The sequence below is a fragment of the Neolamprologus multifasciatus genome, chromosome 3 (genome assembly GCF_963576455.1).
Source record: "Neolamprologus multifasciatus chromosome 3, fNeoMul1.2, whole genome shotgun sequence".
NCBI classification, from domain to species: domain Eukaryota; kingdom Metazoa; phylum Chordata; class Actinopteri; order Cichliformes; family Cichlidae; genus Neolamprologus; species Neolamprologus multifasciatus.
In genome coordinates this window covers 43,571,965-43,693,860 of record NC_140441.1, presented here as the reverse complement: position 1 = coordinate 43,693,860, position 121,896 = coordinate 43,571,965, and the positions used below count along the sequence as shown (strand labels likewise).

Here is a 121,896-nt window from a genome sequence, read left to right as displayed (position 1 = left end):
ATGCAAAAGAAAGGGAGAGGAATGCATAGTGGAAGAGCAAGAGGTAGAGGCAGACCTAAACACACACACCCAAACAGTGACTTTAGCACTACATGCTGGAGGTGTGGAAAAGAGGGACATTTTGTACGTGACTGTAAGAAACAAAGAAGACAGTAACTCAGAATAGGATAGCAGCTCAGGTGAAGAGAGCAGTTCAGACTAGGAAGAACGTAATAATCCCTCACCAAGTGAAAATTAGAGATCAAAGTAGTTTAAAAAGGGTTGGAAACAGACCCGACTGAATAAATATAAATACAAGAGGAATAAAGTAAAATAAACAAAAGGCTAAATTACATTAGATCTTATCTTTAATGTATTCAAACTAATAATAGCAAGGATAACAACCTGTAACCTGGTATTAACAATGAAACATAGTTGGGATGAAGACCATGCCCAGAATGAATAGAATGAATGAAAGCAGATAATTCACACAAACACATATTAAATGAAATAGAGAGATGCATAAGGTATATTAAAGGTTGTGTCATTGTTCAGGCCAAGGAAAGTGTGTGAAAAGGAAAATGTCTCCAGGTTGGAAAGGGTGAAACTGCAGATCACCCGCAGCCCTTGGTGGAGACAAAATAAAATATAAATAAAATATTTTAATATACTATTGCTGTTTATATAAAAATAATAAGCATTAATAATGAAATAATATTAATATGAAGAGGCACCTCAGTCAGTTATGATGTGAGGTGGATAACTGTTAAAAGCAGTCTGCATTAAGCTTAAGGTTGGTTGCTCAAATTCAGTACAATGACATATGAGATGAAGAAAATAAAGAAAATATCTAAACTAATTAAGTGCATAGAGGCACTTGACCTGCTTGAAAACCTGGCATCCTAGATGAGACATTATTGAGATATAGAGCACACTTATACTAACAACTAATAAGCCTGTATACAACAGCTAAAGATACAAAATTGAGAAGCTGAATTAAATATGTGGTCACTGCTAAGCTGATGAGCAAGTAACATATTTTTTAGAGCAGGAGCTGCATGCTATGAAAGCTCAAAAACATGCAGCTGTCTGTGAGCTCAGTTTTTCTTCCCTCACACTTCTGATTTGCCTTTGGTAGCAGCCTTTTTTGCATCCTGACTCATGTGTGTAAAGTGTTCATGCCATCAGCAATCTGTTTTTGTTTTGTTCTTGTCTTGTTTTGTTGGGTTGAAAAATAAATAAATTTGTGATCACACTTGTGGATCACAGTGACATATAATGATTAGGCATATGATTTACTAATGCAGAAGAAGTTTATTCTAAAGTTCAAGGAGAACAAAGAAGAACAACATCTTCAGTTGTGTCTTGACTGTTGTTCTCTGTGTAGTGTGCTGAGTTTTTGTTTTGTTTTTTGACGTGTTGCTTGAGTGAGGAGTACTGTGACTTCTGAAGTCACAGTTGAGAAGGCTCTCAACATGTGACCTTGATGATGATAAGTTCAGAGCCAGCTGAGAGCTGTGTTGTCTGCTTTGTTTTAGGTGACAAATCAGAAAAGTTAAAACTTAGTTTCTTGTCTTAAAAAAAAGGGAGGGGGGGTTTGTGTTTCTCAGCAAAGAACAACTACAACTTCATTTTCTGTTTTTAAGAAAGGAAAATTTAAAATAATAATAATAATAATAATAATAATAATAATAATAATAAGGCAAACAAAGAGTGATGTTTTGTTTAAGTGGTGAAGAAAGCTAATACTGCAAAATGCCGTCTACTGCATGATCTGCGAGCAATAAATGAAATCACTGAAATGATACTACCAGTAGTAGCAAATCCTCACACTATACTGAATAAAGTCACTCCAAAAGAACAGTGATAGACTTATCAAACGCTCTACTCTAACGTAGATGACATTTTAGTGACTGGCCACCAGAGATGGGCGTTACTGTAATCTGATTACTTTTTTCAGGGAACGGGTAAAGTAAAGGATTACTATTGCAAACGGTAATTAGATTACCGTTACTTTCCCGTAGGAACGCTGCGTTACTAAACCGTGATTTTTTTTTTTTTTTTTTGCGAGAATGTCTCATGACAGTGACGTAAGCGAGTGCGACGTTCGTGACAACAGCTGTGTGCAGATCAACAGTGGATCATATATCGAGTGCGGGAGAGAGTATGAGCGTGCAGCGTTTAAAACGTGGAAGTACTGACCTTATTTTGAGTTTGATTCCATAAAAAGTGACGAAAACATTAGCGTCCGTTGTGCGTGAGAAGAAAACTTCTTTTTAAAGCGAAAAAAAAAACCCCCCTAAACTTCCAAGCAAGCACCGAGTAGCTACCACGTAATGGGAAATTCACAAAGAACTCACAGTAAATCAGCAGTATAGGATAATACAAACCTATCTAATAAATCTAATGATTTTCACATTCTTTTAACTTAGAAGTATGATGCAAACTAAAACTACATACTGATTACACAAGAAGTATGATGTGGCCTACAGCAGTATCAGTACTCATTTTGATTATAGGTATAATGTCATATATAACAGCATAATAATCTCACAACTGCTACAAGCACATTTGTCTTTCTTAACACACGCGAGAGAAAGGCAACTGTTAAGAAAATGCCCTTTTGGGTGAGACAGGCCCACAGGCCCTGCATGCAAGTGTACTAACACACATACATGCAATGAAGAACAGCTTACACTATAGCACACACTATATATGCGCCTATATCTCCCATTGCTGTTAAAGCAGGGAAAACTTAACTGAGTTTTGTTATCAAATGCTGAATTTATCCACTGCTGCCATTTAACTCTTCAGCTTGACAATAGGTGAAACGTTTGTGAAAACAGAAGAAAAAAATAAAGACAGAGTCTGGTATGACCAAGCAGTAATCAGACAATAAATTTAGTTGGTAATACAATAAATTGTGAGATGCTTTCTGTTTGATTGATGCAACACAAGTAATTTACTGTATGAAGGAAATTCTCTTTTGTGATAATATTTTGAACGTGCATCTCTGTTGACCTGTCAACTTAGCGCATTATAAGCTGATATGCAAATTAGTTGATTGATACTAGATTTGGAAAAATGACTGGATTATAAAATAAGTGAATAAGATGTAACAGAGGGTTGAAATTAGTTTCTTATTTCTAGTGTGTGGAGGAAGGTTTTATCACATCTGTTTACATGGGACGAAACTCCTTATGTGATGCGACATTTAGCAATTTGCAAATGTGCAGCACATCAGAAGGATGACTCTGAAATTACAAAGGGAAACAATTTTGCTGACAAAGCTGCAAAAGCAGCAGCCATAGCAACCACAGTCTTATTAACAACTCACAAAAATCACACCATTGATCACATATTAATATAAATGAAAGTCAAATCTGAAAACAAAACGGGGAACCCCAAATCAACTGTGTAGTATATTCATTTCATAATTTTTCAGCACTAACCCATGATATTTTACAAGGACATGGTTTCTTTATATATATTCTAACCTTAAGCTCTTAAAGTGTTCATGACACATTCATTTAATGCTTCAAACACTTCCTAGTGCTTAGGGGGCTAGGTGGCGTGTACTGCCTTACCCACGGGCACTTTATCATGCAGAATGGAGGAACCTGGGACTGATCCACTGATTTTCTGAATATTGGATGACCTGCCCCTCTTTCAGAGCCATAAACATTACAGGGTGTATAACCCACTTAATAAATAATTAAATAATAATAATATTAATTTTCTTAGCAACATATTCAGTCATGGTTGTAGGTGCACCCAGAAGAGCACGCCATGTCATCACAGAGCCTCGGTTTATGTTAACATAAATGTAGCAATTTCAAATTTGACCTGATGATGGCAGTGGTTTTTCACACCTACACTGCCAAAAGCCAGTCAGTTAAACAGAAGTGTGTGTGTGTTTGCCTTATTTTCACACTTACTGTCAAATTTGGTAGAGAACGACTCTGTTGACCTGCAGCCCTGATCATAGGCTCTGAAAATGGATTTGTACGAACTCTCAGTCATTCCAATATATTTCTCAGTTCCACCAAAACAAGATGTAAGTCTGCACTATCAGTGGCGGTCCTAGCCTGTTTGGCACCCTGGGCGAACACTCTGGGCACCGTGGATCAGTAATGTAATATGAGCTGAATAAACCTGGTTTAATTCTTCCACGATAGAACCTGAGGCAACATTCTGGACAAAGAACATTAAGAAATGTATTAAACTGTTTTAAAATATAAGACAGTAAGAAATCTTTATAAACCAAGAGTCACAGTAAGAATAATGAATGTTTTTGTATATTACAATTTTTTAAAAGTGTAATATTTAATTTTATATAAAAATATGTCCTAGTTTGCACACCTTTTCTTTCAGAAAAAACACTGTTTGAATAAACAGTATTTACAGTAAATACACATTGAATAAAACCAGCTTCAAAATGATATCTCAATAAATATATATTGCATAAATGACAAATAGGCTGTCATATATAATACCTAAATGTGTATTTTAAACCCTTTCCTTGCAGTAGTGTTGTGTAGTAACATATTAGGGAAGCAAAGTAGTGAAACATGTCAAAATTCATCAAACCATGAAAACAAATGAGTTTGTTCATTTTGTTGATCACTTCCAGACGTAGTAGTCTGGTGTAGTAGAGGTGGTGTCAACTGATTGTTCGTTTAATATATGACTAATGCTAAAAGTAATTAAAATACTACTGATATGAGGATTCTGAGCAATGTAAAATTAATTAGTGCTGGTACAAAAGGATTCACAAAATATTCTTCCATGTTTTTTGATACAGAAAGGGAAAGCAGCAGCACACAAACTTACTGTTACTAGAAGGATATCGCATATGTTGATCTCCTTGGAAAGGAGCATTCGGTTGTTGTGTCACTCTAACATCAGGAGCTGCAGAGCTTCTGTGAGAAACTGTCTCTGACAGTGTAGTGACTCCTGGGACCTTCAGCTTCAGTACAAGAGAAGTAGATGCTGTTGTCTCATCCAGGTCTCCTAAGGGTTGAAATACAAGACTAAACTATGTAGCTGTATACAAAGAAAATAATGCAGGAAAAAAATATGTACACAAAAATCAGAAACTTTTGATTTAATTAGATAATTAAATAAGCGTGTCCGTAAGTGCACGTGGCACCAGGACGCTCTCGGCCGCAGGTCGATGATCAATTTTGTAATCATACAACCAGACCTGCAGCCACAAGTTCTGGACACTCGGGTAAAGAGAGGGGCTGAGCTATAAACTGATCACCACCTGGTAGTAAGTTGGATCAGGTGGCGGAGGAGGACGCTGGACATACATGGCGTACCTATACATATAGTGAGGGTGCACTGGGAACGCCTGCCAGAGCCCCCAGTCCGTGAGATCTTCAACGCACACCTCCGGCAGAGCTTCAACAGCATTTCAAGGGAGTTGGATGAGGTCCACCCTGAGTTCCTGAATGCTCTGGATTTTGTTGGGCTGTCCTGGTTGACACAGTTCTACAATGTTGCGTGGAAATCAGTGGTAGTACCTCTTGATTGGCAGATCGGCATGGAGGTTCCCCTCTTTAAGAAAGGGGACCGGAGGGTGTGTTCCAACTATGGGGGGATCACACTCCTCAGCCTCCCTGGGAAAGTCTATGCCAGGGTGCTGGAAAGGAGAGTCCACCCATTAATCGAACCTCAGATACAGGAGGAACAATGCGGTTTCTTCCTGGTTATGGAACACTTGACCAGCTCTTTATCCTCTCAATGATACTTGAGGGCGCATGGGAGTTTGCCCAACACGTGTTTTGTGGACTTGGAGAAGGCATTCGACCATGTCGGGCCATTCGATCCCTATACAACTGTTGTAAGAGCTTGGTCCACATAGCCGGCAATAAGTCGGACTCGTTCCCACTGGGTGATGGACTCTATCAAGGCTGACCTTTGTCACCAATTCTGTTCAGAATTTTTATAGAAAGAATTTCTAGGCGTAGCCAAGTGGCGGATGGCTTTCACTTGTGTGGGCTCAGAATCTCATCTCTTCTTTTTGCAGATGATGTGGTTCTGAGGTGATGGCCTCCAGCTCACACTGGAACAGTTTGCAGCTCAGTGTGAAGCTATGGGAATGAGAATCATCACACCTCCCACCACCACCTGAGGCCATGGTCCTCAGCCAGAAAAGGGTGGAGTGCCCACTCGGGGTCAGGGAGTTCATGCCCCAAGCGGAGGAGATCAAGTATCTCGGGGTCCTGATCACGAGTTACGGGAGAAGTGAGCCGGAGATCAGCAGATGGATTGGTGCTGTGGCTGCAGTGATGTGGACGCTACCTTTCATCTCTAAAATACTTGAAAAAGTAGTTGCAGCTCAACTTCATTCACACCTGGTTGATAACAATATCTACGAGAGATTTCAATCTGGTTTTCGTTCATGTCACAGTACAGAAACTGCTTTACTTAAAGTCAATAATGATGATGATCATTTGAATACAAGCGCGCCGATCCACACAGGTGTGCACACAGGTGTTCACTGTTTGTAGACTTAAATCACACCTTTCTTGGCTGCTACTTCAAAAGCACATTGTGCGCTGTCTGTCCTGCGTGCTGCACAACAACATTCAATATTTAGTATTTACTGCTGTTTACACTTAGCTAGATTAATGCGATGGTGTTGTGTATAGTATGTTGCTTTGTTTTGTTTTTTTTTTTGCTTGTTTCTATTCTTTTTCTCTCAACAGGTGATCCCGGAGATATTTTTTTCCCCCCCCTTTCTCACTGTCCCTCTCCCCTTCTGTTTTTCTTTTCCTTCCTCTTTCTTTCTCCCTTTCCTATCCCTCACTCATGCCTGTCCCGTCTGTAACAACTGAAAATAAAATAAAATAAATAATAAAAACAAAGGTCGATCAAATGGACCAATACGGCAATGCCATGATGATCCATTTGGCAAAATAAATCCATTGGGTATCCTTGTTGGTCTTCAGACAACAATTCTGACGGCTAAAGAACCAAATGGGACAGGCAAAAAAAAAAAAAAAAAAAAAAAAAAAAAAGTCAATAATGATCTTCTAATCCAGAGCTTCCCAAAGTGTGGGGCCCGCCCCCTGGGGGGGGGGGGGGCACAGAGCCATTGCAGGGGGGGGGGGGGTATGAAAAGGAAAAAAAAAACACTTGGACACTGCTAGCATAATGGACAGATAGGTCTCCCCTGCAGAATTAGTTTCCCCTGAGTCAGGAGCAGCGCTGGGCTCTCCAGATCACGGACAAACAGTATCCCACATTCTTGATTTTTAGTTCACAAACACTTGTTGTAATAAATAACTACTCCTGACATTTTGGAGATCTCATACAGTAAAGTTACAGTGGAATACAAATAACATCAGGCTGATCCTGCCACAATTTGTTCCCCCGGTTCAAATGGTAAATGGCCTGCATTTACCATTTGTATAGCTTTTACTCAGTCCCTAAGGACCCCAAAGCGCTTTACACTACATTCAGTCATTCACCCATTGGCAATGGCAAGCTACATTGTAGCCACAGCTGCCCTGGCGCTGACAGAGGCGAGGCTGCCGGACACTGGCACCACCGGGCCCTCTGACCACCACCAGTAGGCAAACATAGGGTTAATATCTTAATTAATTATGTTAATATCCCAAGGATATTTGGCATGCAGCCAGGGATCGAACCACCAACCTTCTGATTAGTGGCTGACCTGCTCTGCCACCTGAGCTACAGCCACCCGCTCAGACAAACAGTATCCCACAGCTGTTTATGTTTTTAAACCTATTTTGCACAGAGAGGCATTTTTTGAGAAATGTATTGATAACAATGTTGAATATTATTACACAAGAAAAAAACAACTACACATAGAATTATCACACTGTGACACTTCTGCCTTTCTAAATGGAGGGACAGTAACTGCATGTGTATATGTAAGCGTGTAAAAGCTGAAGATAGTCAGATTAACACTAATAGTACTTTGTCTCTATCTGCTATTCTGCAATTCATCTCATGTAAACAATAACGTGGCGCACAGCATGACGTGAAAAAAGGCACATACCTTTGACGTTGCGTGACAAACTCTGTATTCCTCGTCCACACGTGAACGCAAAAAAGGAGTTTTAAAAAATCTCAGTTTTCGGTGATTCAAAACGCTGTTTACGTGTGGACGAAAGGCCCAAACGCATAGAAACAGAAACAAACATTTTCCTAGCAAAAAAAAGTTTGGGAACCACTGACTCTGGTCTTCTCAACATTCTCGTCCTTCTGGATCAAAGCTCAGCCTTTGACACCATCTCTCACTCCATCCTTCTAAGCAGACTTTCCTCGTATGGCATCTCTGACACACCGCTAGCCTGGTTTCAATCATATCTCCTTGACCGCTTCCAGTTTATTCAACTGAAAACATTCCGCTCTCATCTATTCCCAGTCACTTCTGGTGTACCCGAAGGCTTGGTCTTAGGCCCTCTTCTCTTCATAATATAAATCCTCCCTTTAGGTGCCATTTTCTGCAAATTTGATCTTCACTTTCACTCTTTTGCTGATGACACCCAGTTATATCTCTCCTGCAGACCTGATTCCTCCCTCCTACCTTCTTTCCGTACAGAATGTCTATTCGAATTAAAATCCTGTTTTAGCTCTAATTTTCTAAAGCTAAATGAGGACAAAACTGAAATCCTCCTTATCTGCACCAAATCCAACCAAATCATTTCTCACTCACTATCGATAACTCCACAGTTTTCCTTTATCCTCAGATTAGAAGCTCTGGTGTCATCCTAGACAGTTCACTTTCCTATAAATCTCACATCAATAAACTCACCCGTTGTGCCTATTTCCATCTACGTAACATTAACAGATTACGTCCTTCTCTTTCCACCCAGTCTACAACCATTCTTGTCCACAGTCTTGTTACCTCCCGTACTGACTACTGCAATTCTCTCTTGCATGGTCTCCTCCAATAATCACTCCATAAGCTTCAACTGGTTCAGAACTCTGCTGCTTGCATTATTACTAGAACCCCCTCCTACCAGCACATCACCCCTGTTCTTCAGGAACTTCACTGCTCCCTGTGAAAATCCAGATAATAAACAAACTTCTTCTGCTCACCTTCAAGGCCATTCATAACCTCGCACCTTCTTACCTTTCTGACTTGTTAAGCACTATCTTTTCTGCCCGCTCACTTCGATCTTCTTCTTCTATCCAGCTTGTTGTGCCTACCTTCCACCTCACCACCATGGGAAGCAGAGTTTTTAGCTGCTCATCTGTTCAAATCTGCATATTCACTGTGAATCCACTGTTTGTTAATTTTATCTTGTGCTTTTGTTTTATTGTTCTTCATTTTGTCATTTTTCCATTATGTGATTTATTCTATTGTAAAGTGTCCTTGGGTGTCTTGAAAGGCGCTTTATAAATAAAATGTATTATTATTATTATTATTATTATTATTATTATTAATTTACCGGTCGATCTACGTCCCTACCCTCACCTATGGCCACAAGCTGTGGGTAGTGACCTAAAGAACGAGATTGAAGATACAAGCGGCAGAAATGAGCTTCCTCCGAAGGGTGGCTGGCCTCTCCCTTAGTGATAGGGGGAGAAGTTCATCCATCGGGGAGTCGCTCAGAGTAGAGCTTCTGCTCCTCCACAATGAACGGAGCCAGTTGAAGTGGTTCGGGCATCTGATAAGGATGCCTCTTGGGTAAGGTGTTCTGGGCACGTCCCCCCAGGAGGAGGCCCTGGGACAGACCCAGGACATGCTGGAGAGATTATGGCTACGTTCACACTGCAGGTCTTAATGCTCAATTCGGATTTTTTTGATCAAATACCATTTTTTTGTTTGCTTGTTCACACTACAAATAAATGTGAAAGCAAACGCGCTCTAGTGTGAACCCTCAAAGCGGCCCACATGCGCAAAAGAAGATGTCACACACAACGTGCTCTGATTAGACCCAGAGCAAACAGTATTGTTTGACTGATGGCCGTTAATACAAAGACTTGTTTCGGACTTTACGTTTCCCAATTTTGCTTTAAGTTATTTTGTTATTTACATATGGCCTAATAATTATCCTTATTGCTGTTTTAGGGAGGAGCGGTGCTTAAAAGGATAGTTGCAGATTTCTATCAGAATCTGCAGATTATACAGAACAAATAAAATTTACAACTTTATCTAACCTCTAATCTCTTTGTGGGGATAGGTTAATTGAAAAATCTAAATTGACCATGAGTGCGAATGGTTGTCTGTCCCTGTGTGTTAGCCTTGCGACAGACTGGCGACCTTTTCAGGGTGTACCCCGCCTATGACAGCTGGGATAGGTTCCAGCACCCCCTGCGACCCTGAAAAGGGTAAGCGGAAGCGAATGGATGGATGGATGGCAGTTTATCTAACATTGTCTTTCCAACAGTTTCACTGGATGGCCACGAAGCGTTCACGATGTCTTCTCCGGCGCTGATAATTGGCGTCTGTCTTTTGTCAGTGACGTAAAAGACAGATTTAATGCGACATGACCATTCAAACAGCAGTCACTTTCAGATATGTATCGGATTCAGTACCACATATGAAAGTGACCCAGATCGGATTTGAAAATATTGGATTTGTGCTGTTCACACTGTCATACCATGATCGGATATGGGGATGGATGGATGGATAATTACCTAACTACATAATTTAACAAGAGGGTATGCAAATTATTTATTATCAATTATGATGTTCATCCACATATTAGAATAAAAACAATGAAAACAGCAGCACACTAACTTACCATTACCAGAAGGATATTCTGCTTGGAAAGGTTCATTCACCCTAACACGTTGTTGTTTCACTCTAACACGAGGAGCTGCAGAGCTGCTGTAAGAAACTGTCTCTGAGGGTGTGGTGACGCCTGAGACCTTCAGCTCCACTACAGGAGAATTAGTTGCTGTTGTCTCATCCAGGTCTCCTAAGGGTTGAAATACAGGACACCACTGTTTAACTCTATGGATTTGCAAACATCAGGTAGGAACAAGTTACTCTTTAAGCTTACTTTAAACTTCTTTCCAGGAACATTAAACCTCTCAAAACACTATAGGCCCTCTTACACCATTTTCTATAGAACTAAATAGTCAGTGGTTTGGTACATATTGATCTCCAGAGCATTCAAGACCCTAGCCTCTAGTGTCTTGAATGCTTCTTCTGTAGAGTCTTGATTCTGATTTGAGCAGGGATAAAAGCAGAAAGGAAGCTTACTTTTTAAGGTTGTGTTGGTGGAGTTGGTTTTATTATCAGGGATGTAGACTGGTGGTACACTTGATATCCAGTTTATGTCAGGTGGAGGCTGAATACAAAACTCTCTCAACAGGATTTCTTCATCAGAGATGCTGGTGCTTCTTCTCTGCACAAACACTGCAAATAAAACAAAACAACACCTCAAAATGATGAATCTACACTGAGTCATTATATTTGAAACATGAGATATTATTGGCGGTATAATTTTACATGTACATTTTCTATTTAAATGAATAGAATGTATCAGAGATGTTGGTGCAGTATAACTGAAGTAATGTTGTTAAGTCCTTAAAGTCATTTCTTTTACTGTCATGACTGTATTTTTATTTTTGTATGATACCTGATTTATATGGAATATGGCTGAAGTAAACTAAAGCCTAAAATACTTAAGTAATTTAACATTATATAAGTCACATATAAAACTATGAATTGTAATTTTAAATGGTTTAAAAGCATGTAGAATAACATATGTAGGCAAGTATATCTCTCCTTTTTTTAAAAAGGGGGGGGGGGGGGAGAAACAGGGCAGGGTTTGGTGGTTGAATCATCCGTCCCCGCCAATGCCAAAACCAAATCTACGCCCTTGGTATATACATTGATGAGAATGGAGTGAGATTGAAAACAATATTGCTCATTAATGTCCTGGAAAGTTCCCCAATCTGACAAACTTTGGCCTTTCTGTCAGGTAGTCTGTGGTCCACGAAACAAATGAGGAATCTTCTTCCATCTCTGTGAGCTTGTCTTTGAGTATATTTGGCTGGATGTTATTAATATTGTTGTAAATAATGCACAATTAAGGATTTTTGGTTTCACTTATTAATAAGTTAAACACATAATTTAAACATGTTAAAATTCAACAAAATATGACAACAAAGAAAGTAATTACATCTCAAACCAACACAGACCTTCTGCTTGATTGGCTCCAATTTGCTTAAAAACTTTATGGTACAAAGTTTGAACATATGACATGATTGCAGTGGAATCCTTCCTCCCGTGTCAGTTCCCTTGTATTTAGTCTATTCAAGTCTATGTTATCTTTTCATTTAGTTCTTTCACTTCCTGTTCCTTTTGTCATTTTCCTATTTTTTTGTCCTTTTGTGCTTTTGTTTTGGTTGGAGTTCCGGTAAATACGCTGCTAACGCTTCTAGAAAGCCTTCCTGGAAGAGTTGAGTTGGACTGCTATCGTCAGGCCAAACCATGGTCACACTGACACCTATTGGTACAAAGAAGTTATGACAGCTACAGTCCCGTTTAGAAACCAGATCTCCAGTTGAGATTATTTATATAGGACATTTTTAGGTGAAACAACTACAAATATAAATGAAATGTGATCACATATTAATATAGATGACAGTAAAAGTCCAAAAAGTGGGTTGAAAAAAATCCAAATGGACTCTTTCTCTGTAGAACATTCATATGTTGATTTTTAAGCACTAACCTCTGTTAGTTTGCAAGCAGATGGCATATGGCAGAACTTTTGAAGATTTATTATTATTATTTATTTAGTCTTTTCTAAACTTATTAAAAGCACTGAAAGTGATTAAGAAACATTCATAGAGTCCTTTATCTCTCACACAAACAATGTATAGCACAAGAGTGTCTTATATTCTTTTAGATGTACAGCACTTTGGTCAACAGCTGTTGTTTATAAATGTGCTGTAGAAATAAATTTGACTTTGACTTTGAATATTTGATTATTTTCTCCACTTTCAAGGGAATAAACATTCCATAATGCATATTAAAAAAAACCTAATAAAATCCATGTTCTTAACCCAGCAAGAAGAAGCGTATAGCTACAATGTACAGTTGCCTTCACAAAGCCTCAACGACAATTTGCAGAATAAAATTTGTAGAGGCTAATTGTGAAATTTCAAGTTTGGCCTGATGATGGCAGTGTTTTTTGCACAATCTGATATCGTCGTGTTGGTGTTGTTCCCAGATCATCGTACTAAATGTTGTTCCAGGATCAACATTGCAAGTGACCAATCACAATGTTGTGACGTCATACTTTTGCGACTTTGGGAAAAACCGCCTTAAAACAAAAAAACTGCACTTAAGCTTCGAGAAACCGCCTCTGTCCGCTGATCAACGGACCCTGACCCTAACCCTAACCCTAACCCTTTAATAAACGGTAAGCAGAACTGATATTGTCCTTGCAACATTGGAATTTCATAAATGCACGAATGGCTCAGCGCGCAAAAGAATAACGTCACAACAATGTGATTGGTCACTTGCAATGTTGAACCTGGAACAACATTTTCATGATGATCTGGGAACAACACCAACACGAGGATATCAGATCATCCATGTTTTTTCCCTTCTAAACTGCCGAAAGCCAGTCACTGTTACACAGAAGTGTTAGTCTTATTGTCACATGATGTTGCATCATGAATAACACATTTAGCACAGAACAACTCTTTAACGGTTGTACAAGTGTAGTGTCAAGGTCACACCACATGTGCTAATCATTAAAACCTTTGTACTACCCACAATTGTTTATGGATCGACTTCAGACTTCACAACAACATACAAGGCCTTGTGGGACATGTGTAACTAGGATGTCTAAGCATTTGACCCTGACCTTCATTGTTAGAGCCCAAGGTCAAAGTTAAATTTGAAAAAATGTTTCAAGAAACCATGTCGAGGAATATTTCATATGAAAGGGCATGAAGAGAGCTGTACAACACACTTTTTTATTTTTTTAGTATGATGCCGTACAATGACACCATAATTTTTCACAAAATTACATATCTCAAGTTTTTACAGGTTATAGAATCAAACGATTTCAGCCAATTCTGCAACAATTATATAGGAAAAGAAAAGAAAATAGACTTTAGTATGTATGTACAGGGTGGGCCATTTATATTGATACACCGTAATAACATGGGAATGGTTGGTGATATTAAAGTCCTGTTTGTGCCACATTAGTATATGTGAGGGGGCAAACTTCTCAAGATGGGTGGTGACCATGGAGGCCATTTAGAAGTCGGCCATCTTGGATACAACTTTTGTTTTTTCAATAGGAAGAGGGCTATGTGACACATCAAACTTATTGGTAATGTCACAAGAAAAACAATGGTGTGAGCACTAGTTTGATTCCTTTCAAACTAGTGCTTGAAAGGAATCAAGCACTAGTTTGCTTGAGTCCTTTCATACTCCTGAACCAATTTAAGGGTGTTCCTCCTAAAGTGCCAGCACCAATCACAAATGATGAAAGGCAGGTGAGTAATTGCGACCAGGAGCGGAGGATCAAGGCGGGGACCATGGCTGTATCCCAATTCAGGGTCTGCAGCCTTAAAGTACGCAGCCTCAACAATCCTCAAGGGCCGCGTACTTAAAGACCGCTAGGCCGGAAGTGCGAGGCTTGTGAAATGGGACGGTGTAGCCTCCGTTGCGCTGCCCAGGTTGCCTAGCAACCATGATACTAACAGCTGGAAACGTTTCATACAGCTTTGTTTGACAGAAATGAAGGAGAAAATCTTTTGTTCATTTGTTTGTTTGTTTCTACATGAGCTTTGATCATTCTCTGATTAAGGTCAGCTATTGAACGGCGTATATTTTAAAGTAAAGGCTGTAAAACAAAGTTAGTACAAACGTCACTAATGTCACATAACTTTGCCGACATGTGGCCAACAGTAATGTTTTAATGTTCTTCGTTATTAAACATTTGCACATAAATAAGTGACATAATATTCAGTACTTTTAAAAGTTTACTCTTCGGGCGCCCCTCATCCGCCGTTTTTTTTGGCAAAATTATCCACACCCACCGCCACGCTATGCATTCTGGGATATGTTGGGCCACGAAGTCTACACTGCCATGTCCTTAAAATTCAGGGAAATTAAGGATGCGTTTGAGGGCCGCATTTCGAACAGCCTTCGAATTAGGACAGCCTTCGTCGCGTCGCGGTGACATAATCGGCCTTAAAATGCGGCCTTTAAGGCTGCAGACCCTGAATTGGGATACAGCCCATGAGTTGCCCTGGCAAGAAGGAGTGAAGAAGAAGGAGAAACAACGAAAACAGCACCAGAGAGGACTGGAGGACCATGACAGTGGCACCCAGTATCTAAATATAAACAGTTTTTCCTGGTTTACACTGAGCCTAAACTGACTTGCTTGATCTATATTACCGGGTCTGAACTCTGAGGAGGCCAATCCATGCCACGTGGTGTTTTATTGTGTAATTTTGTATCCATGTGCACTTATACTGCATTGGCAGTGTGTCTGGGATCATTGTGAAAATTGAAGCCACTTGCCAATTAAACACTTTCCATGGTAATGTATAGATGGAGTTACTCTCAGCTGCTCCTTTATTCATGAGTGGCCACCACAGCAGGTAGCTCTGCATATTTGATTTGAGTTTTTACAACAGATCTCCTTCCTGACACAACCCTAAAGCAATTCATGTCTCCTTCTGGGATTGAACCAGACGTCGGTTTCTTGTGCCGTTCAGTGGTGCATTTGGGTAATCTCAGCACTGAGGTTGCATAGAGGACGGCACTGGCCGCAATATAAAGCGCCTCAAGGTGCTTTATATTGCAGCTTAGGTTGAAAGCATCTCAGTTTCAACCTAAGCTGCAGCCAAAAGCAGACTTGTTCCCAAGAGTTTGCACCTTGGATCTATAGTCAGGGGATACAGAGCAGAATTGATTCTATAGAAAGTACAAAATCAACTTCTAAATGAAAGAATGAGACAGGTCAGTTTTACTATAGATGCACTCTGGAACAAGATTGTTCAGACTGCAGGAACTCAAAGCACTTTGCACGCTCCTGCCACCAAGTAAGCCAATGGCGAGGTGACGTTTTTCACTGCATTGTTGCATTTACCTCAGTTAGTGTAGCCCCGGTGCTCTTTTTGAATCTGTTCATGTTTTTCTAACGAACCTTTCCTAACCTTTCTCTGTACAGATCTTCCTGGACCCCTTCTTGTTTCTGGTGGACCCTGTTGGATGAACGGCAGTGGATTTCAGTGTTGAGTGGGTTTGAGTGTTACCCTTACCCTGGATCCCCCACCCCCACAGGCCCCGATCCTTCATCACTGTATATATTACTGCTAAATATTCCATCAGAACATTTTATAAAATGTGTTATTTATTTAGAAAACCTTATTTTAAACTGTATCAAAGGAAAATTAGACTTGACAAGTCTTAAAGCTTCAAAGAAACGAAGAACAGAAAAAAGTTTCAGACTCTTTGTCGTATTTGTGAGGTGTTTATTTTGGAGCATAATATATAAAACACAAAGCATCCACGAGACATTACACAATCAAAGGGCGTGACTGTTCAGTGGATTATTTCAGGCTTATAATCGCTTGAAAGATAAAATTTGGACCAACTGTCATTATAAAATCAAGTTTGCATGCGTTTTATATGATATTATCTGATAAAGCAGAACAATGTGTAAGGATGAGCAGGCAGCTGGTTCAGAAAGAGCTCTGGTCCAGTCTTTTCATGATGCGTTGGGTCCAGGAGGCAGACGCATCCACACATACTGAACGAGACTTTTTGGTAATGAAGCTGAAACAAAAAGGTGGAAATTCTGAAATCTGAATTTTAAATAAGCTTCAAAATTCTCTCAGTAAATATGTTGTAAAAATAACAACAACAACAACAACAACAACAACAACAACAACAATAATAATAATAATAATAATAATAATAATAATAATAATGTATACTTTTTATTTATCCCAGTAGGGAAATTACTCTCTGCATTTAACCCATTCACTCTAGTGAAGCAGTGGGCAGCCACCAATCATTCGTCCGGGGAGCAGTGTGAAGAGACGTTACCTTGCTCAGGGGTACCTCAGGGTAGCCGTTCAGTGGTTTCGAATGCCTTACTTACTTTTTTTTAAATGACCAGTAGACAAAATGTCATAATATAAACACTTAAATGTGTATTTCAAACAATTTACAAGCAAAGTAGCCAAACATCCACGTAAAATTGATCAAATTATGAAAACAAGTTTGTGCATTTTTCTTGAACATTTACAGGATAAAATTAAAAGACAATAGTAGGAGAACAAATACAAGTTCAAATAAAAAGTATCAAACTTTTATGTCCTGAGCATCATGTGTAAAATGACAATTTTTAATTGTCCAGAAACTCTCCAGTTACAATGATCATACTGCATAATTTTCATTACAGTAATTTCAGTATTTGTGTTAAACATTATGAAAATAAAATAAACCCAGTTTTCTTCACTTACATGACGGCAGACTTTGGGCATCGGTGATCAGTCAGTCGATACGACTTGATGAGGTCTGCTTGAATTCTTCCCGGGTACAGCTTGAAACAGCAGCTGTCGGGACCATTTGCATCTGAGGAAAAAGACGTTTCATTAGACTTACTCAAAAAACAAAACCTCTCTTTTAATGATGACATTTAAGGTAATCTTACTGTTGCAGTTAACTGCAGACAACAAAGCAGCTCCAAGGATGCACAGCAAAAGGAACTGAGTGGTTTTCATTATGATTCCTCAGGAGTTGATGATGATGATGACGATAAAGACAACAGCTGCACTTCAGACGCAAGCAAGGGCTTCTAAATATTAGGTGGTGTGCAGTTATATTTATCAAGATCAATACTTTTTTTTTTTTAAAGGTACATAGGGTGTCATTGGTGTGAAAGAGGGAGGGTGGATGTGGTTTCAAACATTGCTGAAAATGCCTCTGACAGAACTTTCCACTCGGTTACATTGAGAGGAAATGAAGCTGTGGTTTAGCCCAGCGATGCAGCTCAAAGCATGACACTGTTAACAAAACCAACTTCTACAACCCCCTCGCCCAAAAGTTAAAAAAAATATATGTAACAAAATATTATGACCAAAAGAACAAAAGAAACGCTAAAACAATCGTTGAGCAGTCCATATGACTCCATGAGTTTTGCTTTAATTCTTCTTGGTACAACTTTCAGCAGCAGTTGTTGGGACTATTTCCATCTGAGTAAAGAGGATTAAGATCAAACTGTTTAAAAAGTATAACAATAAAAAAAAAATATTGATGACCACCAGAGCTAGTCCTCCTTGTAGATAATCAAATGGTATAAATTTCTAAATTCACCGCGCCTTGTTCTCAAATTATCGCATTCCCAAGACTTACGATTCAATTCAATTCAATTTTATTTATATAGCGCCAAATCACAACAAAAGTCGCCTCAAGGTGCTTTATATTGTACAGTAAATACAGAGAAAAACCCAACAATCATATGACCCCCTATGAGCAAGCACTTTGGCAACAGTGGGAAGGAAAAACTCCCTTTTAACAGGAAGAAACCTCCGGCAGAACCAGGCTCAGGGAGGGGCGGGGCCATCTGCTGCGACTGGTTGGGGTGAGAGAAGGAAGACAGGATAAAGACATGCTGTGGAAGAGAGACAGAGGTTAATAACAGATATGATTCAATGCAGAGAGGTCTATCAACACATAGTGAGTGAGAAAGGTGACTGCAAAGGAAAAACTCAATGCATCATGGGAATCCCCGGCAGCCTACGTCTATTGCAGCATAACTAAGGGAGGATTCAGGGTCACCTGGTCCAGCCCTAACTATATGCTTTAGCAAAAAGGATAGTTTTAAGCCTAATCTTAAAAGTAGAGATAGTGTCTGTCTCCCGAATCCAAACTGGAAGCTGGTTCCACAGAAGAGGGGCCTGAAAACTGAAGGCTCTGCCTCCCATTATACTTTTAAATACTCTGTGTAACGGCGGATATGTAAAGCTAGCTCATATTCACGTAATATAAGGTTTATGCTTTTATCTTGGTGACTTCCTGAGTGACCGGAAGTGAATGGTGTAACGGTAACCAGCTTGATGTACAAAAAAGACGGAAGAAAACGGAAAACTAATGCTAACGGAGAAAAGGGAGAGAAAAAAATAGGACTGAGATGGAAATTACAAGCAGCGGATCTGAAGCAAAAGGTATTGTTTGGAGGCAGGTTGTTCAGGAGTGGCAGAAGCGGTGGGATTCAGGGAGTAAGGGCAGGCAATTGTATCATCTTAAGAAGGTGGTGGCAGACAGTGGGTTGTATAGGGGTAATAGGAGAGATGAGGTGGTCATTACCAGGCTTAGACTGGGACATTGTGCATTAAATAAAACACTACAGATGATAGGAGAACATGAGACGGGGCTTTGTGGAGTGTGCCAGGAGGAGGTGGAGACAGTAGAGCATGTAATACTGCGGTGCAAGGGTTATGATGTGGAGAGGAAAGTTCTGCAGAATAGATTGAAGGAGCGGGAAATGGGGTATTTAATCTGAAGGGTGTGTTGGGGGGTAGTAGGGCACAGGTGAGAGAACTGGTGGGGTTTCTGAAGGATATAGGTGTTTATGAACGAGTGTAGTTTTTTTTTTTTTTTTTTTGTTATTGATACGAATTGTAAACTCACTGTCTGACCCATACTCCCAAATGACTCCAAGGTTCCTCACAGCGTTGCTGGAGGCCAAGGTAATGCCATCCACAGTAAGAATCTGGTTAGATACCATATTTCTAAGATTTTCAGGGCCGAGTACAATAACCTCAGTTTTATCTGAATTAAGAAGCAGAAAGTTAGCGGCCATCCAAGTCTTTATGTCTTTAAGACAGTTCCTGCAGTTTAACTAATTGGTGTGTGTTATCTGGCTTCATGGACAGATAGAGCTGTGTGTCATCTGCATAGCAGTGAAAATTTATGCTATGTCTTCTAATGATGCTGCCTAAGGGAAGCATGTATAATGTAAACAGAATTGGTCCTAGCACTGAACCCTGTGGAACTCCATAATTAACCTCAGTGTGTGAAGAGGACTCTCCATTTACATGCACAAATTGGAGTCTATTAGATAGATATGATACAAACCACTGCAGCACAGTACCTGTAATACCTGCAGCATGTTCTAATCGCTCTAATAGGATATTATGGTCAACAGTATCGAATGCTGCACTAAGGTCTAGCAGGACAAGCACAGAGATGAGTCCACTGTCAGAGGCCATAAGAAGATCATTTGTAACCTTCACTAAAGCTGTTTCTGTGCTGTGATGAACTCTGAAACCTGACTGAAACTCTTCAAATAAACCATTCCTCTGCAGATGATCTGTTAGCGGTTTGAAACTACTCTTTCAAGGATTTTTGATATGAAAGGAAGGTTGGAGATTGGCCTATATTTAGCTAAGACTGCTGGGTCTAGAGATGGCTTTTTGAGTAAAGGTTTAACTACAGCCAGCTTGAAGGCCTGTGGTACATAGCCGATTATTAGGGATAGGTTGATCATATTTAAGATCGAAGACTAATTAATGGCAGGACTTCTTTGAGCAGTTTTGTAGGAATGGGGTCTAAAAGACACGTTGATGGTTTGGAGGAAGTAATTATTGAAGTTAACTCAGAAAGATCAATTGGAGAAAAAGAGTCTAACTTAACATCAATGGTACTAAGAGTAGCTGCAGATAATATTACATCTGTGGGATGATTATTGGTAATTTTTTCTCTAATGATAAAATTGTTATTTGTGAAGAAGTCATTACTAGTTAACATTAAAGGGATGGTTGGCTCAAAAGAATTCTGACTTTATGTCAGCCGCGCTACAGTGCTGAAGAGAAACCTGGGGTTGTTCTTATTTTACAGAAAACCTGACCTCTGACCTTGAGATCACCTTGACTTGAGAAGGTCACAGGACTCAGACTTATACACTATTTTAGGTAGCTGCACCTGTGGTATCAATTTCAGAATCCTACACAAGTTATCTGATTCACAAACTTGGGTGTTGATGCTGCCTGCCCGTCTGGCAGCGTAGCCCTAAAATGATGAGGAAGATAAGGAACATTTCTTTGAATTTAAATTTTTCTAATGTGTTATATTTTATAGGGAAATTGGTGAATTTAACATGGAAAAAAGTCTTTATTTGCATAAATTTCAGTTTAGAAATCTGAACTTTGAGGCACCAGACAAAGAGCGATTCAGAAGACCCCTATGAGCAGAACACCAAGGGAACAGTTCACCCTGCCCGGGATAGGGTCACTGGGGCCCTGCCCTGGAGCCAGGCCTGGGGAGGGTGCCCGTGGGTGAGCGTCTGGCGGCAAGGCCTTAGTCCATGGGGCCTGTCCGGTCACAGTCCGAAAAAGTGACATGGGCCCATCATCCTGTAGACCAACCAACCCCACGGCTTGGGCTCTGGAACCAGTCCCCTGGAGAGGGCTTGGAATCTGTCTCAGTCGAGTTGTCCCTGGTGAGAGGCGGGCTGGAGTGGGTATCCCCTCAGCTTGCTGCCTGTACGTGGTGAAGAGAGAGCTGAGTGTAAAAGCAAAGCTTTCAATTTACCGGTCGATCTACGTCCCTACCCTCACCTATGGGTATGAGATGTGGGTAGGGACTAAATCCTTGGCTCCTAGGTGAGGTGTACCGGGCACGTCCCACCAGGATGGGGCCCCGGGAGAGACCAAGACCACTGGAGGGATTATATCTCTTGGCTGGCCTGGGAACGCCTTGGTGTTCCCCTGATCAAGCTGGAGGAGATGGCAGTAAATGGACTGGTTCTTAACAGTGCTTTTCTACTCTTCTGAGCACTCAAAGCGCTTTACACAACTTGTGCATTCACCCATTCACACCCGTTCGCACAAACACATTTCCTTAGTGCTTTCTAACTAACATTCACACAATTCAATTCAATTTTATTTATATAGCGCCAAATCACAACAAAAGTCACCTCAAGGTGCTTTATATTGTACAGTATATCCTATAATAATAGATACAGAGAAAAACCCAATAATCATATGACCCCCTATGAGCAAGCACTTTGGCAACAGTGGTAAGGAAAAACTCCACACACATATTCATACTCCAATGAATGCATCGGAGAGCAGTTTGTATGTTGCTCAAGGACATTTGGCATGCAGACTAGAGGAAGCCAGGAATCAAACCACCAACCTTCCAATCAGTAGATGACCTGCTCTACCGCCTGAGCAACAGCCACCCCAGTTCTGGGCTTCTCTGCTTAGGCTACTGCCCCGCAACCCGGCCATGGATAAGCAAAAGAAGATGGATGGATGTTCACTTATTGATAATTTTCAGATCAGACAGAGGTGTAGACGTGATGCACTTGACCTTTTTTATTATTATTTAGAACTCGCACTAAAGTAATGCAAATACTAATCGTGTGAGGATTCTGAGCACTGTACAATGACTAATTAGTGGTGGTACAAAAGAATTCACAAAATATTCATCTATGTTTTTAGATACAAATAGTGAAACCAGCATTACCAGAAGGATATCTCATATGTTGATCTCCTCAGTAAGGAGTGTTTGGTTGTTGTGTCACTGTAACATCACGAGCTGCAGAGCTGCTGCGAGAAACTGAATGACTTGAATGACCTTATGTCCATAAGTTTACAACCCAACTATATTTCAGGAGAAAATAAGAATTCATTTCTTTTGGGTTCCAATGTAAAATAAGTAATCTATATAATATATCAGGCATTACTCCTTTTTGCTTCTGTTTTGGTTAAAAAAAAAAAAAAAAACTGAAATAGGAAAGAAATGATCAGACTATCAGAAAAGAAGAAGCATGTGCCTTTGTCTGCTATAATCTGGCCAAACCATGGTCACACTGCCACCTGCTGGGACAAAGATGTTATGACAGCTACAGGATTGTTTAGAAAATAGGCCTATTTAGTTGAAATTAATTATTTTAGGGCATTTTCAAATGAAAGTATTTCAATATGTAGTAAAATGATGTATAAATAATTTTTTTAATTATTTTACACAAACTTGATCACATATAAAAATAAATGAAAGTCAAATCTCCAAAAACCTGGGAACCCCAAATCAACTGTGTAGTATATTCATTTCATAATTTTTCAGCACTAACCCATGATATTTTACAAGGACATGGTTTCTTTATATATATACTAATCTTAAGCACTTAAAGTGTTCATGACACATTCATTCAATGCTTCAAACATGGGGGCTAGGTGGCGTGTACTGTCTTACCCACGGGCCCTTTATCATGCAGAATGGAGGAACCTGGGACTGATCCACTGATTTTCTGAATATTGGATGACCTGTCCCTCTTTCAGAGCCATAAACATTACAGGGTGTATAACCCACTTAATAAATAATAATAATATTAATTTTCTTAGCAACATATTCAGTCATGGTTGCAGGTGCACCCAGGAGAGCACGCCATGTCATCACAGAGCCTCGGTTTATGTTAACATAAATGTAGCAATTTCAAATTTGACCTGATGATGGCAGTGGTTTTTCACACCTACACAGTTAGTTAGACAGAAGTGTGTGTGTGTGTGTGTGTGTGTTTGCCTTATTGTCACACTTACTGTCAAATTTGGTAGAGAATGACTCTGTTTACCTGCAGCCCTGATCATAGGCTCTGAAAATGGATTTGTATGAACTCTCAGTCGTTCCAATATTTTTCTCAGCTCCACTAAAACAAGATGAAAGTCTGCACTATAATCACATCTTGGCAAACATCTTGACAAAAAGGAACGAGGATGAAAAGATAATGTTCTCGCAATGGTCAACACACAGTACTGTGTAAAAGCCTTAAGCCAGCCTAAAAGTCTTTATTCCCTTATTTCCTAGGACTCAAAGTTTTAGTCTAGCCTTTGACCTTTGTGAGGAGTTGTGCTTTCTGAGTGCTCTTGTTATTTTTAAAGTGTTATTGACCTACAGATCTCCAGGCTTTCTAAAGGTCTTTCAGAATTTATCTTTGGTTGCTTTTTCACTTACTTCAGTCCAGTCCTTGTGCCTGAGCATTTTCTTGTTTGTTAAATCACCTAACACTGACCTCTGTATCATTTAAGCATTAAAAATGTGCTTAACTCAAAGGATGAATCATCACTGTGGAGGACAAAAGAAAATTCCAGATTACATAAGAAGTGGGTCAGATCATTTCATATATCAGTGTGGAGGATGTCAGGAGAGAGGTGCAGCGTCTACAGACATCCGTGAAACACAGTGGATCCTTGATTATGGTCGGAGGCTTAATTTCAGCCAGTGCTGTTGGAATCTTGTCAAAATTGATGGCATTATCAGTGCAGAATACCATTGGATTGTGATGCATCATGCAATAACATCCAGGGTGGTTCCATAGTGTAGTGGTTTATACATTTACCTAACAAGCAAAATATTGCTGGTTCAATCCCTTAAGGCAGGGGTGTCCAACTCCAGGCCTCAAGGGCTGGTGTCCTGCAGGTTTTAGATCTCACCCTGGGTCAACACACCTGAATCAAATGATTAGTTCATTACCAGGCCTCTAGAGGACTTTAAGACATGTTGAGGAGATCATTTAGCCATTTAAATGAGCTGTGTTGGATCAAGGACATATCTAAAATCTGCAGGACACCGGTCCTCGAGGCCTGGAGTTCGACACCTGTGCCTTAAGGAGTCATGAATCCCTTTGTGGCAGGGGTGGGCACCTCGAGGGCCGGTGTCCTGCAGGTTTTAAATGTGTCGTTGATCCAACACAGCTGATTCAAACGGCAAAATGACCTCCTCAATATGTCTTATAGTTCTCCAGGGGCCTGGTAATGAACTAATCATTCGATTCAGGTGTGTTGACCCAGGGTGTTATCTAAGACCTGCAGGACACCGGCCCTCGAGGCCTGGAGTTGCCCACCCCTGCTTTATGGCCATGTCAGGAAGCTCTGGTGTAAAAGTCAAAGGAGCTTGCAAAGAAAAGCGTCTGGACTTCTTTAAGTTGCTTGAAGACGTTTCACCTCTCATCCAAGAAGCTTCTTCAGTTCTAAGGTCAAACTTAAAGAAGTCCAGACGCTTTTCTTTGCAAGCTCCTTTGACTACGATGACCTGGATGACTGAGAACCTTCACAGACATCTGGTGTAAAAGCTTGACAAATCTAATATGCAGAGCTACCTGTTGTGGTAACCCCTTGTGAATAAGGGAGTAGTTGAATTTAGCTCCCTCTATGCAATACCCATGAAGTGTTTAATTGGCAAGTTCTTTTTTTGAGCAGAGCAATGATCCCAGACACACTGCCAACGGAGCAAACATAAATATAACATAAAACATAAATCCAATTAATGGCTGCAAGAGAAATTAGGAACAGGAAAAGGAAAGAGTTGTATGGATGTATTTTGATCACTGATGAATGTCCTAATCTTCGGCCATAACATAATTTAGCAATTTGCAACACCAAGCACAAGACTGTGCCTAATTACTCTGCTGGTTAATATGTGTTAAAAAAACAACAACAAACAAACCAAAGAACAACTTTTACTTTTAGATACTGGATGCTACATTGTTTTCTGTATGTCCATGGAAATATTTATACTGATATAAAAGAAATGACAGTTTCTAAACGTCTGTAGCATCTTTTACCTTCCAAAAAAGATCTATTGTGCAAGAGTTATAGGTCTAACACAGAGTGCTGGGCCATTTCCTTTAATATAACTTCTCTAATATCTCTGACAAACTACATAAAGACTCAAAACAGAACTCACAGAAGGAAGTAGTTGTTCTTTGTTTGGGTTTTTTGTTGTTGTTTTTTACTTAAAGTGAGAGTTACTTGATATGTTGTCAGTAGCGAGTTCATCAACAGGCAAGCATTCAAAAAAGCTCCACAAGTTCAAATGGCAGAGACCAGCAGACAGAGTAGCATTAAGTAAGGTGTCCTCTAGCCAGTAGCTCAGGTCTGTCCCAGCTGACAGTGGGCAACAGTAGAGGTGAAATCTGGACAGGCAACCAGTTAATCACGAGCAATTTGTAAAAGCAGTGGTAGTTAAGAAGAAAAAGACAGAACTGGGCCAGAAAATTATTATTATTAAAGAGTCAATTATTTATTTTTAATTCCAAATGAAATTCCAATGATAGCTCAACCATAAGACTCTTTTAGTTGGTGCATCGAGGGAAAGCCAAACATTTATATACAGTTACAAATCAGTTGCATATATAACTCATAGATTGTGTTTAAATTAATTGTACTTTCAGAATCGTGTTATTTATTTAAAAAGTGTTATTTCACACAGTATGTAAGGAAGACTTGGCAACTTGTAAAGCTTAGAAGAAATTAAGAAGAGACAAGAAAAAGTTTCACACGCTTGTATTTTTGTGGTGTTTATTTTGGAGGATAACACATAACACAAAGCAAAGAGACATTACATTGATTGTTTCAGGCTAATAACTAGCTTTGAGTTGAGACAGAGTTGCACTAATTACAAAAATCATAAAGGTACATTGGATATGATATTATCAGATAAAGCAGAACAAAATGAAATGATGAGCAGGCAGCTGGTTTAAAAGGAGCTCTCGTCCAGCGTTTTCATGATGCTATCGACCCAGGAGAGAGACGGATCCATACAGACTGAACGACCTTTTTTGGTAACGAAGCTGAAACAAAGAGGTGGAAATGCTGCTGTCATTGTGTGTTGTTGTTTTTTTAAACAAAAATAGTAAAAATAACTAATAGCTACAAAACAAACACAGCTACAGGCTAATATTAGGAGACAAAACTAAAAGAACAAATATGAGTTCAAATAAAAAGTAAATGTAGAAGATGTCCTGTGTAAAATAAAAAAAATGAAAATGTCCAAAAACTGTCCAGTTACAATGGTCATACTGGATATTTTTCATTACAGTAATTTCAGTTATTGTGTTAAACATTATGAAAACAAAATAAACCCAGATTTCTTCACTTACATGGCGGCAGGCTTTGGGCATCGGGGATCAGTCATGTAATACGACTCCACGAGGTTTGGTCTAATCCTTCTTGGGTAAAACTTGAAGCAGCAGTTGTCGGGGCCATTTCCAGCTGAGGAAAAAAGCATTAGAACATGTTTCATTAGACTTACTCAAAAAAAAACCTCTCCAATAATGATGACATTAAAGGTAATCTTACTAGTGCAGTTAACTGCAGACAACAAAGCAGCTCCAAGGATGCACAGCAAAAGCATGTGAGTGGTCTTCATTATGATTCCTCAGGAGTTGATGGTGATGAAGAAGAAGATTAAGACAACAGCTGTTCTTCAGACGCAAGCAAGGGCTTCTAAATAATAGGTGGTGTGCTGTTACATTTATCAAGATCAATATTTTGAAAAAAAAAAAGGTGCATATGGTGTCATTGGTGTGAAAGAGGGAGGGTGGTTGTGGTTTCAAAAGGTGCTGAAAATGCCTCTGACAGAACTTTCCACTCGGTTACATTGAGAGGAAATGAAGCTCAAAGAGATGCAGCTCAAAGCATGACACTGTTAACAAAACCAACTTCTACAGCCCCCCCCTAAAAGTTTTAAAAAATATATGTCACAAAATATAATGACCACAAAAACATTAGAAATAGCCAACAGTGATGTTCGGAGGGATTGTTTTTCTAATGTAATGAGACATGTTCTGCTGGCCAGAGTAACATTTCAAAATCAAATCTATTTGAACAATGTGTGTTATCATTTTTTTTCCTGCTACATATAATCATGTGCTGTACCACAACAGTCCTTGTGATTGTTTTGGTTGCGGGTTGCTGCAGTCATCTGTTGTTTTCATGAAAGACACAACTTAACCAACTTAACTGTTAAACTAACTTAACTGTCTTAATAACTGAGCACTATTAAAACTTGAAAGTGTGACACAAACCAGAATGTTAACATTCACACTATATGTTGTGCTTCAGCAATGCAGCACATTGCATTTTTTACTTTGCAAAGCGATCGAGGATTTTGCTAACCAGGTGGGAAATACACATTTATTCCTGAGTATTCTCGGGCTTTAACAAGCACTTAAACAGTGATTGGCATCAGCCTCCAGTAACCACCAGCCAACTGGTTGGGAAATATTCTTTTTTTTGTGTTGCTAAAAGGTGATCAATCTCTAGACCTGTTCATACAATTGTCAAATCATATAAACGTCACATGGTCAGTGTGTGGTCATATGACCCTATCATGGTCATAGTGTTTATAGGAAAATGGCCGCGGATCTGATCTTAGCAAGAACCTTTTTGATTCATGCATTTTTGTTTTATATATCAGCTGTAAAACAAATCAGTGATTGTTTGTAGCAGCTGTACTTCCTGAGGCATGAGCCATAATATGGAAATGATTAAATTACAAAACATAGTCTTAGAAATAGTCATGAAATATTCACATAGAAACAAATATAACAAAACAATGCCATGGGGTTTAAATTATATACATATATATATGTTGGAGAATTAAGCTGACTAAGTAGATACAGATTTTAGATGAAGACACAAAACTTCGCTCTCTGCTCATATGACGATCAGATCTGTGATTAAAGGCTTTTGTGGACTCCAGGAGATTTTTACATTTAAAACTGGGCCACTGTTGTCTGACGTAGGAGGTCTGCTTTACAGAACCCCATTTGATATTTATGTAATATGTTCACTAATCAGTGGTTTATCACCACTCATCGAGAATCAAAGCAGAAGTGCGGATCACTCAATACTAACATATAGATTTTATCTCAGGTAAAAGTGTGGCAACCTTTTCACAAGAAAGTGTAAATACACCACAACGCTTTGCTGCAGCAATGACTGTTGCACTAACCACATAAGCCATCGTGTTCTCACTCCGGTTAGGCTCAAAGGCACTCTGGGAAATTCACTTCCACCTGTTGATCTATACAAGGCAGGAGGAGAGTTGTAATCCAGTAAGAAACAAACTAGCTCCAGGTTGAATATGTACATCTTTTTATTATAATAAAACCATCATTTATATACATTTCAAGTGAGAAACAGTTGCGCGGTGACCTTCTGCTGTCTCCATGTATATCTATCAGTCCTCTACAGTACACAGGTCTCTTGGAAAAAAAGGAATACAAGTCAGACAATGCAAAACAACTGAGAACACCCAGCAAATCAACATGATTATCAAGCAATGGTACATCGTCTAAAATATCTTTCAACCCAATTTAGTTTGAATGTTCTTTTTGACCACAAAGGATCAAAAGGTAGTGTTGACAGGTAGAGCTGATACCCAGGCCAGCTTTAAATGTAACAATTAACTGGTAACTAACAGGTCTAATTGTGAAGATACCACTTAACCACACAAACAAGACGTACACATACAGACACACACTACAGTTTGCAAACAGCTACCTAAAAAGGTGGAGGAATAACACGAAAATCAACAACCCGTTTTAAACCACGAGACGATCAGAGGCACAACTCAAAGGCTTGCACGTATGGCTTGCAAAGAGCTTTAACTGCAGTCCTGCAGTGTTTCACCACAGTGGGGGAGGGGGTGCATTTAGAAGAATGATCAGACATAGTATTGCACGGTGCTGAGTCAAAAACACAGCAGGCGCCCTTTCAGCGGCCATGTGGCTGAGACGATGATGAATTACAAAAATGAAAGGAGTCTTCCTGTTTTTAAAGCCCAGACTGAACGTTCTACTCCAGCTAATGTCCAGAGATTTAAGAAAGCACAGCCTCAGCTGAGGGTTAAGAGATTGAGTTCACTAATATTACAGGAAAGACAGACTGGAACTCCATCACACACAAATTCAGCAGAACAACAGCACGTGAAGCAGTTTCACAAGGAACAACGAGACATTTCCTCATACATCTGCCTTTCATTCCTCTGATGAGGCTTGTGCACAATTGTCTTGTAAAGTCATCACTGTCACAAAAAAGATCAGATTATCAAGAAATGCAGTGTGTTGACTTTGCACAGTGTATCCAATCAACGTAGCATTGGCTCCGCCCACTACTGGCGAGGATGGAGTGACACAATAACCACAGTGTGAATGCAGTGACAAGGCCTCAACACTCAGTGACAACCTCAACTTTAAGCAGCCACAATACCCTGACATACGCAGCAGTTAGCAGATATAGGCCAGATCTCTCTCCACTATGCAACTGTGACACAAAAGACAACACAATCTGTATCATCTCATGATCAAAAACTAAAAGTAGAGATTTGCAGGCTGTGTAACGCTCAATATCCAACAATCAGCTTCCTTCTTCCAACTTTGTGTAGGGCTCTAACTGAATATTGCTTCTATTATGAAATAATCAGATCTGCTACCCTAATAAAAACTCTATAAAACAAGCAATTTAAAGCCCCCACAAAACAAAAAAGCAGCAAATCTTTAAACCAAAGTAAGAAATCTCTGTTATACTGCACTTTGCTCCAGAGCGGAGGATTTCAAACTGTGAGGGGCACCACAACATGACAGGTAAGATGGTTGCAGTGATGCTGCAGGCTAGTAATCTGACCAACAGTCAATAACTACAGCTGCAACACAGCTAATGCAAGTAATTAAAGGCCGTCTATGCAGGATTTTAAACTTGAAATAATCTCTCTGATCAACCACCGTATGTTGCGGTGTAGCTATTTAAACTTTATGCCCAAACCATTCATCCTTAATTTGTCATAAATTACCTGGAACCAAACCTGGGTTGTCCCGCTCTTTCACAAAAAGCCATATTTGTACCTCGAGATGGTGCAGCGAGTCCAACAGGCACGTCACTAAGAATGTACAACGACAGCCGGGGAAAAATCCCAGCCACTTGATTAATAAAAGTGAAAGTTTTGGTTAAATTTCACAGATGGCAATTGAAAAAAAACACCTTTAAGCCAAGGACGACAGACCCACGATGCAAACAGCAACAACAAAACTCCTGCATAGCGAGCCTTGAAAGTAAAAACCATCAACAGCTGACTGCACACTCCTCAGAGTCTCCACATCTTAATGCTTCAAAGTTAATTTCATTGGCCAGTGTGGTTAGTACTTTTGGATTGCTCCCTGGAAATCCTGCTTTGACCACACGCTGTGCACAGACCTCAAACCTGTGCATAGAGCAAAAATTAATTCAGCTTCAAACTGACCCAAATTTCTGTGGTTTGGATGGTTGGCTAAGCATGAGACTGTCAAAATGGAAGTTGCACTATATTCTGCTCTGATCTCAGAGCACACTGAATACACAGGTGTCTTCTGCCAAAACAAACACAATCATCAGTTATTTAGCTTTAAAGAGATCCTATCACAGATGTTTGTGGACACGTAGAAACAGCCTTCTAGCTCTACAGTTTGTTTTAATAAACTGGACTAGTACCTCACTAAGCCTGAGACTCAGGGTCAAGACTCTGAAGCGCTCTGCTGCCAGGAATGACTAAAAAACATGCAATCAGGGCAACTGCCGGTGGGGACAGTGTACCAGGATGGAGGCAAAGTCAAATAACTACAGTGGAAAGTTCTGAACCGTTCAGAGTATTTGAACTTTGTCGTTATCAGTGAAGTGATTGCTATTGCTATATTCACGCAAATTATGCAGCCAAATGCGTGCAATGCCCCTCAAGTTACAGCCTGCAATCTTGAATGTGTTTAAAAAGAGATTAAAAGTGCTCCAAATGTGCAGAAGCTCAATGACAACCCTTCATTTGTCTGGACCAAATCCATCCTTTTCTTAAATATACTAAATAAATGAACAAAAGACTTCACACTCACACCAAGACGTCTGAAATCATAACAAAAACAAGCTAATTAATTAATTAATGCAAATTAATGTACCACAAATATATTAAATACAGGGGAAATCCACATCTAACACTTTACCTCATTATTTATTCCAGTCTCGCTGACACAGGAAGCTTCTGACCTCTTTAATGAACGAAAACATTTCATTAACTGTAACGCGGTGCTCTCAAACGCACCACATGTTTTCTTATGTGCATTTGTGTCATACCTTCATGGATTATAACCTACAAAACTCCCCCTGTTCAGACGAGTTGTCTTCATGGAACAGCTAAGATGACAATTTGGCCCTGATTACAAGCTAACAAAAAGCAAACTCAGATCAAAGGGAAATAAAAACATGGAGGACACAAAGGAATGTAAGAAAAATTAAAGTGAGTGGAAAAAAGGTGCCGCTACGCAGAAGGAGACGCACAGAGACAGCTAGGAACCCCCTCACATATTTATGTTGTTTACAGATTTGACTACAGAGATGAACATTGCTGTAGACACATTTAAGCTTCATTTGCCAAATCAAACAGAAAGGATCTGAGAGCTGACAGCAGTGAAGGAGTTGATGTAGTATCTGATATCTCTGTGGTTTCCTTCAGTCTGTGGGGAGCTGAGTCAGTCGGGTAGGTTCATATATGTGGGAGTGTGTGTTACATTCTTCAGCCTTTCCCAGCTACAAGTTTCCAGTTTGCTGCTGGGCCTCTGAGCAGAGGAGGGGTGCTGGAAGTTAAATAAGGCCTCATATTCCTTTTTCACACCCCTGCTCAGTCACTGAGACCCCCTCCAGTGTTCTGGTTCCAGTCGGAGGAGTGGCATGCCTCTGGAGAAGAGCTTTATCACTGCAGCCTCAACTGGACGTGTCCCCAACCTGACAGAAGCTCTCTCTCAGGTCCATCAGCTTGGGCAAGTGTAGGCTTTTCCAAAGGCTGGAGGGGGTCTGATTGAGTACTTTAGTTTGAGCTGGTTATGTTCTGATCTCAGCTCAACGCTTCAGCACCGGGCAACCTCGCTCCCGATCTCTTCTGCTCCGTCAGCGCCTGCAAGACCTGAGGGGAGGAAGCAGGAGTGAAAAAAAAGGTTTTCAAAACAAAGATGCAGTGATGGGCGTAAACAATGTTTTCAGGCACATATCTAGAAAAACATCCCACCTGTGCCCACTTCCTGTTGCGGCTGGTCATGTGAATAGCAGCAATGTGCTGGAAGAGCTGGTCGGCAGGGATGAGGTCAGGCAGGCGGGTGAGGAACTGAGCCATGTGGATGAAGTCCATGCTGGTCAGGACATCCTGGTAGAGGCGAAGCAATCCCAGAGCCGTGCGGAACAGGAACTCTTCACCATCTCTGCAGAACACATCCCACACTCGACACGCCAGGTCCAACGGCAGCGACTTGCTATACAGAGTGAAGATCCTGAAGGGACAAGCAGATGGGAAGGAAAAGTTATTATCAGCTAGCACTATATAAAACAAAGTCACTAATAGCAACAGAAATTTGAAATGACCTTTGTTAACATATTAAAGAAACATGTACTGAGAGTTACAGTTTCTTTGCTGAAATTTAACTTCTTGTACCAACTTCTAAGATCTACCCTCACGTCCTGATAGATAAACAAAGGAAAAATAGAGTATATAGTAAAAACTACTCATCCGTCTTCCTTCAAACGCATATTCTTAAGTGACATCCCATTTTTATTCCATAAGGTTTAATTTGATGTCTAAACCTTAGCAGCTTTAACAGATTCAACTCTTCTTTTACATAAAGTTTAGGAAAGCATTTATTTTTGTCCATTCTTCCAGAGGTGCACTGGGACATCCACAAACTGTTCCCACAAAGTTGGGAGCATGAAATTATCCAAAATGTCTTGGTATCCTGAAACATTAAGAGTTCCTTTCACTGGAACAAAGGGGGCCCAACTTCTGTAAAACAACCCCACACCAAACTTTACACTTGACATATAGTGCAGTAACACAAGTACCGTTCTCCTGGGAACCACCAAACCCAGACTCATAGTTTGGATTGCCAGACAGAACGTGATTGGTCACTCCAGAGAACACACTGCTCTAGAGTCCAGTGGCAGTGTGCTTTACACCACTGCATCCCACGCTTTGCACTGTGCCTGATGATGTAAGGATTCAGCTGCTCAGCCATGGAAACCCAGTCCATGAAGCTGAAGTTGTTGACGTTTGCACAATATGCACCTCAGCATCCACTGTGATTTTACAAGGCCTACCACTTCTGTCAGTGGAATTGTAACAAAGCAACTGGGAACTAACAGCTGACTGGAATATGTAGTAGTGAGGAAATGTCTGGACTGGTAGCACAGGTGCATCCTATCACAGTGCCAGGCTTGAATTCACTGAGCTCCTGAGAGCGACCCATCCTTTCACAAATATTTGCAGAATTACTCTGCATGCAAATCAAATGCTAATTAAAAAAAAAAAAACACTTTTTAAAAGAAAATAGGCTCCTTTCTACGTTGTTACAAGCTTCAAGAGATTTAGAAGCGAGCTGACTACCACCTGCTCTCTTAATAAAACTAAACGGCTGTTTTAGGTGTAATTACAAACAAACAAAAAAACAACACAATAATTCACAATATTAAAGTCAGAAGTCTGTGAATAAAAATAAATGATTGATATTATTGCCCTAGTTATGTGGCATAAAGTGAGGATACAAACAAATTTCTACCTCAAATGGGCAGTGACCACTCATACAACCCCTTTCCTGTTTTCTCAGAAACACACCTGACACTGAAAGTATGACAAACTGAATGTGAGGCAAGTGTCATGTTTCGAGATGAAGGCATGTAGCGTGTTTTCAGCAAGACGGGGTACAAAGTGCACTGTGCATGTGGGTGGAGAACGAATCGGTAGAGCTTTGCTGCATCTGTGAAAGTTCACTGTTAAAACAAAACAGGAGATATAAAATAAAACGAGGCAACAGCACAACACAGGGAAGCACTCACCAGTCAATTAAATAAATATCAGGTGTCAAGTTGTTTTTCTTGAAATGTGCAAATAGCTTTGGTAGATTTTCTTCAAAGAACACTTCAAATGCTGCAAAGTACGTCAACATCTGCGGAGAGGAGAGGAGGTGGTCTTAGAGAGAATTAAACCCAAACCACACAGTTTGCTCAGTGAGTCAGAAACAAATGACAGACACTTTGGTTTGAATGGAGACAAGTGTGTAAACACAGTAGAGATGATGATGGGACAGTAACATTACCAAGTTTATAAATGTGGTTAGAAATAACAGCACTAACACTGCTAAATTCAGTAAAACAGGTAACTGAATTTACTGACGTATTAGGTATTACTGATAAATGTTTTAAATCAAACAGATTTTTTTTTTAAACCGTTAAGTTCTCAACTTTACAGCTGAACAAAGCTTGGCGGAAAAAGGTGATTTGCAGTCAACACATATGTATACATATATGTTTATTTAAAAAAAGCTCATAGGTATTTATAGGTATTGCGTGTGAAATAAGTGGGCGCGCACGTGTTTGCTATGCTCTTTGTTAACTTACAAGGCTGTGGTCAACCCTGAAAAAGGCCATCTGACAGGGCTTGTTGAGCAGGTTGGCAAAAGCTATGAAGGCATCGGCTGTGTCCAGGTTCAGGATGAGCACAGCGGCGATGAAGGACATTCCCTGCACCTTAAAAACACACAAACACACAGAGTCAGTACAAGCGAATACTTACAGCAACCCTAAAACAGGTGACAGTGTGAGCTTGTACGTGCCAAATGTTTTAATATTTAGACAGAAACACTGGCAGGAAGTCATTAACGGCTAACCTTGCATTTGAGTCAGACACTATTAATCGGTGCAGGCGCTTTGACAGTGATGTGCAAGTATTACAAGTAGTGTGGACAATAAATCTGGGGAGAGAGATGAATGCTGATGGAGAAATGGAAAGAATTAAACCTGCGTACAGCTTACACAGACTCTGAGAGTGCGTATGTGTAGCTGCTCATGGGTTGGGGTCAAATGCAGGAAGTCACAGTCATTTCTACCTGTCTATAGACAAAAGCATGGGGCTGCGGGTAGGAGCAGCAAGGCAAACCACAGCATCTACAAGCACTGCTCATTAGTGCAAATGCAGCAATTTTGCTGTAAGAGCACACAGTGAAGATACTGAGACACAGTTGGTCTGGTCCATTACAACTGACAACATAAACAAAATGTAGCGGGTGACTTTTTTAAAATACTGCTTTGCTACCAGCGATCATTGCTTCTTTAGACCAAATATTCACTGGGTTCACACTTTGTAAATGTGCAGATTGTTTGCTAATGCTCCTGCGCACGTCTTGTAAATTCAATGTTTGGAGGTTTGGATGATTTAATGAATAAAGTAATCAATCTGAATACATCCCCCTATAGGTTTTTGGTTTGTTTGTTTGATATTTTAACAGGCCAACAGTGTGAATGAACAAAAACATACATTTCATTAAATAATACTTAAAAGAAATTCAGTTTGATTTCTAGGAATCAAGTAAACCATGGTGAGAAACTAGAGTCAGAAATCCAGGGCGTCACTGAGGCTCAATACAAAGTCTCCTTGAAAGGAAGAAAAGAGCGAATGGAAGGAAAATATTTGAGGGCTTCTAACTTTAAAATGGAACCTACATGCTGCAGAAACCCCCTGACCAATCTCCTGGGCACGGTATTTTAGGGTTAGTGAACGTCACACAGAACTGATCTTTTGACTGGTTGCTGGTGATGAGGCACAAAAAAAACCCCCAAAAAAACAAAACACCGCAAACAAATGTGAATCTGTTGCTTAGAGAATTCTAGAAATTACTCTGAGCACATCACCTGTTAAACACACTAATGCCAATCATAAATCTCTTTTCTACAGTTGGCTAGCCCCACATTCTGTAAATAACATCCTACATTTTACTCATCATAGTTTGCAAAAAGGAACACAAGTGAGTCAAGCAGAAATATGAAACTTAAAAAGAAATGCATACATATGAATGTATCCCAACTAGGGCTGTGCGATATGACCAAAATCTCATATCTCATAAGAATTCTATCGTCCGATAACGATATAAATCACAAAAATGTAACATTTTCTGTAAATTCTGTGAATCTCGGGCAGCTCGACCTGCGTGAAGTGTTTCCAGCTGTGCGTCCTTTACCTGGAGTCGAGCGTTTTAACCGATGCATGAAACTATACATTTTTAGACATGAATTGTAACAGCCGCCGTTTTCTTTGTATTTATTACACGGCGTGCTGCGGGGAAAAGCCTGTTCTATTGTTTGAGTCTAAGGTTTATTTTTTAGCACCTGGCGGCTCTTTTTTACGTCTCATTCGTAAACACTCTGCATCCTTCACGTGATTCAGTTTATTTTGAAAAGTCTCAACAGGATCTTGAGCTTTATTGTGAAAGGTTTATGTGGAACATAAACACGCGAAGGTGTTACCGTTGTTGTTGCTAACCACAACGCATAAAAGCAGGCGTTTGTCTGTCTGTAGTGTGGTTATATTAAATATAAGAGAAAAAGAGAACTTTAAGAAATTAATATAGCCACTACAGTGACCATCAAAGTATGAAAAAAATATTGCCGTAAACAGTTTATTTTGCGACACCACGAAACAAACTATAGCGTAAAATGAAACCGATGTTTTTATATCGTCATCCGATATATATCGTTATATTGAACAGCCCTAACCCCAACTGAAACCCAAAAAAGATCGCAAACAGAAAACCAGATCAAATGAGACTTAACTACATTTGTCCTTCATATGATTGATACCAAACACGCAGAGTTATCCTTTTAGATCAGCTCTCAGCATCAGTAACAAATGTATCTACTGGAAATCCGAAGCACCTTTATTTACACTAAAAACAAACCTATGGCATAATGTAATAAATTTGAAAATGCATCATTTTCCTCATACAGAGCTTTAGTTGGGTGGAAACGCTCACACAGATTGCTAACAGGACCAGCCTCTATATGAAAATGATGATTTCATTAAAATAAAAGCCTGTGTATGTTAATACGTGTCATGTTTTATAATGTTAGACCACATCTATTAATATTCTATTGAGGGGAGTAACTATTCATGTGGTACTACTACCACACCAAAGCTTATATAACTGTAATTCATGTGCAATATATTCCTTACTTAAAATCAATTAGCAGTTTTTGGGAGGTTTTTGAGAAAAACTACTGGAGAATATGATGGAGCTAAAGAAGGTTATGCACAACTGTTTTATAATTGATATGAAAAAGACAAAATGCATGAAATCAAGCCAATGAGTATGAAGTACTTTAATATCAGGACACCTAGTGAAATATCAGCGCTTGAAAGAAATACCAAGTGCCAAGGGTAAGAAGATAAAGATGGCACAGCAGGTAAAGCATTTATTTACTTAATGAGAAGGAATCGGGCGTAAATATTCTATTATTTCTGGCAGGATTTTGTTTTTCAGACTGATGAAATATTTGAGAACTGCACTCATAGACAGTCATACCATCTGTCTGTCTTCTTATTCATTTGGTGACTTTGAGGTAAATTACCGTGCTTTCCCCTTTTTGTTGCACTTACATTGAGCCCAGGTATCGAACTGTATCACACACCGGCATAGAAAATGTTGCTGACTTCATATTCAGTACCCACTCAGCTCCTCGCATGTGGCAGCAACCTCCCACTTGGTGCAAATCGAATCGTCTTATTTTAAGCTAATATTAGGCTACTGTAGGTGTTGTGTGGGAGATCAAAGTCTGTTTAACCTTCATAATACACAATGAGCTGCAAGGTGTAATATCACTTAAAATTTCCAAGAACAGTCACTTTAGTTTCAAGAAGACAAAGTCGTGGAGCGACTCCAAGGGAACAAGACTTATATTTGTGGTGTAAAAATGACCCGTTTTATCTACTACCTGAACAAATGTATTAAACAGAAATTGTTTTATTTGTTCAATAACAGCATATAGATGAATAAACTCTTTATGGTCTTTAATCTAAAAATCAATCTAAATTGCAGCACCAGTAGATGTAAGAATCTCATGACTAAACAATATTTTCTATACTTGAGATATTCATGTGGCACTTTGTGTTTTTGTCCTAAACATGAAGCTGTAACATGCACCAGTCACAGGTGTGAGTATCACAACATGATGTAATATTGGTTAAGCATGTGTGACTTACATAGCCAACATCAGGCCTGTAACAAGTGTATGCTCCCAGAATGCTGTGCAGCACGTCGTGATAGGGCCCACCCTGATGACGTACAAAGAAAAACAAAACAATGGAACAATGAGTCCAAAAACGCACAATGTACACACACCTTTTTACATTTACAAGCTTTTAAAACCTGTTTCAATCATACATATATTTTTTTACAAAAATAAGCAAGACGTTTGACGTCACGTCTTGCTCAGTTTAGTCATGTTTCGATTCGGTGCATCCTATTACCCACATCCCGCTGAAACCTTATTCTAATTCTCTCTCACTGACCTTCTGGAAGATGCACAGTTGTGGGAAAGTTCTTGAGATGTCCAGCTTGATGAGCTCCAGACTTGACTCTCTGTCTGAGGAACCAACATCTGCAAGACATTTCAGCACATCAAAAAACAAACTGGAAAAATATGAGTATGAAGTTATTATAAAATTAAAGCAGTTTCTTTAGAAACTCCACCTTCACTTTCAGTCTCGGTGAAGAGTGCCGCTGTGCTCTTCCACTTCTCCTTGGCCCGGGACAGACAGATGTTATACAACTCTGCACAGACACACAAACAGCAGCACAGTGAAGTTAATGTGAGAGATTGGAGGGACGCACAAGTTTGAAGACGGTGAAATGTGAACGTGATAAATGGACAGAAAGCACTCAGCTTTAAGGTGCTCTGCATCAGCAAACAGTGAAGGTGACTGAAGAAAACATGTCCCCCAATTACAGAAGACTGTACTGCTGTGCAGCCTGTTACAGCCTTTCCTTTGAACTGCTGCTGCCCTCTGGTGCTCAGATGCTGGATTTAATATTGAGCGTTCAGACAGGAGACGTGGAGATTCACACTAGTGCTCGAGTCAAATCTGAACTACAACAAGCTGCTTGTAGGATGAAGAGGTTAAGCTGATGATCAGTTAGCCTGTGGTATGCAGCTCATTAAAGACAGATTGAAGCATTAATTGATGCTAGGACTTTAAGCAGCCTGTGATTGGTCTAATAGAGACGTTGATGGTTTGGAGGAACCGATTAGTGAAGTTAACTCAGAGTTTTAAAACAGCTGATATTTATTTAAAGCTGCTGTAAATAATGGCACGTTATGACAAGTGAACAATTTCTCTAATCATTAAAGACAGATTATTACTCTGCTATATTACTCATCTGCAAGCCAGTCAAAGACATATTAGTAGTAGCATTAGTATCAATAATAAAAATGCTTCTGTGAAAGTGAGGGAGTGCTGTTACTGAGCTGCCCATGAAATGACGCACCACTTTAAAGGGACTGAAAACTCCCCGAGTGTGTGTGTGTGACTGCAGTGTGTGTTTTGGTGTGTAGGATAGTGTAGCTCCAGTTAAAACGATGAATAGCACAAAGTGGAGCAGACCAGCTCAGCATTCAGAGAGAGTGCTTATCTGCAAGCAGCCTTGAGGGTGCTGAGGAGCACGCACGCACACATTTGAGCATGCATGCACACAAACACACAGTCTAAGGAATGGAAATTTCAGTTTGCACTCCATTCTCAAGAGGAGGAAGATGAGTGTAGTGTGTGTGTGTGTGACGTCTGTGCAGGATGAGCGAAGTCATTGAAATGCTGCACATTCTCTCGTGTACTGGGGGAATTATTGGACCGTGCTCCTTAATGGACACGCTCTTCCTTCCTCTTCCATCCATCTCACTGCCACACATTCAACTACAAACACTGAGACAAATTGGTGCACCCATCTGCGTGTGTGTGTGTGTGTGCTTTTATTACTTATTTTGTGGGGATGTGTGTTTTTGCAATCACCCAATGAGAAGAACACCAACTTTTGAGGATCGAAACACTCGCATTAAAGAAACTGTTACATTTTAAGTTTCAGACATAATTCAGGGCTAGGTTAAGTTAACCCAGCTGGCAGTTTTTAGGTTAAGGTTCGGCCTGCTAACAGATCTTTTAACTTGAGAAAACACACACACACTCATTCCCACGTACCGTGTGTTATGTTGAGATCGTTGCCCACAGCCAGGCTCCACACTTTCCCTCTGACACTGGGGGGGATGCCCTGCCACCAGAGGTCCCTCACTCGTCGAGATGTACACCTGTAGCAGTGGGGGATTAGAGGGGAAAAAATGTTAAGCACATCAGAGTCTATGATAAAAATGTTTTATAGAATGGGCCGTAGGTTAACAATAACCTAATTGGAAAACCACTGATTCGAAAGCAAGAAAAACACTTTCCTTCAGTCTAACACATCTATACTGTCTTCTGTTTGCATTGCTGTAGTAATAAAGATACAATAGAATAAAGGAACGATCTGGCAGCAGTACTGTAGCAATGTTTGGTAGTGTGAAGTGAATTAGTCACATATTAATCCAAGGAGTACACCTGCAGCAGGAGCCTGGTACTTTTATGAAGATTACCTGAGATGACCACACTGGTTTGAACGCGTTTTGCCAGCTTAACCGCCACAACAAGTTATGTCTTGTTATATTCTTATGTCTGCATACTGCATTTCCGCCCTGCAGTGCTGGCCAACAGCAGCAGTGTACTAAATGCTCCCAAGAAGGATCAAATATTGAAGATTCAGTAAACTTTTAAGTAGGCAGAGAAGTAAAACTGTCTATGTGGTAATAAAGGAATAGTGAGTTGAATTTGTTGGTCATTATTTTCTCTGACTTGTACTTTTTTGTTTTTTATTAAAAATTCAAGTCCAAAGTCAACAACACTATTGCGTGTTCTTCCAACATGTACACTCCTATAGTCAGGCTTTTTTCAGGGTCAAATTCAACCATTTAAGCACCTGTACAAACCCTGAATACATGTTGACCAAGAAATACTGCACATTGAGCATGTTGCACATTTTATGGTCAGGGCAAGTTCTGCATTAAACTGAGAATAAAACGGCAGTAATGCTCCATGTAATCCCCCCAGTGTAACATGCAGTGAGGACCAACATCAGGCTTAACCTTCATAGCCAGCTAAACACAAATGCTAAACACTAGGGCTGCACGATTTTGCATAAAATGAGAATCACAATTTTTTTGACTTAGAATTGAGATCACGATTCTCTCACGATTTTCTTTTCCAGTATAAATATTTATTGCACTTATTAACTGCACATCCACTTCGTAACAGTTGAGACTGAACATAAAAACGATAAATAAACATTAAAAACAACAAATGTCTCACGTTTTGTCGTTGCCGCAAAATGTTGTACTGCTTGAAATTCCGTCTCCACCGTTGCTCGACACTCGTGTATAGAGCAGGTAGAGCAACAATAGAAAAATAGTTGCGGGACGGCACTGTGTAGCGTTTGTCTAGGGTGTTGATCATTTTCCTAAATCCCTCGTTTTGCACAGTGTTGATGGGAGCCATATCTTTGGTCAGGTGATAAGTGATAGCCTCCGTAATTCCTTTGTGCCTGCGGGAGTTCAACGTGTATATGGAAGCGCTGTATAAGGTTCCCGTTATTGATGTTTGGGTGGTTGACCGGTGTTGTGCCAAAAAGTGATTTCCAATGTTTCCGTGTGTTTTTTATGTGTAATATCTTTACGTATGTTGGTAAATAGACTTCGGTGAACAGCGTTTACAAAGGGGTTATATATAGAATTAAAAAATTATCTGTTTTTTCAAGTATCTTTACAGCTCTGTGTTATTGTACTTACATTATAACCAATCCGGTCCTTTATCCTCATTTAAAATATTTTTACAGAACTATTGTCATATTTGCTGCCATTTCTGCTGTCCTCTTGGCCAGCTTACTCTGACAAAATACATTTTTAATGTTAATGAGATTTTTTTTAACTGCATAAATAAAGGTTATATAAAAGTCGCTGCCAAAAACTGATTGCGGCTTCTACCTTGTTACACGACTGTTGTTTGTGGCTCAATATGACTTTATGTCATCCATGAGGGATGCATTTAACATATGTTTCACATATTATAGCCCAACAACTTACTTATAGCAGTTTAAATACGAGCAATCAGTTTTTGGCAAATACCGGAAATGACTTTTTGGCACAACACCGGGACGGATTTTCTCCTGTCACTTTCTCGTCATCCCTGACGTGCTCTCCGTTGTTTTTTCCCTGCTAATTTTAGCATCACACGGCACAGCTTCTGTATCACGTGGTATAAGGCTCCGCCCTTGTCATTTGTTGAGCAGGAAGAGTGAGCGCTTGTTTTCATGCGGATTACATCCCGGATCAAAATGCGGTACAATCGTCGTCGTCTTTTTCTTTCTTTCTTTTTTAAATCGTTGTCATTTGGAAATGAGATCGCACATAAGTATGAATCGAGATCGCGATTTTCTAACGATTAATCGTGCAGCCCTACTAAACACTGATACGGCATTTTTGTTGTTCTGACTCTAGCTGTTGGGATGGAAGCTAACTGCACAACTGAATATACAGAAGCAAAGCAATGAGCTTTGTTATTGTTAAATATGTTATAATTCAAACCAGAGTATTTTTTGTACTCACACTGTACTCCAATTAGGCAGGATCTCTTGGTTCCAAGTCTGAGCTGCTGTGCCAATGCTCTCTTCAAGCTTGCATCGATCCTCCAGCTGCTTCTTCCTTCTCTGAGCTTCTTTTAACTCTGCAGAAATCATTAAACATAAAATTACACGGGAAAGAGAGGAGCGGACAACAGACTGGACAGAAATAGAGTCTGAACTATTGTGTAGTGTGCCAGGCTGGAGGAAAAAAAAGAAAGCAACATTGATGCTGAATCTGCAGCCTCAGTTCACTCGACTGAACTCACCCCTCTTCTTAACCTGGGCCACCATCTCTTCATACTGCTGCCTGTGTTTCTGTGCCTCCTCAGCTGGCTTGGCAGGCAGGTTACTGCACATGCAAACACACACACACACACACACACGGTTAGCAACTATGTGCTCTTGCATTACTCATGCTGAGCAATCTTGGAGTGTATAAAAAGAACATCAGGACAGGAAGCTGCATGCGTTTATGGAGTGAACACAGCTGCTTATATTCCAGTAAATTCAACTTACTGCCTCTTTAACATGCTACAAACATTAGATGACCCTTTTTTCTTTTTTTCATCTTTTCCAGTCTTTCTAAATCACTTGGCTGATGTCGTGCTAGTTGCTGGTTAAAATCAATAAGCATTTAAATTTTCTCAACACTTTTGACTTTATATATCAGCCCCTGGCAACAAAGTTTATTCTTGGAATAAGGACTCAGGGAAAGAACATAAAGGAGGAACATAAACATCTATATTCCAAGACAACAGTCAAACTGATAAAGAAAACACTCCACAGCACGTACTACAACGGACCTTGAGAAAAGAAAAACCCAATGAACTAAAGGAACATTTACAATCATTACAGTGCAGATTGTTTTCCTTTCCACTATCTTGCTTTGAGTCTTCTGCATGGCAAAAAAAACGTATCAAAACTTTGTGTATATGGTTAACAATGTGTAATACAACTTTCATTATTTGGACGGCTTTCACGAAGTTCAAGCAGATCAATTCACTGTTACTCATATAACACCAAATCACAACAACAGTCGCGTCAACGTGTTTTATAATGTATGATAGAGGATACAATCATACAGAAAAGCCCCCAACTTGGCAATAGTGGGAAAGAAAAACTTCCCTTTAACAGGAAGAAACCTCCAGCAGAACCAGGCTCAGGGAGAGACGACCAGCACAGCTGAAAAGTGACATGATCCTATACTCCGATTAAAAAGTGTTCCTTTAATTTTTTTCCAACAGCGTATAAAATGCTATATACATATGTGCCAAAGTCATCAGACTATATTTGTTATACTCTTATCAACTGTGACAATAAACATAAATACAAACGGCATTAAATTTAAACGTATTCAATTATTAAATTGCAATGTGAAAAACAACATTAGTAACAATGCTAAAATAAATCATCTTTGTTAACAGCAAAATAAAAGGTTAAAATATATATGCTATGGTTAGTCACATTTGTTACACATCATGTGCACTTTTCTTGCAGGTTCAGAGCTTGTGTGCAGACACATGAGAGGCTGCATGCCACAAAGGGAGCAGCAGCTGAATGCAGTTCTGCCATTCATGGTGTCAAAATAAACTTCCTGGTGTTCACAGAGGAAATGTGTCTGAATATGTTTTCATACAGTTAGCTCACGGCTAAGCAGCAGTACTCAAAGATGTCGCCCGGCATACGTCTGTCTGGCTGAATGCAAAAACATTACAACATGCTAAAAAAAATTAAAGAAATTACAAAAGGGAGGGTAATGAAACCAAGCTCAGCGAGGGCCATTAAACTTTCAGCAGCACGTCTCTTTTACCATCTGCGATACAAGCGGGGAAACAGTGAGAGCTGTAACAATGCAGAACAGAGCCTAACGACCTGGCAGGGGAAGGAGAACTGATAAGAAATGAGAGGAAGAAGGAGATTGGCTTTTATGTCTGATAAGCAAACTCAGCTGACAGTGAGAGGGAAAGAAAAATGTGACTGCGCCGTTTGTGTTTACATACGCAGGTCTGTCTTCTAGTATCAGCGCAGTGGTGGAGAGAGGCTCAAAATCCAGGTTTTTCCTCACACTCTGCCTCGGAGATGTTGGGTTGCCAGATCCAGCTCTGCCACTCTTTGTTTCATATTCCTGACAACAACAAAAAAAAAATATAGAAAATTTAGACATAGAAACATGAAAGTAACAGTGTAACTGTGTCACAGGGAAACTTGCTTTTGAGGTCAGTTTCATTTGGTCTATATTTAGTTTCACACTCGTGCACATTAAGATCTGCAGCATCTAAACTGAAGTGAAGAACAGAACAAGGTAGAGCACTAACAGGTCACAGGAGGCCTCAGTTCATGCTGTAGCTTGATGTAGACCGATTAATAATGGAGGGAAAAAAGTTGATAAAAGAGATGACTTCTATTCTGTATTTGTATGACGTTAACTTGACATGGCCTCTGAACATTTGCCAGCTGCTGTTTAACGAGTCTGTTGCTTCTGCTTCACTACTGGGAATGTGATACAGGACTTTTGGGAAGAGAGCACCATGTGACGGGCAGTCATTACAGCTAAGACCACACTACACACAAGACCAACCGTCAGCTGACTCACAGGGTGTGTGTGTGTGTGTGTGTGTGTGTGTGTTTTGGCATTCAGAGAAGGCCTGTCATAGATCTTATGTCGTGCTGCTAATCAATTAGGAAGCTATAAATGGGGTGAGTGCAATATGAGTGCAGAAACACCCCAAGTGTGACCAAAATGGCCTCCAGTGTGCAGTGTTGGTTAATAATGCAGGCTGAGATCTGCAAGCAATCAACAACACTATACCACCAATGGGACACACACACACACCCAGTCGGAAAATCTATTCCCTCAACAGGACTGTGTGTGCACAAGTGCATTCATGACTTTTGTAATGAAGCCAGTGTCATTAATTTCTTTGTGTTTGTGTCTGTTGCACCTGCTCTCAATTGGTGTTGGGGGTGGGGTGAGTAAATAAAGGTAATTGGACCTAATTTTTCCTTGAGGTGGGGGGTGGGGCACCAATATACTTGTCATACTCTGCACCACACGCCTAAAATGTCACATCCCCTGATGCAAGCGGGCTTTGGTGTCAGGCAGTCTCACACCTTTCTGTCTTTTGGGAGGTCCTCCCCCCTCCCCTCCCCTCACACAGGTGATGCAGCAGCCAGCGCCATCACAGCCAGGTGGAAGACATGGCATGTAGGATCACGCCAATTTTTAGCTACAATTTTAATGATATGGGAGATGCCGCAACAGACTGTAAAGCTGAGACTTTCTGAAGAAAACTTTGAAAACAACAAAACTACTACTACTCCATCACTGAGTGAGTCGCTTTGTGTGAATGGTGACACCTGTTGTTCAGGAGGATAATGCAGCAGCAGCTACTAGCACCCCCAGTCCTATTGTGACAGAACTGTGGTAATGCAACCGTTTACAAGTGACAGTACAAATAAGAACCTAACAAGAAACCTGAGCAGTGTACAAAAAATTCACTATGTAATACTAAATGTGATGTTCACCGAATATTTACAAAAACCTTTAAGAAAAAAGGGTGAAATTAGTGTGCACTTCCTGTGTTAAATGTTTCTCAATTTTGAGGCACATGATTGAAGTAACTACCTGTGAAGTGTAGGGTACCTAAATGGTAAATGGCCTGTATTTGTATAGCGCTTTACTAAGGACCCCAAAGTGCTTTACACTACATTCAGTCATCCACCCATTCACACACTGGTGATGGCAGCTACATTGTAGCCACACACTGACAGAGGTGAGGCTGCCGGACACTGGCGCCACCGGGCCCTCCGACCACCACCAGTAGGCAACGGGTGAAGTGTCTTGCCCAAGGACACAACGACCGAGACTGTCCGAGCCGGGGCTCGAACCAGCAACCTTCTGATTACAAGACGAACTGTCAACTCTTGCGCCACAATCGCCCTAACATGACTAAAAAAAAACTAAACAAAAAAAAACAACACTGCAAGACTGTTTAAATCCTCCAATATACTATATCTAGAAAAAAGGTAGCTTAACATAAGGGTCAAATGTAAACTAGTGAGTTATCAAGTGGAATAAAGCTGAAATAGATCAGATATGATTGTCTTTTAAGATTCAGGTGAGTGAATGACCCGATATTGGATCAGGAGCCAGTGCTGGATGGAGTGCAGACGAAAGTAGTAAAGTACACAACAAAGCAGTCACAGAAATTGTGTTTTTCCCAGTCACAAAGAAAGAAGTACTGTTAAGGTGGGGGAAAAAAAGTGGTAACAAACACATGAGGAAAGATACCTATGTGAAAATAAATGGAAGAGAAATAAATCAATAAAACAACACTAGTTTTAGAGTTTTAGGTATCATGTGAAGGTGACTGAAACATGCACATGATGGAGGAAGATAAGAAGATGAGCTAAGCTTGTATTGTGGAAGAGGAAAATTCTGCTACTGCAAGTGACTGAGGAAAGTTAGAGAGGAGAGTACTACACAGAAGGTTATCCAGCAGTGCCATTTGTGTGTGCTTCTGTCTGTTTTGCCTGTAGTTGCTGTCCATATCCTCTTTCATCTGCTTTGCAACTGTCTGTCTTTCACTTACTCTGTGCTTGACTGTTCTTTAACTGCACCATACTGAAGATCACTGATCTCCCAAACTGGCTAATTTAGCTTCAATCTTCTGGTTCATTGTTTTGGTTTCTTGACTCAGATTTATATTCAGTCATATTAATCCACCCACCTTTGATTCCAGCAGCTATTTAAAGTATTTAGCTGTCAGTCAGATATTTCTCCTAGGAGTCTTCCCAAACATGCTTCCAATGAAATCCTGAGGTTGTTCACTGAACTTAGAATAGTAAAATTTCTCTTGTGACTTGTTAACCAGGTTTTTCTGGTCAACCATAACAGTCATGTGCTGCTGCATGGCTTATTAAACATGATGTGTACTCAAGCAGCTGCAGGTCAAAGAAAAAGGTTAGAGATGTGCTGCCTGAAAATCAATGGATACTGCAGAGAGGGGGAGGAAGAGCAGATTTTGAAGAGGAGTAGGCATCTGTTCAACCTGGCATCTGTTCAGCAGCAGGGCAGGTACACGCACCAACGTGAAACTAAAGAAGAAAGGATGTGTTAGTGGCAGTGCTGAGGTGCTGATGAGAAGGTGTAATAGTTGGTGCAGTATTAAAGTGTCCGAGGTAGAAAAATATCTAAACTTAATGAGGTTATTAAAAAAAGGATGAGACATGGCTCCAATCCTGGATTCTCTTCATAGGCTCCCTGTTAAATCCAAGGGAGTTTTTATGTGCTGCTGTCACCAAGCGCTTTCTCAAAGGAAATGATGTGAATGTTGGGATTTTCTCCCTATTATTGTAAACTTATTGCAAAATTATTCTTTACCTTACAATAAAAAGTACCTTGGGGTGACTGTTGTGTGTTGGCACTATATAAATAAAATTTATTTGAACTTAAAAGCTGAAGTGAATTGAAGTGGTCATCTGGGAGGTGAGGCCGACGAGTTATTGTGCCATTGTGACAATGAAACAAATGCTCAATCATCCAGATGAGGAAATGCTAGAAAGTTTATTCTGTTCATCTGGGAGAAATATTTCACTCATCCAAGCGATGTTGAGATAATTACCATCAACTTTTTGTGGCACACTACTCCACATTCCTCTGTTACCTCACAGGTAGTGCTACAAGTTAATCAACACCTAAGCTGACGAAGCATGAGCAGAAAGGATGAAACATTACTTTACCAACTCTTCCTCCTGTGGTTCTGTCACTATTATAAATGCAACACATTTGTTTTCTTGTTTTGCAACACAAAAAGCTTCTGCTTTACAAAAACAAAAAGCTACACCCTGATGTTTATTGCCCTTGTTTTGGATAATGAAAGCTTGATGCATACAGCTTGATTTCAAACTGCTCACATGGAAAGGTGATCAAAGATCTCTTCCCCAGTTTCCCTCTACTTACCACTGATCAAATAACAGAGCTTTATCGGACTGTGCCACGCCTCCTGATGTTTCATACTGTTTCATGTGGAAACATAGTAAAATACAATTCATTTGTCATCCTGGTACAGGAAAAAAGCTGTAAATAACACTTGTAAAACGTGCTATATTTCTTAGAGACTCAGCACTGGGAATAAAGGCAATCTGTCATCTGTTACACCCGTTAGCTGCAATAGCAATTGGATCCCATGATAACCTACAGCCAAGGCAACCTGCTTTGTCACTGTGGCTTTCAGTAAAGTTCTCCAATTTCCTGGTAGTGATGTAAGAGCTCTCTGGGTGCCTGGCTGGCACCGTCTTTCCGATTTAAAGCTATAGACGTGAGGAAGCTGCTCTGTGATGATGACCTCAGGATATTTTCTTTAATGATTCGCATTTGGTCAGTCGGTAATATGTGTTCAAAGTCAAATGAAATTCTGCTTGAGAAGAGGTTAATTTCACTCCTGGTTGTAAAACTGTCGTCCTACAGTGCCAAAGAGCATAGCCTCTGCATCAAATCCTCAGAAAAACACCACAGGGTTTTCTAATAATGCAAGCTGGGAGCTGAGAGGCGACAGCTTGTCGCCAAACTCAGCTTTTCACCAGATGCTGCTTAAGGCATCAACAAGCATACAACAGAGTAAAATACTAATTGATTCTCTATCATTTGTTATATAGGAAGGTAGGGGTGTGTGTCAATTTACAGATTATCTAATCAGAAAGGTAGTCAATTCTGCTAAAGGTCTCTTCCTGGTATAATTCTTTCCAAATGTTGCCTTTTCACAGAGGATTTAACAGCTATTGGGGTTGTCTCTCCAATAGTGTATGTCTGTGAAGGTTCTCACTCATCCAGGTCATCATAATCTAAGGAGGTTGGAAATAAAGGAGTCTGGACTTCTGCAAGTTACCTGGAAGACGTTTCACCCCTCATCCGAGAAGCTTCTTCAGTTCTAAGAGCAACCGTGGGGCGATCGTGGTTCAGGGGGTTGGGAAGCTAATCTGTAACTGCAAGGTTGCCGGTTCGATCCCCAGCTCTCTCTGTCCTGGTCGTTGTTTCCTTGGGCAAGACACTTTAACCTACCGCCTACTGGTGTTGGCCAGAAGGGCCGATGGCACGATATGGTAACCTCGCTTCTGTCAGTCTGCCCCAGGGCAGCTGTGGCTACAACTGTGGTTCGCCTGCACCAGTGTGTGAGATTGAATGAATAGTAGAATTGTAAAGTGCTTTGGGTGCCTAGAAAAGCGCTATATAAATGCAATCCATTATTGTTATTATTATTATTATTAACTGGGGGAAGAGTCACAGATTTTAAGCCCTATGGGAGTGCCCCCCTAGAGTGTCATGTGAAAAATGGTGTAGGTCACAATCCACCAATGTTTCATGTGAACTCATTGTGAAACCTAGCCCAACCCTATTATGTGATTTCAAATGGTCAAATGGGGATCTGAGTGAGTGTTAAGGCCTCCGGGAAGGAATCTCAAAACTGGATTATAGATGGCAGACAGTTGGTGTCGTAAGCCCCCACCTCTGTTCAAAGATGGTTGTTCACAGTGGACATAGATGGCTTCTTTCACTCCATTTTAAACCATCTGTCTTCTGTGTCAAAAATGTGAACATTGGTATCCTCAAAAGAGTGAATGTCCTTTAGATGCAGATGGACAGCCGAGTCTTGTCCCGTGAAGGTGGCTCTTCTATGTTGTGCCATGCACTTATGAAGTGGCTGTTTGGTCTTGGGGACTCCCCCATAGGGCTTAAAATCTGGGACTCTCCACCAATTACTCTTAGAACTGATGAAGTTTCTCAGATGATAGGGGAACGTCTTCAAGGAAACTTAAAGAAAGTCCAGATGTTTTTCTTTCCAAGCTCCTTAGACTGTACGTTCTGTACTTAACACTTAAAGGTACTTTTTGACAATGTTTGCTATGGACTCCTATTATTACTTTGGTCTGCTGGTGTGACCAACGTCTGGTATATGAGAACACCATGATGTAAATAGCAGACACACAAGCAAATTCTGCCTGTTAAGTTTGGTTGCGTAACAAAAACAAACTTGACCTAACAAAAAAAACAACAAACATTTTGCTTCTTTTTCTTAATCCTTTTTCATCTTCTGTCAGTAGAAGTTTGTCAATAGGATGATTCTGCCTGAGTACCAGATTGAGTTTTTACTAACCAACAGATTAAAATGTTTGTGGTGGTGAAAAAAAAAAATCAAGGTTAAATCAGGAACAATCAAGAACCACAATGTCACTTTGTTTTTAATGCCAACCATCATGTCATTATCCCATTTGCTTATTTATATCATCTATGACACTTAACCTTACTCGTGTTGGAGTAATTAAATGTTTTTCAAACAAGGACTCCAACTGCATGTAGTGTCTTTGGCACAGGACAGCTGACACATTAACAGTTGAATAACAGTTCTCACAGGGGAGCTGAGGAGGAGTCTGTAATGATCTGGCAGAAAGTGAACAATATCTAGACAAAAACATAGAACTGAATACTGGCATCAAACACTCCAATGAGACGTCTCAGATGAGCTGTTTCTTTTTAACTGCATCAGTGGTGACAGCAGGAGGAAATCCCTTGGATGTCCCTACAATTAAAAAAAAAAAGACAATGCTACTTCCACACTGCTACACATACTTTGGTAATACTTGGTAAAGGGCTACAGGTCAGGTTCCATGCAGTGGAGATGCTCTGTCCCCTAGCTGGCCAACCAACCATCAACACATCCAAAAACCAGACATTATCTTTTTAGAGACATTCCAGCAATCATCACCCTGCTCCCCAACACAAAGCACAAAGCTACGGCTATTATGGAAGAGCCTGAAAGAGGCTATTACTGGATACCCGAGACGTCCTTTTCCTGTGCTGCTTCTCTTTCAACCTCTGACTACCAGTGTCCTCTGATTCTGCCAGACAAGGCGAGAGACAGTGGGTCATCACGCTCACAGTGCAGCTGCTCACTCACCATGAACGCTGCGGTTCTGTACAGACAGCCAGTCCTCCGGTGGGGGTTTGTCTTGAAAACCCTAGCCTAGCATCATTGCTGCTCCACAGGGCTCACTCCTGGCAACAGGAAACCCAGGAGGTGAAAAAGAAGGGCTGCTGACAGAGCAACACACCCCGCATTACAAGATGATGCAGCACCATGATACCCTGTTTCCTCCCCCCCACTCTCTCAGTGTCCCTCACTTGGAGCGGTGACGCTACACTGATCCACTCTAGTCTGTCAGTGCCGCTGCTGCGTGTGTGTCAGCAAATCAGCACCACCGTGTCGCTGCGCTCGAAGGAGCTCTGCACTCTGCTGTGCTCTGGCAGGCACTCTAATCAAACCCCGAGTAATAGATTAGTTCACAGCCACTCTGGCCTCCACTCTCTTAATCCAGTCAGGACAGAATGAGCAGCTGCGACTTAAGAACTGATAGATCTTTTAAAGACAGCATAACAACACATGAAGAGATCTAAAATTGAATGAAAGCTGTGATTCCATTTTTAAACATTCAGTTGCCTTTCAAAGACGCAAGTATCCAGAAAGCTTCTGTTGTTAAGGCTGAAACACAAAGATCAACTAATGAAGGCTTCAGGTGCTGTGGCAATATTGTATCTGTACTCTGGACAGATGGAGGGGTGGAAGACTTGCCGGGGGGGTGTCTGAAAATGTTATTCTATTCATTTTATTTCTATGTTGAAACTGGTTAGATCCATTAGCAGCATCTAACCAGTTGTTAGAGGAAGCTAACATATCATAGAGGAAAGCAAAGGCTAGGCAGTTATGAGGATTTTAGGCTGATGATGACCTTTTTTTTTTTTTTTTTTTTTTTTAAATAAAGTCAAATTATTGCAACCATGCAAAATGTGAAAAAATTATTTATTACTACTAAGTTTAGACAACATATGTTTGTCTGTGAAGGTTCTCAGTCACCCAGGTCATCGTAGTCAAAAGAGCTTGCAAAGAAAAGCGTCTGGACTTCTTTAAGTTGCGTGAAGACGTTTCACCTCTCATCCGAGAAGCTTCTTCAGTTCTAAGGTCAAATGGTGGGGAGTCCCAGATTTAAACCTAGTGGGAGTATCCACAGAGGGACAAAAGGACCCCCTGATGATCCTCTAATCGCCTGAGCCAAGGTGTGAAACTGGGTGTGGGTCCCAATCAGCCAGGGTTTCGGGTGAGCTCGTTGTGAAACCTGGCCCCACCTTTTCGCATGATAAGGTGGGGCCAGGTTTCACAAAACGTCTTGAAACGTCTTCAAGCAACTTAAAGAAGTCCAGACGCTTTTCTTTGCAAGCTCCTTTGACAACATATGTTTGGCTATCAGCTTCTATGTGAACATTTGTTGAGAATCTTTTATTTTTTTTTATTTATGGTGACAAGAGGTAACTTGATTCCAATTATTATATTGTTCACACATGTGAGCGAGGTGCTGGACACACGCGGGGGACTGGCTATAAATAACTGCATTATACAGTAAAAACAAATCACATTGAGACTAGATTAAATAAATAAGTGAGTAATCTAATCCTCTTTCCTTCATTGAATTTATCTTTGTCTCTTTTTATGCATTATTAATGTGAAATCAGACTCGAAGTCACAACAAGGCCTTTAAACACAGAGTGGAGCACAGTGATGTTTTACTCTCAGCAATGCAGAATTGGTGTACATGACGGAATAATGATTCACAGCTTTGGGAAAAACTGTTAGTGGAAACAGCACAGTGAGTCTCATAATAGCTCAACAATAACAGAGTCAAATAGGAGTCCACACAGAGTCCAGTAACCCCTCCTTGAAACAGCAGCAGCACTAGCTTAACAAAGCCTTGAAACCCGAGCCTTGTTAACTGATTCCTCAGGTCCAATATAGAGTTACAGCCACAGACAGACTTGTGTGTGTTCATGAGCACTTGTATATCAACATGCAATTTAAAACCAATACAAATACACAGTCAACAGTGCATTTACGATTTAAAGCCAACTTGTTAAAAGGTTACACATTAACAGAACCTTTAACTGGGCTTCCCATGCACAGAGATCACTGAAAGAGTGCTTTTTCCTTTGTTTCAGAAACAGGGCAAATGGAAACACAATAACAGGTTTCTGATGGCTCTAATTACATGTTAGCATCTGGTTCTTTAGTTTATTTTATCAGCACAGAGCGACCCTCTGCTTTTATTGAGCCTTGGGCACTTTTCTGTGGAAGTGGGAAAATAATAAGTATTCAGGCACCAGCTGGCTATCTGGCAGTGTTGTCAAAGACCTTGACATTTTGAATACTGCATAACAAACACGTTATGCTTGCTCTCCACTAAACCCAGTCACATAGAGAGAAACAGAAAAAAAAAGTATATATAATATTTTAGCAGGTTCTACTTATATACATGCAACTGTTTCTTCTATTTTGGCCATTTTACATCAAAAGACAAAAAATATTTTAGGCAGCCATAAAAAGAATAGATGATTCATTATAACCGAAAAGCTGGAGCTCAAAGCAAATGGGTGTCCATAAAGGAAGCAACTACCAGCAACCACAGAAAGTCAATGAGACTGAGCAACTTCATGAAAAGATGGAAAAAATAACCACTGACCATATGAAGTTAAAATATACAGATCGTTTTCATCTTTGAGGTGAGCAACTGCAGCTTGGAATGTCTGATAGCGACCAGACATCACTGTCTGTCAGGGATAATACGTGTAGCATGCTTACATCCCCAAAGGAGCATATTACCAACTACTTGAGCTATCTGTCTTCCTGAAGTCCACTGTATTGTAATAACATGCTCCTGCTATAGTGACCATGCAAATAAAATTCTCCTTGTCATGTAAAACCCAAACCAGTTTGAATAAACGAATAAATAGCTCCAGTCAAACATTTGCTGGGCCATCTACTATACTTCTAAGAGCTGCTGAAGCCAAACAGAGGGGCCCCTTCAATTTCTGCAAGTGGTATTTTTAAATATAGCAGCTGAACCTGCATGTCATTTTCAGCTCAGTACTCCTATTGTTCGAGAATACAGCAGCTTGTATGCATGATCTTAGTATTTTGAACTTGCTTATGATGAGAGCCATTATGAACCAACTACTAACGAAGGCTTCTTTATCAGAAGTAGTTATGATGTTACTGTAATTGGCCTTTACCTCATGGTACAACATTAAGGCTCTGCTTAAAACTGAATCTAAGCTATCTGTCTGACCTTTGAACAACAGATGCACACTCTGCAGAAACACCAATTCAAAACTGCACTTTCTGAATTGAACTGATCACATTTTGGGTCAGAGCTGGACCCTTGATCATGGAGCCAATGCCTACTTGTATTGGCGTCAGTTAACTTATGAATATAATACCAATGGTTTGTGCATCAGACAGCTGGCTGTACAGTTTGACTGGGGCTGTGATGGCAGCACCTTCTGCAGTCACATAAACCGCTCCTGATGGTCTATGCCAAGGCCAGATCAACCCCATTCATAGCACACATGCGGAAGGCTGGTTTTCAAGGACAGTGACCAACTGGAGTAGGATGTTGATACATTATCAGCTTTATCAAACTCCAGACTAAAAATGTAATTATACTTTTCATGGTTATTTTCCTGTTGGAGTCTTCATAATTTTATTTGATGGTTTTTCTGCATGGTCATCACAAACAGAAGATCAGCTGCTCTGGGAAGAAAAATCCTTTGTTCTACTGAAGTACGCAAGGCCATGTTCTCTGTGTCAACCAAGCAAAGCACACACAGAGCTGAACAAATGGGCTACAAACAGACAAAACTCTCCTTGGTTTATAAACAGGACAGAGAAACTTCATGTAAAGGAGAAACAGTTCCTTTTCTGATTAGTTTTCTCTCAAACGAGCAGTGACCTCCACCTCACACTGGGGCGGTTCCCAGCTGAGCAACAGGAATGAAATTTGGCACATCCCAAGTCTGAGAGAACAGGTCTCACCTGGAAAAGAGTTAAAAGGCACATACCAGGGAAGGCAGAAGTTCATCTGCAGTGGTGCAGACACTGTACTGGTGTGCTTTGGAAATAAGAGCTGAGTGTACAGCAGAGCTGTAAATTCATTGGTCGGTCTATCTTCTTACCCTCGCCTATGGCCACAGGCTGTAGGCGGGGACTGAAACAATAGGATAGCAGATGGCTGAAAGCTAATATACCTGCTGCAACAGTCGGTCGCTTCGCTCAGCATGGCAACTGTGTTTCATAGACATTTGTTTTATACCTGCTGTTACAGGAGGCTGCTGCAGTATTCTCCTGAACTATAGATATGGCCACTTAGACAATACATCCACATAAGCGTTGATATAGGAGGAAAAGAAGCCAAAACTGGAAGCCAAGATGCTGTCAAAGGTTTTTTGCAAAGTTTTTTTCCACAAATTGTCAAGTTTTCTGCATCTGTGCATCTCTGATCATGTGCTACAATATCATTAAAATGGCAGTAAAAAACAATACAGCTGTGTCTTCAACCCAGCTCTAGCGGCCGCAGCGCACTGTGCCAAGTTACAAAAATCGAGAGGTGCATAAGCAGCCGACCGGCATCAAAATTGATGTGCAACACTACAAACACAAACTATGCCACACGCCACATGAGATTAAGCCTAGCTAGTACATTGAAAGAAGCCTGGTTCAGGAATCTTTTCTAGAATGTCGTCAGGATCAAGGTTATTATCGTTAACGAAAACTAACGAAATAACGAAAACTAGAAGTGAAAAAACATTTTCGTTAACGGAAATAAAAATAAAAACAAAAAAAGGAAAACTAACTAAAACTATAATGAGTGTTCACAAAACTAACTAAAATTAACAGAATTTATAGCAAAAATGTGTTTAGTTTTCGTTGATGTGTGCGTGTCATACAAGAGTCAAGGGTGAAAATGAAGTTTAGTTTCCAGATTTTTTTCTTGCTGTGTCTCATTATGCCAGCAGGTGGCAGTACGTTAGTCGAGTCGTCTGTGTTGCTGCTCCGTCCACGCGCAGAATCATGTCAGGAAAAGTCGGGAGAAAGCGCCAGAGTCCAATTTGGGATTACTTTGAATATGACTGTGTTTTGGATAAAGCAAGTGTCTTGTAGTGGAAACAGACAAATTATGAGGGACATTTCTAAAGGGAAAAAAATCCCACAAACCTTAAAGTGCACTTGAAAAGCTAACACAAGAAGGCTAACCTAGCTTACCTTGAGAAGGTAAGGGAGCACACTCAACCCTCATCCGCAGAAAACAGAAGCTAACCCCAGGCAAGGCAGCGTGAAGCATCCCGAGACAACAGGACGGGGATATCTACACAACTGTGTGAGTCACCTTCAAAAAGTTTATCAATTCACTTGAACCACAATTACGAACATCCGGTGCTGCAAGAGTTAATAGTCTCATTGGGGCCAAGATATACATTTTATAGTTGCCTGGTATCAATGGTTGTTCATCTGCCTTTATTTATTTATTTAAAGAACCCATAGGTGGGAATGTGAGTTGTCTGTCTCTGCATGTTAGCCCTGCGACAGACAGGCGACCTGTCCAGGGTGCAGTATGGTAGCTGGAATAGCAACATACCCAAGGATAAGCAGAAGAGAATGACTGATATGATGAAACTGGGATTTTGTTACACTTAATTATTGCAAACACAACTAAAACTATAACTGAAACTAATCAAAACTAAACTGAAACTAAGGATTTTCAAAAAATAAAAACTAAACTAGCAAACAATTGGTAAAAACTAATTAAAACTGATATAAAATTGAAAATCTGAAGTCAAAACTAAATAAAAATAAAAACTAATGAAAATTGCAAAACTATTAAAACCCTGGTCAGGATGCCTCCTTGTTTTGGAGTTTTAGGCATGTCCTACCAGGGAGGTGAAGAAATAAATTGGAGAATGGAAAGTATGGTGGGGAAATAGAGTTCGTCTGACCCAGACGCAACTACTGCCCACGTCTCCATCCTTTCTGGCAATTCAATAGGTATGCTCGTGCCACAAGCCACACACAAAATAAAGCCCCTTAAGTTCTGTTGAACCCCTGGTCTGATTACAGATTCTACCTTTTGTATTTTCTTAGGGTCTTTGAGGGGGCTTTCCCGAAGTGGGACTTTCCCAAACAGCTTCCACCCAGGATCCTTCTGCTCCACAGGCTGATTTTCCTTCACTCTCCTGGCAAACAGGCTCCTGAGAGAGGAAAATGACACAGAATTAGAATGGACGATAATTAGCTCATTATAACAGCAACAAAAAGGAAGGCGTTGACAACCTGCCTCCTGACTAAAGCAATGAGTGAGGTGAAACACTGTGTGTGTGTCTCTACTACTGGAGGGGACAGCTGATGTAAAGCCACAGATTGTATATTTGACTTAAAGAACAAGGGGGTATAGGTCGCAAGCCATTTAACCTCCTACCTTATATGAGGGATATTCAATTAAAATTTAAGGTCTAGTTAGAGAAAATTTCCTCAAACCAAGGTCCAAAATATCAAAGTTCCAAATGCATTTAATGCAATATATAATAAAGTAGCCCAATTTTTGAATCAGTAGTAGTTTGAAGTTATATAAGAACATTAAATCTACATTTATGGTAATTTCATTTTAATGGCAAAAGAGACAATTCAACCAAAAATCCAGAAAGAAAATATTACATGAAAGTAATAAATAACAAATAGATTTGCATGTCAAAATAAATATTTGATTCCCCCACAGATTGACTATAATCATGGGACATAGCCAGTCAATTCCAGATACTACTGATCTTAACTTGTTATGTGTATAAAGTACACCTTTTCACAGAATCAATTTGCTTTTATTCCAACCTATCCACGACCACAGGTAAGACCAAAGATCGATCAAAGAACGTGACAAGACTGCAGATCTGCACAACGCTGGGCTACACAAGGATGAGTTACAAGAACATCAGCAAGAAGCTTGGTGAGAATATGACAACTGTCCGTGCAATTATTCAGAAGAAACTGTCACCCTTGAAGGAGTTCTTCCCTCACAGGGTGAGGATGATCACAAAAAAAGATGGTGGATCAGCCTAGAGCTACACTTGTTAATGACGTAAATGCAAATAGGACCACAGTCACCAAGAACACCACTGTTAACACACTACACATTGAAACCTTGCAGCGTTCCAAGTTACCCCCTTGGTTATGTGGCCGATCTTACAAACTCGGAAAGAGAACATTTCCCCCACTGTACATCGACTATTGTAGACAAAGGAAAAGGCTGACCATACTAAAATAACAATAAGATAAATGTGAGAAATGTTGCACTAACGTAAAATAGAAATGGTGCATCAAAATCTAGTAATAGGTCTGGGTTCAGATCCAGATTGTAGTCTGACTATTCATGACCTAGGCACAATATGGAAGAAAGCATTGGGAAATGGTTGAAAAATATTTTTTGTCCCACTGCCACAGGTGTATAAAACTCAAGCATTTGTAAAAGAATGGGTCATCTAAAGAGCTTACTGAATTTGAGTCTGGTAGTAAAATAGATGCCACTGTTGCAACAAGTCAGATTGTGAAATTTCGTAGCAGCAAGTGTATAAAAACCACATCAACATCATGTAAAGTTACAGAGCAGGGTTGCCATGAGTTCCAAATTTCCCCTCATTATTGCCGCTTTGACTGAAGAATACTACCTTCATCCAATGAATTTTGTGAATTCCCATTTGAAATGAATTGTATCCAGTCTCCTCTGCACTGCATTGAAAGTGCAGTGGTTCCAACCCATCTGGGGTTTAAATACTACATGCTAAACCGCTGAAAAGCTTTCCTTTGTTCCACAACATTCACTAAGCCATTTAGCCAGCTATTCGGTTTTATTTTTATTCATTTATCACTGCGTTGATGTCACTGAGCTGTTAGAGGTGGCTTTAATTAAAAGCCCGAATAGAGGCAAGCTGTGAAAAGACACATTTAAATTGGTTAAATAAAAAGCCTCTTCTGACGAAGCAGGGCAAGAACAGGTGCAATACAAGGCTGTAACTTCAAAGAGCCCACACACTGCTGTTTGTCTGAGGCTGAATTTCATCAAGGGGTCTTCTATAATGATTATCACACGTCAGCTAAATATTACATTTTCAAGCTTTGGATCTCTGCAAGTTGTACAGACATGTGGAAAGAGCCAGGAAGGGTCAAATAGGTCTAAATGCACAAGTTGTCTCAGTTGAATCAGTGACCCCTGACCTCTTAAGTGCTGCACAGCTTGACCTGTGCCCCATGGGTTGGTCTCGAGAGTAGTGATGACAGGAAACATGCTGCCAAACTCATTCAATGACTGTCACCACATGTGCTACGGGCTTCTGTTTTTGCTTCGGAAATTGCTTCATTCAAGATGTTCTACTGTGCTCAGTAAAAACTTACAGTTCTTGTCATCTGGACAACAAAATTACATTGGCTGTTATCTTGCTTAATAACAGTAGTTATAAAGTTATTATAAAGTGCAATTAATACTAATCAAGAAGAAGCTGCATCATATCAAAAACAAGCAATGCTTTCCTGCTAGTAATCACTTATGTTCAATTACTAAACAAATCTTGCAGCTGCTCTAAAATTAGTTTGTAATTTTCCTTTTTTATGATTTGGTAATATTTCAGTTTTCTAGTTACAGTAAAACAGCCCAAGTTGCAAATATGACCTATATTCCACAAGAAAACTAACATACACGTAGACCAAACTACTATAATAAAGCTCACCACCTCTGAGCAGCTAACTCAGCTGAACTTCCCTTGTTCTAACCAAGTCAGATCTCTTCAGGAGCTTCTAATTATCTTAAGAAGCCAATTAAAAAGCTCTATTTTAAATTCAGAAAAGAAATAAATCCATGAGCTATGAGCCCTAAAATGCTGAGGCCTGAACAACTTATTCAGCAATATTAGCTGAGAATTAATAGGGAAGAAGTATTATTTATGTATAACCTGCAGGTTTTCCAGTATTCAGAAAGCAATGTGTTTTATGAGTTACAAAGCAGCCTGAGGAGCAAATATCAGGAAAAAAAAAAACATTATTTCTTGTAGACCATTAATACTGTTAGGAATCAGAAGGTGACGCAAGACAGAAAGATGACAATACCATCACACTGCAACTCTGGACAACATTTCAAACAGTCAAGCTTTACAGCCAACCAGCTGTAATTGCTTATGAAACACAACAAAGATATTAACAACAATTTTGCTAATGATTTACCATGGTGACATTTCAGTTTCCAGTGACAACTTGAAAACAAAATAACTTGATCTTAACAAGTAAATCCATGTATGTTCACAGTCAGGCTGAAGCTGGGCGAGTCGCCATTCTATTTACCCTCTAATGCCAACGCCTCATTCCTGCCTCGTAGCTGCACGTTTCAACCCTGCATATTTTCCGCTCTGCTTGCTGATAACTACAGTACACAAAGATAATCAAAGTAATGGAATGTAACTCCCAAGGTGAAAAAAAGAAAGCCGTTAAAAGCCAACACTTAATATTTTACAAACTGTAAATGCACAGTGACATTTAAGCTGAACTTCTGCTATTTTCACAACTGCACAGACAAACCAGTGAAAAAACAAAAAAAAACCAAAAAAAAAAAAAACCCACCATTTTCCATACTATCGCTATTTTCTTACAATTTTGACAAAGAAGTGCTTGAACGCATAAGACATCAGTAAATTGTACAGCACCATTTCACACTCAAATATAGAGGAAATGGTCAATTTAAGGATGTAATATCTACTGACATCAAAGCCATCTAACTCCACCCACAGCAAACAGAGGAAGGAAACGTTAGCCTTCAGATTACAAAGAAACAAAAGATGGGGAGGATAACTGAGGAGCGCATGGGGTGACGGAGGAAAGAGTCATTTAGCCACAAAAACCAGGGGAAAGACAAGGACTATTTAACAGATTTCTTTTGAAGCTTGGAAAACTCAAAACAATTCAAGGAAAACTGCTTCACAGACTTTGCACAGGCTGTACTGAATGCTACACTTAAGAATCCCATTATTATCATCATTGCTCATTCCCTGTCATATATTCACTTTTAGAAACATGAGTACTGGCAAACATGGCAAAGTTTCATATATTGAATCCAGCTTTACTACTTTTGGTTCTGAATGATGTTAATCTGAACATGTCGTTAGAATCTGATCTCTCTGGTTATGAGAACCTACCTCCTGTTTAATTCGTCTGGCTTAAAATGAATAAGGATTATTTATAAGTGTTAATCATACAAAACTACTAAGAGTTTAAATTTAACACTTCTCTTTGGTGAAGAGGACAGACGAGCTGACCCACGCAGCAGGGCTCTCCAACACCATTATAGGCAATCCATCCCTCCATCGCAATTCCAAAGACTTAGAGAAGTAATACCAAGAAGCAGGGTGTGGAACAATATCTTAAAACACTGCAAAGCCGTGAAAAACACAAATTCACAGCTTAAAAAACCCAATTACACCCTTATGGCTTCCAAAGGAATTAACAACAATAACAATCTTGGCAAAATTGGACATTCTAGCAAATTCACCACAAAAATGAGAATGCTTAGAGAACCTGCTAAATGCAACAAACCCCAAGAACTGCATCTCAGACTCAACATGCTGACATTTGTAAACGTTCATGAGAGGACATTCAGAAAAAGACTTTTAAAGTATGGCTTGTTTGGAAGGGTTGTCAGCAGGAAGCCTATTCTCTGTAGAAAGAAAATGGCAGCATGACACAGGTTTTTACAGTTGCATCTGAATATAAAAAAAACAAACCAACAACTTTGGAACGATATAAAACGAATAAAGACAAATCCAAAGTAGAGATGTTTTACCATAATGCAGTGTTGTAGTTGAAAAACAAACAAACAACATGAGCACAAGCAGTGGTTTTGTATCACAGACTCTGGGAATCTTGCAGTTGTTGAGTTGACCACAAACACTTCTGTATACCAATTTATTCTAGTTAGATGTGAGGCCATCAGTGGATGAGCCCTGTGAAAGCTGATGAAGACCCAGAGGGAACATCACGAGTGTAGTATTAGATGATTCACGAAAACACGGCTAAACTCAAACCACAATGTTTCAGTGACTTGTTTTTCAAGCAAATAAAGATGACAAGTAGAAAAGTAGAGGAATTTCATAGTTTGTGAACTGAACTGATTCCTGGTCCACGGTTATCAGTTTCGTAATGTGGATAGCAAACTGATAGCTTGCTATCCATACTAGCTTTGGCTGGCCTAAAATCAAAATGAAAGCATCTCTTGACCCTTTACAATTTACTTGAATACCAAATCTGAGTGTGGATGATGCAATCATGCCGCAGAGACCATACTCCCATTTTAACAGTAACAGCTGCACATTAAAGAACCTTTAAGAAATCTTGGTAAACATGCCCACCATCACAGGGATTACTAGAATATATTATTGTCATCTCAACCTAAAAAATAAACCCACTAATAAATCTTAAAATGTGGTTTAAAGCTTGGGAAAACATTATTTGGTCAATAATCAACTTTTGGGCTCAACCAACTAATTATTTAAACAAGAATCTGTACATCTGTAACACAAAAGCAATACTGAAAATATGTGATATGCCAGAAAAAGTAAACTGTCAGCAGGGAGTAGTGAACACGAGTAACCCCAGAAAGCCTCTATAAAAGAACGCAACACAGATCAAAGTGCAGAAGCCAACACGGTGCCACCTTTAAGAAGCAAACTTTGACTTCAACTCCTGGATTACTCAACACCTCGTGTGGATGCCATGTGTTTTGTTTTTGCTTGTTTTTGGCTTTCGTGTCTGCAGGAACATGATTTGCATTCAGTCGGGGCCAAAGTTGCTTCAACGTGACATCTGAATTGGTGCGGCTATGGTCGAGTACTCAAACGGAACAGCTAGAAAAAAAACCAAAGAACTGACTGTCAGAAATGCCTATTTATATATGGTCAGTGTGAGCTAAGACATAGCACTAGATAATTTTTTTCCAAAGGATTTTAAGATTTTTAGCATTTCCCAAATCTGGTTTTTAGCCTTGATGTCTGCAAATAAGGTGATAAAGTGTCTCAGCATGGTTACAGGCCTGAATTTACAATAAAGAGACTCAAAAATATAAACACAAGCCATCTCAAGTAGAAAAGCAGACTCAAGTCATAGAAAACATAAAATAACCAGGACAAAGAACTGCTCAAGGCTGCCAAGCAGAAAAAAAAATCCAACAGGAAACAGTAGCTATGACATGTCAATCAAGACACAAACTTATGCCACCAAGTACTGTTCATTGTCCTACCTGTCAGTGTACAGCATGAGCGATGGAGTTGCCATCCTGCTCTGTTAATGCAATTACAAAACAGAGAAACAAGAGCCTGGAGTCTAAGCTTCAAAAGACGATAAGAGGAACAGAAAAATAGCAAAAACCCTGTGGTTAAACTCAAAGATCAGCAAGTCCCACTGCATTTACAGCTTTTACTACAGAGTGTAAAAAAAACCCTACACAGCCACTTTGTTCAGGCAGAGTGGAAAGGAGGGAGCTGCTCTCTCCTCTGTGTCCCCACCTCCTCAGTCACAAGGCTGACTTCTAAACAAATGGGATGTAAGGAACAGGAGGAGAAGCAGGAATCTGAAGGGCAATCAGTAAATGAGTAACTTTTACTTGTGACGAATGAATAAAAACAGGGATGACGAGTTGAGGGAGTGCCAATTTAACACCTGATGTTACCTCATTAACTGATTAATTCAGTCAGTAAACATTTTGAGTGTGTTTGGAACTTGGATTCAATTTGAGAAAAACCAGAGCAGGCAGTGGATCATTTCATTCCCGTCATCCTACCCATCTAATAACTACAACCAAAACAAAATGTAAACTCGTGGTTTTGACTCAAATGCATCTTTCCTGAAATGTATATCGGGAAAGATGCATTCAGCAGAGAGGAATAGTACATTTTTGCAAGTCAAACAGAATACGGAAATTCCAGGTTTGGCTTCAGTTCCTAAAAGAAATAAAGCGTCTGAAAATTAAAATAGAGTCTCTGCTCCACTGATCAGAGCATCTCTTCTTACATTCAAGTAAAAGCTCCAGGCACGATGAAAAGAGGATTTAAACCAAGGTCATCTCAAATCATCACATTTTTGGCAGCTTTCATTACAGAAACAAAAAACGGGCTACTTTCAGCTGCTCTATTACAACAGCGGGCAGCTCCACATGTTTGATTTGGCAGAGTCTTGCACCAGATGCCAAATATGAAATGATTCACACACTAAATCAATGAAATGTTACATTTCGGTAGCAGAGTAGATCTGGGTTAGAGGAAGAAAGAATGAGACCATGCGATCTGACACACGTGGCAATGGCACCAGCAGCCTCAAGCTGAAAGCGGTCTCAGTTGAGATTACACTTTTTCAAAACTCAATGCACACAACAATCTCTGCAGCATCTGTAGTGCTAAATGCAAAGCTATCCATGACAACACACTTGATCTGAAATAAAAGCCTTGTCAAATACAAAAAGAAATCTTGGTAGACTAAAAGCCTAAAAGCTTAAGAGTGTTCCTCAGAACGTGTGCAAAAACCTGAAAGTCAAATGAAAGTAACTTTAGCATGTCTGTTGCCAGCTTATAAGAAGTTGATGTATGATGATGAAACTTGTAGTGAGACATCAAACCATTCTGCTGCCTTTTCTGTGCACTTAACCCTCTAACTTCATCTTAAATAGTCTTAGTAAACTGCTGTTCCCCTAAGGTGCTTTATCTGTAACATGCACGAGGAGGAGGAAGAGGAAGGAACACCACACCTTTAGCTGCACACATTCAGAAATGGGAAGTAGCCCATTAGATGCAATGTCATGACAGTATCGTCTTCACAAACAGAGAAGCAGTGCACACTCTCTCAGGACAAGTTATGCTGTTAAGGACTTTCCCTGCCAGAAAACAGAAAATTCCTCAGGATCTGAGATACTGGGTTGGGATGCACATATCTGATAGTCGTATATAAGGGGACAGAGTGCTTTGAATCAACACAAATATGCTGCGCTGCAGGCCTCTAAAAATTCCAACTGCACATTTGGGTCATGCTGTGCATTTGTTGAATATTAAAGCAAACAGCCCCCTCACCCCCACAAAAAAAGAAAACCCCAAAGATCCAAAAACACAGTATGAAGAGTACAAATAGGAGTCGCTAACATCAGCACAAACAACAGTGGTCAACAGACCAGTTGTATGTAACACATCTTTTTGACACTGGCCCCATCTGAAAGCAGCAACGTGCTACCACCACTGAAACTTCATAACTTCTACATGAAACAGCACAGAGGAAGCTGTGGGTCAGCCGTTTGAAGGCATTTCACAGTCTCTTTGCAGTAATTCATGTAATTAATAGCAAACTATAGTCAAGTGAGTTAACATGAGCCAGAAGCTCCAAAAACAGCACTTTCCTTGTTGGCTGCTCTCTCCCCTTTTCTCTTTATGTTCGTTTTAGCACTTGTGAAGCTTTTACTGCACCTACAGTAGAATATGGAGTTTCTTGTTAGACATACTCTGCACGTGTGGCAGAGCAATGCTTAGTGCTGAGAAACTACTATGAACATAAATTAAAGCAGCAAATTCTCACTGAGCTTAAATTAAATCTGTTTTGTTCACCATGGTTTTGTTATTGTGTATCGTTTTACCAACAAATACAACTTCAGCACATACATGAATGAACTTTAGATTTATGTTATAAGGATGGGATCAGTAATAATTGGTCTAACTAACTGGTCCATTTGTACTATTGAAACACGATGTGCTGGGAGCTGGTGTCAAAAGGTGTGAATAACAAGCAAACCAGGCTTTACCAGGGTGTTCATATACTAGTCTGTATCTTAAACACAAGAGACAACATGTAAGTGGTAGCTAGGTCGCTGCTGTGCTTTAAAGCTGCTATCCGACTCCTGCTTGGCCATGATTTGGATAAGCAGAGGTCAGGGTCATGACCTTTTATGTTCTGGGTGAGCTGCAATTTCCAAGAGTGGTGGAATGGGTCAGAGGGATATTTTGCTTAATGCACGTTTGTGAAGCAATCTTAAGCATACAAATTCTGCAAGTCAAAGAGGAAGTTGACTATCTAGTATTATCTCACTGAGGCTGGCTACAATGCTGCTTTTTGTTTTTCCTTCTTCTATTTCTGCCCTATTATGGCCTCATAACATTTGTGATAGATCAATATTTCTGCCCACATATTTCATTATACTCCAGCATGGTGCAAAGATCTTGAAGAAAGTTTACAGCCCTTAATTTGTAGTTTACATCCAAAGAGACAGGCTCTTTTTTTAAAGTGTTCTTGGACATCAGTTCTTCAGGCTGTCTGGAGGTCTTTTAAAGTTTTTCTTTGAACAACTGCTGCTTTTACATAAAACAAAAGGCAGCCAATATCCAAAAAGGAGCTCTACGAATATCCCTCCTAAATCCTGCAACTACTCTAAAATATTCTAGTAGTAGTGGTGTGTGGATCACACCATATATCGATCGTGGCTCAAGAGTTGGCAGTTCGTCTTGTAACCGGAAGGTTGCCGGTTCGAGCCCCGGCTCAGACAGTCTCGGTTGTTGCGTCCTTGGGCAAGACACTTCACCTACTGCCTACTGGTGATGGCCAGAGGGGCCGATGGCGCAATATGGCAGCCCAGCTTCTGTCAGTCTGCCCCAAGGCAGCTGTGGCTACAGCTGTAGCTGCCTCCACCAGTGTGTGAATGTGAGAGTGAATGAATAGTGGAATTATAAAGCACTTTGAGGGCCCCGAAAAGATATATATATGCAATCCATTATTATTATTATTATTATTATTATATATGCTGATTCCTCTGATACCAGATATTTATGTTCTAGAATCGATTCTCACATTAAAATATTGATATTTTAGTAATTTAGTAATAAATTTGTACTTTATCATTAACAAAAACACAGTGGAAAGTAGCTGTTATTGGGATAATCTAAATGATTGGTAGGAACAACTCCTTCCTGTAGTAGTGAGATGCAAAATGCTGCAATATAAATGTGTAACGGCTTACGTATGCTCACTCACTCAGTTGACAATAATGGCTGATTGCAGGCAGAGTCATGTACCAGCTAAGATGAGGTTTGTGGCACATGTGGCAAAACCACAAACAAAAATAAATCATAGCACAGAATATGATGACTTGATGATGAGGATGCAGGGCTCGCAAAATTTCAAAATCCCTGGTAGCCCTTCGGGCAGGGACTCTTCAGTTTTTGGTAGCCCAAAATAAATTTAAGTAGCCCGAATAAAAAAAGAGAGCAATTTTTTTCATTGATGCTTTGTTTCCTGTTTTGTTTCCTTTACAATATTATACTTTAATGTATAATATTGTAACGGAAACAAAACAATCAAAAAAACACAAATTACAACATTGTATAAAAATTACAATCATCAACTCAAATACTTGGTTCTAATTGAACAGAAATTTCTATGAACTTGTAAGAACTGTGTAGGACATGAATCAGTCTGTGTCAGATCCTGAATTTGAAATTTCCACTGAAGTCACAGGTAAGAGGCAAGTGGAACCAAGATCGAGGCCATTTGCTTTTTGAAGTTTGCAAAGACTGCTAAATTGTGCCAGTGGTAGTTCACTCTTTGCAACATAGTACGCTGATCTAAACAGATGTCTCAGGTTTATTTTAAGTATGTTATTTGCAATTGGTGTCGGTTCTGGGAAAGATATTGCAGACTGAGCAATAATGCATTTCTCATGGGTTCTAATGGGGGCCTTTCTTAAAATTACTGGTCCCAGTAACAAAGGCGCTTGTCGACTAAGAAATCGAGGGAAAACCAACAACACACCCGGCAGAACATTATGTTATTTACACGGGTGCACATAAGTGGTCCGCATGTGCGCATTCGCTGTCAAAATGAAAGACGCGCACCAGATAAGAAGTTGCAACGCGCGTTTGCGTCCATATAAAAGGCTGTTTTTGTCCACTAGAGTGGGGTTTTCACGGCACATTCTGCACCACATCTCTGTGCGTTCATCATTTGTTTGAAGCCAGCTCACCTCCTGCAACCACTTTTCCGAGAATACGCGCTTCTTTTGTGGTTCGGACTCCTTCTGACATTTCTTTGGAGGTGGAGGAACACCAAAGTAATTGCTTAAAGGAGCTTCTTCGACATCTTTAAGAGTTCTAAACAAATGTCTGTCCTCCTCCAGAAAATCTTATGTACGCAAACACGCATTGCAACTTCTTATCTTGTGCGCTCTTTTTATTTTGACAGCGAATGCGCACCTGTGGACCACTTATGTGCAGCCCTGGTTATTTAGCTCGTCATATTGCAGCCACAGAAATTATTTTGTCCATGAAACCATAAAGCTGCACTTTCTTTTTGCCTTATAGTCTGATTTGTCATAACTTTTCCGTTTTGTCACTTCTTCACCCTGACCTGTCTTATTTGTCTCAGCAGAACTAAAATATATATCCTGCTGCTTTTACACACGCACTCACATAACGCTCAGCGATTCTCTGCGCGATCAAACTCTCACACGTTTAAGCTTGCTGCAGGAGATTTCACTTGTCATGTTTGCATAGTAAGCTAACGATTGATAAGACGATGTCAGAGGAATTGGTGCGCAAATTATCATCACTCACCAATCAGTACTGTCGCTCTCTATACACAGTTCGCGCGATTGCAAAGTGAAAGCAAAAAACAAGCGCAAATTCTGGCTCACCGATGCCAATGACATAATTACCCAGATACATTTCCGAAAGAATGCAAAAGCATTGACATATCTTTTTCCTTCCTATTGCCGGGCTCACACTGTGCGATTTTTGGCCCATTTTGAGCCGATTTTTGAGTCGTGCGACCGTTTTGGCGATCGGCCCGATTTTGGCCTTCATCGTGCATCGTGTAGTATACGTGGGGTAACGAGAAGCGATTAACACCTCACGACCAGCTCCCGATCATCAATCGCTTGGTCGCGAGCGTCGTGAGGGTGTCGCCGCAGTTTCTCACACTGCGCACGCGCAAACACAAATGTCAGCGAAAAAGACGGCGCAGCACGGCAGTGCAGCATGTGAACTGGACACAAGCGATGGAGGCACTTGTAGAACTTTGGAAAGCTCATCCGAGCCTTTTCGATGTGGCCTCACAAAATTATCACGACCACAACAACCGTGAAAATAGTTGGATAGACATTGCTGCTCAATCACAGCTGCCTGATCAATGTTTTTCATTAGCAATTTAGCAAAGTTGATGGCGGTGGTGTGCGTGAGTGAAAGACAGAGAGGGAGAGCGAGCGACAGAATTTCTGTTATAACCTTCATTTTATGGACGCACAGTGTGAGCACTCGGGTCGCATCAGAGCATCGGGCCGTATAGTGTGAGACCTGCATCGTGACCTACGAACTTTTAACCCCTGCGAGTCAATCGTGCAGTTTGAGCAGGAGCTGAATCGCGCGACTGACAAAATCGCACAGTGTGAGCCCGGCATAAGATAGCCCGACGGGCAGGGCAGAGATAGATTTTGGTAGCCCGACTGGAGAAATCGCTAGCCCCGGGACGTCGGGCTAGCGATTTTGCGAGCCCTGGGATGAGAGGGACAGGTGATGCTAGGGCAAGACAGAGTCCTTTGGTGCTACAGGCACCATCTTGGTACAGAGGGAGAAAATGTGGAGATGTGTACCACTGCTGCCGATTTTTTGAAAAGTGACTTATGTCTAGGCTTAGTTTTTGTTTTGATGTTTAAACAAGTTGAATTCCCCGCACCCTTAAAACTATGGAATCACATTTGTTCAAATTTACATTAATAAATATGGTAATGAAATAAATACATGCCTAAATGAGTAATTAACTTTAGATGTTTACCCTGAGATTACCTCACATGAATTCAATTGACCTAGATTTGGTCAAGGTTGTAGAGTACATCATTTAAAGTGGATTATATAGGTTAGGTATCATCAAATACCGCCTGTAGCTCAGGCGGTAGAGCAGGTCATCTACTGATCGGAAGGTTGGTGGTTCGATTCCTGGCTTCCCCTAGTCTGCTAGTCCCAAATATCCTTGGGCAAGTTATTAACCCCAAATTGCTCTCCGATGCGTCCATCGGAGTACGAATGTATGTGAATGTTACTTAGAAAGCACTTACAACAATGTGCTTGTGCGAATGGGTGTGAATGGGTGAATGCACAAGTTGTGTAAAGCGCTTTGAGTGCTCAGAAGAGTAGAAAAGCGCTATATAAGAACCAGTCCATTTACCAAAATATATCATCTATATGCAAAAAAACAGCTATTGTAGGCTTTGAAAAAATAAAAACGCATCCAATAAAAATCCAATATCCAAAAATATTTCATATATATAAGACAAATAGATAATAACATGCGTCTAAAAAAAATTCTGAGCTGTATTATTATTTTCAATCATTTGTTTCAAATGATTGTTAATTGAATATTCCAAAATGTAGGTACTGACTTTACAGGGTTTTTTTAATTTCTTATATGATAATTGTTCATAATTAAACAACAAGAACAGATAGTCTGTGGGGGTGGGGGGTTACAAATGCAAAGTACAGAACCATGGACTTACCTTGCAAATAAACTTGCTAGTGGTCCCAATTTTCTCTGCCTCCCATCCTCTTCTCTCTGCATGACTTCTGCCGCCCATAAGTCTCTGGAGGTTCCCGCTGAAGACGACAACACCACTTCTGAAAAGTGGTTGGTGCTGCTGTCGGCTGTCTCCAAAGTGACAATCGCACTGGAGTCGGACGTAACTGTGAAATCCAGGATGTCTTCGTTGGAGACCGACAGTTCTGTGCTCATGCTTGACACGCTGCACACAGAAATGTCATCACTACGGTTTAATGCTCCGCCCCCAACACCAGCTCCCATGGTGGAGGATAATCTGAGGGTGGGGCTAAAGAGGCGGATGTTGTCATAGCCACTGCGGGGAAAGGTGGAGGATTTTCGTACAGTGGTGCCATCAGAGGGATCATTGTCCAGAGGTAATGTGGCGGGGGTGTCGTGACTCGATTCCAGCATAAGGCCTCCGTCGCTTTGCCTTTGGTGACTGTGAAGGAAGGGCTCCGGAGGATTGATCTCCAGAGTGGGGATACCCGAGTCCTGGGAAGTCAGGCTGTGGTTGTCTGGCTCCAGGTCTGGGTAACTTTTCTGTGGGCTGCTATAACAGACAGTAGCGGGCGAGCAGGATGGCTTGTAGATGGGCACGACGGCGTTGCTGTGTGTGGCCGCTCTGGCCTCATGGCAGTGATTGCTGATGTGATCATTTAGGTGAGAGGCCGTCGTGTCTTTGGCCACAGAGCCATTCTCCACTATGGTTCCTCCAGGCATAACTGTAAGAAACAGAACTTTCAGTTTAATACACTTTATACAACATAAATATATTTATTCACCTCCTGATAACTAGTTTGTGCCCATTTGCTGTAGTCTTTCATAAAAAAGTTGACAAATTCCATTGTTACATTGTTGAAATAAAGAAGCACAGAGAGTGCAAACTGCTGGCAAGGCAGCTCATTCTCTGGTCTCTTTCTTTGTTTTTAATAGACTAAGGTTAAAAATAATTAGTTCTGTTAAAATTAACACGTTAACGCAAAGTAATCCGCCATCACGGTCAACACGATTAAAAATTTTAACGCAATTAATGCATCTGGAGTGCAGAATGATTCGAAATTCCCGAAATGTTTCTGTCAACGCATTTTGGGCAGTTTGTCCAAGTAGAGTGTGGCGTGGGTGTGGTCTCTGGCCAGCTGCAGAGGAGGGGTGACGCAGTGAGCTCCCGGGGCGGCGCAGGGGCGGGGTGAACAGGTGTTCTGGGATCTGACAGTGATTGTGTCTCTTTATATGTTGGCAGTGACAGTCGGAGGGGAGGCGGATGTGACAGCAGAGAGAGAGCGGGAGCGTCTGTGTCCCAGTCAAGAAACCACAGTATTAAATAAAAGTTCTGCTGTCATCATATTCGCTCCAGCGTATGTTTCTTGGGTCCAACGTTACATAGAGTTACCTTCACACATGTGCAAATGTGCAGTTGATCTGGTAGTGACGGGCAGTTGAACCAAACAACTCAATATGGAAGATGATAAACGCACGTTTGAATATTAAAAAAAATAAGACGGAACAGTCAACCGACATGGTATTATGCACATTGTGCAAGAAGGAATTCTCTTTTCACCAAAGTATTTCCATCTTAAAATATCACATTGACGTGAAGCATACATTAGTCGGGGATGCTGCTAGGACTAACACGTCACCAAGCTTCCAACAAACCACTCACAGAGCATCGGGGACTCGGTAACTCTACCTCCCAAATACTGACTGGCACAATTGCCAAGTGGATTGCAACAAACTGCAGACCTATTAATATCTTTGGGAACATGCGCTTTACATAGCTTTGGTTCTTTGTTTCAAGGACTTGAAGCCTCCCCAAAAGTGACAGAGAGAGAGCGGATAAATGTTTACAGAGTTTTTTGTTAACATGAATGTTCAAGGTCTTGATGCATTCTCAATCATCCAGGAAAATAAATCTCCAAAAGTTGATTCTGTTCATCTGGACGTAGCGTTTTGTGGGAGAAAACGCTACGTCCTTCAGTGGGCTGGTTTCAGTCATTATGCAAATGTACTGTTTATAAGATTAGGGAAACCTAGCAGTCAGCTAAGACTGAAGAAGTCACTTGGATGAGTGACGAAACGTTTCTCCCAGAAAACACTACGTCCAGATGAACAGAATCAACTTTTGGAGATGAATGTTCAAGATAAATAAACATGTTAAGTACGCATATTTTCCCTTTTTTCTTGAATCTGTTTGCTCGTGCAAAATTAAATGCGATTAATATAGAATAAAAATAAATGGTATTTAATTGTGATTAATCAAAATTAATCCAGAGTAACCCTGTGATGAATCTGATTAAACATTACCTCTTAATTTTCAATTCAATTTTATTTATATAGCACCAAATAACCTCTAGGTACTTGCACAGTAGATCGTACAATAACAAATACAGAAAAAACAAAAACAAACAAACAATCATATGACCCCCTATCCGATCGTTCAGTCTGACGTCACTAGCCGTGTCTGGGCCTAAACTCTGCTGCAGGTCCATATATCAAATGATCACTGTGGCATTACTGAGAGTTGAAAAACTGTCTAAAGTCTTTCATCTTTAATAAAATGATCAGCGTTCTGCTCTACCAGGTGTAACAATTGAGTTTAACATCCAGGCATCCATGAAAACGGAATTTATGACATTTAACGGAGTTAGAAGTTAGCAGGAAGTTAGCTCGCTAGCTTCCATCTAAATACAATATAGCATGTCCTGACTGCAGGGTTTTGGAAACAAATTAAAACGTACAGCTCTGTTATTACTTCCAACATAAATGAAGACAGAAAACTAAACAGCAGTGACGTTTGTAGGGTTACTGAAGTTTGGCTAGCTGGTATATAATGATGTGCTACGTGACTGCTAGCGACACAGCTATGTTAGCATGATATAAACAAGCTAACTTTTTTTCCACTCGATAAAAGTTAATGTGAGTGTTCTCGGTGGTCAGGAACAAATGTAATCGCATGGCAGGATGCTGTAAAAGGACCAAACTTCAGCCAGGAGAACAACTGAGATAATCCATCCACAATACGAGGTTAGTCATTCATATACTGCTGCATGGGCTGGGCTGTAGTTACATCCTAAGGTTTTAAAACTGAGCTTAAATAAATGATTTGGGGTAATAAAAGCCGAGGGAGGTCATCAGTGATCACTGACTGTTTTAGGAGCTTTTTGAGATTAAATAGAAGAAAATACAAAACATTAAACATGTTAACAACACAAAAGCCATATTAAACGCAGACTACTTTAGGCCCAGAAGTAGGATTCGTCACGTCATCACTTAATAATCGGATGAGCAAGCACTTTGGCGACAGTGGGAAGGAAAACTCGCTTTTAACAGGAAGAAACCTCCGGCAGAACCAGGCTCAAGGGGTGAGAGAAGGAAAACAGGATAAAGACATGCCTATTAGTATGTAGGTTTTTTTAAAAAGTTGTATTTCACTGGTGAGAACCTGTGTTAAAAAAATTGAAGAAAGCTATTCAAATTCTCTTTGAATTTAAGCATACATTATTTGTGTTTATTCCCCATTTACTTCATTATATTGCATAAATGTCAGTTACAAGCTTAAATATAAAGTTGAAAAAATGTAATTACAACCAGGCTATTGATCAAGTAATTGCAATTAATCGTGAATAATTACAGAAAATTGTGCAATTAATTAGTTACTTTTTTTACTCTATTGACAGCACTAAAAATAATGTAATATGGAGTCAAATTGATAGAAAAGCAGTGCATAATAAAAGTGAGATCAGAGGTGAAATGTGACATGGCATTTGGATGCAAACTATAATGTGACATTTAGTATCCCCATATACCAGTTTCAAATGTTGCCAATATAAACAGAAGGCAGTAAAATTTTAAACAGTTAAAGATAAGACAATTTATGAAAGTTTGACCTTATTTGACCTTGAAGAGGTCAGAGATCCAAATGTGATTGCAAAGGTGGGAAGCGGCCTTTCTCCAAACAGCTTGTGTGGAACATGGCTTTAATTTTCTGCAGTTAAATCACCGTCCTGCAGCATCTACATACCTATTTGTGGAGGAATTTCTTAATTTCTCTTTCAGCTTGTTGAGGTTCTGGTTGCGCTCTGAATACAAGTTCATGCACATTTTTCCTTAATGTGAATTTCTCTATATGCAGACACCAACAGATTTTTGGTTTCCAAAGATTTATCACAGCTAATCACCATCTTATCAAACACATTGCACACAAACACCAACTTAACCCCATTCAATGGCAAACTGATAGGAAACTCATCACTCATCATCATATTTTCATTTTATTGGCGCCTTGATGCAATAAAATCCATTTAAAAACAGCAACTGACTGCACTGTCTTCAAAGCAACTAGGAAAATAAATCTCAAGTTCACTGCACACAGTTGGAATACCTTTGGTTATGTCGTGGTCCCACACCAAAGTTTTCCCTAGTATGACTGCACCATAACTGAAATGTTTTAATTTGCATTTTGTTTAAAGTGGCTATATAGGGGTCATTTGACAGCTCAGTGTTGTTATTTGTGGACTTTAGTCAAAAAGATCCCACTTCTCTCCTTCACAAACAGAAAGTTTGAACAGTCTGTGAGCGAAGCTTCTGTGCTTACAGAACGTTCAGCTCAAATAACCACATCTATGATATCTCCTCTCAATGACATCATCAAGGCCCAAGAGTAAGAAGAAAAAGAACAACCTAGAAGTGTCTAGATCAGTCTGAGCTTTTGGCCCACAGAACTTACTTGTACACACGTATACTTGTACTTTGTATACTTGTACTTTTAATACGGGCATCCAACCTTTCAATAAACACCTGCTCAATCAAATAACCACAGCTTTATTAGAATTAATGGGCAAGGCAGAAAAACTGCAGAAAAGTTATTTTTGACTGTACATCCCATTGATATTGGTAGCTTTAATACAATAGGATTAAAGGTTTCCTCTAATTGACATTGGATACACGAGCATGCGAGCCTAACTAGGTGAAAACTAATCCTGAAGTAACCCGACTGTAACTGGAGTCTGCAGTGTAATGTGAACATGTTTTCTGCTGGGCTACATCATGCTCCAACCCCAGCTTAGAAGCTAGTGTGTCTAAGCTCTAAGCTGCATTAGCAGTGACAGGAGAGAATTTCAGGAATCCTTTCATTAAACCAATTCTGATGCGGGGGGGAGGGGGGGGGGTTATCTCCTGCACTCTGGCAGGACAACTCTCATAAACTTCAGGGCACACATGGTGGGTTTAGTGTTCCTACTACATAACTCACAGTGCCCCGACTTCCTAAATTTAATCACACAGAAATAAACGACAGGCATGTTAAGACAGTAAACAGGTTACGATTAAACCAACTACGCCCTAATCAGTAAAAATAAATACCCTTTCAAAGTCAAAACCCTAAAAGAGTTGAGTGCTCTCCAAAGCACTGACACACAAAGCCAGATTTTTACCCAAGCTCTAAACCCTGACCTGCAGGTAGTCATGTGAGCCAGGCAGACTTTGTCCCAAAACACAGCAACAGGTTGTGCCACTGTGGAATCAAACTACAAGTAGAGGAGAAGTCACCAACAAATGTCAAAATTAATAATGATGACTTTATGGTCATTATTATTAATACTGCTATGTATTCTGAAAATATTAAAAAGGTCTTAACAGCTAAGCACTGAAATGTAAAAGCTGTGAAGCATGCGGCCACACCAGAGAGTTTTTTTTTTTTTTGTTCTTTTAAAAGTAATGAAGCAGAAACAACAAGATTGCCTTCATTGTCTGCCCAACTTAGCCGCCCATTTGAATACACACACACACACACAAATCTGGTTCTTCAAGTCATGATATGATGACTCTATAGACACCATAAGGTGCAATATTACGCCACTATATCCCTGACTAACAGCAGAAATTGTGAAAAGTCGGCCAACACTTTCGCAAGCAATGGAGCCAGTTTTCAGTTTACCTGTATTTGTTTAAAAGCACATCACGTGTTATGGCATAACCCAATTCCAAATATCTGTGTCAGGTATATGGAGGATTCCAGTTTTCGGGAGTGGTTACAAATATTTATTCCATGCTAATATCACTTTCTACAAAATTGAATGAAAGTTCAAGTTTTATTTAATATTTATTCTGAAATGATGTGCAGAACTGAAGATTAGCCATAGCAATTTGCAAACTCATTCAGTGACGCTTGATATTTGAGATATGTGACGAAATAAAAAGTGCAAGTGCTGTTTAATGTATAATTAATCTATGCCGAATTCATGCCCGTCTCTATAAAACACGAATTATTCAACTGGTCATAGTTAAACATCTGTGTAAATTCGCGATATTACATAGTTTCGATTTTTAAAAGTTTTTCTAATGTAGTTTGGTGTGAGATACGTCACCGGGGAGGGCAGCACACTCAGTGTCAGGGTCACGGTGAACATGTCATGTTGTCTAACCGCGATAAATACACAGAACGGAGACCGTGCTCGACAGTAACGTACCACAGTGGTTCTCCCTCCGGTCCTGTGTGTCGTGGGCCGTGTTGGCCATGCTGCCGGTTAAAGCTACAGGTGGGTGACAGGTAGGCGCTGGCCGGAGTGGTCCATGATGATGCTGTGACTAGTGCTGCACCACCATCAACTCCCAGCCTCCTCAGCGGAGCTTCGCCCAAACGAACAGCACTGAAGTCAGCTCATTTGTTGTCGAATAAATTCCCCGGAATTCAGTCGGAATGCGGCCAGTGAACACACAAACGCCGTGTTGAACCGCACTTGCCGCTGACGCCAACTCACTAATTTCACGAGCGCTTCCTCAAATGGAACCAACACTTTTTAAAATGAGAGAGACATGTTGGTTTAGCCTTCCCGGCATCACAGCAGGACAGGAAGTGCTTCTCCGCTCTTTTGTGAATCATAGAAGCAAGCGCATTTCTCAAGTTTCTCCGGAATCGTTAAGATTTCATACCTGTGTCGATGCTTCTGCCGCCATTTTAAAACAAACTTGTACGGAGAGTGCGGTCTAATCGAGTAAAGAGTGCTCCCTGTCGATGGTTCACCTGTCTGGACCTGAAGGCATTATTAATCGACTTCGCAACCTGAGGGCTTTTATTTATATCACCGACCGTGTTCCTTCTACAATATAGACGGTTGTATGACGTAGAAGAGTAGTCCTCCCAAAATAAACAATTACATAACGTATTTAAAGTCGGGTTAATGTTACAAACACATTTTATTAAATGTATGTTCATATTAAAATCATATTGAGCCAATATCAACAGAAGTATATTCAATAACATCGTAAACTGAAATTTTACAAATTGCTATATTAACTGAGCACCTGCTTATCAAATTGTGAAAACTGTCATTAGAAGTGCTATAGGCCTGAAACCTTTAAGAAGATATACTCTGTATAAATAAAGTGGAATTCTACAGAAGCAGCTCTGGGAAAATGTATAATTGTTATGACACAAAATAATGTACAGAGTTATCTCCTATATGTCTACACCATTTTGGGTGGCATTCCTTTACAGGCCATATTAATAAAAAGTTGATGGTGGTATTTTTAATTGTACAAATCCTCTAGTGACAACAAAACTTTGTTTTAAATAAATATTTTACTAGCAAAATAATATTTTCTTAATAAAATATGTTTTTCTGCTGATAGAAAACCCAGCTTTTGGTTACACCATGACATTTTCATATCCCAACTCTTCTGTAGCTTCCGCACAACTTGACAAAAGACCTGTAAAACATGGTTGTGAATTCTGGATTGTATTGTAACATATCATCAACTACTTAAGTGTATATTTTCTTATAAACATTCATTCTCAAGCTATTCCCAATTCCCGTTACATATTTATAGGTCTAAATAAGGGATAGCTAGAATTAATATGACGTAATATGACACTGTTGAATATCTGGAAGTCCTACTCCTCTTTTTGTTCATAAGTTTACAACAGATTTTCTAATTACTAATAAAAGTTTTGTGCAAAGCAGCAATTATTCATCCAAACTCAAAAAATATCAAGGTTAAAATATTAAGTGTGTCCATACAGGTGGATTGCAGTTTTATTAAGTGCAATTTCTAAAATTAATCTAAAGTGTTAGGTGGCTGGCTTTTCACTTAGAGATAAGGTGAGGAGTTCAGCCATCCGGGAGGAGCTACCCATCCACCACATGAAGTGGTTCAGGCATCTAATATGCCCTGGTGTTGCCTTGGTGTTGCCACAGACAAGCTGGAGGAGGTGGCCGGGAGAGGGAGGTCTGGGCTTTTCTGGTTAGGCTGCTGCCCCCCGTGAACCGGCCCTGGATGTGCGGAAGAAGATGGATCGATGGATGAAGTGTACATTATATCAACTTAAAATAAAGGAAATAAATACATACTTTTTACTATGTACAGCATGTTTTCTGTACATAGTAAATTGATAGCAAATGCATAATCATAATAAAGTAATATAGTGAACTTTAATTATTACTGCTACTATTATTAATGAAAGCCTTTATTTTGATTGTAGACATCAATATTATAAAAAGCTACACTTAAATGCTATGCTCAGAAATATCAACCTGTTTTCTGCATTGTTGTGGTGTAACCCCTCCCACCATGTCGCTAGCCTCCACCATTTTAACGAGAAGGCACAGATCAAGTCTGACAGAAGCAACAATCACACATGGGATCATCATTTATCTCGTCTGGTCATCTTATTAACACACATTGGGTTTGTTTGACAACCACAAACATCACATTCATTTTATTCTGTTACATTAGAAATATAAAATCTTAATGTGTATGTGTGGATAATCTCATAACATAATGTTAAATATTTAGTCACAATTCTTCAGTGCAATGGATAAATTATTTAAAGCTGTTGCTGTTATATTAGCCTTTCAAAAACCAGCCAATGTGTTGGAAAACCACCTTTGGTACACAAAAGTATACAGGATCTTAAAAACATTGTCCGCAAGAATAAAAGCTGCAGTCTGACATGTGCTATAAATACTTAAGCAGCTGGCAGTGCCTCAGCTGCTCTCTAGTGTCACCGTGAGGCTGACGAGCTAAAATGTAACGCTGCTCCTATTTCCTTTCAACGCTCTAGATCAGGGGTGGGCAACTCCAGGCCGCGAGGGCCGGTGTCCCTGCAGGTTTTAGATGTGTCCTTGATCCAACACAGCTGATTTAAATGGCTAAATTAGCTCCTCAACATGTCCTGAAGTTCTCCAGAGGCCTGGTAACGAACGAATCGTTTGATTCAGGTGCGTTGACCCAAGGTGAGATTTAAAACCTGCAGGACACCGGCCCTCGAGGCCTGGAATTGCCCACCCCTGCTCTAGATAATGCAAAGACACAGGAACCTACAGACTGCATTTTGGTTTAATCCTTTATTATGTGTTAAGAAAATCCACAATGAAACAAAAATAATTTACTCAGGGTGAACATGAAATAAGAACACAGCTACGCAGGATACATAGGGTTCAGGAACATAGAGAAGAGGGAGGGCAAAGGAGCATCATCTACTTGGGAATGAACAGACGAGGAAAACTTGGGTTTTCTGTGCTGGATATGCTCTTCAGAACACAGCGCAGTTGAAAGTTTGCTTGTAAGAAGTCTCTCCGAACACATAAACCCTCTCTGAATGCGTTTACTCGTCACGTTTTGTTTCAAACACAGCCTATCAAAATGGAAGAGTTAAATACAGAACTCCCAAGTAAGTGTTTTTTGTGATTTCTTGCACACATTCACTGACAGTTTCACACACACAGTCATAGCATTCTTTCAATCACTTTAACCTCACTCGTAAGTTTATTTTTTTTTACCCATAATAATCCAACTAAAAAAGATGGAGTGTGATGTTTGCATGCTGTATTTTTAGAGACATTCCATAAGTTTGTTTTTTCTGTCTCATGTGTTCATCACTCAAAAGCGATCCACATGCAAAAGTAACTAAAGGACATTTCTCCATATTCTCTTCAATGTTTCCATGCGCCAAGGTATTGCATAGGACTTGGGGCTCGTGGGACTCCCTTCCACATTGCTTATGCAATTTACAATGGCTTAGTTCTTTTTTTTCCCCTTCCTAAAACTACAGCTCTAAATTAATGACAGTCACCTCTGCTGTTCGGAAAGAACTCCTGTCAATAATTTGTTCAACATTTGAAGAAAATGTTTTACATTGATGCATCAATGCACTGCCACAGGTCTGAGTGTCGACTATGCAGTATGCTTATATTAAAAAATTCCTGAGTGTCTCAAAGAAAGGTGACAAGACCCTGAAGTTAAGTACCTTCCATTCAGCTACTTGGGGGGCCCTTTTTTAAAAATCAAGCGGCATTGGACTAAAACTTTGGACCTTCAAATCTTAATTTTCTACAGAGCCATGTCAAAGCCATGCCCAAAATAAAAACACCTTTACCTGCGACAGTGCATTACTGTGTACACTGCTGACATGTACCCATGACAGAGGGATGATTATGGTAATCTGTGCTTCAGTTTGGGGTATGGTATGACAAAAAAAAAATTAAATATGAAAATAAAAAGAATATATACACACACTGCTACTATCCTCAAATGAGAAGACAATAAAAGATCAGACAGAAAAACACCTTTTAGGAAACATGCTTATCTGCAAATATTTTGGGGGTTCAAAAGCAAAGGTCACACAGGGAGGCACGTGTGCCACGACAAATTGGTAGCCAATTGGGTCAGGGTTTTAGTTCAAGCTAGGCCAAATTAATGAAGGTGAAGCTCATACACATATTTATAAAAAAAAAAAAAAAAAAAAAAAACACTCACTCTGAACCAGTAGTTTCACAAGTTCTATGCCAACACACACACAGTGACATTACTTAATAGTTCATTTCAACATGATATAGTGAACACCAAAAGATAAAAATAAAATAAAAACAAAACCCATATGGAGAACAAAAAGCATTTGTACCTTAGTGTAGTTACGCCTTTTTTTAGATTGAACATTTGCCCCACCACTTACACTGCTATCAATCTGTTTAGCTGCAGCAGGGAGAACCAGTTTTGGCCTTTCCAAGGATGGATAGAAAATGAAAACATGCTACCTGCAAGTATTTCTCCTCCTGCTATTACAGAAGAGTAAGACAACAGGTAGGTTTCATCAAAATAAAAATCCAGCCAAATTAACCAGGAAGGGCAAGTTTTCTATTAATTTTCTCATAGGTTATCTGAGGGACAACAAATAAAATTTGTGTCAACTTTAAATCAAGAGTCATATAATAAAACTGCAACTTCCAAATATTTTGAACGTATTTATAGCACCAATAGTCTGTACCATTAAAATTACAAAAGAAACAAAGAGACCCCCCCCCCCCAAAAAAAAAGAAAGAAAAAAACAAACAAACACACACACACTCTCACACAACCTCCCATCCCAAATAACCAAAACAAAAAAAAACCAACAACAACAGATATCTCATTCAATTGCAATGCAGGTCTCTGGAGAGAAAAACAAAACAAAACATTAAAAGAAAAAGACTGTAGTCATGTCTTATCATGATGGGTTATTACCCCAAATCAAACGTTGCCCCCCAGTGTCGTTTACAGCATTGCATTTTCAAGTAGATTATTAGTATTTTTTGCCAAACAAAAAACTCATTTGATTTCCTTATTTTTATTCATTTGTTTAATATTTTTGCGACTCACAAACCACACTATATCTACTGCTGGATTCTAAAAGGACTATCACCATTCCAAAAAAAAAAAAAAAAAAAAAATTCTTTTCTCACATGGGGAACAGAGATTCAGAATAAAGCTGCACACATTCTCTACTTCACATTCAGAAAGTCATCCAAACAAACTATTTAAACTTTTAAACTGAACTCTTAAAAGTCTTATGGTGTCATTCAAAGAAAAAGTTGTATCGTCTTTCTGAACACAATCTTGTAAGTAGAGGATGCGATAGCAGTCGTTTTCACACAACTACAAAGGAGGAGTGAGGCTAGACAAACATACCGAACAACCATTCAAAGACCACCAACTATCAGAGACCTAGTTCAAAAAGCAAAAATGGTGGGAACAAAATGGACAACAATAGAACAAAAGATTGTCCCTCCTGGTAACTGTGAGACTTGAAAAGGGACCAGTGTACAAAAGAATCAACCCAAACAAATTCTAAAAAAAAAAAAAAAAAAAATGCCTAAATGCTTAAAAATGCACATCCGCACATGGCATCACTCAAACACAGAACATATTTTTTTAATTTTCCTATTTTTGTTGATCCGATTGTTGATTACACAAGGTTTTTTTTTTCCTTTTTTTTTCCTTTTTTAAAGTTAGAAAATGAAAACCAACAGGGTTTATGCATTGTGGGATTTGGAGGGGCGTCTCAGAAAAAAATGAGCCTAAATTAGGTTTTCCAGCTCTGAGATGACCCTGAATCATTGCTGGTAGAGGTCCAGTCACAAAAGGAGAGGAAGAAAGGTTTCCTCTCTGCAACAGGTAGAATATTCAAATGTTGCTGCTCCCTGGAGAAGGACAGAAAGAAAAATGGTCAGATTCTTAACTAGAACTAGACTAGACTAATGCTACAAGCAGAACGTCTTTAGATACCAGAGTAGCAAAATTGTAAAAGAAACAACTACAGCTTCGGTAAAGCAGACAATTCAATAAATTATATGCTGAGAGAAAAACTTAATTCCAATAATCGCCCAAAAATAAAATCCCCTTTACAAGATTTTTAAAAAACTTGTCTCGAAGTCAAGTTCATTGAGATTCAAACTTGTCCACGTGGCCTCATTCTCAATTATACACAAACTTAGCGGCCCACGCCACCTACCCAGCCAACGGGGTGATGACATACCCCATCAGACTTTTATAGCTGAGAGGTAAAAAGTTGTTTCATGTGTTCTACACAATAATGGCATGAATAAGATAAGGATCTAATGTTTTCCAAGTTTTACCTGTGCACTGAGATCCAGGGAAGAGGGGGGAACAAGTTGTGTTCTGCCACCAGCACTCATCTTGCTGGTTCCCAGTTCCTTCCTGTTCACCTGTATTTAACAGAGAGAACTAAATAAAACAAATGCACAGTTAGTTGTTTGTTTTTTAATCCGTTTTCATCCAACAGATTGATTTCACAGCAAATGACAAAACACTGTGTAGAAATTGACAATCAGAAGTCATTTGAATAAAGACTTACCTCTGACACATCTCCAATAAAGTCGTAAGCAATCCCATACTTGGGAATGTGACCAGTTGGTGAACACGAGCAGAACCGCTTTTCTCCTGAAGATTCGTCTTTTTGAATCTTGGTGACTGAAGTGTCCGTCTGTCCACCTGCACTGGTAACAGCTGCTGCTGTTTTGCAGTCTAAGCAAATCTCTTGCTCAGCGATTGGCAGGAGGGTACTGGAGCCCTCCTGTGAATCCAGAGAGGTCTGAGCACTCTTCTCCATGCCAGACTTCTTTAATCTGGGTAAGAATTTACCAGATTCCAGTTCTGACTTCCCGTAATAAGGGCCCTCGCACTCTGCGTCCTCCTCCAAAGGTTTCAGGTCTGCCTGAGGATCATCGAAGACGTCAACTGGTGCTAGGATGGGAAAACTCGTCTCCTCTTTGTCAGACTCAGCCTCAGAATCACTCGCTCCACCAGGGGACAACTCGGAGGCAGATATTGGTCGGAAATGGGTCCTGGGGGAAATACGAATGGCCCTGTACTGTGTCCGATTGATGCCATATATTCGAGGGTGAAAAGCTTCATTCTCAGAGTCTGAGCAAAGAATAGATTTTGGCTTGAACCCTGGACTGAATGACGCCATATCCTCAGGCTCAAAGGAACACTCAACATGAAGGACTTGAGAGAAGGGACTGTTCAGGTTGAAGGATGCAAATGGGTATTCTAAACCTTGATCCTCACTATGCAGGCCTCCATAAGATCCAAGCAAATCTTCATGGAAGATGAAAGAAAATCCCTTATTCAATCCATCGCCGCCTCCTCTAATGGCCTGGTCACTCTGCCCAAAGGACACCAGGGGCCTCCACAGGGGCCTGTGCCCAGGTGCAAAGCAGCTGCTTGTGTTCATGAACACATCAGTGCCAGTGATGGTGAGCATATCTGAGCCTGAAGCAGATGCAGCTACAGCAGCGCACTGCAGCAGGTTATCTTGGGCATTACTTGGTGGCACAACAGCCCAATTCTTATCACCGCTTAGTGTCTTCAACTCTCCATATACCCCTCCTAGGATGAACGACGTGCTTTCCTTGTCAGAGTTCAAGTCCCAGGGCTTGGACGGAGTCATGTAATCCCCAGCACCATCTAACTTGGAGAGTTTGTTTTTGGCCAAGTCCTGCTCTTCTTTCTTGCCTTCCCACAGGTGGTATTCTGACCGCTGCACTGCTTTTTTCTGAGGTCCCTGAATTGGAGCTCCTTTCGCATGCACCTCCAGACAGCTGCAGCAGTAACCACCTGACTCCTCTGAGAAGAGGCCCTCACTGGATTTTTCTGCTCTTTGACGTGACGTTACAGATTTGCCGTTTCCAATTGCAGTCCAAATGTCTTTTATTATCCCTGAGGTGTAGTTGTCACTCTGTTGGTTTGTGTTGTCCGAAAACATGCCAGTGCTATACTGTTTACTCTCGTCCTCTTCCAAAGCTATACCACAAATGGACTCCAATTTAGATTTTTTGGTGAAGGTCTGATTGGACGCTGTGCTAACACTGACCTCCTCACACTTACGGCCAGAGTCTTCTTGCAAAAAATCCAAGATTTCATCCTCGAGATATGTACTAGTCAGAGGAGGTATTATACAGTTAATCTCTTCACTGCCAATTTGAGCAACATCTTCTGCTGGAACGTTTCCTTGCTCATTGTCAGAACGAGTCTCCTCCGAATGAGACCACGGACTGCACGTTCGCGTTGATAGGTTGGAACAGTGTTCAGTTTCGTCAAAGGCACTATTTTTGGTCCATATTAGCAAACGAGACTGTTTATTAGAATGTAGGTCGAGACAGCTACTAGAATCGGTGTTGTTTTCGTGACCAACGGTGAGTGAGTCGCATGGAAAAGGAAAAGTAGGACTGTCGTACTGCAGCTCGAAAAGAGAGAAGCAGGATTGTTCACTGGTGGCTTCAGGAACGGGGCACTCCTCCAGATGTCCTGACAGTTTGCTCAGTGTGAATGAAACACTATCGAGGAGAGGAGAGAGACGGATGGGAGAGTCTCCTATGAAGCTTTCTCCATCTATATCCTCTGAAGTAGATGGTGAATAACATCCCCAAACTTGCGCCATGTTTTCAAGATCCTCCATTAAATATCCAACAGATCCTGAAGCTTCCTGCATTGCACTTTTCCCTTGCTGCTCAAGGCCATCTAACACTAAACAACATTCTGCCTCAACGTCTCTTTGCTCTTTGCTTTTCTGTCGAATCATGCTTAAGATCCGACTCTCTTGTATTGAATCTGAGGCACTAGTATCCAATATGGATTGATAAATATCTACTTCATAGAAGTGAGTGAATTCAGACAGATGCTTGTCATCTAAATCTCTACTATCCTCTGGCTGAGGGCAGCTTGAGGTCCCAGTGAGTTCAGCAGCTTCATCGTCTGCTTCGCCAGGCCCTTCTACAAAGTGCCCATCCACAAATGAGCCTGCTGCTAGGTATGCTCTCTGGTACTCATTGGCGATGTAGATTCCCTGGATTCTCTCCGGCAGCCTCTCCATGTTGGTTGACAAGGAAAAGCCACCGGGAGAATCTACCTTGCTTCGATATTTTGTTTCCAGCTTGCTTTCTCTGCTGCTGAAAGGTATGAAATACTCTGTTATGGGCTCAGTGTACCAAAGTGGCTCCTCCATGTATTCTTTTCTGTTCCTGGCCTCAATTCCGGACTCTTTTGCTTCCACCCAGCCTGGATCTTTACGAATCTCTTTCAGCGGTCTCTTCCCCTTTTTGTAAGGCTGTGGTTGCTTGGCAGTGCCACCGGTGGTGCCACTACTGCTCCCTCCAGTGTTTCTTCGCTCTTCTTTATCAAGAACCTTCACCTGCAGCTTCACTTGCCCACTGTTGCGTGTTCTCCTGTTCTTTGCAGCCTCCCTGGACTTGTGCCTTATTCTAACTGCCTTGCTTCTTGATGACTTTGAGTCACCCTGGTTCCCACTTGAGCTCGAGCCTGCCTCACTAGAGCCAGAAGACCAAGATCTTGGTCGGTATTTGCCCTCAGATCTGTGTCTCATCTGTCTCTTAGAGTGGACAGTAGGTTTCTCCTCTGCTGTTGCACCACTGTGATATCTGTTTTCTTTCTCCTTCTTGCCTCGTCGTTGCTGGCCTCTCTCGCTGGTTACAGTAGTGATGGTACCACACGCCTCTAGGTTTCGCTCCTTTGCAGCCTCGCCTTCACTGTTGCAATCTTTGGGGGAAGAGGTGTCTGTGCTAGTTTGTGGGGCTGCAGAGGATGAGGAGCTTGAATACGTACAGGCCTTAGCCTTGTTCCACACTGTCATAATCTCCTGGAGACAAACAGATTTCTCTGACAAAGGAGGAAAGGCTTCATAATACCTGCAGATATAAGAGATGGGGAAATGGGAGTTACATGCAATTTAATTAAAATACAACTGCAAAAGGTCACCTTTATTTTTTAGTAAAACACACACTTTGGATGAAAACGCCCACATTATATAGCTTACATTTCCACCTGGTCCTTTGAAGAGGGGGACTCAACACGTTCTGGAGACTGAGAGCCATCAGATTTCCTTCTAATCTGTTTTTCCTCTGCACAAAACATTAAACACCAAAACATCACATTAGAACAATCACTTAATGTTTTTATATGAAACGATTATAGATTTGATAACACAGGATATCAAACCTTTCTGTTTGTTTTGGATCTCCTTCAGTTTAGAGCAAAGCTCTTCAACAAGGCTTTCAATTCCGGAGTTCTGCACAGATGAAAAAGACAAAAAGATTAGAGATGCATATTTTTATGCTGTACTTAATAATTCCCACAACTACCCAATTTTGGACAGCATATCTCAACAATGAAATTTATCAAGATATTGCAGTTTTCTTGCTTGTGTAGTTTAAAAATATTTTTATAAACTGTTTTATAAAAAAAATATTTGTCATACATGGTTCAAAACAAGCAAATTTTAATATTAAATAAAGTAACCAGAATTAATGCAAAAATTATTGCTTTTTAATTATTTCATTCAGATGGAAGAAAAATGCCATCCAACCCTGCCGGTCCTTCTTTTGAAATAGTAATTGCTCCCGTTTGTTAAACTATGAATCAACTGTGATTAACCACAATATTTTAAAAAGCCAAGTTCCGTAGTCAAATTAATCCTAATTAGTGCCGTTCCTGTTAAATTGAGAAATCACTTAAATAGAACCCATCTGACAAGGCAAAGTAGACCGAAACATCTCAACACACTCTACATCATGTCACAAGGCTTTGGGACTCCAGCAAACCACGGTGAGATACATTATCCACAAACAGAGAAAACTCAGCTGTCTGGATGCATGTTGTCCGGGATACTACAGCTATGATATAAGAAAAAAAAAAAAGAAGAAAATAATAATAATAATTTTATATTATATATATATATATATATATATATATATATATATATAAATATAAATAAAAATTGCTCCTGCTGAAGACGGAAACACAAACTCATTTCACTGCGTGATCTAAAAACATGTACAACCAGGCTACGAAAGAGGATGCTAGCAGCTGGAAATGCATGACCCAAATATAAACAAATGATTCGACCAAGTGTGGTTGAAGCACCCGCTAGTTCAAATTTGTAGGACAGGAAGAGCAAATGCTGAATGGAAATTACTAATGCAGCTACATGGTAGCAACATAGGGGTGGTTGAAACTTCTGACAAGGTTAATTTCCTTTAGTTATTGCTAAACAAAAATGTTAAGCAGTTATTTTAATACTTCTACTTAAAACTCACAGAAAAAAAATAAAAATACTGGCAACTACCAGTGCTACCCCTCAGCCTGCTAGCACACACATCTAGGTTTGTTGTTATTGAGTTCACAAGATTTTCAGAAAACATGACCTCGACCTCAAAGTCAGAGGTCACTGAGATTCAAAATCCCAGATTTTTAGTAGACTGAAAATCCAACATCCCCAACTTTCTCAAGTTATCGCATTCACAAAGTTTTTAGAAAACTTGACTTATTACCTTAACCTTGAGGTCAATGTCACTGGGGTTTAAATTTATCCTAAAAAAAGAAATTGACACCTACGGTATCAATTTCAAAATCCTATGTGTCTCATTCAAGTTATCACATTCATTTGGTTTTCAGAAAACTTGATCGAGGTTGAGGTCACTGAAAATCTCAGATTTTTTGGGTGTCCACACCAATCTCCCATCTACCCACCAGGTTGGGTGACAAGGATATCCCATTAGCCTTTTAAGGCCAAGAGGTAAAAATGAGAAAATGATAATAAGTTATTAGAAAAAAAGGATGGGAAATGCTCTTCATTTACTTATAAATCCTGCTGCCTGCAAGCATCAATAAAATGTTGATCAGTAATTTTTTCCACGCATTTCAAAATATTGTTGGAATATTTGACACATTTTCTTGGAATATTATGATGTAATTTTGAGGCTCTAGAGTCCTCTCTTACATGGAACAAGGCATAACTTTCCCAAAAGTGGCTAGCCTAGAAAAATTACACTAAGACCCACTGCAGGCCTTACTTGCCTGAGTCAAGGTCAGCATTCATGACAATAAAAAATAGACAGTGGGAAAAAATGGCACCCATTGGAAAGTTCCTTGGTGAAAACCATTGCCATCTAATTTGCCTGAATTAAAGCAAAGAGTGGGCCAAAAGCTGTCCACAGCAATGACTGCAGTTCTTGCTGTCAAGGGTACCAGAGGCAACATTTTTAATGCAACATGTAAGTGTGACAAAAAATGGAGAAAACAAACAAACAAAAAAAGCACAATCCTGCCTTAGATAAGACTGCAGTGTTCCTAACACTACTACTACACACTACTCTTACCCAAATGAAAGAATGAAAAACACAAGATGGACATAACTTGAGCCAACTGAAATACAAAAGTTCAGGCATGCTCAGAAACGATTGTTCTATATTTAGCTTTGGTACAGAAATGCTTTCAAAGTGATAGAAATAAAAAATAAAACTAAAAAAAAAAACTCCACTAATGATAAATAATTGACTTACGCGTTAACAATGTGCAGTTGCTACATATACTGTTACAATACACTGCTTCCTTCAACAGTTGAACAGAATGTGAAAAACAGTAACTGTAACAAACAACTTGTTTAAAATGCCAGCTTAAACCAAGGAGTCAGAGCAATGAGCGTGAAACAAATAAAAACAACCATTTCTTAACACCAGCCCTGTTGCAGTTTATCACATATTTGTTGTTCATTCTCCCAGACAACAAAATTTCTTACCATACCACCTCATTAAAAGGAAACCAAAGTTTTCTCCTCCCTGTGTTTCCTCTTGCATCATTGTGCTAATGCTGGTCAGCTGACAACCCACAGACTGCTGCAATTCCGTGCACTGTGTACTAGTTAAAAAATAGAGTGCAGAGTCCAGTCCCCAGGGAGGAGCTCCACACTCCTCCCTCTTGCCTTGCAGATCCTTCCCCCTTTCTCCTTCCAGCTATTTACACTGTGTCATTCTCAGCTGAAGCACACACCCCTTACTACAGCTGACCATACATGAAAATGCCAGCAATTTTTTTTCTGCTGTATTTCCCCTTCATAAAAATAGAAATGCAATCTATTTTATACTTGTGTAATACCCTAACCCCTTACACAAATTATGTTGATTTTGAAGGTCATTTAGAAGTCAGAATGGCACTATTTTATGTTCAATAAAAACTTAACTCCTGACAGTAATATACCCCTTCTAGTGCAGACTAATAGAAGGTGTGACCATCCAGCAAAAAAAGGTGACTATGCATTTTCAATACAGATCTCCATTTTACACTGCTTTGGCTTCACATACTGACATAGGTTTATTCACAGTCTATCCACTGCGATTCAATCAATCAGGAGCTGCATGACTGCACCTAAACAAATGACAAGAATACTACAGTAACGGATTCCTTACATAATTAGCACCACCATGCCTCTTGCATTCAGACTGCTTTTCATTCACAAGTTTCCCAAAAATGGAGTCAGTGAGTCACCGGCAGGTTTATCAGGTTTCAAAACAAAGGTGATTTGAGTTTATTACTTCAAACCACAGAAAATAAAATCATTAAAAATAAAACCTAAGTTGTGTCATAATGAACAGCTGAACAACCGCAGAATTACAAGAGCCAAGTAGAAGAAAGCTTACTTCATCAGATGCAGAGCGGAGACATTGCACAGCGGCTTGCTTCTTCATTTCCTCAAGACTCAGATCGGTCCCTCCCTTCTTCTTGCTCTTGCCCCATTTCTTCCCCGTTCCCTTCTCCCATCCCAAGAAGATGTCATTTTCCTTTTGCACACAAACCAAGAAAAGTCAATCACAAAGCATGTAAAAAAAGCCAAATGTATAATAAGTAACACTGCACAAGTCATGGATAACTGTTATATGGTATCCTAAATATGTGATAATATTTCTGTTCAGCATTATGTACCAAATCAAAATGCAGACAAAAATTACAGTGTATTTTAAAATGTAAAGGCAAAGAGCAAAACTCAAAAGATGCCTCTTTTGAATCGGTGGTACAATTGCCAGTTGAAAGAAAATCCACACTGTGAACCTCTCCTGGCAAATTGACTTATTCCCCTGATGAGACATTTTTATTCCTACACCAGCAATGAAAATAATTGCTTTAGGGTAAAAGAAAATTTATTTAGATTTCTGAATTCTCACCTGGTCTTGTAGGTCATAATCATAACTGTCATGCAGGAGAAGACTGAGAACATAGCGGGTGTAAATCATGGCATCAATCCCGCACTTCTCAAGCTCCTGGCCTAGCCAGCTTTGCACTGGACCCAGCGAATGAAGCAGCGACATCTTTGAGGCAGGCAGGGGGCCCACAAGAGGGTAGGGGCAAGAGAGGTTCTCAGGAGGAGCAGGACCGTCTGAATCGGTGCTCACTGGACGCATGGGACCTCAGGTATTGGCCATTCTTGGGTAGAGCAACATTATGACAGGTATTTACTGTTGGGTGGTTGGTGGAGAAAGGTGCAGAGGCGATTAACCTATCTGAAAGAGGAGGCTGTCACTCCAGCAGTACAAACTACATGGGGAGACATGTAGAATGTTTTTTTTTTAATTTATTTTTATTGCTTTGAGCAAAAAGGGGGGATGTTACTCATCAGGCATGGCTTAATGCTGCTGATAGATTTCAGCTTCTGAGCAAAACACAAGACGTGTTTGCATTTTAGTCAGAGGGGTCCATATTGTGGCTACGTCTTACTTCACCGGCACAACCTGAAACAGAGCAAACAAGTTTCTCACATATATTTTCAATGTAGAATGCAAGAGAGCATAGCAAAGCAGCGTGAATCAGGACCTTAAAAAAAAAAAAAAAAAAAATACATGAAGACACAAGTTTGCTCCTTTCAGCTGAATATAAGTTGCATTTTATGGAGGAAACAAAGGAGCATTTAATGTTATAATAGGTTCAACTGTAGCATGTGTGTCAGATAATCAAATCTTTAAATTGTTTTTTTTCCCTATAAAATCTTAACAAGTATGCTCAATCTCTTTCAGCGGAATAAAAAGGTTTGTTTTAAGCAATGCTGCATTTCCTCAAAATATAGACGTCTGTGACCCTTCACATAATTCTCAAATGCTCATGCTATTCAGGTCTGCATGCCATTTAAGTGACAGACAAAGTGAAACATGTTTGTAGTGCAGGGCATGAAGAAATCCTTCCTGTTTGACTACTTTTGTGTACCACTTATCACAATCACAAAACATCCGCATAGTTTCATGACTAATATCGCCGATAAGTTCTGTATTAGCGACAAATCCAACAGCTGAGTGTAACTGCGGGCAGTGAGCAGGGGAAGGCTCGTATAGCAGCGGTGGATTAGGACACCGACGTGAAGAGCAAATGGAGGCTGCGGCGATTTGATTGGCTCCAGTGCTCGTCATTCAGCGGTGGTATATTATAAGTTACGACATAAAAAGGTCGAGATATGAAGCCTTAGAGCTTGCCATCACGTGATTCCAGCGGCCGACACCTTTATGTATAAGAATGTTTATAGAAGTGCAGATGGACAGCAGCTGAAAGGTTAGCTAGCTCGAAAACTACTAAATATGGCTGACCAGTATCTCCAACCCAGCTGTTTCTTATATGCACACCATCTCCGGCCGGCAGTTAGCTTTTCACTGCACGACACCACACCAACAGACCAACTTTATCCAGCAGTACTCAAATTACCCCACATGAGAAACAAATGCGTGCCGCTTTAGCGGGTTTATTGTGACTTCGCGCAAATATTAACTGACTTAACGTTACGCCGTTGAGCTACCGAGTGCGGCAAAGCAACTACAGGGAAATCTAGAACAATATTTAGTATTAGTCAGAAATGTCATCACCATGCCAATATACCATTTAGTCTGGCATTAGCCAACAGCTGTGGCGTCAGCTAACGTTGCGCAGACTTATGCTATAAGAGTCATTTTGCAGTCAAACAGCAAGGTTAGCTTGACCACCGACCTTTAGCTAATAAGCCGTTAGCCAAGTTAGCTGCCGACAGCTTCTCATTTTTGGTCATAAGACGGACTTTAATATTAATACGACTACTACCTAGCATACATAATTATAACGAGGTGTTTGTTTAATTTGGTTCGTTTCTCCTTTTTTTAAATCTGAAGACTAACGCTACTAAAGTGGTGACCAGGTAAACGGAGCTTGTTTCTATACGGTGACAGAGACCTGACAGTTCTCTATTAAATATATCAACACGCTAACGTTTGAGCAACTTTCTGTAACACGGCACATGAAAATAGCAAGCACAGAGTCAAAACAAAACGGAGATGCGTTTTTATTAAAACCGAAACAACCATTACATAAGGTTAGCTACGCTTGTTGTTGTGACCGAGGGGGAGGAGGAGCGCCTGCCCGGTAGCCTACAGAGGACTTTCAGACGTTTCCCTTCAAAATTGTGCGTCATATCGTCGTATATAGGCAAAGCAGTAAGCTGCTTAAGCATGAAACACCAAGTAGGAACTATGATATTTCAATGCGAAAAGAAAACTTCCATGTGAGTCGCTGGTTTACGTACCTGCCGTTGGCTGAAGTTAAGAGAAGCAGCGAGAGGGGAGCGGCTATTTCTCTCCCGCTGCTGTTCCGAGCTCGAGCTCTGGAATCTGTTCCAGTCGCATAGCTATCATGGACGCCGACAGAAATGGCGCTGTTTTCACGTCTGGTGCGTCTTCAACAGCGTCAAGGAAACTGGCGTCATTCGGGCTCAAACATAAGAAAAGGTCATACTGTGTCGAGACAGAATGCGCAGAGCCAAAATGTCCGCTGAGTAATGGCAGTTTCATTTAGAAACGGACCCCAAATGCACCGCCCTTTGCGTTCGTATCCAAGCAACAACGCAAACCGCTGCTGATCCTGCTCGCATGGATTGATCCCTCCGCTGGGGTATTGCATCAGAAGGCCATCTAGTACTGTCAAAGGCGGGTCTGACGGGGTGTCCCCCGCGCCCCCCGAAGGGTAGTTTCGGTTCCGGCGTCCCCCCACTAAAAATTGCTGTTTTAACAAAGGAAACGCCAACATTCACTGTGTGGGAATACAAACTTGAGTTGAAACAAGAAGAGAGAAAATCACCGTGTCCTACAGTAAAACGGATGATACTGATCAAGTTAAATGCAAATTTCATTCAATAATGACGCCTTCTTGTCTGTGTTCTAAGAAATTGTAGACATTATTCAACAAATTTCATGTACACATTTTGGTACAATTAAATAACATTGTTCACTGTGAATGCCAATATCTTTTCATTTCACATATTAGATATTTATAAATGAAACCACAATCAGACATAATTTAAATGCAAATAGAAAATGAAATAGTGTCCTCTTAATTTGACACTTTTTCATAATATATTTTTAATAAAGCAGGTTAAGTCTAAACTGATGCAGAACTGATGCAGGTGATGACCACGCTCAGCATATTTATCTGTATGATTCACAAAAACAAGTACATATGTCAGACAGTTTTGACTTTTTGCTCTTATCAATACGAGACAGCTGGAGCTTTATCTCATACTGTCTACCATCACTGGTTTGAGTGCAGCTTTTGAGTGTCACTTTTACCACTATTACTATTTATAGCTCTGCCATTCAACAAGAAAAAGATTTAATATTTAGGATTTTGTAACAAGAACAACCAGCATCTCCAGATTACTGCAAATAGGGAAATTATGGTTCAGTGGCAGTAGTGTGTGTCCACTGGCAGTTATGGATCGCCCATCTACCTGCAGAGAGCATTTGTTGAGAAATGGCGGCGGTGTCAAAAATATGTGATGCAGCCAGTCCCAGATATTTTTCTATGTGTTGTTATTAATCCATCAGCCAACTGTGGAGAAATTATAACATATAAAGTAATAAACTAAAAATGAGTGTTAAAAACAGCTACTGTCCGTAGTTTTCATGCTGTATTTTTTTCATCTTTGATGGGTTTTTTGTGCTTCTCTCTTCTACTGTATGTGTCAATCAAGTATTCAGCCAATGCGCAGTGTTGTCCACATTAAGCAATACAGTTGAGAGCATGCTCATGTTTGTACAAATCCCCTCTCTGTAGGCAAATACAATCACATAATCATTAATAAAGCATACGACTGTGTGTTTTGAGAGGGGGTTGATGGTGCTTGTTCTATGGACTGCCTTCTAATAAGGATCTATAGTGTGGCACTCTTTATCTGACCCCAGGGGTTATGACCTTTGTGCTGAGAAGAGCCAAAGCCTATTGACCAGCTGTTTCTACCACCATGTGTGCAGAAACATACACACAGACACAGCACAGTCTGCTTCAATCAGGTTAGCACTAATGGTGAGGGAGCACCCAAACTGCTAACTGTGAATACATCGTAATAATCACCACCACAATATTCCAAAATTAGCACAATTCAACATCAGACTGTGAACTTGGCAGCTGGCAAGTTAATGTCCCATTTGAACGTGTTGGAGACCTGTGTTGTAATACATAACTTTACCAGGGAAGTCCTCTAAAAATTCAGGTATGCAAAGCTAATGCACAACAGCCACATATCAATTTCTGTTTTGTCTGCAAGAGCACTGGGGCTAAAAAGTCAAATTCATATTGACTTTTTGTAACCTGGAGACTAAAGCCATGACGAAGTATTATAAGTTTTCAGCATCAACATTTTGTGCACACTGCAAATTCAAGATGTTTTTTTTTTCACTGTTTACTTTGTTCACTTTTTTTTTGCCTTTCCTGTTACATGATAACATCTCATGAAAGCCTCAGCCATGAGCACGGCAGCAGTTTAGCTCAAGGCTGTTTGACATCTTCACACATATCTCATCACCAAATTTGCTCAGCAGCAACTATACACTGCCCAAACGATTTGTGAGGATTAAAATACACAACGTTGGGCTCTGTGGAAAGTACGGTTTTGTAATACCACAAGTTTCCCTATACTCATCAAAAGCACAGAGTCAGGTTAAAAACTTCTAGCAGATCCTGATAGCTTAATCAATACAATCACTCAGGCAGTCTAAATTAGGTGTAAATCAGTGTGCAACCAAATGTAATCTACAGAAACAAGAATCAAATGTAATAAAATATATATATGTCAATTTTGGCCTAATTTTTGTCTTATTACAAGTTGGTTTCTTTAGTAAATTTAGTAAATCGTCCACTCTTCTCTCACCCCAAATGGTCGCAGCAGATGCCCGCCCCTCCCTGAGCCTGCTTCCTCCTGTTAAAAGGGAGTTTTTTCTTCTCACTGTCGCGAAAGTGCTTGCTCATAGGGGATCATATGATTGTTGGGCTTTTCTCTGTATGTATTATTGTAGGGTCTAATTTACAATATAAAGCGCCTTGAGGCGACTGATGTTGTGATTTCACGTTGTATAAATAAAATTGAATTGAATTGGATATGAACTGGATGTGGTACAGGATCCTCCATTCACAGAGCAACAGCTCAATCTGCTCTGCTCTTTGCTCTGACAGCGTTCTCATTTGCCAGTGTTAATTGAAAGTCAATTTGGAACAGATGGCAGAGTTAAAAGATGCCCCATAATCCTCTCAGCAAAAGGGGTTAGGGAAGTGGGGGTAGGGAAGTATGCCTCTGGGTGATAGCACTACAATGTTATGACAGTAAGATGTTTCTCATAATGCTATAGCTTTGCTTTTCAACAGAGCACACAGTAGCATTTCAAAGTGAAATTGGTTCTCATTCACATGGTGGGTCAAACCTTTTATTTGTCACAAGCATGAGAGCAACCAAAGCTGATACTGATTTGAGTTTTAAAATATCATCTCATTACTTGAAGTTTCCTGCAAATTTCTCTATTTTCATGCTGCAAAAAAATATAAACAAACTCATAACTTCAATGAACATTCAAAGAAACTATATACAATGGGATACATACATTTCGCTTTCTTAGAAACAACTAGCTCCCTTCGGTGAAGTGATTTACTACACCTGACTGCCTCATTAAAGGTCACTACTCGCTGTGTATTTTCAATTTAATTTAGTTATATAGTGTCAAATCACAATAACAGTTAGGGGCGCTTTATATTGTACGGTAAAGACCCTATAATAATAAAGAGAAAACAGAGAAAACCACAAAAATCAGATGGGCCCCTTATGAGGAAGCACTTTGGCTACAGTGGGAAGAAAAAAATTATTTTGAACAGGAAGAAACCTCTGGTCTTGCTTGGAGAGGCGGCCATCTGCCATGACCGTCTGGGGCTGATGAGAGAGAGACAGGGCAAAGACTAGTCCCCATTATTATTGCTGTCACCTGTAGTAACCTTCGCACCTACAGCATAAAGTGGCAAGTATTTTAAGGAGAATATTCTAGAAGATTGACATATGTCATTGTGGTATTTTTCAGGGCCTAACATTTTATTAATTGTGCAAAACCTAGATATTCAAATAAAATAGTGTAGAGAGTATAGCAGTCTTTATAAAGACTTTTGTGGGTTTTCAAGAAATTACAGCTTTTCTGGGGTTCTGTTTACACTTTTTAAAGATAAGTCAGTTGACCATCTTTCAGATAAAGTATATAGAATAATTGAAAAATTTGTGCTTACCTCGCAAACTTGCTAACAATGCTAATATTGAGTCATGACATTTTGTAATTTGAGGTAAGCTATGTCGTTAAATTGTATAAGAAAAGGTCCCCCGTTTATGTCATTATTAGGTAGCACTTTATCAGTTGTACAGTAAACCACTCTATACATTTTATAGTACCTAATAGCTCATATTAATAAGCTAAAGTAAGTTTTGTTGCTAGCAACACTAACAACACAACAGTAGTAGTAGTTTTCCTTTGTAAATAAATACTAGTAACAGTTAATCCTCAAGTAACAACAAGTTTGGGTCGTGCAGCCTTTTTATTTTAACGATTTATACTTAATGTCTTAATTTAACTGTGTGATTAAGCCACTTAGCTATTGCTGCTAAGAGTAGCATGTGAAAAAAATAAACAAAATGAGTTTCAGTCTAATCTGTAAACACAATGAGCATAGGGACTTGACTTCATTAGGTTTGAGAAATTCACACCATGTTCTGAAAAAATGAAACCTAATGCTGAAACTAAACTAAAATATATTATTAAAAAACATGGAAAATACAAAACTAATAGTCTAATGATCATTTTCCATATATACTGTAAACAACAATAAGCAAAGAATATAAGAAAGAATTTTAACTAGCTCAGTCAGCTCAGCATCAAATGCATCTGGTAGTTAGTGAAAACTAATTTTTATATAAAAACTAGTTCCTGTGCTGCAACCAGATTATCTGTGCTTTATGAGCACTTGTATAACACACACGGTAAGAGATGGTATAACTGGGTCAAGTAAGTATTAGCTTGGTTACAAATAGCTAGTTCTACTAGCTCCTGATCCACCAATACAACTACAAACAGTAATGGAAAATGAAGAAAAAAGAAACACCAGTCATTATATTTTATTACCAGTATGCATTTATGCAGAGTAAAATACTTTATATTTTCATTTTGAGTACTAATGTCACTAATAACTGTATTATTAAAGGACTGTTATCAATTGCACAATGCAGTTAGTCAGTTATTGTTCAGTAAGTATCAGTAAGAGCATATTGATACTGTCTGTATCGAGACAGAGAATTTATTTATGTGTTATCCATATAATCGGATTGAATTTATGAAACATATTCCTCATTATTATAAAAATCTAATCACATGTTAGGATTCAGTGCTGACTGTAGAAACTATAGCTCACATGTGCCACAAACGGCAAGTTAATTCTCACCTCCTGTGAGGGTGACACACTTCTTACAAAGCTAATCCATTTACAGAATGTAAATGCTCATGGAGAGACCAATCACAGCTTGATGCTTTATTCAAAGAGACCAATCAGCAGAATTAGAAGACCGATGTGACTTAAATTCTTTTTTCTCATCTCCAGACATGTTTTCCACTGTCTGTGCTCTTTCTGACCACTAATTGCATAAATGCATTTGTATGTGCTTTGACAACAACTCCTCTAACTGTGACTAGTGAGGTTGAGTGATGTTTTGTTTCCTGTGCTCAAACTTGCACAATACTCCTGCTAGCACTCAGCCCGCACACTGTATCTCTCCTCAGGCCATTCACAGAGATATTAATAAAAACAAATTCATCATCTTCTCTCGATTTGTCAGTGTTTTACCTGCAGTGCTGACTGCAGTCTTTTGAGCTTTCCTATTCTGGTTTTTATTGCATCCTACTGTAATCATGCCTCAGCTTGCAAATATGTATCAACAGCTCTAGCATTAAAATGCTGATTTTAAATTCATGTAAAATAGATGGGCTTTGTTTTGCCAAATATATGTTTGCCATGGGGACCTTTGTTGCATATGTCTTGTTTGATAAAGAGCTGTGAGATTGAAAAGAAAATGTGATAATACTGATGCAGATGAAACTCCTGTACTTCACCTAAACTAGCTGAGTGGAGGCTTAACAACTTTCCTGACTGGTGCAATGCATTAATCCTTATATGTCTACTTATCTCACAAATACCCTTGCAGCTCCCTCACTTAAACCACGCAGAGTATTTTCAGCAGTGAGAATGCTTTTGATGCAGACTTCCTCTATTTGGTGCTACATGTGAGACAGGGCAACTGTAGACCACGTCATAACTTTACTCTCCAAATATCATCGTGGGTTAATTTGTAAATATGGATTTCTGTCAGTGAGTCAAGCAGCAGCAGCAAATAGCACTTCAGTAGGTCTCTGACTTTTTGCTGTCTGAGGATACTTTTGTAATGACGACATTCATGTTAAAGGTCAGCCTGGTTTCTGCTGTAGGAAAACTCATCAGTACATAATCTAAAGAGCTGTTTACAATGTTGACAGTGATGACTCAGTGAGTCATTCAATGCAGATCAATGTGTCTGACAGCTCTGGGCCTCTTCCTGTGATCACATGGAGCCCCTTAACTTAAGGTGCTTAAAGCAGTGGTAAAATGTAATTGATTATTACATTTTGATCATCAACAGTAGACTAGTTTGTGTTGTAAAACAGCACAATTTGGCGCACAAGCAAATGCTAATTGATAAGCTGATGATTGAATGGTTTCACTCTTGATTGTGGACTTTGTAGATAATGATCTTCGATGATATCTATGAATTTAAGCTGCAGATGTTAAACACAGCACATGTTTTGCAGGGAGAGTAACTGTGAAAGCAAAGGCACAATTAAAGGCCTTATATGTGTGCTAATGGTTTTGGATGCTTTGAGATATGTGCTGGCTGAGAGTGATGTGACGCTAAGATAACAATGTGTAAATGTGTCTTGTGCTGAAGGGTTTTTCTTGGGCCGCTGATGATAAAGGCTAACAAAGTCTTTCTGTCATGTGGTTGGCTGCATGTCAGTGAATGAATGAGTAAGACAGAGAATGGCCCTGTTCACGTAAGGAAAGCACACATGCATTGCTGGTTTTAATTACGTCAGAGGCAAATGGGTGTGAAAGCAATGAAAATGTGGATTACAGCACGGGGTCACAGTCTTTCCACAGAGAGCCTGTTATCAGCACAGCACAGGCATGAATGTGCTCTCAATGCAAATGCCCTGGCACACACAGTCCTCAGTCAACCTGTCTGCTGTTTGCAAATGATGAAACTGATAGTCAGTTCAACAGGTTTACAGTTTCAGCCATACACAACTCTTTCACTTTTTTTTTCATGCTCTGTTTGATCAGATCGAGTTTAACAACAAATGATTGAAAATGCAAATTTACAGTAAATTTACCCGTAATTTCATACAAAGTAAAAGATTTGGTACAAACCATCTTGTTTTTAGATTATTTTATGTTATTATTGTGTTACTGTACTAACTTTCGCAATCGTGCAACAGTTACTAACAAAACAAATATTGGTGTTTTTTTTTTGTTACTCATGCTACTAAAGTTCTTTGGTTATCAGAAAGATGACAAGATGTGCCTTTTCCTGCAAACTCACACTACAGTCACCTAACTCTAGTTCATGTGAAGGAAGGAGGTAAATAATAGAACTCTACAACCTTTACTATGAGAGGCTCTTTAATGTTTATTGCATGAAAAAACAAGAATGTGATAGACAGGCCCAGGTCACAAATAATTACCCACTGGTGCTAACACTTAGCACCTGCATGATAGCATGCAGCATGTTAACACAAAGCTAGTAGCAAGGAACACTCCATGCAGACACCAACCAAGCCAAGCCAGGAGCGATGATGAGCACTCATTATCAACTTTCATGTCAGCTTTGTGATAATACTTCAAAGGTGAAGGTAGGACAAATAACCTAGCATGTCTTTGGTAAAACAGAAGCACCCGGGAGAAACCCATGTGGGCACAGGGAGAGCACACATCGCCATACAGAAAGGCCCCAGCTGACTTGAGCAGTCAAGCCCAGAATCTTCATGCTGTTTGCATTTTTGTAATACGTCATAATGTTTAACCATTTTAAGGTCCCTGAAGTATTTACAGCACATATTTGTAGCACGGTGACTCAGTCAGACAGTCATAGCTTTCAATCTCTTCTCTTCAGGACTGAGTCTACTTTGCTCCCAAAATGGTTTATATAGTTAATGATTTTGAGGTATCTTTTCATGGTTAATTATGTGGGTCTCTCACGAACACGATGGAGTAGCCAAAAAGTCAACAAACTGTGGAAGGTTTAGTCCTGAAATAAATCTGAAACCCAAGCTGTAAGTCACAGTAGCTATGTTTACAGTAATGTTTCCTAACCACTTAGTTTTTAGTGTGCCTCCTTAACATACCTGTAGTACAGATGCAAATATGACATCTGTATGTTAAATGTGGGCCCAAAGCTTGCTGAATCACATCCAACCTGCTAAAGTTCACTGTTAACAGGTAAAAATAAATCGCCATGGGTCTGAACACATGGGCACATTTAAGCAGCTTACTTGGCCAAATAAAAGACAGAGAGGCAGCACAATATCTGACAGAATTACATCAGCGTTTTATACTCTGACCCTCAGGCCTTGAGTCAGGGAGACACAAAAGAGGGCACAAGAGTAAGTCAGCTCTGCCACTGTGTTGCTGTGTTGACTCATCAGACATAGTACTAAAAATATAATTCAAATAGCAATGGAATTTTTGACTAGTGTCTGATTTTGGAATTTTCCTTCATGACCGTAAACATATTTTTAACATAAACTGATGTAGAAACGGTCCTCTTTGAGTGCTTCACTTGATGTTTAAGCAAAACCTACTGCCATTTACAGTCAGAAGTAACCATTTACTTTTTGTTTCCTCTAAATCGAACTGCTGTTAAAAATAGCCCTGACCAGTTGCAGTTTTTCCTCCTGTTGAAATTATATTTCCTGAAAACAGCAGTGCTCAGGTGTTTCATGACGTCATGGATCTCTGAGCCATTGTTAAAAATCAAAGTGTATGACACCTGTAAAAATCAAATGACAAAAAACAGATCAAATAAAGGCTTCCTGCATGTCAGTAAATATCCTCACATTCGTTTATTGAACTCACTGTTTGACATTTCAAGAAATGTTGGGGACATTCGTTTATTATTTAGTTTAGTTCTTAAAAGAGAGTGATGAGAATATGATGCAGTTCAACTGAATTTAATTCACAGTAAGTGCTCCAGATCATAAACCTCATGGTCATGGTACTGATGCTGACTTTTGGTCTGACTGGACTTCTCTGTCTCTCAGTCTTCATAACTCAGCATCCAACAGGAAAAGCAAGAATTCAAAACAAAGACACTAAGTTCAAAGGAATGTGTGGCACGGGAGGGATTTAGTGATACGTTATATAAGTAGAACAAACTGGTTCTGCTAGAGGGGTTTGAAGGCAAAGAGCATCAACATGCCTATTTACATAGCCATTGTTTGACATGTGATCCTGTCCTGCTTTGCAATGCAAAAGGTCATAAGTACCCTCCCATGTATAACTATAGAGACTCTCTCAGCAGCCATTTCCAGTATAAAGAAACGTCCCATGTTTTTCACTGCTCTGGTTTAAAAGCCCACTTCACACATCTCTGCATTCTATGCACTCCTTTCAGACTATTCATTTCATTTTCAGTCACTACAATTCGTATGAGTGAGGGTAGGGTTGGAGGGTTGGAGGTGATGGGACAGGCGGGACGAGACTTCTGTTGATCTTATTAAAGTGAGATTGGCTTTTCTGGATAATTATTATGTCATAATATTTTGGCTATAATATACAATATCAGAATCATGTGTCCCATGGGGATTTGGCTGAGAGAAGACTTCACAAGCTCTTGCTGTGGGGTTAAATATTGTGGAAACCCGATGAATTTCTACAACTGCAAAGTCAAAGACGTTACGGAGTTGACGAAAAGACACAAAATTATAATATTACAGTTATACTGAGTGTATAAAGCAAAGTCAGTCAGTTTGCAGTGGTTAGAAATCAAAAGTCCTCGCAGCTGTGCGCACGTTGAAATACAAAATAGATTTCAACCCTTAAAATGCAAATAATTTATCCATATACCCCAGCTGGTAAAAGGTTGAATTTAGTAAAATGGTTAATAGGAACTGTATACATTTACCCCTGGAGGGTCATTAATGCATGCTGTTGTTTATTAGCCCAATTTTTGCTGATTCCTGGAGCACACTGACATTGGAGCAGCAGAAACAGAAACAGAAATGACCTAATAGATCACATCTAAGTAAAGTTGGTTAACTTTGTGTTAACAAAGGTCTGACACAGAGGACTCTAGCAGTTCAACAGTTCTGGGTCTAATTAGTCGTACATGCCCTAAATGTTTCAGCTGGTGAAAAGTCTGCACTGAAGGCCAGTTCAGCACCCAAAATTGTCTACAATGGAGCTATACTGTTGTAGTAGCTGTAGTATGTAGATAACACTGTGTTGCTGAAATGTGGCCTTCCCAGGAAAATGCACATTCAGGATGGGAGCATATGTTACTCCAATACTTGTATACACCTTTCAGCACTGATGGTACATTTTCAGATGTACACGCTTCTGGTTCCTTGAGCTGAGCAGTGACAGCAAGCCAGATGGTCCTTCTGGTCTCCTCTGGAGGTTGTAGCATCCATGTTTTTAAAAAAGACATTTCAATTTGTCTGACCACAGGACAGTTTTACATTTCGCCTCAGTCCATTTTAAAGGAGCTTTGGTCCAAATTTCAACAACAGAATCATGTTTGTTTTTTAGTACTGCATGAGAGGCCCAACGATCGCCCTTCATCCCAGAGATTTTTCCAGATTCTTGGAATCTTCTAATAATGTTATGTATTGTAGATGATGACGTAATGAAATCTTTACAATTTTATGATGAGGAATGTTCTGAAACTTTCCACAGTTTGCAGATGCACTTTTTTGTAGTTCGGTGAACCACCGCCAATTTTTATTATTGAAAAATGCTGGTTCTCTAAGATGGTCTTTTTATATTTGTAGTACCATTTAATTTTACAGCATTTACAGCCTAGTTTCAGTATAGTATCACTTTAGTTAACAACCAGATTCTCACAGTGGATTAATACGTGTGTGTGTTGAGTTCATTAGACCACTTGTGTTTCTTTGGCTTTATACATCATGCTATCTTATGCAGTTATTGTTTGCACATTGGTAATTGTGGTTACATTCCTTTATAAGTGCATTAAACACGTGGTTTTAACACCGCATATCAATGCATATCAGATGCTTTAAGCCACATCATGATAAAGCATCTTAAACGTTCAATTTGTTGTGCAGGTGGCCCAATGTGTAGGCTTATTAGTTATATAGAATTAATGGCCTCTTGCAGTATTTTTTTTCCAAAGTAAACAGATTTTCTGCTGTCCTTCTAATTTTGTAACCTCTGTTTTGTGGACACAGTGTGCATTTCTTTTCCCTACCACAGCTGTCTAGTCCTTGAGCTCTGGCAAAAACTATAAACAGTTAGCTCCATAAATATGTATAATCTTGGTTCTGTACATTAGCACAATATGTATTATAAATGAAACAACTCAAATGCAGTTGAAGTGCAGACTTTTGGCTTTAATTCAGTGGGTTTGAACAAACACATGAAAATGTGATGAACTAATGCTTTTTTTTAACCCAATCACTTCATTTCAGATGTAACTGGACAAATAAATAACTAAAAATAAAATGTTCATTTCTAATACTTTGCTGGCAATCTGATGTCTTGAACTCATGGACATCACCAGCATCACCATTGTGAAAGGGTTTCTCTTTACCATGGAAATGATTCTGCAATCATCCACCACTGTTGTCGTCCATGTAAGTCCAGGTCATTTTGTGTTGCTGAGTACAACAATGCACTTTCTTTCTTTCTTTCTTTCTTTCTTTCTTTCTTTCTTTCTTTCTTTCTTTCTTTCTTTCTTTCTTTCTTTCTTTCTTTCTTTCTTTCTTTCTTTCTCAGGATGTACCAAACTGGAGATTTTGCCACTCCTAATATTGTAGCAGTTTCTCAGATGTTTTTTTTCTTCTGTTTTCACAGCTTAAGAATGGCTCACCTGGATGAAGAGCTCCTTTGACCGTATGTTGTCTGTTCAAAGCAAAACCTTCCAAATGATAGCACCACACATCAAATCAACTCCATTTCTTTTATCTGCTTAATTAATAATGACATAATGAAGGAATTGCCCACACCTGTTCATTGAATAGCCTTTTAGTTCCTTTAAAAAAACAGTGGCCCCTGTTACAGAGCTGAAAGGCCTAAATGCTTCATCCAGTTTGAATGTGGATACCCTCAAATGAAAGCTTAGAGTCTAAACATTATGTCGGTGGAATACATGTATGTGTCAGTAAACAGGTTTTAAAAAAAAAGCTTGTGTCAGTGTCTAAATATATATGGAGATGCAGTGTTCAGATAAACAATTTACTTGCCTTAAGGTGACTGTTGTTGTGATCTAGTGGTTTATAAATAAAAATGAATTGAATAAATATTATGTATCTGTGTTTGATTACTATTAATGCAGTAAAAGTATATGATTAGACAAATGCAAATCAAAACATAATATGATTTGTTTTTTCAAAAGAAGGCAAGAACCTCAGCAAACACAGTAAACTCCCCCATAATACACTTTCCCTCTCCTCCTATATGTCCTAAATCCAGAGCCACATCCTCCTCCACTCTGGACATCTAATCCCCATAAGCCTGCATAATGCCCTGGCCAGGGTGAGCGAGTAGAGGAAGTGAAGAAAGGCAAGTTCAAGTTTAATGACCTTGCAAGTGGATTACAGGTCGGCTAGGGTTCAAAAACGGCTCTGCGTGGCCTTGAGCGCAGCCTGAGGACCAAAATCAGCTGACACAGAAAAGGAAGGTTCACAAATCAGGACATATGTAAGTCAGGTTAAGGGCAGGGACATGTATGACCTCTGTACTGTGTACGTGAAGTTGCAGAGTGTTCCTCTGCCACTAGAGGGAAGCAGAGCCTTTCATCTTCTTCAGTCGTAGCTGGAGAAAGTGTGTTACTTGGCCTATGCTTCCTGGTGGGCTGATACAGCAATGACCTGACCTAAAGTATCACAGAGGTGGATTAAGAGGCCTCTGGTCAGAGGATTAACTAAAAGGTGGTCTGAAGCGTTTCCATGCAGCATCTTTGCAGCTCCATGTCCTTCTGTTATTGTTGCAGCAATTGTTGTTGTGATGTCTGAGTGACTGGGTGTAAACACAATGCAGGTCAGCGATAGTGAGCAGTGTAACTGCTTCACAACCTTTTCAGCATTTGTGTAGATCGTGATTTGCTTTTTGCATTGTTTTAAACTCCCACTCAGGTTCAAAACAGGCCCACTCTGAAACCACTCACATGTTTGAAAATGTGTTTGTGAGCAGACAACAAGCTTGCCTACTTGTAAGTCTGTTGCACAAGAACCAAAACCGCAACTCTGACCACTCGCTTGAGATTTTGAACGTGTCCTCTTCCCCTGCTTGTGCCTGGCAGAGTGACTTTTTCCGAGCATCGGTGATACTCTAATAAAGCTACACTCAGCAACGTGATTGAAAGCCTTATACATGGAAAATGTCACCGATTGGTTCTGAGCTTCAGATGATTTAATCACATCAAAGCACTTCAAGCTCATAGACTTGCTGTCTATCAGATGACACAGGAGAATCTTACATAATCACAATAGCACAAACCCACTCTAACATCTTGAGCCCAAACCTCAAGTGAGCAGCTGAAATTCAGAGAAGAGCTCTTGAACATCCTGCAAGAAGACTGAAAAACTATTTCTGAAGCCTGTTTAAAGAAACTGCAACCTTTCCTAGGACAGCTTAGGCTGTGACTATTTTTTTGTTTGTTTATTTTGATTTACGTTTCTGTTTCCTTTTCCCCATTTTCCTAGCGTCATATACAGAAATGAGGGATTGCCCAAAACGTGTGCACAGTACTGTAGTTAGACAAGATGTCTGGCTGACAACACTAAAGGCTTTCCCTCATACAGGCCTGCACACTCTTCATTTTCCCAGCATACAAATACATGAACTGACTTTGTTTCACATGTGCATTTCCTATTGCTTTAAACATCTTCTATTTTACACTAAATATTTTTCCATGTTTCTAAACTCACGGGCATTTCATGAAATAAATATAGTGTAAAGTCAGGTATGCATAAAAAGAATGGGTATGTTTTTGCAGAGGCATGGTAAATGGATTGATTCTTATATGGTGCTTTTCTACTCCCCCGGAGTACTCAAAGCGCTGTATACAACATGCCTCATTCACCTATTCACACCCACTCGCACTTCCTTCTATACTTAAGTGCAATCTAAACATTCACACACATTCACACTCCGATGGACGGATTGAAAAGCAACTTGGGGTTAGTATCTTGCCCAAGGATACTTGGCATGCAGACTGGGAAAGCCAAGGATCGAACCACCAACCCTCCAGTCAGTAGCTGATCTGCTCTACCACCTGAGGCACAGCCACCCCAATAACCCCATCCGCCCTAATACAGATGCCATCATGTAAGAAGCGATCCTATACAAATGTCTGTGTGGAAAGTATGTTACGACTTGCTAAATTAAGTCGTAACAAGCACCTCTGTCTTAACTCTGTCATTTCCTGTCCATTCCAACAACTCTCCATCCACTGCAGATATATTTCTAAAGGTCACGTTTCTCTGCACACATACGGAAATGTGAATCTGCCGTTGCCGTTCTTGTTTTTGGTTTTGATTTTTCTTACCCTTTGTAAGAGCCTTGAGAAAATTCCCCAAGGTTTTCAGGAAATGCATTTCGGGAACTGAAATGTGCTTCAGTTAAAGCTCGATGATTATGTTATACTTGGCTATACTTGCACAATTCGTTTTGAGAATGTTTGGCAATCCCTAAATGTTTAGAATTCATGCAAAGAATGCATGTAAAGCCGAAACTGCACTGTAATTACATTTTGTTGTTTCCAATATTTGGGATTGTTAAACTGTTTCGTGACTTTTTGTTTGCTGTATAGACTCAATTTTACAGTATAATGCTGTAAAATTTATAAAATGTTACTGCTACCACTCTTACATCCGATTTGGGGGGGGGGGGGGGGGGGGCTTACAGCATTGTAAGCTGTTATGGCCCATTTTTGTACTTTGTAACTCAAATTCAGCACAACATATTTGTATTTATGTGCTCTACAAGTTATGTTGAGACTGTGTTAAGCTTTACTGCTAAAAAACATCTTAATAAAACATTTTGAAAAGCATGTACCTGGATTTAATCACACATCTTCTTTATCCATAATTCATGGTTTCTGTAGCTCAGACAATGCCACTGCATGATAGGTTAATCAAGCAAATAGTAAATATGGGACGTGGACATAGCTGTGTTTAGAGTGAAGCACAGCTATGTCCCTTTTGTTTTCTTATTTTTGTAAAATTGGGCCCCAACAATAAGACAAGTTTCTACAGGTAAGGTAGGGCTCACGGAAGTATTTCATACAGCTGGTGTTTCAGACTGTGCCAACCTACAATTCCTACATGCACATCCCCTGTAAGGTCATATACTGCACTTGTGTGCATTTATCTGAGATATTTTCTGTAATTTGTTTAATTCTGTATGAAGTTTAAAAATTATTACATGTGGTAATAATTGTGCCAGCTGAGATATAAACCTTGATGTGCCATCATTTTGGTTTAACTTCACTGTCAATCCATTTTCACTCGTTGATGTTTGTTGCCACAAGATAATCCTGAATCATGTTTTAACCTTCTGTCGTTGCATTTACTCTGGTTTGCAGCTGTCTGTGCTTCTGTGTGGCTGGACCTGAGTTGTTATTATTACTACAGCTAATGTTTACTACTTCTGTTACACCATGTATTAGGTGTAAAAATCTTCTAAATGTATGCAATTCCATATAAACAACGCTTTACAACCATGTTCAGGAAGATAAACCAATTTATTCATCAAACAAGTGGAATTTCAGCAGAGTTATACAGCTGTTGGTGCTTTTGTCTCCACCCCAGGGTGCGGTCTCTACTTCTTGCCCTTGGTTGCAAAACCACGGAAGCAGCAGGTCAGAGCAGCTGCCACCGCCATAAACTCCTCAAAGTCCACCACGCCATCTCCATCAAAATCAAGAGCTTTGATCAGGTCATCCACTGCTTTTTTGTCTTTTGCTCCCTGTGAAGACCAACAGAACACCAGTGCTGTAAGCTACAGTCTGCAAGCTGCCAAATAGGGCCTCACTTTTTAGTCGAATAAAAACAGTTAAAACTAAACAAAATGTTGTTGTTCAAGTTAAATACAAATACCATTAGGCTGACACCTTTTGTTAAATTTTAAACATCACAACTTGTCGGAAACACTTTTAAAAACAACTAGAAGCATGCAGCTGCAGGATGATATGTCCTTACTGCTTTCATTTTGCAAGTTAACCACCAAAACCAATCACCAACACATGAATTTGTATATTTTGCAGCATATAGTAAAAACACAGGTATGCCCTTTGGGGTGTACATTACCGAGATCATTTCAGGCATTTCCTTTTCCAGCAACGTCTTGACTTCAGATTTGGACAGACTGTTTGGGTCGCCATCAGTTTTTGCATACTTTTCAAAGGTGTCGAGCATCATACACATGGACATCTGTAGCTGAGTCATGGTTCCTGGCTGATGGGTAGTTATTAAACAGGTAGAGAAAAAGAAATGGAAGGTCGACAGAGCAATACCTGTGCACGCAGTGACGGAAAAGAGGAGATACGGTTCTTTTTATACCTTTAAAAATGGGCTTGGCCACATTGGGAAGACAAAACCTCTAAAGGTGTGGCAGTGTTTGCTAAAGTATGTTGCACATATCAGGTTTCATACTCTGAGAACACAACCTCATTCTCCCAACGCCCAGTATGCACATACTGAAAGGCCATATGCAGCTTTAGTCATTTGCTAGTGGACTTTGTTGAAAATTAAATGAATATTTAATTGTTGATAAGCATTTTGCTTTGGATATGAGTTTAACTTTTCTACCACTGCATTTCCTGTGTTTGGCATTTGTCTGTGCTTCTGCATAGGGCTGGACTTAAGCCACTAAAACCCATACCATTTTTAACCCTGTGTTTAAAAAAAAGTACACTGTGTAAATATCATTCTAGGTTATGCATTTTTATATTAAATCACAACTATGTGCAGGTAGATAAATCCCTTTATTCAGCTGTTACATAACAAGAGGCATTGCAGAGATAATAGGCAGTTGCTGCTGTTGTTCCCAGGGTGTGGTCACTACGCTCACTTCTTGCAAGGGCGGCCGTGGCAGACGCAGGTGATAGAAGCAACCAGCACCATGAACTCGTTGAAGTCGACCTCACCGTCTCCATTAAAGTCCAGCTCTTTGAACAACTTGTCCAGGTCTTCTTGATTCTGTGCTCCCTGTATAAATCAAAAGATTATGTCACCAGTGCTACATTTTCTAAACTGCCAAAAGGTGTTGTTGTCAGTATCATTTTTATTCAAATTGAGCCTTTTTCAAGATCACGTTGTTCCAGTTCGATGACAAACAACCCTGAGATGTATTTGATTGTCTTTACTTTTCAAAAAAATTGAAACACCATATAAAAACATCAAAAAGCAAACAGCTGACTGTTTTACCAACCAAAACCGAGCACAGCCAGCTCTAGAGCTCACGATGCAAATTTTTTGTAATTATTCAGTGTCTTTATTGTACTTGAACTCCTAGCATGAGTCAGGATGTTTTCTAGCTTCATGATAAACTCTTGCATACAGTATATTTAGTTGATAAATATACTTAAATACATAATGTTATGTAAATTTAAGCCTATGTGCCTGATCCTCGCTGAGCAGATATCAGCACTGTACCCAGCGGTGACATGTACATGGCCCAGCACATGCATGCAAGGAATGAACAGTACCTTGAGCAGTCCAGGCAGCTCGTTTTCCAGCAGAGCCTTGACCTCGGCTTTTGTTAGGCTATCCGGCTTTCCCTCCTTTCCTGCATATGTATCAAAGACCTTCATCATGCAAGCCACGGACGTCTCCAGCTGTGTCATGGTTGCTGTCTGACAGGTGGTTCAGGTAGAGAGGAAAAATTGGAGGTGGACAGAGCAGTAGCTGTACAGGGAATGAAGGATTAGAGAGGGGATTCTTTTTATACCTTTAAAAAATAGGTTTGGCACCACTGATAAGTCTAGCTTCTATTGCTGAGGTAGTGCTTCCTCAAATGTTTGACTCCAACTTAGTAAACACAACCTTGGACCTGCATCGCCCAATATTCACATCACCTGAAAGGCCATATGCAGCTTTGGTCATTTACTTGTTGACTTAAGGCGAGGCCTATCTATTAACAGAACAACAAAGGTAATAAATTCTATGATTTAAAGCAGTAACTAAGCGATTGATTTATTATGCAAGCTGAGCTGCAAAGTCTGTTGTCGTTATCATCCAAAGACGATAATGAAACAAGTTTAAACCTGCTGTCAGTGCAGCATTTACTGTGGTTGGTGGCTGTCTGCGTGTCTATGTAGGGTCGGATTTAAACCACAATAGGAAAGTTACGAAAACTGAGTACACGAGGGCGGCGATCTGTTCTCTCTCATAAATGATGTTGTGGAAATTGTGCTCTCTTACAATATATATATATATATGCATGAAACATCAAAAGCATTTTTGTGGTCAGATAACATGTCACAACATGCCTCTTGCTTCATTATGTCAAACACAATGAGAAATAAAGTTCCTCATGCAGATTGGATGGCAAAGGAGGAATCAAAGATGATGGCGTTCAGTGGACCGAGTACCCGAGTCATACTTTCGAATTTCACTTTTTATTTTTTTAAAAAAAGCATGTGGATGTGGTGAAAGTGCAAGGGTGCAAGCTTGCAAGTAGAAGAAAGCTTCTGAGACTGTAAAAACCTGGCCATTCAGTAGCGGTTAACACGTTTTGGAGGGTACATCATGGCATGCAGGCCAGGTCTAGTATCACACTGTAAGTTTGGTTTGTCCCTCTGTCAGTCTGAACCTGGCTGACTCAACAGGTCAAATATTTGCATTACTTTCGTCCATGAGTCTAGTACATATTAATCACCGCTTTCTGATATTATCACAAACCCAAATGTGTTAATGCAAAGTAATGTGACACTAAAACTGATCTGTCTTGTAGCTGTTGGTATCGCTTTCCGAGGCAGAGTTGTTTTAAGAGTGTAAAAAACACTGCAATTTAAATTTTACCTGAAAATTAAACCATTTTCTAAATATTTTCCAGTACAGCACATTTTGCAGCTTTGCCAAATGGTGTAGACTTTTCATATCACAGATTGTATATTGTCAGTACTCAGTGCTTCATGGTGAAAACTAAGCTTGGTCTCATGGCTTCTGTTTCTATTGTGTCACTGGTTTTTTCACTGTGGTGAAAGGTGATAAAACATCTTTACGTGGCTCTCCATTTATAGGTTCTTTCCTCTTGCTCTTTTCTCCTTTTATATGCACCTGCCATCTAAAGCAGCCAAATCCCTCAGCTTTAACGTGATGACTAAATTATTTGTGCGCAGCTGTTTAAATTTGCGCCCTGAAAATGCTTTTTATTGTCCACCATGTGTAACTCTGTGTGTGAAACAAAAACTTGACAAATATTTTAGGTATTAAACAACAAATCCTGCAAATACATTTGAGTATACTGTATGTATTTCACTATGACACGAAAGAGATGCTAAGAGATAATATCTTTCCTTTGCATAGCAGTTAGTTTTCCATGTATGGTAACCAAACTGGTTTTAACTCTAAGCTGCAAAGCTCTGCTCTATTCAGATGTGTTGTTGACAGGCAGTTTGACCTGGAGACATGCTAAACAATGCCAACTCTACAAACACGAAAGTGATTCTTGGAAATTCACTGTCAGGGGTTCCTATGAAAGGCGGTGCCTTGACTTTTGCTGTTTAAAAAGAAATTAGAGCGCCTTCCAAGACTCATGTCCCTGGTTATTGTAAAATCATATATGATATTATAACATTGTCATTATTTTTATAGAAGCTGAAGATGAGCACAATATCTTGAAATAGGAGTAAAAAAGAACAGTGGTATATACAATATATAACATAAAATATGTACAATGTGTGATGTACATTGGCATTATAAAGTCAACAGTGTGCGTATACACACGATGCGGTGTATTGGGTGGAGTACTGGATAAACAGGTGCAGAGATCTAAAGAAGTTTTAAGGCTGCAAACCCAATGCATCAACACTTTATACAACTTTTTTTTGATACACACAAACAAAACATAATCTTTCACTTCAGGGTGGCTGTAGGTCAGGAGGTAGAGCAGATATTAACCCTAAGTTTCTCTCCGGTGCGTCTATTGGAGTATCAATGTATGTAAATGTTAGTTAGTAAGAAGTTGTTACGGTCACTGGGGGGACTCAAACGCGGGACTCTTTGCTCAAAGGAAGAACGGAGGGTTTTTATTTACAAACACCAGGTGAAATGTGTGACAGTGACTCAGTGCTATATACAAGCATGCGGGGATCAGGGCTCAAGGAAATCCACGGGGGAAAACAGGGGAACACTCTCACTCTTCAGTCTCTCTTGGCGTCTCACCAGTCATTTACTCCTCTCTCACAGCAGAAACTCAGTAGGGAACAAGGGCAGGTTCAGGGGTACAGGTCAAGCAACGATCCAGCGAAGAGCAGTCTCGCTTCTTCCCTTTAGTAAGTAAGTTAATGAGGCGCAGGTGTTGATCATCTCCCAGGTATGTATGCCAAAGGCGGGAGCCCACAATGAACTCCGCCCAGGCGACAGAGGGGGAGAGGGAGAAAGAGGGAGAGAGAGAGAACAAAGCAGAACTTCTCAGGCAGATCTGTCAGACTGTGACAGAAGTAAGGTAGTAAAAATCATAGAATTAAGTGCTTGGGGGAATCTGGCATGTTGTATTAAGTGCTTTGAGTACTCAAAAAGCGCTATTTAAGAATCAGTCCATTTACAATGCATTGCTTCTGTTTATAGCACATGGAGCTGTGTATTGTATTTATCTTATCTTCTACAGTCAAATGACTCAGACAAGATTATTGCCTGAGTCATATGAACAAAAGGCAGTTCTGGAATGCAGCACTCCCTAAAACGGGGAATGGTAACTGGAATATACCAATTACTGACACATTAGTGGGGGGAAACCAAATGTTTACTTCTAATATAATTACAGTTGTGTTCATAATCACTCTTCGTGGACATAACTGCCATCGTTTCAGTTTTAATTATTGCTATGAACTGTTCTTTTTCAAGTTTTCATAAGTTTGAATTTATTTTGGATTTTCTTTAAGTCACATGAGGTCAAAAGTATAGATACACAAGTTCTACAGTGTGTTTTAACTTGATAAGACCAAGGCGTATTAACTTCTTGTCACTAAACATGATTGAGTACGACTGGTAGTTTGTCATGCCAGCATTTTTTGATAGCGCTTATCGGTTTGACCAATACTCAGAACAATAGGAAAGTCCAGGGAACTCAGTGAAGATCTAGGAAGGAATTGTGGATTTATGTAAATTGGGAAGGAGTCTTGGACTCATGTCTAAACAACTGCATAATCCAATATCATCAGTTTAAGGAGCTGAAACACTTCTTTGCACGCTTTGCACGCTTTGAGGTGAAGGGACCAGAGGCAGCAGCAGCAAAAACATCAGACAGCAGCAGCAATATGAGGAATATGAGGTGAGGCGCACACTGAGGGCAGAGAACCCCATGAAGGCCGCCGGTCCAGATGGTGTGACGGGAAGGGTCCTAAAAGAATGCGCAGACCAGCTGGCTGGGATCTTCAACACTTCACTGTCCCAGTCCTGCATCCCGCCGTGCCTAAAGTCGGCCACAATTGTCCCACTGCCAAAACGTACCGACTTTAGCAGCCTCAACGACTACCGACCAGTTGCTCTAACACCTGTTATAATGAAGTGCTTTGAGAAACTGGTCCGACGTCACATCATGTCCCGCCTGCCACCCACACTCGACCCGCTCCAGTTCGCATACAGAGCTAACAGATCAACTGAAGATGCCCTTGGTACAATGCTCCACACTACCTTCTCTCACCTGGAACAACAGGGGCGTTACGCCGGGCTGCTCTTTGTTGCCTTAACACCGGCTCTCCACAAGGCTGTGTTCTGAGTCCCCTACTGTACACTCTGTACACACATGACTGTGTTAGTACTCATTAAGTTTGCAGATGATACCTGCATCATCTCTGGGGGAGATGAGATGGCATACAGAGGTTCAGAAGCTGTTGGATTGGTGTGCAGACAGCAACCTGAACCTCAATACCACCAAGACAAAAGAAGTGGTAGTCAACTTCAGAAGGAGGAAGTCTGAGCTGCAGCCTGTCAGCATCAACTGGGAGTGTGTGAAAAGGGTGTCCAGTTTCAAGTTCCTGGGTGTGCACATAAACACAGACCTCAAATGGAGCTCAAACACCTCTGCGGTTTTGAAGAAGGCCCAACAGTATCTCTACTTCCTGAGAATACTCAGAAAAATGAAATTGATTGTCTTCTACCGCTGCCCCATTGAAAGTGTGCTGACATACTGCATCTGTGTGTGGTTCTCCACAAAAGGCACTACAGAGGGTCATCAATACACCCAAAAAAATCACTGGACATCCTCTTCCCTCCCTGAAGGACCTGTACAGCACTCTCTCAAGAGGGCAGGCAGCATCCTACGGGACTGTACATACCCAGGTGTTTAAGCTGCTGCCCTCTGGCAGGAGTTTCAGGCTGCTGAGGTCCCAGACAAATAAACTAAAGGACAACTTTTACAACAGGGCTATAGCCCTAATCAATGCAAACAGCTGACCTGATTGGCTACCTCCCTGGACTTTTTTTTTTTTTTTTTGGGGGGGGGGGGGGGGGCACGGCGACGTGGGACAGTTTTCCAATTTCATTGCACTATTGTATGTATGACTGTGCAATGACAATAAAGAGTTACCCTAAATGATTATATGTAAGGGTGGGTCAGTTTAGACCTGCTGTTGCACCAATTCCTTTTTAATTTCATTCAGGCCTTTCTAACCAATTTTAAAATGTTTCCGCCTTTCTTGTTTTTCTTTAATTGCTGGAATTTATAACAGTATAAATATATATAACAGAGTATGTTTTGGAAGATGACCAAGTAGCAAACCTCCAGATTAAGAAGGTAGATAACACTACAACATACTGGAGGTGTGAAATCGCAAAGGGTGAGATTGGGCCTGTGGTTCTCTAACCTGACACATCTGAAGCTACAGCCACAGGAAATAACACTTGTTTCACTGAGAATAAAGCTTTTTTTTTTCTTTTTGAAAACTTTTTCAGAAAACTTATTACAACTTATATATTTATAGCAGTGTTGAGGAAAGTGGCGCGTGTGTTTGAAGTATGGGCAGTATGTGCTGCCCATACTTCAAACATAGGCTAGTTCGTTATCACACCTACGATGGGCTACTTTTGCCTTTGTAAACTATAAAAACTGTTAAGAGAGTGTCAAGGTTCAAAGAAACTGGAAATGAATTAACGGCTGCACCATAGGTGATACTTCTCTGGGTGCACATCTTCAGTAGGACGAGGTTGATTATAAGGTGCCTGTAAATCAGAATACAACGGCTAGTTTGTTAAATTGTAACAGTAAATGGATTTCTATTTTATAGCACTAGTGACACACCACTAACCCTGAGAGAAAGTAGTGCTGACCAGTGTTGGTCAAGTTACTTGAAAAAAGTAATCAGTAACTAATTACTGAGTACTTCCCCCAAAAAGGAATCCCGTTACTTTACTGATTACTTATTTTTAGTAATTAATTACTTAGTTACTTAGTTACTTTTTAAAAACACGATTTACAACCTGAATAGGTGATAAAGCGATAGATCTTTCAGCCCAATTCTACTTTTTCTGCATAATCCATCATACAAAATGTAATCAAATAGAAAAGTCTCTTTTTAAAACTTTAAACTTTAAATCTTTTAACTTTATGCATCAAGCAAAAACTTATTATTTATATATTATACTTATATTATACTTATTATATGCACCATTCTCTGACTGGAAGAAATTTGTTTAACATTTAAACCTATTTTCTGCACATTCCAGCACATAAAATAGTTTTTTGTGTTTACACTCAGTCTTTCAAATAGATGCAAGTAAAACACAGCAGAAAATAAATAAAGTCAAAGACTAGCGGTCCTGTTGCTCTATTTTCACCTGTAAAGCAGGAGTGGGGTAGGCGGAGGTTTACCCTGGTACAGGTGTGCCGCAGCGGTCAGTGGAAGAATCCGCGAGTTTCTCTGTGAGTTTCCCATTACGTCGTAGAGCACTCGGTGCCCACTTGGAAGTTTAGGGGTTTTTTTCGCTTTAAAAAGAAGTTTTCTTCCCACGCACAATGGACGCTAATGTTTTTGTCACTTTTTATGGAATCAAACTCAAAGTAAGGTCAGTACTTCCACGCTTTAAACGCTGCACGCTCATACTCTCTCCCACACTCGATATATTATCCATTGCTGATCTGCATACAGCTGTTGTCACGAACGTCGCACTCGCTTACGTCACTGTCATGAGACGTTCTCGCAAAAAATCACGGTTTTAGTAACGCAGTAACGCAGTAACGCAGTAACGCAGTAACGCAGTGCTTACATGAAAGTAACGGTAATCTAATTACCGTTTTTGCAATAGTAATCCCTTACATTACTCGTTACTTGAAAAAGGTTACAAGTTACGTGTTACTGCCCATCTCTGTCGCTGACACATATTTGTTTTTATTTTATGATGCAAAAAGGTTTACAGACCAAAACATTTGAAGGGACTCTCCTACTTGTCTCCTACCACTTAATGTATGTGTTTAAACTTTTAAAACTATTAATATTAGTGTTTGGTTTCATGTCCTTTATTAAACTATAATGTCAGACTACATAAATCAAATGCTTTTTGTACGCTCTGGCAAAAAGCCACAGACAGGCAGAGACTCATTATACTAAGGACTGAGGAAACGCCCTTTTATCATCGGCAGCGTCGTCGCTTGGTGTAGTTTTGTGTTTCTTCCAACTAAACACATGAGAAAACATTTATTCAAAGTAGTAACAAAGTTACCAGTAAATGTTGTACAGCAGATAAGTAATGTTCTTGGTGTGTACAGTATTTGTGCAGACATCTGCACAAACCATTCATTCTTGTTTTATTATAGACGGACTTTAAAAAGGGAGTTAATCCAATGCTAGCTTGCTTTTTTATTGTAACTATCCATAAAACATTTTATTCTGTTATCTCATACAGCTCAATTATACTGACAGGTCCTGTAGATCATTTGGTTAAATGATCACTCTGCACCATTTGTGTGTTATGAGCCACCTGTGTGGGCTAATCCAATCGGAACAGTCCATGGGGGGGTTATGTATCGGTATCGGACGGTATAAAGTATAAAGTTTACAGGGGGATAATATCCGCAGTGGTCACTGACTCATACCAACTCATGAGACAGCTACAGGCCCTATTCAGTTACTGGCTGTAACTGGCTGCTGGATTTCCTGACAGGAAGAAAGCAGACAGTAAAGGTCTGCAGTAACACTTCTAGCACAATAACACTGAGTACAGGGGCTCTCCAAGGATGTGGGTTGGGGCCCCTCCTCTTCACTCTGCTGACCCACGACTGCACAACATCACTCAACTCCAACCTTTTCATCAAGTTTGCAGATGACGCAACTGTGGTAGGTCACATCAGCCACAACGATAAAACCTACTACAGGAGAGAGGTTAATTCTGGCAGAGTAATGCAGCAACAACAACCTGTCCCTGAATGTGGAGAAGACTAAGGAGATCATCATAGACTTCAGGGGAATTCACACCCCTCACAGCAGCACCACTAACCATCAGTGGTGCTGCCATGGAGAGGGTAAGCAGCGCCAAGTTTCTGGGTGTGCACATCTCTCAAGATCTCTCCTGATCAAAAAACACAGCATCACTGGTCAGTAAAGCCCAACAGCGACTCTACTTCCTCTGCAAACTGAGGAGAGCAAGAGCCTCAACCCCCAGCTGCATCACTGTGTGATATGGCTCCTGCACTGGGTCCTCCCGGAAAAGTTACAACGGGTAGTGAATGCAGCAGAGAGGATTGTGGGTACCTCTCTTCCCTCTCTCCAGGACATCTACTGCATCTGCCTAATCCGGAAAGCCCTCTGTATTACAGGTGACTGCACTCATCCGTCCAACAGCATCTTCAGTTTGCTGTCATCATGAAGGAAACTGAAGAGCCTCCGGGCTAGAACCAGCAGATATAGAGACAGCTCCGTCCGTCAGGCTGTCGGGATGCTGAATTCACTGCCTGCTGTCACACACATGAACCCCAGACCTGCATTCACCTCGTTCCTCTGAAACCCCCAAACATACAAAACTCTGAACCACCACCATTGCCCTTTCACTGCCCTACCCCCACTTGCACACCCACGTGCCCACAATCACTATGATTGTGTTGGACACTGCTGATGTGTTTTACATAAGACTTTTATTTTTCATCTTTTAATCTTTATATTGTTTGAGTGCACACTGAGGGCAATGGGAGCAAATTCTTGTGTATGATTGTACATATGGTCTTTGACAATAAAGATGACTTTGACTTCAGTTATTAGAGCATTTAGCAAATAAGCAGACATTATATCTAAAGTTGATTCAGGGTTGAATTTGATGTAATTTAAATATGATGCCCAAAGAGATAGGAGTTAGTCCATCATTAGGCTGAAAAACCCAAAATTATCTGCAAAAACTTTAGAAGTGGCCAAATCAGCAATCTGTTGGGTAGTTAAAAGAATCAACACGCTCAGCAGCTCAGCAACTCCAAAAGGCCTCAAAGATCCACAAACAAACAGAATTGGACGTAAACGTCTAGTAGAGCAACTCAAGAGAAGAAACATATCATTTGGGGATGCCCAATGGTTAAAGACTTTGGGCAGACATTGGCTGTTCGTTCATCCAAGGATTAAAGCATAGGTGTAATTCTTAAATAGTTTGAATTAAACCTTAAAAGTCTGCACTTCAATTACACATCAAATGCTTCAGTGGCAATCGTCATGCCGTCGTCCCAAAGACGGAGCACTGCATGTAAGCATCTCGTGTTTTCTGCAATAGTAT

General features: G+C 40.0%; 7 protein-coding genes across 9 annotated transcripts in view; all 7 read right to left on the bottom strand.

The window, feature by feature from the left end:
• Nucleotides 1-16,404: 16,404 nt before the first annotated feature.
• Nucleotides 16,405-17,777, bottom strand: LOC146523329 (eotaxin-like). The gene is made up of 3 exons (XM_085146520.1): nt 17,613-17,777; nt 17,422-17,533; nt 16,405-16,729 (listed from the first exon to the last, which is right to left on the bottom strand). Exons 1-3 carry the CDS (start codon nt 17,680-17,682, stop codon nt 16,636-16,638), a joined length of 276 nt encoding a protein of 91 aa, XP_085002646.1. The 5' UTR covers nt 17,683-17,777; the 3' UTR covers nt 16,405-16,635.
• An 8,468-nt stretch (nt 17,778-26,245) lies between these two features.
• LOC146523328 (C-C motif chemokine 3-like) lies at nt 26,246-27,243 on the bottom strand. The gene is made up of 3 exons (XM_085146508.1): nt 27,043-27,243; nt 26,844-26,955; nt 26,246-26,534 (listed from the first exon to the last, which is right to left on the bottom strand). The coding sequence occupies exons 1-3, from the start codon at nt 27,110-27,112 to the stop codon at nt 26,441-26,443; spliced, it is 276 nt and encodes a 91-aa protein (XP_085002634.1). The 5' UTR covers nt 27,113-27,243; the 3' UTR covers nt 26,246-26,440.
• A 3,224-nt stretch (nt 27,244-30,467) lies between these two features.
• On the bottom strand, nt 30,468-78,831 carry tbc1d14 (TBC1 domain family, member 14). 2 transcript variants are annotated; one of them, XM_085146496.1, is made up of 14 exons: nt 78,713-78,831; nt 71,745-72,507; nt 58,275-58,398; nt 45,275-45,399; nt 43,541-43,623; nt 43,258-43,375; nt 40,769-40,875; nt 39,270-39,350; nt 39,089-39,177; nt 38,780-38,851; nt 35,146-35,274; nt 34,585-34,694; nt 32,771-33,029; nt 30,468-32,668 (listed from the first exon to the last, which is right to left on the bottom strand). In XM_085146496.1, the coding sequence occupies exons 2-14, from the start codon at nt 72,503-72,505 to the stop codon at nt 32,600-32,602; spliced, it is 2,127 nt and encodes a 708-aa protein (XP_085002622.1). In that variant the 5' UTR covers nt 72,506-72,507; nt 78,713-78,831; the 3' UTR covers nt 30,468-32,599. The 2 variants fall into 2 exon arrangements, with proteins under 2 accessions (XP_085002622.1, XP_085002616.1); XM_085146490.1 differs by having other exon boundaries at nt 78,250-78,821.
• Nucleotides 78,832-81,108: 2,277 nt separating this feature from the next.
• Nucleotides 81,109-95,257, bottom strand: kiaa0232 (KIAA0232 ortholog). Its single transcript, XM_085146475.1, is given in 9 exon segments — nt 81,109-84,191; nt 84,193-84,237; nt 84,673-84,762; nt 84,912-88,263; nt 88,392-88,476; nt 88,574-88,643; nt 92,050-92,190; nt 92,572-93,135; nt 94,941-95,257. Coding segments are annotated over 8 exon segments (4,092 nt in total). The 5' UTR covers nt 92,809-93,135; nt 94,941-95,257; the 3' UTR covers nt 81,109-84,119.
• Nucleotides 95,258-110,707: 15,450 nt separating this feature from the next.
• LOC146523325 (protein S100-P-like) lies at nt 110,708-111,524 on the bottom strand. Its single transcript, XM_085154821.1, has 2 exons — nt 111,292-111,524; nt 110,708-110,950 (listed from the first exon to the last, which is right to left on the bottom strand). Exons 1-2 carry the CDS (start codon nt 111,427-111,429, stop codon nt 110,804-110,806), a joined length of 285 nt encoding a protein of 94 aa, XP_085010947.1. The 5' UTR covers nt 111,430-111,524; the 3' UTR covers nt 110,708-110,803.
• A 406-nt stretch (nt 111,525-111,930) lies between these two features.
• LOC146523324 (protein S100-G-like) lies at nt 111,931-112,947 on the bottom strand. Its single transcript, XM_085154822.1, has 2 exons — nt 112,692-112,947; nt 111,931-112,191 (listed from the first exon to the last, which is right to left on the bottom strand). Exons 1-2 carry the CDS (start codon nt 112,827-112,829, stop codon nt 112,051-112,053), a joined length of 279 nt encoding a protein of 92 aa, XP_085010948.1. The 5' UTR covers nt 112,830-112,947; the 3' UTR covers nt 111,931-112,050.
• Nucleotides 112,948-121,238: 8,291 nt separating this feature from the next.
• The window catches only part of LOC146523323 (uncharacterized), an 8,999-nt gene continuing 8,341 nt past the window's right edge, over nt 121,239-121,896 (bottom strand). Inside the window, exon 5 of one of the 2 annotated variants that reach the window (XM_085154631.1) lies at nt 121,239-121,896. This exon is cut by the window's right edge and continues 1,199 nt beyond it. The gene's annotated coding sequence lies outside the window, so the exon portion shown is untranslated. The other variant, XM_085154630.1, reaches the window with a different exon arrangement.

Excerpts from the sequence above, each read along its gene's own strand:
- LOC146523325 (XM_085154821.1), bottom strand. The coding sequence starts at position 111,429 with ATGACTCAGCTACAGATGTCCATGTGTATGATGCTCGACACCTTTGAA. Across the intron at positions 110,951-111,291 it reads AAATGCCTGAAATGATCTCG|GGAGCAAAAGACAAAAAAGC; the intron begins GTAATGTACACC and ends TGGTCTTCACAG.
- tbc1d14 (XM_085146490.1), bottom strand. The coding sequence starts at position 78,298 with ATGGCCAACACGGCCCACGACACACAGGACCGGAGGGAGAACCACTGT. Across the intron at positions 45,400-58,274 it reads ACCCTAAGAAAATACAAAAG|GAATATGAAACAAAGAGTGG; the intron begins GTAGAATCTGTA and ends TGTTGTTGTCAG. Across the intron at positions 32,669-32,770 it reads GCAACAGGAAGTGGGCACAG|GTCTTGCAGGCGCTGACGGA; the intron begins GTGGGATGTTTT and ends TCCTCCCCTCAG.
- LOC146523324 (XM_085154822.1), bottom strand. The coding sequence starts at position 112,829 with ATGACACAGCTGGAGACGTCCGTGGCTTGCATGATGAAGGTCTTTGAT. Across the intron at positions 112,192-112,691 it reads AGCTGCCTGGACTGCTCAAG|GGAGCACAGAATCAAGAAGA; the intron begins GTACTGTTCATT and ends TGATTTATACAG.
- LOC146523328 (XM_085146508.1), bottom strand. The coding sequence starts at position 27,112 with ATGAAGACCACTCACATGCTTTTGCTGTGCATCCTTGGAGCTGCTTTG. Across the intron at positions 26,956-27,042 it reads GTCTGCAGTTAACTGCACTA|CTGGAAATGGCCCCGACAAC; the intron begins GTAAGATTACCT and ends TTTTTTCCTCAG. Across the intron at positions 26,535-26,843 it reads TGCCCAAAGCCTGCCGCCAT|CTTCGTTACCAAAAAAGGTC; the intron begins GTAAGTGAAGAA and ends TCTTTGTTTCAG.
- LOC146523329 (XM_085146520.1), bottom strand. The coding sequence starts at position 17,682 with ATGAAAACCACTCAGTTCCTTTTGCTGTGCATCCTTGGAGCTGCTTTG. Across the intron at positions 17,534-17,612 it reads GTCTGCAGTTAACTGCAACA|ATGCAAATGGTCCCGACAGC; the intron begins GTAAGATTACCT and ends CTTTTTCCTCAG. Across the intron at positions 16,730-17,421 it reads TGCCCAAAGTCTGCCGTCAT|CTTCATTACCAAAAAGTCTC; the intron begins GTAAGTGAAGAA and ends TTTTTGTTTCAG.